General features: G+C 37.3%; 1 protein-coding gene and 1 pseudogene across 2 annotated transcripts; both read left to right on the top strand.

The window, feature by feature from the left end:
* Positions 1–3,734: 3,734 nt before the first annotated feature.
* On the top strand, positions 3,735–55,751 carry LOC114494874 (annotated as a pseudogene).
* Positions 55,752–65,217: 9,466 nt separating this feature from the next.
* On the top strand, positions 65,218–105,870 carry HNMT (histamine N-methyltransferase). Of its 2 annotated transcripts, none has more exons than XM_028509383.2 (6): positions 65,218–65,427; positions 71,504–71,556; positions 90,014–90,121; positions 91,360–91,490; positions 93,854–93,947; positions 104,708–105,870. In XM_028509383.2, the coding sequence occupies exons 1-6, from the start codon at positions 65,291–65,293 to the stop codon at positions 105,061–105,063; spliced, it is 879 nt and encodes a 292-aa protein (XP_028365184.1). In that variant the 5' UTR covers positions 65,218–65,290; the 3' UTR covers positions 105,064–105,870. The 2 variants fall into 2 exon arrangements, with proteins under 2 accessions (XP_028365184.1, XP_035879440.1); XM_036023547.1 differs by having other exon boundaries at positions 65,281–65,427; positions 90,044–90,121; positions 104,708–105,426.
* The last annotated feature ends 38,309 nt before the right edge of the window (positions 105,871–144,179 follow it).

Below are 144,179 nucleotides of genomic sequence, written 5' to 3' on the forward strand. Positions count from 1 at the left end.
CTGTATCCATGTTTAAAACTTTTCATTTATTACAGAGAAAATTAACATATAAGAATGTACAAATCATTTCCAGACACCTGGTGATGGACACCTGAAGAATTTCCTGTAAAGTCCGAAGAGGAATCAAGGCAAATAACAGAACGGGGATGATCAACTGGCCCTACATACTCTCTTGCAATGAGATAAGTTACAAGTTGTATGAGTCACAAAAATGAGCTGCGTAAGTCAACATGTAAAGAAGGACTATAGCATCAGACCAGCCTATTCCAACTATGGAAAACTGTATGATCGCATCCAGGCGAGTTTCCCAAATACTTACTGTATTATGTTCCTGGTTCCACTCTGAATTTTTCAGTAAAAGTGAAAAACAATTTCCATTTGAGCAAAAAATGGTTTGGTTAGGCAGTGAATGTGTGTGATTGTGTAGTAGAAAAGATAATAGGGGAGTTATGCCTCAGTGTCTTTTGTATAAATTCTGCAGGCTTTATTGAGATCAGTCATTGAATCTCAATCTTTTTTCACAAATACCTTAAAATTTTAATACTCTATTACATTGGAATTAGTTGGTATTTTCACTTGCTTATCAATATATAACTCCAGAAAACATTTTTAAATATATAACCCCACAAAATTATCCTTCTGGAGTATTGGTGAATTTGCCAATGTTCCTTCCCTGCTGTGTACATTTTTTCTGTTTATATTTTAACTTAAACATAAATAATTATTATCTGTTTTATAAATACTTTTTGTAGACCCTTTGCTAACCAAGGGAGCTGTATCTATTTGAAATGTGTACACAATGTTACCTCCACTGGCCATATGAATTGCACATTGGTGATACCAGCAGGCTCCAGCTTCCAACCCAACTCCACCACTTGCTACCTTCTTGACCTTGGAAAAATGTACTTATCTCCTGAAGCCTGCATTTTCTCAAATGTAGCATCCTGTGATTCATTTGAGTGTGTTCCTTCTATAACTTATCCTTCCCCTACTGGAGTTACACTACATATTGTAATCCTCCCGGGATTTCACTATGTAATTGGTTTAAATCACGTGCATTAAGGTAATTGAGATTTAACACTAAAATTGAAAGAAGTAAACTCTTTAAGAAAGCAGAGACTGTTTAGAATTATCCACCTATTCACACATTTATCTCTATGGATTTTTTAGTTATATTAGTGATATTTACTAAATAGTTAAAGGATAATTTTAGACCCAATTCTGAATGAGGTATTGCTGCCCTGTGGTGCCTGCATCACTGAGATGTCATGCAGATTAGAGGAGGGCATAAACACACAGCTGTTGGTGAAGTTTCTGGCACATAGAGTGTTCTCGGTAAATGTTAATAATTATTGTTGCTGTTGGTTGTTCCTAATGCTCCCTTTTACTCGAAATCATGCTGCTCTCCAGAAGCCAGAGAAATAATACACTTCATTTGGCAACCGACTTTGGAAACTGGAAAAGGTCTAAAATACCATTCCAGGAATAATGTAAGGACACAAGATGATAAGCAAGGAAATATCACTGGCAACACCAAAACCCATCTTCTAATTTTTGGTCTAGTTCTCTCCAGTACTCCTTTCAGTAGAGATATTCCACTATACCTCCACACTGCTTCCAGGGTAGTCTTTATGTCTTTACGACAGACTCTCATGACCAGTGCTAATCCTATAGCATCACTTAGATCATTGTACAGAGTGTCACTCAAGTAAGAATATATTTGTTTCCTACTTCTTCTATCCAGTTCCATCCTCTCACTAACAGAGATGCATGTGCATTTGCTGTACTTACCATTTCTTGCTCCAAAGAGGTTAGAAGTTCTCATTTTTGTTGTTCTTATTCAGTGTTAAACACAGTTCCATTCTGGCTTTGCTAAAGTTTTCTAGTTTAACAGTTAAGTACTTTTGCATTTAGCCCATTGATTTGAATAGGACTTCTGTGTATTTCTTGAGAAGGGGATCTAGGAACTTTGTATTTTGTAAAAGACTATGTTTTCACCAAGGGTTAAAGAAATCTCATCACTATATCCCATATAGACAATGGCATTTGTCTGTATTAGAGACCACCATGTCGATTGGTTATTATGACTTCTGTGTTAGTCACTAGAGTATCTCCAGAGCTTTCAGCCACACAGAAATGACTGCCTCCTTAGAAAAGAAGTCTAAACACAATGATTGCCAATGGCTAGAAGTTAAACCCTAATAGAAACCATGCTACTGAAAAGCAATTCATGCACAATGAGACCTGACATTGTTTTCCATTTAAAACCATTTGCCCAGCTCTTTAAAACTGAAAAAAAACTAAGGATCATTAACATGACCTGGGAGATACAGCTTCTAATACAAATGGAAAGCATATTTGTAAAATTACTCCTGATATGAATGGAATAGGAAGGTTTCAAAAATATTTTGTTAACCACTCACTACCAGTCTTCTACTTTGGCTTGCCTCTTTGTCAACTCCTGCCATATGAGACTAATCAGCAACTGGGGCACTGCCTCTTCAGCTTTTTCTCAAGTACCTGTGCTGCACTTGGTCATTTTGAAGTTGGAGGAGATCCGAAGTTTTAGAGAAACTTTCTGACTGAGGTGATACCTTTAACCTTTGGGGGACTGAGAGAAGGAGGGACAAGGTACATCTTGTGTCTAGGGTGACCACTGGACCATGGATGATTTATGATTTCAAGGATAAAGGTGTCAGGAACTGATTGTTTTCCTCCAGCCTGTATTGAGGGCTTCATGATTGAATTAAACACACACAGTGATGGAATACTGTGTGAACCAAGATTACAGGATGGTTCATGGGAAGCAGGAAGGCTTCAGTTCTGCATTCAGCTGTCTTTTCTGGTCATTAGGGAAGGGGCAGAAAAGTTTTTCCTTCTTCCCTTTTAGGTTGTTTGGCTGGTCTAATAATTAAATTGACATAAGACAGATTAAAAGGAGAAAAACAAATTTAATTTTGTGTGAATAAGCACCACATAAAATTATGAGACTCAAAGAAGTGACCAAAGCAGAAAGCTTTTATACCTTTTAGACACAGAAACAATAAATTTGTGAAGAATTGACAAAGCAAAGAGGTTTCAGCTTGGATTAGTAAATTGATGAAGTAACAAGGTTTGTTTATACAGCTCCTTGATCCTAAATTTCCTATCTCTGGTTACAAAGATGCCTTCTGCCCTCCTAGTACAGGGAGGGTAACTTCCACATGGGAGATAAATCTCATGCTTTCAGGGGGTCAAAGAAGGCTTAGAGTGTTCTTCTTGCACTCACTTCCCACGTACTTTTAAGTCAAAATAATCCATATGCCTAAGTGGAACATTTGGGGGCAGCATATTCTGGTCATTTCACTGGTGAAGTTTTTTTGTTTGTAATTTTTATAAATGACCGACAACAATCATTAATACCTAATGAACCCACAATTTACATATAAGCTGAAGCTGTGTAGTTTCTAGATTTTTCTGGTTGTAAAAGAGTTTGCTGAACTACAAAATTTCTCACATTTTTGATGGCCTTACTTTCCTTATTCCCTTTACCATGTTTAACCTATTTTCTTTTAACCCGTTGGTCAATTTAACATCTTGCTGTTTCTTCATCCATTCATGTGTATTTATTTGTTATATTATGTGAATTTATTGTGTTTATACAATATGCTCGAGGTTATGACAACACTGAGGATATAGCAATGAATAGTATAGTAACCTGTCCCTGAAGTCAACATGCTACCAGTTTAGTAATGATGACGGACAAGAAAATCAGCAATTATAACTCAGTGTTGTATGAGCCATGGCATGCAAAGTGTTGGGAGGTATGTTACCACAAAATATAAAAAATAATTCAACTTCAGTTTGGATGGTGAGAAAGCTTCTCAGAGTAGGTACTGTCAAAATCAAGATCTAGTAGGTATTTTAAGGAGAATTGAGTTCAAAGCACAAGTGTCTGCAATATTATATCATTATATTTGTTTTTTCTCTTCCATTCATGCTTATAGGTTAGACTGAATTACCGTATTCATCCATTTATAGTTGGAAATGGGTAAGCAGAGATAATCTGCTCACCAATTTAATAAGGAATTCCTGAAATTGAACTCTGAGTCAAGAGAAGAAAAATGCATGTCAGCTTAGATGCCAGCAATTTAGAGATTTTCTCCTAGGCCATTAGCTTCAAGTCTGTGATTTTTAAGTTCAGTTTCTTACAGCAGCCAGGGTTCAGGGGTGGCTTGAAATTTATAAAACTAGCTGAATGGAAACACTCAGGGGGGTTATCAGCATGAAGCATTATGCCAGGTGGCCTGTCCCTGTCCCTTCTATTCTTTGGTTCCCTAATAATGGGGTAGAAAAAGCCCTGGCTCCTTCCAGTGTGAGCAATTATTTAAGACAATCAACCTTGAGCAAATTAAACTCTGTAAGCAGCATTTCCTGTATTTGTAATATGCCAAACATATACCTACTTATTGGATTGTTGTAAAGAACATTTATAATCATATTAATTCTCAAGAACAGAATACTACATGTAGTAAGTGCTCATTTATGTAATTATTTTATGTAATTTCAATTTATGCAATTATTATTATTAGTATTACTAATATTATATGGAAAGTGATCTCCAGTCATATTTCAACAAGGTATGGAGAATTACTCTCCAAATTATTTTGATTATACCACCAGCAGTTAAAAGAAAGTAAAATTTGCACATTAAACTTATGAACATATTATATCACTTTTTATATTAATATATTTTAATTTAAAACCATATACTAACATTGTATTGAAATTTCAATTATAATTTATCAGATCAAAAAATAGAAATGAAAATTCTGGTGTGTTTTTTTAATGCATTTTCATCCTCGGTGACACCAACTGGAGGGGGCTTAATTCATTTATAATGCATTGTTTCATGCTTATGATTTGCCACCTGAATGAATTATCTCTGACGTTTAAGTTCAGGTTAACATCCTTCCTAGGGACAGCGTTTACAGTGTGTTTTCCTTCATTGTGAGTCTGCAGGGTATAGGATGAGAGAGTGTGTGTGTGTGTGTGTGTGTGTGTGTGTGTGTATTTGTAGGGGGAAATAGTCTTAAATTTGAACAAAAGGTATTGTTGGCCATATTAAGTCTAGAGCTTCTTTGGAAGAAGATACTCTATTTACTTTTGGTAAATTCCCAAAGTACCGTAGTCAAAGGTCCTACCTAGGCTTCCCTTGTACATTCTCATCTTTTAACCATCTGGTTCATGTGCTGTAGTTATTCCCTGAACTTAGATTTTTGATAATTACTTAAAAGAATTTAAACTACTAAACTTGATTAAAGTGGCTATGCCTCTAGCATGCTCTTGGTCATTTTATTTTTCTGGAAAGTAAGGCTGACACTTTGTCATAGCCCATTGTAATTTAACTTTGGACACAGAAACACTTGTTTTTCTTAGTTCTGTGAAGGGTCAAAATATGTGACCCTAGGTCAATTTAGATTTTAGGCTACACACAGAGAGTTTCCCCCTTAGAAACTTCCTACTCTTTATTTAAGCAATTATACATATTGAAATTGACCCTTAAGAAAAATGTGCATATTTCCTACCAGAGTTTGGATCAGAGATGTAGTTACTATTAGATTTCTGGAAGAGAGAAAATACACTGTTGAATAAAAGAGATATGAGAAAGCTTTTGGTGAATGTGGGAACAAATATGCTGTGAAAGCCCTGGAGGGGCTCCGAACTCAAGTAAAAAAGATTGCACAGACAGCTGTCTTCCAAAGAGCTGTGCAAAATACTCTGACTTATCCCCATGGACACAGGTCTTGAATTTAACCTGGGTACAGGAGTAAAGCAGGACAGTTCTTCTAAGGAGCTGAAAGATCTGCTTAAGAATAATTAGGGCTTCTAGTGGAAATATTAATGTGCCAGGAAAAAACCCACATGTGCTCACCTGTTCTGCAGGAGTGTCATAGGCAGTATTCTTTTTTTTTTTTTTGAATTATTGTCCAAGTACAATTTTCTATCTTTTACTCCCATCCTGTCCCACCCACCCAGTAGTCCACACCTTCCTCCCATTTCCACCAGCCCCTAATTTTTGTCTATGTGATCTTTATACTTGTTCCTGTAAACCCTTCCCCTTTTCCCCTGAAATTCCTGCCCCTCTGAACACTGTCAGCCTGTTCTCTGTTTCAGTGTCTTTGGTTATATTTTGCTTGTATCTTTGTTTTGTTGGCTAAGTTCCTCTTAAAGGTGAGATCATATGGTATTTGTATTTCACTGCTTGGCTTATTTCACTTAGCATAATGCTTTCCAGTTCCATCCATACTGTTGCAAAGGGTAAGAGCTCCTTCTTTCTTTCTGCTGCATAGAATTCCATTGTGTAAATGTACCATAGTTTTTCAATCCATTCATTTGCTGATGTGCACCTAGGTTGCTCCCAACACTTGGCTATTGTAAATTGTGTTGCTATAAACATTGGGGTGCATAGGTTCTTTTGGATTGGTGTTTCAGGGTTCTTAGGATACAATCCCAGCAGTGGAATTTCTGGGTCAAAAGACAGATCCATTTTTAGTTTTCTGAGAAAATTGCATCCTGTTTTCCATAGTGGTTGTACTAGTCTGCAATCCCACCAACAGTGCACTAGGGTCCACTTTTCTCCAAAACCTCTCCAACACTTGTTGTTTGTTGCTTTCTTTATGATGGCCATTCTGACTGGTGTAAAGTGGTATCTCATTGTGGTTTTAATGTGCATCTCTCTGATAGCTAGCGATATTGAACATCTTTTCATGTGTCTCTGGATCCTCTGTATGTCCTCCTTGGAGAAGTATCTGTTCAATTCCCTTGCCCATTTTTTAATTGGGTTGCCTGTCTTCTTAGAGTGGAGTCCTATAAATTCTTTGTATATTTTAGAGATTAAACTGTTGTCTGAGGTATCATTGGCAAATACGTTTTCCCATATGGTTGGTTCTCTTTTTATTTTGATACTGTTTACTTTAGCTGTGCAGAAGCTTTTGATGAGATCCCATTTGTTTATTCTTTCCTTTATGTCCCTTGCTCTAGGGGACATGTCAGTAAAAATGTTTCTGCGTGAAATATCTGAGATTTTCCTACCTATGTTCTCCTCTAGGACTTTAATGGTGTCATGGTTTATATTTAAATCTTTTATTCACCTTGAATTTATTTTTGTGTATGGTGTAAGTTGGTGCTGGAGTTTCATTTTTTTTGCACATAGCTGTCCAGTTCTCTCAAGACCATTTGTTGAAGAGGCTATTGTTACCCCATTTTATGTTGCTGCCCCCTTTGTTGAATAATAATTGACTGTAGAGACTTGGGTTTATTTCTGGGCTCTCTGTTCTGTTCCATTGGTCCAGGTACCTGTTTTTATGCCAGTACCAGGTTGCTCTGATTACAATGGCCTTGCAACAGAGTTTGGTATCAGGTATTGTGATCCCTCCTACTTTGCTCTTCTTTCTCAAAATTGCAGCAGCTATTTGAGATCGTTTATGGTTCCATATAAATTTTTGAAGTGTTTGTTCTATGTCTGTGAAAATTGCCATTGGTACTTTAATAAGTATTGCATTGAATGTGTAAATGACTTTGGGTAGTCTGAACATTTAGATGATGTTAATTCTTCCGATCCATGAATATGGTATATGTTTCCATTTCTTTGTGTCTTCCTTGATTTCTTTCTTCAGTGTTGTGTAGTTTTCTGAATACAGGTCTTTTACCTCCTTGGTTAGATTTATTCCTAGGTATTTTATTTTTCTTTTTGCTATGTCAAATGGAATGTTTTTCTTGATTTCAGCTTCTGCTGTTTCATTGTTGGTATACAAAAATGCCTTTGATTCCTGGATGTTGACTTTGTATCCTGCTGTTTTGCCAAATTCATTTATTAAGTTGAGCAGTTTTTTGGTAGAGTCTATAGGATTTTCTATGTACACTATCATGTCATCTGCAAATAATGACAGTTTTCATCCTCCTTTCCGATTTGGATGCCTTTTATTTCCTTTTCTTGTCTGATTGTTGTGGCTAAAACCTCCAATACTATATTGAACATAAATGGTGAAAGTGGACACCCTTGTCTTGTTCCCAATCTTAGTAGAAAAGATTTTAGTTTTTGCCCATTGAGTATGATGTTGGCTGTAGGCCTCTCATATATGGCCTTTATTATGTTGAGGAATACTCCCTCTATTCCCACTTCACTGAGTGTTTTTATCATAAATGGGTGCTGTACCTTATCAAATGCTTTTTCTGCATCTATTGATATGATCAGGTGATTTTTGTCTTTCCTTTTGTTTACGTGGTGTATTACATTTACTGATTTGTGAATACTGAACCATCCTTGCATCCCTGGAGTGAATCCCACTTGGTCATGGTGTATGATCTTTTTGATGTATTGTTGGATGCAGTTTGCCAATATTTTGTTGAAGATTTTAGCTTCTATATTCATCAGTGATATTGGCCTGAAGTTTTCTTTCTTTGTTGTGTCTCTCTCTGGTTTTGAGATTAGGATGATGTTGGCTTTATAAAAAGATTTTGGGAATCTTCCATCATTTTGGATTTTTTGGAATAGTCTGTGAAGGACAGGGGTCAGCTTTTCCTTAAATGCTTTGTAGAATTCTCCTGTGAAACTATCTGGTCCAGGGCTTTTGTGTGTTAGAAACTTTTTGATCACCACTTCAATTTCATTTGATGTTATTGGTTTCTTTAGGCCTTCTGCTTCTTCTTCATTGAGTTTTAGGAGATTATATTTTTCTAGAAATTTGTCCATTTCACCTAGATTTTCAAATTTCTTGGCATACAGTTCTTTGTAGTGATTTCTTACAATCCTTTGTATTTCTGTGGTATCAGTTGTAATCTCTCCTCTTTCATTTCTGATTGTGTTTATTTGGGTCTTTTCTCTTTTTTTCTTGATGAGCCTGCTTAAAGGCTTGTTGATTTTCTTTATCCTTCCAGAGAACCAGCTCCTGGATTCACTGATCCTTAGAATTATACTTTTAGTCTCTATGTCTTTTAATTCTGCTCTGATCTTGGTTATTTCCTTCCTTCTGTCTGCTCTGGGCTTTCTTTGTTGTTGTTCCTCTAGTTCTTGTATACACAGGGTTAGGTTGTTTGAAATGTTTCTATCTTTTTTAGGTAGGCCTGTATCACTATGAACTTCCCTCTCAGGACTGCCTTCACTCATAAATTTTGTCCCATAAATTTGTGTCCCATAAATTTTGGGTTCTTGTAAGTTCATTTTCATTTGTTTCCAGAAACTTTTTGATTTCTTCCTTAATTTCAATCTTGACCCATTCATTGTTTAATAGCATGCTATTTAATCTCCATGATTTTGAGTGTTTTGGGTTTTTTTCCTTGGAGTTGGTTTCTAGTTCCTACCCCTTGTGATGTGAGAAAATGCTCGGTATGATTTCAATTTTCTTGAATTTTTTGAGGCTTGCTCTGTGTCCTATCATGTGGTCTATCTTTAAAAATGTTCCATGTGCATTTGAAAAGAATGTGTGTTTAGCTCCTTTGGGAATGGAGGGCTCTATACGTATCAGTTAAGTCCATTTCCTCTAGGGCATTGTTCAATGCCACAATATCTTTGTTGATATTTTGTTTGGAAGATCTGTCCATTTTTGACAGTGGGGTGTTAAAATCCCCCACTATAATTGTGTTGCTGTCAATATCTTTGTTGAAGTCCTCTAAGATTTTCTTTATGTATTTGGGTGCTCCTATGTTGGGTGCATATATATTAACAATGTTTATGTCTTCTTGGTGGATTCTTCTCTTGAGTTTTATGAAGTGACCTTCTGTGTCTCTCTTTATGGCCCTTTTTTTTGAAGGCTCTTTTGTCTGATATGAATACTGCTACCCCAGCTTTCTTTCCCTGTCCATTTGCTTGGAAAATGTGTTTCCAGACCTTCACTTTCAGTCTGTGTAGGTCTTTTGTCCTGAGGTGGGTCTCTTGTAAGCAGCATATGTGTGGATCATGCTTTCTTATCCATTTAGCTATTCTGTCTTTTGATTGGGGCATTTCATCCATTTACATTTAAGGTTATTATTGATAAGTATTTATTCATTGCCATTTACATACCTGTGTTCCTCTCTCTCTGTCTCTCTTTTCCTTCCTTTCCTTAAAGCAGTCCCTTTAGCATCTCTTGCAGAGCTGGTTTGGTGGAGGTGTGTTCTTTTAGACTTCTTTTGTCTGGGAAGCTTCTTATTTGGCCTTCTATCTTGATTGAGAGCTTGCTGGGTAAAGCAGCCTTGGTTGCAGACCTCTGGTTCTCATAACTTGGAATGTTTCTTGCCATTTTCTTCTGGCTTGGAGCATTTCCACTGAGAAGTCAGCTGCTAGCCTTATTGGGGCTCCCTTGTATGTTACTTCCTGTTTCTCCCTTGCCGCCTTTAAGATTCTCTCTTTGTCTTGGAATTTTGCCATTTTAATTATGATGTATCTTGAGGTGGGCCTCTTTGGGTTCCTGTTGATTGGGACTCTCTGTGTTTCCTGGATTTGTGTGACTTTTTCTCTCATCAAATGAGGGAAGTTTTCCATCATTAGTTTTTCAAATAGGTTTTCGATCCCTTGCTCTTCTTCGTCTCCTTCTGATATCCCTATTATACGGATATTATTATGTTTCATATTGTCTTGCATTTCTCTTAATCCTTCTTCATTCTTTCTGAGCCTCTTTTCCTTTTCTTGCTCTTTCTGGGTGTTTTTTTCTACTTTGTCATCCAATTCGCTGATCTGATCTTCTGCTGCTTTGACCCTGCTTTTGATTCCTTCTACTGTGTTCTTCAGTTCAGAAATTGTATTCTTCATTTCCTCTTGGCCCTTGTTGAGAGTTACTATTTCCTTTTTCATGTTGATGTCATTTTCAGTGAGTTCATTGTAGCTTCCCTGTAGTTTCTGGTAGCTCATTGTGAGCTCATTGAGCTTCCTGACAATCATTGCTTTGAACTCAATATCTGATAGTTGAATTGCCTCTATTTCATTTAGCATTCTTTCTGAGGCTCCCTCCTTTCCGTTCATTTGGGGATTGTTTCTTTGTCTTCCCATTGTTAGTGAGACTCTTCTTGTTAGCCTCTGCTTCTTAAGTTGATGTGTTTTGGCTCCCTGGGATTATGGTGTGAACTTCTGTGGTAGAATACCTGTGAGATTCAGTGGTGCAGTCTCCTTTAGGTCTCCTGGTGTTCACAGCTTCCACCTACTCTTTTTTTGTGATCAGTTGCAGGGGGAAGGCAAAATGGTTTAGGACAGCAAGAGAGTATTCTATGATATTTACAGTAGCAGCCAGTAGAGAAGAGATAGGAGATTCTTTTGGCTATGTCTAGTGTTAACTGTGATCTTCCACCCAGCTAGCCACTATTTAGAAAGGATGGAAAGTTGATAAGGCTCTTGTTGTTAGGGAGGGAAGGATTGTGTGTTGGATCTAGAAAGCAGTGAGGTTGTGGAAGGTCAGATTTTAGGTAGGGTGAGAGTAAAGGATAGGAAATAGGTGTAGTGTGTGAGATAATAGAGTTAACCACTACAGTAATAGAGTTCAGGAAACTGAGAAGTGAGCTAAGATCTGGGAGGAATGCTGTTAAATATTTAAAATTGGATAAAACAGCTATTATTTACAATAATATTAGAGCAACAATCATATGGCAAAATCTATGTGATCTGAATAACCAGAATAGGGAGTACAGGACCTTGAGTAGTGTGCTAAAGGAACACAAGTGACGTGAAGGACAGTAAATTAGCAATACACTATGTCAGAGAGAACAGGGGAAACCTGCCAAATGATACAATATAACCAGCCAAGCAACTAAGACTATACACAAAGAAGAGAAGTACAAAAAAGCTACCAAAATAAAAGATGCAGGAATAATGAAAAAATAATACAGATATGCAATAACTTGCAGGTTCTCTGTAACAGCACAGTGATTTTTGTCCCACTGTCTCAACTGTTGGGTTGCCCTCTCTTTGGGTCCAACTCTGGTCTTTTCACAGTTCCAGGTTTTGTTTTTGGTTTTTTCCTTTTTGTTTCACTTTTGGGTACTCAAAAAAGAAAAGGTAGAAGAAGGGAAGAAGAAGAGATAAAATTGGAAAGAAAGGAAGAAGGAAAGAGAGGAAGAAGTTATTGGAAGATAAATCAATAATAAAATTTAAAAAATAAAAGATTTCTTAAAAAAAAAAAAAAAAACACCTCTTGTTGATTTCAAACTGGCCAAACCGCAAACCAGTTTTTCTGGTCTTGCTGGCTGAGGGGCGATTGGTATGGCTTTTTCCCTTCCCATTCTGCACTCAGCCAGAATTGCGCCCCCTCTCCCCAGAGCTAGTCAGACACCTCTCCCTACAGCCTTAGGTGTCAGACCCAGATCTTCCTGAGGGTGCTCTTCCCTCAGGGGTTACTGCAGTGGACTAGGGTTCGGCGCACGCTTGCTGGGTCATGTGGTCTCAGTGCTGCAGGCAAAGGCACGCACCCTTCCTCAACGTGTGGAGTGACGCAGAGCCTTCCGTGCAAACTTCCCCGGCACCTTGGGATCACTGCCCAGCTGGTTGGGGAGGAGGCTGAGCGGCTGATCCCGGGATATTCCTTGAACAGTTCTTCTTGGAAAATTGCTCCCACTCAAGCCTGCGGGGCTCCGAACAGCCCAATTCTCCAGCCAGTCTATCTGAGGCAGTGCTCGTCACTGCGGGACTCTCGACTCTCCCAAGCCAGAGCCACAGACTCTGTGGGTGATCCCCTCTCTGCCACTTCAAGCAACCAGGTCTCTCCCAGTGCCATTTAAAACTTGATTGGCCAGGGATGGAGGGTGGGAGCAGTTGACACGGCTCTCTACTAAGGACTCTGCGGCAGGCCCAGGGGCAGGCGCCCTGGTTCCCTGAGCTGGTCCCTAGGACCTTATTGGCCTGAGTACCCTTCTCACCATCTGGCTTTTCAGTGCCCACTACAATTTTCAGTCTCTTACCCTCATAAGCTGGGGTATTGTTTGCTGTTTGCTCTGTTCCTCGGTAGATCAGCTGGGCCCCCCCCCCCCCCCCCCGCCCCGCCGCGTGATTGGGAGGAAGTGGAATCTGCTCCCTGCTACTCCGTTGCCATCTTCCTCTCCCATAGGCAGTATTCTAAGATGGCCCTCATGACTTTGCCTCCTGGGGTTGTGCCCGTGATTGGGTTATATTATATGACAAAAAATATTTTGCAGGTGTAATTATGCTTAATCCATTGACTTTGTTTTAATAAAAAGAGAGATGATTCAGGTGAGATTGACCCAATTACTTGGAGTGTTTAAATCTTTGTCTAAAAACCAGAGCAAGAGAAGTCAGAGAGACTCAAAGTATGAGAATCATTTGATATGAAGGAGATTCTCCATTGCTGGCAGGATACACATGTTAAAGGAATGCAGGAAGCCTTTAGTAGCTGAAAGTGGCCCCAGGCTGATAGATATGGAAGGACAGAGACACTCAGTCCTGTAACCACAAGTCCTGTAACCATTGAATTCAGCCAACAACCTGAAAGAGCTTGGCAGTGGATTCTTCTTCAGAACTTCCAGATAAGTATTCAGCCTGGTCAGTCCCTTGATTTCAGCCTATGAGATCTAGAGCAGAAACTATGATAGCAAATTCATGTTGCTTTAAGTTGCTAAATCTATAGCAATTTGTTACATAGCTTTAAAAACTAGTACAAGTATAGAAGTGTAATCTGCCATTTTCCTAGCTTATGAATTCTAGAGGGAACTCTGTCAAGAATGCAAATTTTTAGGTGATCTTTCTCTTTTGGTATAGAGATCTCTTCAAAAACAGTCCCCAATGGGTAAGGACAGTTTACAATCAGTGGTAAAGGAAATTCAGATCAGCTTCTAACAATAATCCAAATTCATTACTTATATTAATAAGATTAACAATATATTACAAATATTAGCCATACTTAGATGGCCAAGAGTCAGCAGACATTTGAGGAAAACTAATAGTACAAACAAAAAGAACTGTTTGATATAATCAAACTATCTATTATTCAGAATAAATAGATATAATTTAGAAAATAAAAGATAACTTTCAAAAAATATCAAACTAGAATATTCAGATGGTTTTGAAAAAAGGAAATGTTGGCATAAAAAGATAGCAAACAGAACAGAATGTAGTCCTTGAAAAGTAAAAATATGATTGCTGAAATTTTTTAAAATATCAAAAGAAAAGATAGACATAAATAAAACTTAAGGAACTCTCTCAGAATATAATGAAAAAGAAATAGAGATTGAAGATATGAAGCACGTGTCATAATTTTCCAAGTGATGGGTGTTTATAAAAGTTAAACTTTTATGATAGTTAAAACATTGTCCCTTGAGTAGCCTTAAGTTAGGATGTGGGCCTATATTTCCTTCTCTACTTGTTCAATTATATTTTACTAAATTTCATATAAGCACTGTTTATAAACTCATAATAATCCAAATTCAATATTTTGTTCTTTATCACTTTTATAATCATCCTTAAATGCACAGAAGACATGCACAGAGAAGTCAATTTGTAAGTGTTATCAGTAGAGCTCTCTCATATGAGGGTTAAAGTTTTTCTCTCACACTTTACATTCTTCTGATATTTTGTTCTTCTGAGAACTCCTTTTCTATGATCATAATTTCCAGTGTCTGACTATATCCTTTCATATTATTCTTTAGTATTCTCATCACTGCATCAAAATTTCAAACCACTGATTGTAGTTAATTTCCCACTACCCATCCCACCTCTGTTCTCTCTGTCCTTAACCAGCTCAGCTTCCAAAGTTCATTGTTATGTTCCTCTTATAATAATCTTTTAGGTCTCTCTTCCTCTTTTCTTCTATACAGACCTGGAAAACCCTCATTCTTAAGAATATTCAACTGTCTTCCACTTCATGTCTGGACCCAAGCAGATGAGTAAAAAATTTACATTGTTGACTTGGTTAGCAATCAGTCCTAGGAAAGCCTGCTGCATTTCTCAAGTATGTTTGCTTTCATATCCTCCAATATGACTTCTTCATAACATATTTCTCCTTGAATAATGTGCTCCCCTTGGCACCACTTTCTCTCAACTGATGGCATTGCTAATACTTTTCTGATAGATACATATAATTGTAAAGTAGCTACTTCATCATGTCACCTCGAAATCTACCCATTTTTCTGCACATGAACCCACATATTCTTCTGCCTTTCCTTTACTACTATGGATAAACACCCTTACCTGTGCCCAAGGCCATTCCTTCCAGTTTGTTCCACACCTCAGTTCATCATATAATGTGTAGGAGCCACCTTAGTTTTGCCCTTTCTATCTTACATCATCATTTTTGTCCTCTTCCTTAAATTATTTCCAAAGAATAAGATATGCTTTAATAATACCTCTCCAGTGACTACAGTATTTCTTCACTTTCTTTCCCAGTAAACTTCTTGAAGTTTTTCTGTGTAGTTGCTGTTTCCATTTCCTTTTACCCTTTCTCCAGCCACTCTAAACTGACTTCTGTTGCTGATTCCTCAGAACACTCTTGTATCATCAATGACCCTGCAGATGGCCAGACCACCAGTCCCTTTTCACACTTGACTTAGCTCACTTCACTCCTCAGCAGCTTTTGACACTGCTCAACATATACTGCTTTTCATGAAACACTGTATTTTAGGTTTATTTGCATCCTCCTGGTTTTCTTCCCTTATTATTGGCCTTCCTCAGAATCTGTTGCTGGCTAGTCCTCAGCATGACATCAAATATAAGAGTGTTCCAAGGCTCCTTCTTAAATAATTTCTTTTCTCCATCTACCCACTCTCTCCTTAGATCCAGTCTCATTGCTTTAAACGCAAAGTATTCATAAATAATTTATAAATATGCATCTCAAAGATGACCCCTTCTAAAGCTCCAAATGGGTGTTTCCTGCCTGCTTACCATCGCCAGTTAGATATCTGTGGGCATCTCAGATTTAATATGTCCATCATTCTACCATTGATTATTTCAACATTTTCATCTGAATTGACTTCTGTTGGGCTTTCCCATCTCAGCAAACAGCACCAACCACTATCTAGTTTAGAGGATTTATCGCTATTTTTTGCTCACATCAGTCACCCATTTCATCTGCAAATTCTGTAAACTTTACCTCTATATTATACCTAAAATATATCCTCAGTAGGTCTAATCATCTCTTTTACTTAATTAGCGAAATAGCCTCCAAAGTGGGGGTTATTTCCCTCCCCACCCTTACCATTCATTCTCCACACATTTATCCCTAGAAATGTGCATCAGACCATGTTCCTGTGAGCCCACATCATGCTCAAAACTTCTCTAAAGACCTCTCATCATGCTTAGAATAAAATCCACATTCTTTACTCTACCTAAAGTACCCCAAGTCTTGCCCACTATACTGACCTCATCTCTCACTACTCTCTCTTTTCTGTTTGTCTCTTTGATTCTTACTCCCAACTTTGGTTCATTACACTCATCATTCCCTTTCAACTTAAAAGTAATCTCCTCAAAGATGTCTTCCTGATATTTGGTCTGAGGATCACTACTCTGTTCAGGTTTTTTGTCTTTTGTTTTAATCTGTGTAATGCTTATTTCTATCTGAAATTTATTCTTGTTTATCTTTATTCTCTTACTCCAATTCCAGAATTCAAACTGATTGAGAGTGGGAATCTCATTTGCTCACATCTATGCTATTATATCCTTAGCACCTAGAAAAACACCGAGACATGGTACATGTTCAACAAGTATCAATCTGATACATATTGCATTGTGAATGCTGACCAGTGAAAAGGGGAGGGTAGATGGAGGGAAATGGGGAGATGCCAATTTCTTGAACTTATGAGTAGAGTTTTGAGAGATAGAGTTTAATAATGATTGAAAACAATATAGTTTCTTAGGTATGTTAAAGTGAAAAAGTATTAAAATATACTAAAACTAGTGTGCATTGAGATGATGGGGAGGGTAATAGAGTACAGTGCATGCCATCTAATTCCTTATATTCATAGTGACAGACAATGAATACTGTCTAAATATGATAAATTGATTAATAGACGTATGAGCATATTATTGATATAGGAAAGTAGCCAAAAGAATTAAAAGCAGAAATGTTTTTAAACAAATGTGCCAAGACTATGTAAAATGTTAACATTCAGGGAAACTCAGAGAAGGGCTTATGGGAACTCTGTGCTATATTTGTAACTTTTCTATAAATATAAATTTATTCCAAGTTTTAAAAATTATGTACAAATGGCAGAAGTTGATGAAAGTACTAGTATCTTGGGAATGTGACTGGTGATAAGGAAGGTAAATATGGTTTTCATTTTATGCTTTTCTTACTATTTGACTTTTTTTGTTTTGTACTTGTGCATAATTGATGGTAGTGATGATAATAAAGAGGACAGTGGTGATGACGAGAAAAAAGCTTTATAACAACTTTATTTTAAAAAAATCTTCAGCTCTTTCTAACAGTGCTAGTTGTCTCGAGACAACTGGCACAGGCACTGCCGGACCAGAGGTAAGAGAAAGCACCCATACGAGAAGTGAAAATATGAGCTAGGATTCCCTGCTGCCAACATGGAGATAGCCCACATGTGAGGAGGCAATAAGACATATCATGCCTTAAGAACTGGACATGGTCAACTTCTCCCAGGGCTCAGAGTGTTGTACGCACAAAACAGAGATTATTGATGTTGTCTACAATGCATCCAGCAACAAGCTGGTCCACACCAAGACCCTAGAAAAGAACTGCATTGTACCTGCAGTAGTATGAGTCCCACTGGGCACTGCCCCTAGGCTGAAAGAAGAGGACCAAGCTGACTCCTAAGAAGGAAGAGATTATAAACAAAAACAATCATAGAAAATTCAAAACAAATATGATGAAAGGAAAAAAAGTGCTACAGTCAGCTGTCTTCTGGAGGAGCAGTTCCAAAAGGCAAGATTCTTACATGCTTCACTCCAATACCAGGACCATGTGGCCACACAGATGGTTATGTGCTAGAGGCCAGGAGCTGGGGTTCTAGCTGAGGAAAATCCAGTGCAATAAAGGCAAATAAATCTTTCTTCTTCCTACCTTAGCTCATGTAGTAAAGATGTTTATTGTTCTAAAAAAGCTTTATTGAAGTACAATTTATATAAAAATAACATTTATCCACTATAAATATACGTTTCAGTGATTTAATAAAATAAAATACAAATAAAAATCACTCTCCTTGGGTAATTTTAATGTCATACTTCTGCTTTAAAATATATATATTTTGGAAGTAATACTTGTTAAGATGTTTGAGTAAAGAGCATCATCATTAGGAAGGAAGGGAAAAAGGAAAGGAGGGAGAAAGGAAAGGAAGAAAGGAAGATTTGATGAATAGGACTAGTTCCATGTCATGCTTGATGTTCAAATGGGTCTTAGATGATAAAAACAAAGAGGAACAGCAAGAACCCTCAGGACTGGTCATAGCTGATGATTTATGTCAATTAGATCTGTATACTGGCTGGCTGCTGCTTTCACAGAAATAGTCTAGTTCCCAAATAAAAGCTACTAAGAGACAGTCATATTGTTAAGACCTTAGTCTAAATAGTTGGGGACAAGGCGAAAGCTTCAAGTTTGTGTGTACATGGTCATACAGAGCAGAGATATAGGGAAAGCAACTTTATAGATCAAAGTAAGAATTAGAGGCATACCGTGTCTCCGCACACAACCAAAATAAGGACAACAACAATTTAGAAACAAAAAACAACCAGTACTGACAAAAAATGAACTGCATGGAAGTCTCTGACAACCAAGAAGTTAAGGTAGACACATTCATCCAGACCAGTGGGAGGGGAGAAGTCAGGTAGCTGGGCAGAGAGGGTTCATGGCAAAGCGGTGCCTGGTAGACCCCGGGCACACAGGTGGCAGCTGGCAGACCCCAGGCATCCAACCACAGATGGACCCAGCGAGGCAGTGGACTGTGGAGGGGTGCAGCACACAAGGCAGTTGGCAGTCCAGGTGGCCCCACATTCGTATGCAGATAAACCAGGCAAAACTGAGAAGTGACACAGACCACACAACCCAGGGTCCCAGCTCGAGGAAATTAAGCCTCAAAACATCAATTGAAAACACCTGTGGGGGGTAAGGTGCCAGGAGAAACTCCCGACCTCACAGGAGAGTTCATTGGAGAGACCCAGAGGGTCCTGGAATGTACACAAACCCACCCACATGAGAATCAGCACCAGGAGGGCTCAATTTGCTTAGAGGAAGTAGGGGGAGTGACTGAAATCCAGCAGACAGCAGAGCAAGCACCATTGTTCCCTCTCAGACCCTACCCCATATACAGCGTCACAACCCAGGGACTAGGTTTCCCCACTTGGGTGAACACCTAAGGCTCTGCCACTCATTACATAACAGTAAAGACAAGACTAAAAAAAAAAAAAAAAGGCCGAAACAAAAGAACAGATCAAAGCTCCAGAAAAAATACAACTAAGTGATAAAGAGATAGCCAGTTTATCAGATGCACAGTTCAAAACATTGGTAATCAGGATGCTCACAGAATTGGTTGAACTTGGTCACAAATTAGATAAAAATATGAAGGGCTACACTAAGTGCAATAAAGGAAAATGTACAGGGAACCAATAGTGATGGGAAGGAAACTGGGACTCAAATCAATGGAGTGGACCAGAAGGAAGAAAGAAACATCCAATCAGAAAAGAATGAAGAGATGAAAATTTTAAAAAATGAGGAGAGGCTTAGGAACCTCTGGGACATCTTTAAACATTCTAACATCTGAATTATAGGGGTATCAGAAGGAGAAGAGGAAAAGCAACAAGTAGAAAAGTTATTTGAACAAATAATAAAGGAGAACTTCTGCATTCTGGCAAAGGAAATAGACTTCCAGGAAGTGCAGGAAGCTCAGAGAGTCCCAAAGAAGTTGGACCCAAGAAGGAACACACCAAAGCACATCATAATTACATTAGCCAAGGTAAAAATGAAGAAGAGAATCCTAGAAGCAGCAAGAGACAAGGAGACAGCTACCTACAAAGGAGTGCCCATAAGACTATCAGCTGATTTCTCAGAAGAGATCTTATAGGCAAGAAGGGGCTGGAAAGAAGTATTCCAAGTCATGAAAGGCAAGGACCTACATCCAAGATTGCTCTATCCAGCAAAGTTTTCATTTAGAATGGAAGGGCAGATCAAGTGCTTCTCAGATAAGGTCAAGTTCAAGGAGTTCATCATTACCAAGCCCTTATTATATGAAATGTTAAAGGGACTTATCTAAGAAAAAGAAGGTAAAAACCATGTGTAGTAAAATGACAGAAAACTCACAAACATTAACGACTACACCTAAACCAAAAACAAAAACATACTAAGCAAACAACTAGAACAGGAACAGAACCACAGAAATGGAGATCACATGGAGGGTTAGTAACAGGGGACTGGGAGGAGGAGAGGTGGGGGAAGTACAGAGAATAAGTAGCATAGAAAGTAGGTAGAAAATAGGGGAAGGGTAAGAATAGTATGGGAAATATAGAAGCTAAATAACTTACAAGTATGACACACGGACATGAACTAAAGGGGGGAAATGTGGGTGGGAGGGGGTATGCAGGGTGGAGGGGAGTGAAGGGGAAAAGTGGGACAACTGTAATGGCATAATCAATAGAATATATTTAAAAAAGAATTAGAGGGAAAATGTCCAATTAGTTAATAGGTTCCCACAGCTCTCTTGTATTTGTTTTCTACAACAAATTACCACAAATTTAGTGGCTAAAACAATGCATAAATTTATCTTACAGTTGTGTGAATCAGAAGTCTTACTAAGTCTCATTCAGCTCAAATCAAAATATAAACAGACCCTCCTTTATTTCTGGGAGATCTAGGGGAGACTACCCCAGCATCTAGAAGCTGCCCATTTTCCTTTTCATGATCCTTCTGCTCTTCAAAGGCAACAATAGCAGGCTGAGTTCTTCTCTGGTAGATATTTCCCCGGTTCTTTTCCATCATTGTCATCTCTCTCTTTGATGAACCATAGCTTGGGAAGATCCTTTGCTTTTAAGGACTTAGGTGATTAGGTTGGGCCCACCTGGATAATCCAAGATTATTTCCCTATCTCAGAGTCCATAATTTTAATCATATCTGCAAAGTGCCTTTTGCCATGTAAGGTACTGTATTCACAGGTTTCATATAATTATTGTGTGGATATCTTTGGAGGCAATCATTTGGCCTATCATACTTCTCAAAACTTCCAGGCTCCCAGCTTCTGAACTTCTTCCAGGAACTCAAGTATGTATTCCTGGGGGTCCTAGTTTTGTACTGATGCAGCTGGTTTAGGGTTGGATGGATGTCCTTGTAGGTGTTCTGCCTCGATGCCTGTATGTGAGTGTGCTGAAAGGTGGGTAGGCTGACACAGAACATGTATGGTGATTAAAATTGTCATTTGAAATGTTATTCCTCTTTTACCATTTAAAAATATATTTAGAAAAAGCAGCTGCTCCTTTATATGAGGTGGCTTTTTATGTCTAATTCTCAAAGCAACCAGTAAGTATGAAGATGAGAGCTACACAACAAAATTTAATTTCACCAGGATAATAAAAAGAAAAAAAACTTTTCCTTTTCTTTATTTTCAACAAAGATTGGAAATTATACCTTCCCATCCTTCTTTGCAGTTTCTAGGCTATGCTTCCATAGTGGATTGTTATCTGTTTTATAAGTAATTTCCTTAATATTTCAATGGTCACAGATAGTGAGGATTTCACGTCTCTTCAGGAAACATCTATTTCATCAGAGCTGTCACAATCTAGAGTTCCAGAGCTTGTAGACTGATGTTTTTGCCCATTCTTGCTATCAGATACATAGCACAGAAATAAATGTGTTTATTAGAGACTTTAATGAAATTGAAAATGTTGTAACATTTTTCAATGTCAATGAGCTCATTTTCTTATTTAGATGTTAATGTTGGGTTTTCCTGAGAATTCCACCCTTTACTGGTGAATCATTATTTTTTTTATACCTGAGTACTGTATTCCAAAGAATGACTTGAATTATGGTGGGTGGTTTTCAGCCCCAGATAGAACTATATATTTTTGTTTACCTAAAATCTATGTCACAAGGTAAAGAGATGACAGTGGAAGAATAAGTGGAGCAGTTAAATTTTACTAAAAAGTGTTTACCATGATTTTGAGGGCTTACATGGTGCCAAAATCTGTGCTAAGAGATGAGCATACTCTCTATATGGTACTACACTTGTTTGTTGCTACTATCATTCCCCCCTCTCATGTTTTTTTTTAAAGATTTTTATTTATTTATTTTCAGAGAGGGAAGGGAGGGAGATAGAGAGAGAGAGAAACATCAGTGTGCGGTTGCTGGGGGTCATGGCCTGCAACCCAGGCATGTACCCTGGCTGGGAATCGAACCTGGGACACTTTGGTTCCCAGCCCGCGCTCAATCCACTGAGCTACGTCATGTTTTTTTTTTAACTCACTTGAGGATATGCAATTGATTTCAGAGAGAAGGGGATGGGTGAGGGAGAGAGATAGAGAAACAGAGAAACATCAGTTGGTTAGTGCCTGAGAGGGGACCGAACCCACAACCCTTCCATTTGCAGGATGATGCTCCAATCAACTGAGCCACACAGGCCAGGGCTACCATTCTTCCAATTTACTGATCAGGAAGTGAACTATAAATAGCTTGCCTATGCTTTCTCAGTATGTTATACAAAGTTAGCATTCACATTTGACTCCAAACCTTTGCCTGCTTCCACCACCACTCAGTCCTCAATGCTACTGCCCACATCCATACTGCTACTGGAACCTGAGGTGACAGACAAGGAGGTAAACTATCTTGTCTTCCACTCTCATCTCTGTTTCTATATCAGATTTGATTTCTACAGTCTGGCATTTCACAATACTTTCACTAGGCTAAAACTAGTTTCTGTTCCTAACTCCAGGGTGTCAAGGTTTTTGTTCTTTTTTATGCCATGATAACAGGTAACTCATGCTCTTTTAGATCCCTTTGCCACTCATCATTACTATTTCCCTTCCTACTTTTCTTCCTCTCTCCTTCTATTCCTCACTTCTTTCCTTGATTACCCCTGTTATAAACATCTGCTTTATTAATGGTTGTCTAGCACCTTTTGACCACCTCTCCTATTTAAGAGACATTTTCTACATTATGAGTCCTGGCTGCCAGACTTGGAAACTAAACCTTTTTCCTCATTCCCCATGGGCTCTCTGGGTCCAAGCAAGGAATCTGGGCCATGCATCAGACATGACAATATTTTTTTTTAATTTTGAAGAAAAGAAGTTAACTTTTCTCTTATGAAAGAATAAAAATCTACTATACTCCAAGACGTCCAAGGGACACAGTTTCCTTTCAGCTGATTACTAACATGAGAGAGTGACTCTCCTGTGTCAGGGCCACACTGTCCTATAATACCTCCCATTGGCCCAAACTTACTCCCATGGCCACATTCAGCTTCAAGAGAGGCTGGACAATGTTGTTTTTACTCTGAGAAGCTGGCCATTTGACTAAATATTCTATTACAATGGAAAAAGGAGAGAATATATATTGGGATACAAAGAACAGTCTCTCTTATAAAAGAGAACAATATGAGGATGTAGACACTCACTGAATCTGCTTCTTGGCACTTTGTGGTTCCCAGTGGATCTAAGCATTTGGCTTCTCAGAGGCATCTAGCATCCAGTCTTGAGCTTCATGGGTACAATCTGTGATATTCCAATGAAACTGAGAGGTAGGACCCACATGTTGACAGCAGTGGAATTTTTATTAATGATTGCCACGCACTGAGCATTTTCTGTGGCTGTGGCTTGCTAGCCATTCTGGTAATCCTAAAATGTCTCTTGATAAATTCAATTTTTATCAAAACTAACTAGAATAAAGTCCATGGTATATGTCTCAAAACCACCTCCTTGCCAGTGTCATCACATGGATGATTATAATCTTTTCCACTTTTCTCAAAATCAGTTAGTCAATAACCTCTTTTGTACATTTTAGCATAAAAGTAAATGAACACCCTTAAGCCTTCTTCTTGATCACATCAAAAATTATTTTCTTTAACTTAATATTGTGTAATTTTATTTATTCTCCACTTTTCTCAAAATCAGTTAGTCAATAACCTCTTTTGTACATTTTAGCGTAAAAGTAAATGAACACCCTTAAGCCTTCTTCTTGATCACATCAAAAATTATTTTCTTTAACTTAATATTGTGTAATTTTATTTATTCTTAAACTGTTACAAACCACATTAGAAAAGAAGAAAAAGGGAAATTGCTTGTCTGGCCACATGATAAGAGAACCACGAGGTAGAAACAACATATGTCTTGAGTCATAGCATGAAAGACAAGCATCCCTAATGAGCTGCCCAATTTTCATGTGACAAAAAAACAAACAAACAAAAAAAAACCTTTGGGTTACAAAGTCACTAAGGTTTAACATTTTTAAAAATTCTTTCAGTAGAGCCTATTATTTCCATTTACAGTCACATTTTCTTCTACAAAATTAAGTAGACCTCAAAAGTGGTAAAGAAAAAGTAAAAAGTACAGTTTATTTTAGAATCATTTTTCTGATTTTTTCTTTCAAACATTTGCACTATTGCTGCCATATATTTTCATGTTATAAGTCCCATAAGATATAGTTATTTTTGCTTTAGATAGCTAATTAATATTGAGACTGAGTGAAAATTAAAAGAAAACAATAACTTCACTTTTTTCCAGAGTTCTCCATATCTTTGTGTAGATTCAAATTTTTGTCTGGCACCATCATCATTCTACTCTTTGAAGAACTATGCTTAACAATTTTTGTGGTATAAGAATACTAGCTATGAATTCTCTCAGATTTCTTTTTTGTGTCTAAAAATTTTTTTGTTGTTTTGTATGCAAAAATATCTCTTTATACTTCTCTTGCCTTTATTGTTTCTCTTTGTCTCTTATTTTTTAGCATTTTAGCTGTAATATGCCATAGGATATCTATTTAAATTTTTGAGTTTTTCTGTGGGATATTCACCTTGTTTGTGTTATTTTTAGTTTGTGTTTATTTTTAGCAATAAACTTTTTTATTGTTGTTCAAATACTGTTGTCTCCATTTTCCCTCTATTCTCCCCACCCTACCCTCAATCCTAACCCCCTTTAGCTTTGTCCATGTGTCCTTTATACATGTCCCATGACAACTCTTCCCCTTGTTTACCTCATTTTCCTCCCTGCTCTGGTCACCTCAAAAATTCTTATTTTCTTCTGTCCTAAGCATGAACTGTCCCTGCTTTTATCAGGCATAAGCTCTTCAGCCTTCCACTTCCTTTAAATATGCTATAGAAGCAACCCTTACCTCCCCCAACACACCCACATTAAATCTTAAATCTCTTCCTCCCCCTGTCTCTTTCCCCTCAGCACACAAACTAAAAACCTGCTTGGGGTTCTTCTTCTAACACTATTTTCTGTCAACAGAGTTGCATCTATTCTTTGGCTTCTTTAAGCCATTCCATTATTTCTTCCACTTTCTCTACCATTTCTTCATTACTCACTGATTCCTAAAACCCTCATAATTCCTCCTCTATGCCCACTAATTTGTTGAAACCACTTTCTCAGAAGTCACTCACAAACCTTTAATGACCAGATTTGACCGTGTTTCTCTTCTCAGTATCCTCATGTTCTTCGACACATTGGCACTGATGAACAGCTCCTCTTTTTAAAACCTAAGTCTTCTCCTTGATGGGTGAACATTACCCTGATCTCTTTCTTTGTCCCTAACAGCTATTTGTCCACCTCCTTTAATTTTTTTTAACATTACCTTTAAATCCTCATCACTAGCCCACTACACCTGTGCCACATTCTGTGCTACCCATGGCATCATGCTTCACTGATTTTCCCAAGTCAGGCTGGAGAGTGCCCTCAAATTTCCCTCTCCTTTAACGCAGGCATGCAGTCAGTCATGAAGTTCTGCCAGTTCTTCCCCTTGGATATTTCATCATGGATGAAAAGGAAGTCCTCCGTTTCACCCCTTAATAGTTTCTCCTTGTTCTCAAGCTATAATCCAAACTTGATAGCATGAGTTATAATCTGGCCCTATTTACTTCTCCCAGTCTGTCTCTTAAAGAAATCACCCCTGCATGGACCTATCACATTTCCTCTTGGCCTTGAGAATCTTAAATATTCCTTTTGATCTACCTGGAATGATCTTTTTCTTACTCTTGACTTAAGTAATAATTATTTTTCTTCAGATTCTCAGTTTAGGTATTACTTTCTCTATGAAGTCTTTTGGGATTTCTCCCTACTTTGTCTCATATGCTTTTATATTATAACATTTAACATTATTTATGATTTAGAATTGCCTCTTTACTTTTTTGTATTTCTAACCTATATTAAGCTCTCTGAGGAAAGTGATTGTGATTGCACTGTTTACATTTACCATTACATTTACAATGCTCTATAAATACCTATTAAATTAATAAACCCATGATACATTTCTGTCTCATTAATGTTAGAATTACCCAGAGACCTCTCCTTGGGTTTATTCAGAACTGAAACTTAGAAACCAATGATAATATCTGGGCTTTATCTTTCTTTACATTTAGTGTGCAAGGTGGCTCCCAAAAGCCCCAGACACACTTTCTGCCTGCTTAGCCCTCTTGAACTATTTACCTCTCTATACATATCCTTCCTTGTAAACATCTAGTCTCTGTCATACAGCCTCCCTTGTAGTATGTATGACCATATCTTCTTGTTTTGAAGTTTTGAGCATATTATTACTTCTGTTTACAATAATGTAAATAATTCCTACTTATGCATCATCTGTGACAAAGTATTCTTGAGTTGTCAAGACTAATTCTGGTCCTGCTTTTGAATTATCCTGCAGAAGGCAGTTATCCCAATCAGAAACAGATTGCTTGTATTGCAATTACCTTTTTAAGTTCCCATATGTCTATTTTTTTTTCACCATCTTTCTCCAGTATGGAGCACAATCACTGACATATTATAAATGTTCAATAAAGTTAAAAATTTTTGATTAATTTGCTATAGGAAGTTTTATATATGAGGATTATAATGTCAGTATTCTTAAATGATAAACTCTGACACTGTCTCAATCAGATTTTGCACAATAATACTGCCTAAAAAAAAAAACCACCAAAACATGGTGGCTTAAAACATCAAGATCTGACTTCCGGCAACATGGAGGCATAGGTGGATACACTGTACCTACACACACAACCAAGATTAGAACAACAACCATTTAGAGCCAGCATAACACCCAGAACTGACAGAGAATTTATCTGAATGGAAGTCGGACAGCCAAGAAGTTGAAGTAGATCCGTTCATCCAGACCAGTAGGAGAGGCTGAGAGGAGAAGCGGGCGCCGGTCATGGCAGCAGAGATTGGGAAGAACTGGGTGCATAAAGCAACTGGGAGTGCATAAGCCCTCCGGGATGCAGCGGTGGACCCTGGTACGCAAGCGGCGGCTGGCAGACCCAGTGAGGCGGCATTGTGGACCAGGGCAGAGCACACAACCCAGGTCCAGAGAAGGGACTGAGATCCCAGGAGAATGGAGCTACCACCATTGTTCCCTCCTGCCCCTGCCCCCACATACAACGTCACAATCTAGCGACTGGGGGGCCCAGCGCAGGTGAACACCTAAGACTCTGCCCCTCACCGTAACAAGAGGGACCAGACTGAAAAAAAAAAAAAAAAAGGAGAGAGAGAAATTTGTCTCCAACAGAACGGATCAGTCCCCCAGGACTCATCCTTTTGAGCAACCAAGAAATAGCTAATCTATCAGATGCACAGTTCAAAACACCGGTGATCCGGAAGCTCACAGAATTGGTTGATTTTGGTCGCAAATTAGATGAAAAAATGCAGGTTACCATAAAAAAGATAAAGGAAGATGCTCGGAGAACCAATAGTGAAGGGAAGGAAACCGGGATTCAAAACAATAGAGTGGACCAGAAGGAAGCAAGAAACAACCAAACAGGAAAGAATAGAGAAATAAGAATTCAAAAAAAACGAGGAGAAGCTTAGGAACCTCCAGGACATCTTTAAATGTTCCAACATCTGAATTATAGAGGTACCAGAAGGGGAAGAGGAAAAGCAACAGATTGAGCACGTATTTGAACAAATAATAAAGGAGAACTTCCCCACTCTGGCAAAAAAAATAGATTTCCAAGAAATCCAGGAAGCTCAGAGAGCCCCAAAGAAGTTGGACCCAAGAAGAAACACACCAAGGCACATCATAATTACATTAGCCAAGGTAAAAATGAAGGAGAGAATCTTAGAAGCAGCAAGAGATAAGGGGACAGTCACCTACAAAGGAGTTCCCATCAGACTGTCAGCTGATTTCTCAGAAGAGACCTTATAGGCAAGAAGGGGCTGGAAAGAAATATTCCAAGTCATGAAAGACAAGGACCTACATCCAAGATTGCTCTATCCAGCAAAGCTCTCATTTAGAATGGAAGGGCAGATAAAGTGCTTCCCAGACAAGGTCAAATTAAAGGAGTTCATCACCACCAAGCCCTTATTTTATGAAATGTTAAAGGGACTTATCTAAGAAAAGAAGATAAAAAAAAACATGTATAGTAAAAGGACAGCAAACTCACAATTATTAACAACCACAAGTAAAGCACAATCAAAAGAAACTAAGCAAACAACTAGAACAGGAACAGAACCACAGAAATGGAGATCACATGGAGGGTTAGTAACAGGAGAGTGGGAGGAGAAGAGAGGGGGAAAAGGTACAGAGAATAAGTAGCATAGAATGTAGGTTGAAAATAGATAGGGGGAGGGTAAGAATAGTATGGGAAATGCAGAAGCTAAAGAAATTATAAGTATGACACATGGACATGACTGAAGGGGGGATATGGGTGGGAGAGGGTGTACAGGGTAGAGGGAGGTGAAGGGGGAAAATGGGACAACTGTAATAGCATAATCAATAACATATATTTAAAAAACATCAAGATCTTATTTCTTTTTTCTTTTTTTAAATCATAGAGATGGTACTTTTTAAAAAGATTTATTTATTTCTTTTTAGAGAGGGAAGGGAGGGAGAAAGAGAGAGAAAGAGCAAGAGAGATCAATTTGCAGTTGATGGGGGTCATGGCCCACAACCCAGGCATGTGCCCTGGCTGGGAATCGAACCTGCAACACTTTGGTTCGCAGCCGGCACTCAATCCACTGGGCTACGCCAGCCAGGGCTAAGATCTTATTTCTCATTCATGAGTTTGCAGGTCAGCTTCAGCTCAGCTTGGCTAGGTTGGTTGCTGTGTTCTATGCTCCAGGGTCCAGCTTGGGCCCTTATGTGCTACACATGATTGTGTAGCTACAAAGCACTCTTTGGCCAGTGCTTACCAGCCAATTTCTTCTCCTGGTAAATCCATGAGTCCAAAAGCCAAGTCAAAACCATACAAGCATATTTAAAGTTCTGCTTTTGTTGTATCTACTATGTTTCCAAGACCAATATCAATAAAGCAAGGAAGTTTACTCTTCCCACAGGAATGACAAGGGAATTAATATTTGCTGAACAATAATCTGAATCAGTGTAAATTCTGCTAAAGAACGCTGACAAGAATGGATACTGAGCTTTCTCAACTGTAGAAAGCAGTCAGAAGAAAAAAATTCGATGTCCCTCATGTAGTACTGCTATAGGCATGGTTTCCAGTTCTCAGTTTCCAGTTTGTTCATAGGCAATTCCTTGGCAATGCTAAAATGAAGTGATAGAAACAAAGATTCCCTCAGAGCACACAAAGGCTTAATAAATCAAACATGTTTCCTAGGTCTTCAAATAACTTTATCATCTGAAGTAATGCCATATAACTCAAAAGCTCTTTGTGAACATATATTTGATCTACTTAATCAGAATATTAAAAGGAAATCAAAATCAGTAGAAATGTTAAGATTCAAAACTATCAAACTTGAACATGAAGCCAAAAATCTAAAGCCATCTTTTCTTATATGCTTCCCTTTGTACATATTTGTCATCTTCATGTAGTTGAAATTTTTTCTGCCCTTCTGTGATGAGAGTGGGTGGTGGTGGGGATGGTTCCCAATAACCTGAAATATAAGGAGATATTCTCATTGCACATGCAATTCTAGGTAGCCTTTAAGACAAAAGGTATATAAATATCATAGTTTGAATTCATTTTACTTGTTGATAATCATGAGATACCCATATATAACAGTGAAATTGCCTTACCCATTCACCAGGCGTATACCAGTGTATAAGAGGAAGGAAATATACTAAATCCATATTTAGAAAAGGTGTTGATTTTTAACTGAGCTATTACATGAAGAAAATGTGAACATAATACACTTGCTATTTTCAGATTTGGAATCTATTCTCTAGGGAAAACTTTGAAGAACATCAACTAATCAGTTGTTTATCATGAACACGAAGAGTGGTTCTAGGATGGGATAATTTTATCACATCAGAAGGTCATTCTGCAAAGCAAAACTGGAATTAAAAAGAGTTCAATTTTTTTAGTGATTAGAGACAAGCAAATTAAAATTACAATGAGATACCAAGTGTTAGCAAAGATATAGAGCAAACACAATTTTTATAAATTGCTGAAGTGAAGATAAATTTGCTACAACTGCCTTTGCAAAGAAATTGGCAGTACCAACTAAAGTTAAATGCACCCTATGACTCAGCTATTAATATTTCAGGTTATAGAAGCCATCTCTATAATCCCATCAAAAATACTTAGGAGTACCAGAAATTATGTACAAAATATTTTATAGCAACATAATTCATGTTATCCTCATGCTGAAAAAAATAACATATATCAATCAAAACTAAAAATAGATTAATCATGGTGCAATCACAAAATGGAATGTTGTTGCATACAATTACATTGACAGATCTCATAAATAGAACATGGAATAAAAAAGCAAAACACAAAAGTATGCATATTACATGATTGTATGGAATTAACACTTAAAAACAGATGAAACTAATCTGATTGGTAGTTGTTGAAGGGAGCGTAAGAAGAGCTTCTGAGGTGCTGTTATATTTCTCCACTTGGCTAGTGGGGACACAGGTGCATTCATTTTGTGCTAGCTCATCAACTGTGCCTTTGTGATTTATGCATTTTTCTGGATGATTGTTTTACTTGAATAAAAATCTACTAATTAAGAAAAAACAGATAAACACAAAAATCCAAAATATGTACTGTACTGGATGCTTTCATAGTTTATATAACTTTCTATTCTCACATCTAATTGTGAAGCAGGTGTTGATAAATTCCAGGGTACACAAGATGACTTGGAGGCTCAGAGATATCCTGACAATGCCAAGGTTAGACAATACCTTGTCACTCTCACAAAATCTCTCTGATACAGGTGTCTGGATCCTCTCACTCAATTTTCCCATTATACTTTCTATTCAGAAAAGGGTTTTCATAAACTTGCAACACAGCACTAAACTGTAAACAGGAAGCTCATAGTTGAAGAAGGTGCCATAATGGATGGAAACAAAAGTTTGATGAAGAAGGTTATGAAATGGGACCTACCTAATAAGGAAAATGAGGGAGTTCTAGGAGATTCCAGTGAAAGTAAATAATTCCCTTTCCCTTTATAGAGAAGTGTTAAGAAATGTGGGGCCACATGGGGCTAAAAGGATGCTGCAATGGTGGATGGATGCAAGTACACTTGGAAGCCATGGTGAGCCACAGAAGTAGTAGGTACATAATGCAAGTCACAGACATAACTTTGAAAGTATTAAACTCATAAATGTGGTTTAAAATGTCTGAAGAACTTTAACTGTATCTATATTTAAGACCAATAGTTGTAAAGATTTTAACTGTAACAAATTGAGTATTACTCTTAAAACAAGTTGTTTTCTTCTTAACAGTGTCTTCTGTGTATATAATTTTCCTTGTACACTTGTATATCAAGGAATTTCTAGACTAATTAATCTCTACTTTGTATAGAAGTCAACATAATATAGATCAGGAGTTGGCAAACTTTTTCTATAAAGGGCTAAATGGTAAATATTTTAAGAATTGTAGGTCACAGAGTCTCTGTTGGTAACTATTCAATTTTGCTGTTATAGCATGAAAGTAGCCATAGATAATATATAAACAAATGGGTATAGCTGTGTTACAACAAAATTTTAAGTGTAAAACAAGTGGTGAGCTAGATTTTACCTGTGTAAGGGGAGACAGAGAGAGAGAGAGAGAGAACATGATAGTGGAATGGAGGGAGGAAGGAAAATTATGGAAGATGAGATCAGAGAAGTAACCTGGAAACAAATCATGTGAAATCTTGCAAATCATTAAAAAGGATGGCTTTTTGTCCAGAGGCAAGGCATGATGTGATTTCCATGTCAGAAATGTTTCTCTGTTGTGATGAGAAAGTCTATAGTGGGCAAGGATGGAAGTATGAACACTAGTTAAGAAGACATTTTGGTGATCCAAGTGAAACTGATGATGTCTCTGACCAAGGTCACTTCAGTGGAGGTGTGAGAAGTAGTCTTGTTCTGGATATATGTAAGATAAAGGCCAAAGGGATTTCCAGTGTGTTGTTTGATAGGTTTGGCATGGATGACTCCAGTTTGGAGGTAGACCAGATCTTATCTAAATCTCTCCTTTTACTTTGCATTCCTCTCATTGTAGAGGATGCATCCAAATTGTTTTTGATACTTAAAACTTGGGTTTTGGAATAAAATGGGTAAAGCAGTCTCACCATGGGTCCTAGAATTTACTACTGCATAAAGTTTTTCTCCTTTTGGAAAAGCAGAGACTAAGGCTCAATATGTATTATCAACAAATAATTTTGTACTAGGCATCAGAACATGGTCACAAGTGCTAAATTTTTCACTTCGTTTCTCTTGGGGTAATAAAATATTTTAGACAAAACTCATTAGACTATAAGCTTCTGTTTTTTTTTTTTTTTTAAATCCGCACCCAAGGATATGTTGATTGATTTTTAGAGAGGAAAGAGAGAGACAAAGAGAAACAATGTGAGAGAGAAATATCAATTGGTTGCCTCCTGCATTGGCCCTGACTGGTCAAGTCTGCAACCTAGGTGTGTGCCCTGCCCAGGAATCAAACCCATATCCTTTTGGTGCATGGGACAATGCTCCAACCAACTGAGCCACCCAGCCAGAGTAAGCCTCTACTTTTTAAGAAGAAAATAGGAACCACAGAAAAAGTGGTTCTGCCTGGTTTGATCTGCCTGGTTTAATCTGAAACTGTCTATGTCTAGAAACTCTCTGAGAATAGGTGCTGTGTTATCTCCTTAGATGGTCTGAAATCAAGTCCTCCTTCACCAGAATTCCTATGACTGAAATATTGTGCCTTCAATAAGCTTGACTAGCCATTAACATCATGTTGTCAGCTACATCTAATGCCTAGAGAAAGTGTTCCTACTAACATCTGTGTCATTATTCCACCCTGGGCCAGATGAAGGGATAGACTATTGACATTCTTTCTACCTGTTTCTTCATGTCCTTGTCCACAGTAGGTGGGATTCTTTATGTTTAACATTCTCATTATTAAATGTTTTATATTCATATAAAATATGTAAAATTTCTGAAAAGAATTAGAAGTTACTATAAATTATTTAAATCAATTCACAGAAATTCTACATTGTTCTTATTCATTCTATCATCTAATAGACAAGTAGTCAAAAGCAATAAGTAACATATCTGCTGTCATGTTAGAAACTACCAGGGACTACTTTGAGTTACAAGTTCCCAGGCCACACACCAGTACTACCAAATCAGGAGTGCTGGGAATTGTGCATGGAGATTGTGTTTTTGTTTTGTTTTGTTTTGTTTTTTCTTAAAATCTGCAAAGAAGATCTTGATATTATGGACCTGGATTAGATTTTCTAGAATGGTGCTTCAGTCTTCCCACGATTACTGCAATCATGATATTTAGATATGCCATCAAAGCAGCTATCACTAAAGAACTGAAGGCATTGAGAACTTGCAGCCCAGATGTGATTTTGGGCAGACTTGTCATTTCCTGTGAGCATAGGGTCTGACTATTTGAGAATGAGCTGAGTTCAGGTGACCTCTGTTGTTCACACTGAATGATCACCTAAAGTTTTATTTCAACTTTAGATTACCAAATGATCATATCTGCTTCTATTTGGAGAATGTAATGTGGTTTGTTCATTTATTTCCATCATCAGTAAATTGCTGATCCCTGCCAAACTTCACTGAAACAGCCAACCATACAGTCTTCAAAATAATTCACATCAATAGTATGTATTTGAAAGCTCTCTCATTCCTTTCTTGGCAAATACAAACTGCTGACTCACATACCTTTCTATGTCGAGTGTGTTTAACCTTGTATTGCAGCTTAATAGTTTCATTCCAAAACAAAGACTGGAATTGGAAGGTGCAGGGAGAAAGTGCAGTAGGTGAAATGAAAGTTTTGCAATATGTTACCATATTTAGGAATCTTAAATTACCTCTAAATAATATACAAGCTATGACGTGAGGCTGAAATGAATCTGTGACAGAATGTTTTACCCAGACTCAACTCCCATCTTTTCTCCTAGCAAATAGGAAAACAAATTTACTTTGTGGAATTTGTTCTAATTAAGGCATTTTCCTTTCAAATTCAAAATTATCACCCAATTTTCTGGATGACCCTGGTTCATCCATCACTGTAGCCAAAATCCAGGCTGTTATTAGTGAAGCATGATATTTAGTCACTTGATTTTCCCAGAATGAAGTTCAATATGTTATCATTGCAGCCTCCCTTTTTCAAGCATCCAAAATTATCAAATTAAAGAAAAGTAATAGTCAATTTCTGGCACCTTTACATTGAAAGTCCCCTATCTCCATTCCTACTCTGTGGCAGGATTATGAAATTAACAAGCTAACTCAAGATAAAATCACATGCACTGTGATTTTCTAAAATGCTGAGCAACTCATTATAAAGTTCCGACATAACCACATACAATCACACTTCTAAAAATTAAGGAACAAACCATGTAAATTACTTTTCACTTATAGGTAAAATAGAGTTATGTTCTTGACTCAGATAACTACACATAGGTTTTCCTACATGTTGTCCACTGGGTACTCAATAATGTGTGTGATGCTAGAATTCTTTACTGCCTGACAATATAGTATGCATTCAGGCTTTTTTTTCAATCCTTGGCCCCTATCCACTAAATGCCAATATAGACTCCTCATTGTTGTGACAACCATAAACCTCTCTTTATAAATTTCCAAAGGAGAACTCTTAAGAACCACTGATCCAATTGATGAGGAAATAGACATCCTTCCAACACACTGAAGGACAGCATCCCACTCAAAGTCTATAAAATGGGGCATTACAGCATAAACTGGCCTCTGTATTTTGAAAGCATTTTCTGTTCTTTTGGACTGAGTGGTAAAGTGAGAGTGCTGTGGATTTAGAATGAGAAGATATCTCAGCTCCAATCATGGTCCTGCCTTGAATTCAGTAACTATGTGACTCTGGGCAAGTTACTTTCCCCCATTCTGAGTCTCATTGCCCTTATGAATAAAACACAGGTAAAATAGTGACTGTCCTGCCCATCTCACAGGATGTCCCCCAAATCAAAATATGTGATCTAACTTTGTTATCTAGCTGGTTGTTAGAACTGCGCAGTAATTATTAATGCTCAGTGATGCCATGAGGAGATGGGCAGGGGACTGTGCTTATAAGCCTGGAACTGGCTGGTATTCTGGTTGTATGGATTGACTAAATGTGAGTTCACCATATACAGTAAGTGCTGCTCATACCAATGGCTTCCATCCAAGGGCCTACATTGGATATATACTCCTGTCTGCCTTCTAAGCATGTTTCCTATGTCATCTCTGGGGCATAGCTTCCAGGGCTTTCTTTGCTCTCTTTTCTTCAGTCTCCAGCCCATCTCTCCACTGACACCTTCCCTGTTAAGCTACCACTTTCCCACTTACTTATTTCCTCTGCTTTATGAATGTCCCCACTCTCTCTTACACCTGATTTCTCCAATACAGTTTGCATAGGTATGTAACAGTAGCTCCTAACCTTGACTGCACATTAGAATCAGGTTTGTAATTATTCCTACCATATTAGTTTACATGGCAACAATTTCCTAATCATTGTTACTCATTTTTTTAATGAAAGGCTGTGGTAGACCTTTGGAGTTAAGAAATTGGCTCAGGTGGGCGAGAGGCAACCAGTAACAAAGTCTCCAGTGGTCTGTGATGATTTGATATGGCAGGCAGATGTCCTCACAAGAGTAAGAAAACCACAAGGAAGTCATGAAAGTCTAGGAGAGAAGCTGGGAATTAGTGCAGAAGTTCAGGGTCAATGGTGAGCACAGATTAAAGAGTGGTTGGTCTTAATCCAGATGTCATAAGTATATCAGCTACTTCTCATAGGATGGTGCTTCTCTTGAAGTCTTAGATGTGCCTAAGGATTTTTCTCCTTGCCATGTGAGGACAGAGCCCTAGCACTGGTTTGAACAGTAGCATTGAGCAAGTCATATACTTACCAGGGAACAACTGAAATTTAGAAATCTAACATGAATTTCATTAAAACTCACGTGTTCTGCTGAAAGACATTCTAAGTTTATTGAGGTGAATCCTTGTGAAAGGCCAGGCTAGAGGTAGGAGTTAGACCTAATTTCTGAGGGTATGATTTTAAGACAAGTAGACGTTAACCAAAGGGGCTCAGGAACTAGAACTGACTCAGGCTCCTCTTAAGTCAAGGTATCAGGAGAACCAACATAGTGCTGATTCAAAATCAGATGGGTAACTTATTCATGGTTCTATATGGTAAAGGGGTCTCTTCTACTTAAGTAGACCCTATCCGATATCTGGGAAAACTGGAAAAGTGTCCACCTCCCCCAGCCCTGGGTAAAGGAAACAGAAAGGCCTGGCCAGGAAACAAACCAAGGGCTCACTGTTATTAGCAACATTCTCTTCTTAGGAGAAATAACACCTGGGGCAGAAAATTAGACTGAAATGTAATTATTCAGGCTGAGCAATGTGGCTGAGGTGAGAGGAACTTTCACACTCTGTGACATTGTTACCCCAAGAAAAACATTAAGTAAGTCTGACGGCAGAGCTCACCTCAGACTTGTCCTGAGATTAGATGGGACTGAGTAGTATGGTATGCAAGTTAATGGCATGAGTTTAGGGATTTTTATTTAATTTTTAATTTTTTCTTTTTTAATATATTTTATTGATTATGCTATTACAGTTGTCCCATTTCCCCCTTCACTCCCCTCCACCCTGCACACCCCCTCCCACCCACATTTCCCCCTTTAGTTCATGTCCATGTGTCATACTTGTAAGTTATTTAGCTTCTGCATTTCCCATACTATTCTTACCCTCCCCCTGTCTACTTTCTACCTACCATCTATTCTACTTATTCTCTGTACATTGTCCCCTCTCTCCTACCCTCCCACTCCCCTGTTGATTACCCTCCATGTGATCTCCATTTCTGTGGTTCTGTTCCTGTTCTAGTTGTTTGCTTAGTTCATTTTGTGTTTTTTTAGGTGTAGTCATTAATAATTGTGAGTTTTCTGTCATTTTACTGTACACGTTTTTTATCTTCTTTTTCTTAGATAAGTCCCTTTAACATTTCATATAATAAGGATTTGGTGATGATGAACTCCTTGAACTTGACCTTATCTGGGAAGCACTTGATCTGCCCTTCCATTCTAAATGAAAGCTTTGCTGGATAAAGCAATCTTGGATGTAGGTCCTTGCCTTTCATGACTTGGAATACTTCTTTCCAGCCCCTTCTTGCCTATAAGATCTCTTCTGAGAAATCAGCTGATAGTCTTATGGGCACTCCTTTGTAGGTAATTGTCTCCTTGTCTCTTGCTGTTTCTAGGATTCTCTTCTTCATTTTAATCTTGGGTAATGTAATTATGATGTGCTTTGGTGTATTCCTCCTTGGATCCAACATCTTAGGGACTCTCTGAGCTTCCTGCACTTCCTGGAAGTCTATTTCCTTTGCCAGAATGCAGAAGTTCTCCTTTATTATTTGTTCAAATAACTTTTCCACTTGTTGCTCTTCCCCTTCTCCTTCTGGTGCCCCTATAATTTTTATTTTTATTTTTATTTTGGGGTCTTTTTATTGTTTTTTGTTTGTTTGTTTGTTTTTGCTGATTGAGACTGGCCTGTGTGTCTTTGGGACCTAATAAGCACCTCAATGAGCCTTGGGTCTGCCTGAGCCTAAAGGCTCCCATCCCAACCTCTCCCCATGGAGAGCTGCTCTGGTCCAAAGGTAGAGGTCATTTGTGCAATAATGTGTGAACATGCTGCTTCCCTGTCCACAGAGGCTTGTCCAGAGCTGTGCCTTCCAATGTTTTTGAACCTTAGCCACTTTATCCCCCACTTACTCAGAGTTCACCATCAGCTTCTTGACCTAAAAGACATCCTTCCTAACTTAAGTTTTGGATTCATCCTCCAGAGTCTTCATGAAAGTTTATGAGCTTACACCACCCCAGCTGCTCCAATGGCTCCACAGGGGAAGCAGTGCTGCAATCCGCATGATTCATTCCAACTCATGCTTTCTCCATGGTCACTGATGACCTCATTTTGTACATTTTTTTCCATTTTCTGTGTTTTGTTATGGATAGATAGCAAAAATTTACATTTCCAGCCCTGGTTGGTGTGGCTAAGTGGGTTGAGCACTGACCTGTGAACCAAAGGGTCACTGGTTTGATTTCCAGTCATAGTACATGCCTAGGTTGTGGGTCAAGTCCACAGTTGGTGGCATGTGAGAAGCAACCACACATTAATGTTTCTCTCTGTTTCTTTCTCCCTCCCTTCTCCTCTTTCTAAAAGTAAAAATAAAATAAATTTTAAAAAATAATTTAAAAAATTTATATTTCCATTGATAGCACATTAAGACTTTGGTATAATCAATAGTGGACTGACATACAGAGGGCTTAGGTTTCAGCAGGCTCTGCTACTACTAATGTAAATTTAAATAAGTATTAAACTTCTCTGACCATCAATTTCTTCTTCAGTAAAATGGAAAAGTAACATCTAGCTCATTTCATCATTGAGTTGTAATAAAAATCAAATGAAACTCTAAATACAAACTATAAGGAAAAATACAGATAGAAACCATTGATCAATCTACCCATTCATTTACTCTCAAAGAGTTGATGAGCCCCTATTTATTGTGGCAGGGAGAGTTAGCACTGGGGTTACTAGTCAAGTGAATTATTTGAATATAGATAAAATAATCATTTTGACAACTATAAGTTACAATTCTGACAGAGGCAATAAAGGAGAGGTGTGTGGTTCATATGATATGGAAGATCCAAACTCCTTCTGGTGTCAGTTAGCTGAGCTATAGAGAATAGAGAGAATTTAACCAGGTAAAAAGGGTAAGCAATAGAATTCCAGAGACAAGGAATAGCCTAAGTCAGGAGGGACCATGCCAGAAATAAAGGACCACCAGTAAGCCAGCACAGTTTATCTTCTCTATTGGGGAGAGGATGAGGTGGTAGATGATGAGGCTTAGGAAGCAGGTATGCACCAGATCACACACTGCTTGTTTGTCATGGTAAGGAGATTTGACTTTAACCTAAAAGCAATAAATTTTAGGGGAGATAAAGGAGAAAGACAGGAAAGTAATATGTTGAGATTTGCATCTTAAGATCATTCCTCTTGTAGATATTTGACTGCATTTCTTGTTTTATTCCTTGACTTTATCTTTCATGGACCCCAACTCAAATCCTTTTGATTGCTGTGGTGGGATGCCCCTGAAACTTAAAGCATTTTGCATACTTGGACTTATATTTTAATCCCCCCATTTATAAATTATATAATTTTAAAGAAGGAGCACAGCCATCATTAAGTCTTTTCATCTAATCTATGAAATGGTCATGATAATTCATCTAAGAGTTTTGAATGAATAAATGAGATCATGTATGCAATTTCTGGCACATAATGAGTCAATAAATGCTAGCTTTGGTTATTACCCTCTGTGATAATTTACTCTTCTTGTAATCACACTCTTTTAGGTAAGATACATTTTAACTTTTTTCTCTTTTTAATAAGAAGGTGACATTATTGATCTACTATCAGTAGAAAATGCTATTTCATTTATTTCCTATAGAGGGGATGGATTTGCATCAAGACATTTACATTTACTTCTTAAGTTCACTAATGCTCACGCTCTACATTACTTTATCTAGGAGTAATTTAGCTGATATCAGGAATTAATGCCATTACTATTTTAGGATTTTGCCAAATGGAGTAATATAAAATGATTCCAGAGTCCAAAAAAAGGGGTGAGTGGGAATAAATTTAAGTTGCTCTCTTACTACTGTTAGTAGTAGCCAGTCAACTCAGTCTTTTGTTTCATGACACTTACATTTTTCAAGTGGGAACAGTAGCCCCATATAAAGCAGGTGCAGCTGGTTTTATAGTATTGAAAAATTGTTCACCCTAACCAATAAGATGTTGGGTGTGTGGTGACTTCAATTATCAGGCCCCAGAAACTTTTGTAAATGAAAATGGTCATTTTTGAGTAAGACACAATGGAAAATGTTAGGTAGTGTTTGACCTACAAAGGGTAAAAACATAAAAATTAATTTGGGGATAAAATTAAGATTCTCCTCACAATCTCAAAGCTTTCTTCTCTAATCACGCTGCAGACACTATCAGTGAACAGGGAATCTATGTATTATTTCCAAGTTTCTCCCATTGTCAGTCACTATGACAAAGTGCCGACCAGTCTGACACAATGATGAATCACTCCAGACATTGAGTTTTCACGTGGCTGTCTGGGGTTCTTAGAAGGCTGAAGTCTGGGAATGCCACAGACCAACACTGGTTACTCTGCTCATGAACAAAGCTGGGATTTGGTAAAAGTTAAGCAGATGCATTTAGGGAAGAAAGATGTGTAATAAACATTTACTGTCTACAGTTCTACTGTGTCTTCATGTTGCAATTGGTTTAAATGCCTATTAAGTAAATCCTCAATTTCCAAATGCCTTCTTCTATGCTTTGCTGAAATGTGTTAGATTTGAGAGTACATTGAGAAGTTTAAATATTAAACAAATATTTTTGTTTATTGTTTTCAGCTATAAAATAACATGTTGGCTCTCCTTGCCCTTTATCCTTGAAATTTTAACAAGTAACATAATTCTCTGCTAATAATTTTTTAAAACTGATTAGATCTAACAAACTCAATGCTATTGGAATTTATGATGGATTAGTGCATTGTCTGATGTAAATGTACTTGTAATGTCTACTTTAGTTTCCTGTTGAAGGACTTGTCAATACACCACTGCCTCAAATCCATTTTCTTGGTAAAAATGTTGTAGTTTTCTCATTATTATTCACAAAGGCAGCTTCCTGAGTGATTTCTGCTCCTGCACAATATTCATGATAGCAATTTGATACCTTAGCAGTTTCAAGGTTATCAAGTGATTGAAAATCCTACTGCTTACTTCAAGGTGTAACATACAACTGTGCTGTCATCCATTATAGCAGCATAATAGTTTTTTGTAATGCCTTTCATGAACTGCTGATTTAGAATTGTAAGCCTAACTTCTGAAGGCACTTATCGGTCTCAGTCTGGGGAAGTAATGCTTAACTGGAAAACATTAGTCAGGAACCCTTTGTGTGACTTAAAAAAACAACAACAAAGAAAAAACAAGTTTAATTTCTCTTTTAGATACTGCTAGAAGACATTAAAATGCATTTGCAAAAAAACAAACAAAAAGACATCGTTTATCTGGTCCTTTGAATGGCTAATGCTAATCCGCAGTGATTCTTAGAAGCATTGGATTTTGCAGGTTGTGGAGATTAAGTTAGAAGCAAAAAATTACTGAAAGAGATGATGGAGATGTTGCTAAACTAAAAACACACAAAAGTCAAGTAAATTCATAATAAAGCTGGGAAGTAAGATCAATCATTATTCCAAATCCCTCTTTAAGCTCCATCCACACATTGAATTTTGGTTTAGGGGTCTCTGGTTGGAGCAGAGGGATTGCTTGAATAAGTTTAGAAAGTAGCATCTGTTTAAGTAACAGATGTCTGTGTCACCAAGGTGCTATGTTCTCCCTTTTTATATATGGGGAAATTGCTGCTGAAAGAGTTTTATTGTCTTTATGCAAATGAAAATAACACATTCTTCTCCTTACAGGGTTTCTTTTCATGATGTGATTCTGCAACAACCATAAAGAACTTCAGTTTCATCAAAAATTCTTTTCATATTTTAGAATGTGATAGTTTTTTATGAACTTTCAATTATGCATGAAATGAGGTTTGGGATTGCAGACATTTAAAAAGGCCCTACTGGGTCAAAGCAAATTGAGCAGGGTGAGAGAGAGTGTTGCCCCTCACCTGCTGTGACACCAACAGACAGGACACGGGGAGGCCCTCACACTCCCTCAGAGAGCTCTCACGATTTGGATGGAGGGCAAATTTTGGAATGATTTCAACTTCATTCATTTTATTTTCAGCTTATGGAAATCTCTTTGCTCCTCTTGTTTTTCAGGAGAGATGGTAAGTGGAGTCATCCAAAAATATCCTCCAACCTGACATAAAATTAACCATCCTAAATAGGATAGGAAGTATGCATAAGGAACTGCACTTCTGCTGCACACCAAGGTACAGTGGGTGTCTTGAAGAAAAGCACCTGTGCAATTGTTTGAGTTGTGAGCCAACCTGCTCATATCTTTCATGAATGCCATTTTTACCTAAAGGTCAAACTAGAGATAAATTATGGATATCTGGATTTGGTTATTTCAAAAACATTGTAAAAATGAATTAAGTCTGTTACTTTGAAGAAAATGATGGACAGCATTTGTTACCAGTGATAAAATTCAAACTTTCAAGTAGAAATCTGAACTTTAGAGAATTTGTATCCATCGCCATGAGTTTACCAGCTTCACAATATTTAAAGACTTTTCTGATGAGATTGGCACTGCTGTTAATAAATGAGATTTTTTGATATTGTATAATGAAACGTGTCATTATTTGTAAGATTCACATAATTCAGTGAACTAAGATTTTCCAAGTCATCAATGCATGATGTTACAGGCTCACACATGATGAAAAGATCCATTTGAAGTACAAGATAAGCTAGTGGATTATAATGTAATTGTAAGAAATGTTCACTGAAATGATTTCAGATCAACACACAATTAACTTTTAAGTAACTACTACTTGTTGAGATTTGGTATACTAAGAAAAAAGGAATGTTTGTAATTATCAAAAAAAAGCAATTTAAGTTCTCCTTATTTTTCCAACTATAGTCCTGAGGACAGATTTTTGTCATGTATTTCCCTCAAATAACAAACAACAGATTGGATGCTCAAGTATATACAGCAATCCAGCTATCTTCTATTCAGCCAGACATTCACAAGATTTATACTGACAGAGGTATTCAGAGACTATTAAATTGACTGGCTTATTAAAATAAACCTGAAAGATCTTTTGTCAAAGTTATCATTTTGTGGACAATTATAAAAATTAAAGTGATTTCAGGAGCTCATGGGTGTCTCATATTTTCCAAGAACAATGGATTCTACATCTATGGAAAGCATGTATGTATGGTAAACCAAATATCCCTAGGTATCAGCAGCCTAGTACCAGCAGCTGAGGTCAAATGAGCATTAAGGCCTTACCAGGCTAATTAAGATGTGCCTGCATACTTCAGAGCCTCAACGTTCCCTCTTCTGGGTCCTACATTTCTCCCACCCCACAAGTTTTTTGAAACTATCAAAATGTTTTTTAATATGTTATTATTTATGTTATTACAATTGTCCCAATTTTCCCCCTTTGCTCCATCCACCCAACCTCCCCTCTACTCCACACAGTCATTCCCCATACCATTATCCATGTCCATGGGTCATTTATGTGTATTCTTTGACTAATCCCTTCACTTTCTTTCAATCAGTCCCCACCTCCTCCTCCCTTCTTACAGCTGTCAGTCTATTTCATGTCAAACTATCAGTTATGTTTGTGAATCAATTAAGTTCACAAGAATCCTCTTTTCCTTTCTGTGTAGCTCAAGTCAGAGCCAACATTGTTCATGCTTTCCTTCAGGTTACTAGAAACTGGATGGGCTTAATGCCATTGTCATCAAATTGCATCAGTCACCATTGCTCTGAGAAAGCTGGGAGGATGTCATTTTTTCTAAGAAATGGGAGTATAGTGAGCATCCCAGCAGGGACTACGAGCTATGAAATAGGAAGAGACTTGCTGCCTATTCAAGGCCACGAGGAACAAAGAGATGGTAGTCTCTCCAAACAAACAAACAACCCCTAGAAACTAGTGGGGACTAGGTATAGGGTCTAGGTTAGCACTTGGCGAAGGATAGGGGATATTTGGGAGTGATGAGGTAAAAAGCTGAGCTTCCACAAAGTACATAGCTATATTAGAAATATAGTTTGTGAAAATGTTCTGGTAACATAAAAAAATGAGGTCCTCATGACACCCAGATGTTTCCAAAGTGTCTATAAAGCCACCCTAGCTAAAGGAAAAAACACAACTCAGGGTATAATGATTCTCTTTTATCAATACTTACCTGAGAGATGACCCATGTCCTCCAACCCTGCTTTTCATCAAGAGCTAATGAAACTATGACTGGTTATTGAGTGACTCCTCCAAAGAGAGGAGAGATGTCATAACTCAGTGGGATACATTTAATGTTGGAAATGTAAGAGGCAGATTTGGGGGTAGGCAAGACTTAAATATTCCTAACAGCTGAAAATAGCTGCAAACCCCACTCATGCTGAAGCTACTACCTCATCTGAAGTTGAACCATTTTTCTCTGTTTCTCTTCACTCAATATGTGTTGTCTTAAGAATCATATTTGGGGGAAAGGAACCTCTAGAGACAGGGAATTTCAGAAAATACCTTTCAAGCACTCAAGTAAACTGATGCTGGTCCCCTTTGTCCCTCAGACTGTATGAGTGTGTTTATAGATATTTCATAAACTAATATTTCAGTAAGCACAACATTCTTTTGGAGATAAGTATGACTTAAAAAAGGTTTATCGTGATTCAAAATTATTTTTAATTATAAATGCTGAAATTTATCTCCATAATTATAGATGAGTATGATTTGATAATCTGCAGAAATCAGTTCTCAGAGATTATTATGAAATTTTAGTGAGGTTGTTTGAATTGAAGGACATAGAATATAACAGAAGGCTTAATAAAGAATATTCACTTCAGTATTATGGCTACAATTTATATGAAGGTGGGTGTAGAGGCTGTGTCTAAAAATGGTGAAACTCAAATGTCACGTTTATAGTTGCAGTAACAGTTTATTTGTGGAAATTTTTACAGATGTCATTAGAATGGTCATTATTAGTCCTGTGATTTCCCAGATAACCTAACACTAAGAAGAGAGCACCAATCATACCTGCGTAGAGTGTCAACTGAGGCATATGGAGACTTTGTTGCATATCTCAATTACCAAAACTGAACTTCTAAAGACACATTGTACATCTGAGTATATGATCTCTCTCCTCACCATCTACAACTCCATTTTATTTGCATCCTCAACAAAGCAGCTCCTGAATATTGTCTGAATATTATGAAGGCAGAATATAAAACAGTAGAGTAGGAAGTAAAGTTAAATGGGTGTGATGGTGAGATAAATGTAAGAGCCCATAATAGGGCAATCATGGAAAGATGTATGTTGCAGCTAGAGTGGGAGCAGAGGCTCAGGATCAGAGGGCAGGTGCTTGCTTCCTTAAGTCAGCCTAGATCACACTGCCTTTGACCCAAATTAATAGGCAGGTGTTCAGGGAAATTCCAGATTACATATAGTAAATAGGTTTCTTCTGGTATACTGACGACACTTGATGGATAATGGAGCTGGCATTCTGTATTGAAATACAATTGGGGTTGTGGGGAAGAGAAGGTTGTAATTCATTTATAATATCTGCCATGGACATGACAAGGGTGACCGCTACATGTGTGACATATTTACCACCCTGCTCCACATTTTTCTGAGCAGCCTGCTAAATGTATGACTATCTCTTCCTTCCACATTCTCAGGTTCTAAGGTCACCTTGATGTTCAATGACATTGCCTGCTGTAGAGATTGGCATGTGTATGAAAATTTCTGGCACAGGTACTTCTATCTTCTCTTGTCCTCTCATTTCTAGAAGACATAAGGGATTTAATTCTCTATATTCATCATTCTCATAACCTTCTTCACTGGTCCTGTTCCCAGAATAATTTTCCTAAGACTCTGCCAGAGATGCTGTCCATTTCTGTATTCTCTCAAATGAGAGACATAGACAAAAAAAAAAAACTAAACTACTTGTCAGAGAGAGAGAGAGAGGACTCAGTGGGACTATTCCCTTAGGCCACTAAAATCTCTACAATAATTCAAATGAAATGACAGCCAAATAACTTCTTTATTTGTTCCCTTCCCTTGACTTGCTACCAGAATGTGGACAGTTTTTTAGAAAGCCCAAGTTAAAAATTGCTTACTCTCTCTATTTATATTGCATTTTAATTTAATTGGTTGCTTTCCTCCATTTGTTTGGAGGTGGCGACCCAGCTCTAGGGGCCTAGGGATGATGAAGTAAACAAGGAGAGAGAGAGAAAGAGAGCACACACATGAAAAACCCCATCAGCAATACTTTCTCTTATTTATAGTGACAACCCCCAGCAAAATATAAAAATATATTAGAGATATGACAGCTTTGTTGCTTCTTGATCACAAACCAGCACTTAGGAGCTCACTTTTGTGAATAGATAAAAAGGGCTGCATCTTGATAAACTAGGGTGATGAAAAAGGAGATAGAGAAATTGAGCAAAGGGCAATGTGCCCTAGACAAAACCAGTATAAGGACAAATACTCTAAATAAAAGGGAGATTCTTGGGTTATTATCTGTGGATGCCCTCAACTGCAGGTGGATGAAAACCACTTCCCATCCACAAATTAGAATGCCAGGAAGGCAAGAAGTCTTTAGACTTGCTTTCCAGTACTAGGATTTATATTTGATAAATAAAACATTCAGTCTTCAATTTACTTCCCATCAAAATAAGAGATGCATGGAAGAATGCCTGCAAATATTTGAGGCATTCCTATTCTTGTGTTAAAATAGAGGTATTTTCCAACTCATAAGTGGGTCCATGATTGAAAGTTCAACAAAAGTGCGCTCTGTGCTAAGATGCAGATCCTGCTCTCAAAAGACGCTTCCGTGGAACCAAAAGTTTTCTGGAAGTTGATTTGAAACTTGCAATGCCTTTAAGCTCTGTTGGGTGGCTTAGTTGGTTGGAGCATTGTCCCAAGCACCAAAATGTTACAGGTTCAATTCCCTGGCAGATCACATACCTATGTTTGATTCCCATTCAGAGCACATATTTAGGTTTTGGGTTTGAGCTTCAGTCAGGGCATGTATAAGAGGAAACTGATCAATGTTTCTCACACTGATGTTTCTCTCTCACTCTTGCTCTCACTGTCACCCTCTTCTACTCTCTCTAGAAATCAATTTTTAAAAAAACTTGTAATGCCTTCTCCATAGAAATTATGTTAAATGTGGCTGTTGGTTTTCAGTTCCCAATCACTTTGTTTTTGAAATATTACTTCAACTGTGCCACACCAACCCTTCTTTTACTGGCACCATTATTATTATTATTATTATTATTATTATTATTATTTCTATGATGGGAAAATGTATTTTGAGTTTCAATCTAGGACAGAGGAAGTGCTTTGCTGACAGAATCCATTAAAATATCTGACTTCCCTGGTTCTGAGTCACTTGAAAAGGGAGAAAAGCTGCAGAGAAGTGGAGGGCAGAAGGTTCCCTGCCTATGAAAATGTCAACAGTCACTCCTCACTACAAGTGTGAGTACCCAAGAATCCCAGTTTTGACTTAGGCTGAAGACATCTCACCATTGCTTTAGATATGTTTCTCTGATTCTGTCCTTGCTATCTATTCTCCTAAACCCCCTGGTCCACCTAACTTGACTAGTTTTAAGAGCACATGCAGTTTTACATCAAAGTCCTTTCCCAGTCAGGACCATGACCCATTACTCCCCATCCACCCTTGTTTCTACTCCTGATTCATGTTCGATTGCTATCTCAGCTCTTCCACTCTGGCAGACTCTTTATCAGAATACCCAGTCTTTATGAATCTGCTTCTACCTACCTTAGCTTATCTTTGTCATGGTTAGGCATTGTCTTTGATGTGTGATTCTGCCTGCAGGTAATCATCCCCACCTTCCTGACTCCCCCATATGCTCTCTTTGGTACCTGAGGTCAAGAGAAAATATTCCAATGAGAAGTATGAAGAAGGGGAAACGGGAGTTATTTATTAACTTCAGTTAACTCTTATTAACTCTATAATTATTTAAAGAGTTATCTAAGTCAGCCACCCATCCACCAACTCCACTAATTCCACAATTTAATTTAAAGTGGGTTTTTTTGATGATACTGAGGTCATTAAATCCCCACATATTCTTCTCCATTCCTTTCCTACTTCCCCCTTTGAGACATATAGGGGTCTTGCAAAAAAAAATAAAATAAAAATAAAAAGAAGCTACACACACCCCAACTCAACTCCCAACTCCACCACCAACAACTTCAGTGTGAAGCTTTTCCATCAGCACAGTTTCCCAACCATCAGAATGTTCTTTACCAAGTTAGAGTTCTTTTCATCACCATCACTAATTTGAGGTTTGGTTCCTTACTTTTTTCTCTTGTAAAAAAAAAAAAGAAATCAGCAAACCCTGAGGAAGAGAGGAAATTACAGAGAGGTGGGCAGGAAAGAGGATTTAAAATAGTAATTAAGAAGGTGGAGAAATACCACTTAAATGTCAAGTCTACTGGTGGGCACATGTAAAAGAAAGCCAAACTGACAGACTTTTTAAAAAGGTATAAGTAGATAATGTTTACTTATTTATTTTAAAATTTACATACACAAAAATCCCCTCCCTTTTGGCATACAATTCTAGTTTTCACAAATGCCCCTACCATTCTCAGAATACAGAATAGTTCCATCACTCCAAAAATACTGCCTCTTGCTAGTCCTTTGTAATCCGACCCTCCCCCAGTCTTTAACCCTGACAACCACCGATCTCTTTTCTGTCCTTACCATATTTTAAAATTGGAGATAAAAATTTCCTATATAGGTGGTAAATATGGTTTCCTTCTTATCTCAGTATGGCCCTTGGTCTAAAGTTTTTGTTGCACTATAGCTCACAATAATGAAGTTCAAAGAAGAGTTATGATTTTCCAAGCATTCCTATCATTGTTTTGGCGAATGCTTTCCTGTCTGGATGCAGAGGAAAGTGTGGGGGTGGGGATAAATTGTGTTTGAAAAAATGAACAAGATCTCATAGAAAGGACATTTTCAGCACAGAATTGCAATCCTGATATCAAATTAGAATTGCTTCTCAAAGAGGAACAGCCTTTATTAAAGTAGGTACAAACTTTTTCCAGAGAAACCCAGGTTTGATATAACTTTTAATTAAGCTTTTCAAAAGTTGGAGCTCATTTATTCTTCCCTCTGTCTGCCACCTAGCAGCAGTGTGCAGGGCTCTGTATTCACTGAGGCATTGCTTGGAATTCTAATTCAAATTTGAGTTTTTATACATAATTTTTGTTCATTCTATAAGTTTTCTAAAATCATTTGCTTAAATGTCATTGTAGCATCCAGCACACTTGAGAACCAATATCGGAGACTTTCAGGGTATCAAAGATGTTACTTTATTGGCCAAGTTTAACCTGCGCAAGGTCAAACTCTCAAAGTGTCCAGCAACACAGTGCCCACAAGGAGCTACAAACAAGAGACGCGCCGAGCGCTTACAACTACGTTCTTATATAGCGGTGGGCAAGCAAGCGTTATACAGAAGCAGATGTGGCAGTTAGCAATTCGCTTACAAAGACCGCGTGCGGGAATTTCAAACCAAGCATTCTTGCATAAGGCGGGAAGGCAGGCTGTTTGTTCATTAACCTAGTAATCTCCTGGCTCTAGCTAGCTTGTTTTCTATTTTCTCATTAAAAACTGCAAAGCATTGCTTATCTAACCTACCTAGGGAAGAGCATCTGCTAGACACGGGATGTTTGCTTAACTGCCCTGTGTCTTCCTTATCATTTCCTTTTAGCTACAATGTGGTTCTTGTCTATTAAGGTTAAATTTAGTTCTTAATTTCCTTGTTCCCAACAGTCATCAGTATCTATTTCCCCCTTTCCCTCCATTTTCACTAAGGCAACTTCTCTGGATAAGGTTATTAAGGATTTCAAGCTATCTCTTTTCAATACCAGATCGCAGTTAGTATTTTAAAATCAAATTAAACAAAATAAATTCCTTAAACAAATTAAATTACAATATGCATTCATTTCTTATCCTGACTAGAGATAAAAAGGTGATAAACAGAACCTTAAGAAAATGATTTTGGCAGAAGTATTATGAAGACCAGGTGAGCTTTTTAGCGTTTATCTGAATAATGAAAGGCCCAACACTGTGAAAAGTTTTAACCAAATTTGAAATACCAACCAGCATTTCTTTTGGCAACCAAACTAAAAAGCAGACAATAAAAAAGAGCAGGCATTGGTATAAAGCAAAAATCACTCTGTGGCTATTTTTTTTTTTTTTTTTTGGTAGTGGTATGATGTTTCAGAGGCAAGAAACTCACACGTGTATTCAGGATTCCCAAAATCATATTTTTAAAAGTTACCAATTTCATTCCATACACCTTTGCTATCTCTGATCCAATCTGCATTCCATCACTCCTAGAATTACACCAGTTGAAGTATTTATTTATACTAGCAGAATAAAGAGATTTTATATGTACTTTGTATACATTATATATCCTTGTTTAATCATGTGTTTATTGACAGCAAATTTCATTTGACTGTACAAAATGCATTCGGAATTGATAACTAAAATGTAACATCAACTGTGCTTATGAGAAGCCATGTTATAGCTACTTAAATTGGCTGACACCCCATGTATGATGTCTCATTATAGAACATCCAGGGAAAAGAGCTAGTTATTCGGGTGCTATAGGTAATAGCAACAACTCTTAGATGCTTATATAGGAAATAATACATAAATACATATATACATACCTACACACATATGCTTTATTTTTAATAAGCCATATTGATAAGTAGACCTTAATTATTTTACACCATCGAGATCACATGGGTAATTACTATGATCCGCTTATGTTTTCCAAATAGTGTATTATGATGATTTGATATATGCTTAAAAATGGAAAATAGCTTTGAATTTAGTGAAGGAGGGTTACCAAAGAGTCAGAGAATGAGGTGCATGGAGTGCACATAGGCTACAGCAGGGTATACTTACATACCATTTCATTCACATGGATTCAGCATAGTGCTCAATTTTTCATAGTGCATGAAAAATTCAAGTTTTACTTTTGGAACTTTCTGAGATTTTTTTACTTCCAAATATTTTTAATCAACAGTTGATTGAATCTCTGGATTGTTGGGAAATGCCCTGCCTGTTTTCAGAAGCTGTAACCTCCCATGGCTAAGGCTGAGTAAAAAGACCTTGGGGCCATAAGCCACTAAGGAGACTAAACTTATCCTCCTGGCAGGGGCACAGCCTCTGCCCTCTTTAGTTAACCCTGCTTGGCCCCTGGAGGGTGGCTGAATAGTCAATGACAGGTAAGATTCCTCAAGGGAGGAACAACCTAAGACAGGCATGGTCATGAAGGGACCATCAGGGAAGGACTTAGGAGACTATAGAAAAGGGGTGATAGACATTTACCCTTTGGCTTTGCTATAGCCTGAGTACTCATTCTTTCTGTTAAAAAGTCTCCTAATCTCTTGGCTGCCTTACTTCCTCTGCCTGACTTAAGCCAAAACAATGCCGAAGCGGGGTGTGGCCCTGTGCTTGAAAAGGCAGTTCCCTGGGGTGATCAGGCTTAAGAAAGAAGACATAAAATCCCATGAAACCTGCTTTACTAAGAACGCTCTCAATTTAAATGATAAGGGTTCAAGCATAAAATAAGTTTGTTTCCCAAGGTTTTATGGCCCTTTGGTGTCACTCTATCTGACCCTGACTCAGAATAAACCCTTACAGTTCTTAATCATCACTGTCTGACAATGATTGATGAGCTTTATGTATACATCCTGTGTTCCTATACAAACTAAATCCAATAAAAGCACATTGAGAAAGAGGCTTAAGGCCCTTCTCCTCTGAGAGATTAGCCACCTTTCCTTCCCAAGCAGATCATGTCTTGGTAGACTTATTCTCATCCATGGCAGCCAGGGAGCCTCTACAGAATAAATTCCCCCCATAGTGGATGTGAAAACAGCTAATATGAAAAGCCAACTGTACATTAATATGTGATAGGAGGCATACAGAATTACTTCATATTTTCTTTGTTCCAGTCTTCTCTAACATGGAAAATAATCTTCATGTTGGAAGGGTACAGAATGTGAGAGGTAATAGGATGTAATTTAAAAGAAACAGTCCATGGAGTTAAAAACATGAATTTGAATCCAGACTCTTCCAGATCATAGTGGGTCAGAGGTGTTGTTTATAATACCCATTCTCTTTCCCACTGTCTCACTAATAAATTGTCTTTTACTTTAAGCTCATGCTGGCTAGTGTTTGAATTATTTCTTGCATGAAGCCAAGGACTCAAAGTGGTTCATGAACCTTGCCCCTGGAACACCTGCATCATTAGGAGGTAGTGACCTTTAGAAGGTGATTCAGTCATGAAGATACATCTCTTATGAATGGGATTAGGTACTCTTACAAAAGAGATTCCAAAGACCTTTCTTGCCCCTTCCAACATGTGATGAGGCAATGATAAATCATCTGATAACCAGAAAATGGGCTTTCACTAGACACCAAATCTTCTGGCACCTTGATTTTAGATTTCCCAACCTCTAAAACAATGAGAACTAAATACTTGTTGTATAAGCCACCCAGTCTATGGTATTTTTGTTATAGCAGCTCAAATAGTCTAAAAATTATTAAAAAGACACCTTTAAAAGTAAAGCTATCCTATGAGCCAATTTCAAATTTTTAATGGGTATTATATGAAGAAGGAATTAGAATCATTCTGTTTAGTTTAAGCAACCAGAGATATGAGTACTATGTAGAAGTTATAGCAAGGCAGAATTTGGCTGAATACAAAGACTTGTAAGAACACTAGTCTTGAGATTTGATAGACTAGAATTATGTTACTTCCTAGCTAGGTGTCCTTGAGTAAACAAACTAAACTCTCAGAATCACAGTTTTCTCATCTGTATAAAGGCAAGCTCACAGAAGTACTGCAAAGTAAAAAATCTTATACTAAATTTGAAAAGATCCAAGGAGTTTCTGGCATATGACAAGTATATAGGTGGAATTATAATTGTATTAATGACAGAGATGCTCAATAATGAGAAGGATGAAGGCTTTCTAATGATGGAGAGTATTTTGATAGTGGAAATGATCAAGCACATTCTGAATCATTTAAAATAACTGGAAGGCTAGTGTGGGCAGCACACATCAGGGAAAGTAGTTGCATTCAGTTCCCACCCTTATGGGCTAGCAATCACATGATGACTTGTGGGGCAGATAAGGCAAATATATTAATAAATGATACTCTAGGACAAATGCTATCAAAATTGCAAGAGGCTTAGCAGATTAAGAGCATGAGTACAAATCCTTTTAAGGGAAATATAGAACGCTTCATGAATGTGGTAGTACATGAAAAATGGAAAAATTTTCCATGGGTGGGGTAAGAGGAGAAGCAGGGCATTACAGAAGAAACTATTATGAGGAGAGGTAACAGACAGGAAAGCACAGGGATATATCCAGAGAGGCAGCATGATTTGAAGGAATGTCATGGCAACCATACAGTAAAATGATTTGGGGGTCACAGAATGAGTCTTGGGCTTAACTTGGGGGGGGCAGTGGGGAGAGAGTAGATATTTGGAGGAGAGGGGTGACTTTATTAAAACTGCTTTAAAACACTAAATTTGACAGTGGCAATGAAAAGTTGGTTAGAATCTGCATGATTCCTAACATAGGAAGACAAATAAGAAAAATAGCAGTTTGTTCTGCCTATTGGCAGCCAACACCTTCCACAAAATCACAGTGAGTTTGCACCCTGGGCCTGGAATCTGGCTGCAAATTTAGCAGTGCATGCTTACTCTCACCACTTCCCAACCATGGAGCACACCCCTAGAAAGTGAGCAAGCTTTGGGCCTTTGTGAAATTGTGTAAGCAGGATCCCACCATTCTGCATACAGAGAAAATGCACTTTGTGAGGGAATGGGTGGAGAGCATGGGAGGTAAAATACCCCTTGCTACTCATAAAACTAAATCAGAAGAAATATCAACAAAGGAAAAACAGATAGTAAGTAGGTGAAGGAAAACACAAAGAGAGAGAAACCATCAAATGAGAAAAGTGATCTAAAAATTGACCATGGTTGCTTTATCCACTCATCTATTGAAGTACACTTAGGCTGCTTCCATACCTTGGTGATTGTAAATAACACTGCAATGAACATTGGGGTGCTGTGTGCTTTCAAATTAGTGTTTTGTGTTCCTTTGGATATATTCCCAGAAGTGGGACTGCTGGGTCAAAAAGCAGATCAGATCCATTTTTAAATTTTTGAGCTATCTCTATACTGCTTTTCCCAGTGGCTGCACCAGTCTGCATTCTCTCCAAGAGTTCAAAAGCATTCCCCTTTCTCCACATCTTTGTTAGCACGCTTGTTTGTTTATTTGTTGATGAGAGCCATTCTGACAGGTTTGAGATGGACATCTACACATTGGAATACTACTCAGCTATAAAAAGAAGAAAATTTTACCCTTTGTGACAGTATGGATAGACCTGGAGAACATTATGTTAGAGTGAAATATGCCAGTTAGAGAAAGAAAAATACCATATTATTTCACTCATCTGTGGAATCTAATGAACAAACTGAACTAACGAGCAAAACAGAGACAGACTCACAGATGGAGAACAGATGACAGCTAGTGGTGGGTGGGAGGATTAGGGGGTAAAGGGATTGAGCAAAAAAAGCAATAATGACTCATGGACATTGACAACAGTGTGGCGATTGCTGGGAGAAGTGGGGTATAAGAAGACTAAAAGGTAATGGAAAAATACATTAAAGATTAAGCAAAAGTAAGAATAAAAATTGACCATGAAGATGTGATTGAACAGACACTGATGCCTCTCAAGAATGTGAGATGAAAATGTAGAGATAACTGAAGAGATGAAGGATCAGGCAAATGGTAAAAACATGGCTTCCATCGATTTCCTAAATGACAGTGAACTACAGAAAGCTTGTTCACAGGTGCCATGAATCTAAAGCCTCACCTGATCCATCTGAATGCAAAGAGAATGAGTTTCTTCATCAAATTACAGAAGTCAAAAATAGTCATCTGAGACTGTGGCAGAGCTATTGAAATATATCTTGTTTCACTTCAGCCTTACAAGTGGTGAGGAAGAGCACACAGACTTCTGGGACGTTGGGAAGAAGCACACAATGATCTTGACTTTGCATGTAAACTGGATTATGATGAAAATGTTAGTTCAACTAAGGCCACAGAAATTTCAGAACATAAAAGAAAGTATAATCATAAATGTGACTAGTGAGAGGTCAAAGAAAGAATAGAAAGAATTAAAAGAGCTCAGAAAGAACATGAGAGAGCCCAGAAAGAGAAAGAAGACAGACAACAATCAGGAGTTCAGTATGGCTGTTTTTCCAAGTGTCTTTCCTGAAGGAAAGATGCATAGTAATTTTCCTGTAGGAATGCCTGGAAGGGAAGGGGGCATGCCTGGAATGGCAAAAATACCTGGGCTCAATGAAATTCTTAGTGATACAGCAATTCTTACAGCCATACAGGATCCAGAAGTTATGGTGGCCTTCCAGGATGTGTCTCAAAACCCAGCAAATATGTCAAAATATCAGAGAAACTGAAAGGTTACACATCTCATCAGTAAATTGTTAGTCAAATTTGGAAGTTAAATATAATGTCCTTCTAATGAATGAAGCCCTTGCTGAAGGAAAAACAACTTAGATCAACCCAACTGATTTGCTGTATCACAAACCAGTATATCTCTGACCTTCTCATGAAGAAAGCTGCAGCGCTTTGATGAGAATCCCTACTGCTCTGCCCAAAATGCAGCTATAACATTTTACAGTGGTTCGCCATTAGGGTATTCATTCAGATCATGTTTTTTTTTTTCATAGGAATAATAAAATTTAAACATTTTTAAACCTTCAAAGATTACAAGATGGTGGCAAAGTAGGTGAAAAATACACTCACCTTCTCCAAGGACCAAAATGGAATTATAACTAAAATATAGAGCAATCAGCCTGAATAACCAGAAGGCTAGCTGAACAGATATAACCAAGGATTTACAGAAGAACCCTCCAAGGATTTGGGAAGAATGGTAGAGATGTAAAAAGGGCTGTCCCCACTCAAACCAGGTAGAAGCTGAGATTCCAAAGGGATATCTTAGCTGCAAAGTTTCCCCCAGAGGAGTGTGGGGTCTCAATCCCACTCTAGGCTCCTAAATTCAAAGTACCAGAGCCAAGAAGAACCTACTTCATGCAACTCGAGTGCCCATGTAACATCTGTCTGTGACAAGCAGCAAGGATTTTGTCTACCCAGAAGAGGCTAGAGTTAGCTAGGGACAAAGGTGTCCTCTTAAAAAGACCAGTGGACAAAGTCTTGTTTGAAGCCACTCACTCTGGACTCTGATAGAGGGAGGATGGAGCAGACTATAGCTGTGTGAGGAAAGACTTGGGTTTGTGGCTCTGGAGAGATAGCTGAAGGAACAGCCACCAGGATCTCTGTATTTAGTTATTTTGCCACACCACAGAAGCCACTTTTCTTGGATGGAGCACTCCCCTCTATAATACATGAGCCTTGGGGAATTAAATAATCTCACCTTCAGGTCACCCTATTGCCCCAACTTATAGAGCTTGTGCTCTACAGAGGACTAAATTTTCTGGACCAGGGTGTAGAGGTCTGGGCAGACTCAGCGGGGTGTCAGTGACTGAGTTGTGTGTCTTTGGGGTGGAAGCCATCACCCCCACTTTCTTGTGAAGCTGACAAGCAGTGTCTCCCCTACATGTGGTTCTGCTAGACCAACCTTCCCAACACCTGGTGGCCCTGCCTTGCTGAGCTCAAGCTCCCAGCAGAATCTGGGACAGACTGAGTTGTGTGGCTCTAAGACAGGGGTCATTTTTCTGTTGCATGCCCAACCAATACAGACTCTTCCCTTAATATATTGTGGTCTGTTTGGACCTAATAACCTCTGTTTGCCTCACTCTGATGATACCCTGAGGCCTGACCCCACCACAAAGATCTATAGACACCCAGTGGAGGGCAGCTAGATATGGTATACCTTGGGACTTTGACTGAGTGTCCTCAGACACAGCACTGGCACCAAGTTGGAACCTACATATCTGGTGAACACCACTTGCTCCTACATGGTGACTCACTGTGAACCTACTTCATGCAACTTGAGAATTGCCAGAGGCTATTTCAGTGACTAATCCTAACAGGCAGCTGTCAGGAAGAGGCAGCCACAGACAGATATTAAAGTACCTTGGACCTTTTGCTGACAAGCCCCAAGCAGGGTGCTGGTAGAAGCCAGCCTTGGTGAGCTTCACAGTTGTGGCTGCCTTGGTCCTTCCCAGAAAAAGCAATTCCCAGAAAAATCCACAGCTGTGGATTGCTTTGCAGCTCCCAACATGTTGTCCAGGGCCAGTGACAAGCAGTTTTGACATGGATCTGCCCCTGAGTCCCTCCCAAAGAGGTCTCAGAACAGTCACACCCAGTGGCCAGCTTCAGACAACATCAGAGCAGGATCCAATTAGCTTCACCAGTGGCATATTCATAGGGAGATCTTAGCAGAAACCAGACCCTCCTAAAGTGAAATCTGCTTCCTGCAGTCAGCAATTCCACAGCAGCTAGTACTCTGTAGTTGGGGGTTGATCATCACCACCAACCAGCCTGATGATTCTCCTCACACACAAATTGGCCAATAACAATGAAGACTCAACTACAACCGCTGTGCTCATATAATCCACATGAGGGACATTCCTGGAGCACCTAACTCAGGTGATCAAGGAGACTGCACCACCGGGTCCCACAGGACATATAGAAAATCAACCCAATACGTATAAACAAGCACAGAGAGACAGCCAAAATGAGGAGACAAGAAACAGAGAGAGCCAGAGAAAACTCTCCAAAAAAAGGGTTAATTGAAATGGAAGCAAGCAATTTACCATACAGTACCAAAAAACTGGTTATAAGGATGCTCAAGAAACTTAGTGAGGAACTTCAACATCATGAAAAAGAACAGAGAATCCTTAAAAAAAAAACAGCCAGAAGTGAAGATTATAATATCTGGAATGAAGAACATAGTAGAAGACATAAGCAGTAGGTTCAATAAAGCAGAGAATCAAATTGGCAAGGTACCAGAAAACACCCAACTGGAGCAGAAAAAAATTTTTTTAAATGAGGATATTTTAAAGAACTTTTGGAACAACATAAAGCGTAACAACACCCACACTGTAGGTATACTAAAAGAAGAAGAGAAAGGGATCAAGAACCTATCTAAAGAAATAATAACTAAAAACATCTCTAACCTAGTGAAGAAAAAAAAAGACACACAAGTTCAGGAAGTGCAGAGAAACCCAAACAAGATGAATTCAAAGCAGCCCACAACAAGACATGTCAGAATTAAAATGCCAAAGGTTAAGGAAAAAAGAGAGAATCTTAAGAGCAGCAAGAGAAAGACAGTTAATTACCTATAAGGGAGCTCCCATAAGACAATCAGTTGATTTCTCAACAAAAACATCAGGCCAGAAGGGGTTGCTTGAAATATCAATGATGAAAAGCAACCCAACAACACTATCATTTAAAATTAAAGGAGAGATAAAGAACTTCCCAGACAAAAAATAAAATAAAAAACTAAACTAAAAGAGTTCATTACCACCAAACCAGTATTATAAGATCTATTAAAGGGTCTTCTTTAAAAAGAAGGAGGAGAAGGAGAATGAGAGCAGGAACAGAGTAACATAATTATAAAGAATAAAATAGTGATAAATACATACCTATCAATAATCACTTTAAATATAAATGATTTAAATACTCCAATCAATAGATATAGGGTAGCTGAATGAATAAGAAAACAAGACACATATATGTGTGTCTACAAGAGATCCACCTAAAAACAAAAGATACACACAGACTAAAATTAAAGAGATAGAAAAAGATATTTCATGCAAATGAAAATGACAAAACAGCTGGGGTAGTAATACTTATCATTTTTAATACAAAGGTTATAGTACGAAATGGAGAAAAATATCATATAATTATAAAAGAAGCAATCCCACAAGAGGATAGAAACCTTATAAACATTTACGCACCCAACATACATAGCAAATCTTGATAAACATAAAGGGAAAAATTGACAGTCATATAGTCATAGTAGAGGACTTTAACACCATATCGACATCAATGGATAGATCTTCCAGACAGAAAATCAACAAGGAAATGGTGGCCTTAAATGCCACACTACTTCAGATGGATTTAATTGATATCTTCAGAGCATTTCACCCCAAAGCAGCAGAATACACATTTTTTTCAAGTGCATATGCAACATTTTCTAGGATAGGCCACATGTTACAAAATAAAACAAGTCTCCATAAATTCTGTAAGATTAAATCCGTATAAAGTATTTTCTCCAGAAGGTAAATAACATGCTACTAAACCATCAGATGAAGGAAGAAATCAAAATACAGTTATGCCTCAGTACTTATTGGCTTCAGACTCATCAAACCCTGTATTTGTTGCATTTTGGAGAAAAAAACGTTTCAGCACTAGGTGCTTGCTCAGGAACTGTCACACTTGCTAGGACTTTTATGAGTCATGATGCCACACTGCAAGAGAAAATGCTTCATTGTTCAGTACTAGTGGGTTTCGGCACTCATCACAAGTTCCAGAAGAATTAATGCCATGTACAGGGGTACCACTAGATACCTTAAAAAATGAAAATAAGAATACAGCAACCCAAAATCTATAGAACAGAGTGAGCATTGTCCTAAGAAGGAAATTCATAGCATTATAGTCTTACTTAAAAAATAAGAAAAATCTTAAATAAGTAATCTATACATTTAAAGGTACTAGAAAAAGAACAACAAACAAAACACACAGTGAGTAGAACAAATGAAATATTAAATGTCAGAGCAGAAATAACAAAATAGAGTCTTAAAAATTACAAAATATTAATGAAACCAAGAGAGACTTCTTTGAAAATATAAATAAGATGGATAAACTATTATCCAGAATCATGGAGAAAAAATGAGAGAAGACCCAAATAAATAAAATCAAAATGAAAGAGAAGTAATAACTGACACCAAAGAAATATAAAGGATTTTAAGAAAATATTATAAACAACTATATGCCAATAAATTGGACAATCTTGATGAAATGTCTAGATTCTTAGAATCATACAATCTTCCAAAACTGAATCAGGAAGAATCTGAGAATCTGAATAGACTAATTTCAAATAATGAAATGGACACTGTAACAAAACAAAGAAGCAAACAAACAAAAACTCCCAAGAAACAAAAGTCCTAGACTGGATGGCTTCACAGGTTAATTTTGCCAAACATTCAAAAAAGAACACCTCTCCTTCTTAAAATATTCAAAAAATTCAAGAGAAAGGAAGACTCCCAAATTCATTTTACAAGGCCAGCATTATCCTAATTCCAAAACCAGATAAAGATGCTACAAAGAAACAAAAGTATGTGATAATATCCCTGATGAACATTAATGTTAAAATCCTCAACAAAAGAGTAGCAAACCAGATTCATCAATACACTGAACAGATCAAACACCATGATTAATTGGGATTTATTCTGGGGATACAAGGTTGGTAGAATATCCACAAATCAATAAACGTGATACAGCAGATAAACTAAATGAAGGATAAAAAATCCCATTATCATATCAATAGATACAGAAAAAGTATGCAGTAAAATCCAGCACATATTTATGATAAAAAGTCTCAACAAAGTAGGAATAGAAAGGATATACCTTAATATAATATAAGTTGTATATGACAAGCCCACAGCCAACATCATATCAATAGTCAAAAACTAAAAGTGTTTCCCTTAAGATCAGGAACAAGACAAGGATGCCAGTTTCACCACTCTTATTCAACATAGTACTGAGTCAGAGAAATCATAATACCTAGCCAGAGAAATCAGACAAAAAGAAAAAAGTAAATGCATCCAAATTGGAAAAGAGGAGGTAAAATTGTCATTATTTGCCAATGATATGATACCAGATATTGAGAAGCCTAAAGATTCTACCCCTAAACTATCAAAACTGGTAAATGAATTCAGTAAAGTAGCAGAATACAACATAAATATCCAGAAATCAGTTGCATTTTTACACATCAATAATGAACTATAAGAAAGGGAAACTGAGAAAACCATACCATTAAAAAAATAGTAAAATAAAATACCTAGGAATAAATTTAACCAAGGATGAAAAGGCCTGTACTCAGAAAATTGCAAGGCACTGAAGAAAGAAATAGAAGGATACAAATAAATGGAAGCATGTACCATGTTCATGAATGGGAAGAATTAACACCACTAAAATGTCCATATTACCCAAAGCAATCTATAGACTCAATGCAATTCCTATTAAGATAGTAAAGGAATATTTCACAGAAGTGAAACAAATATTCCAAAAATGTATATGGAACCACAAAAGACCCTGAATAGCCACAGCTGTTGTAGGAATCACAGTGCCTGATGTCAGACTACACTACAAGGCCATAGTATTCAAAACAACATGATACTGATATGAAAATAGACATATAGATCAATGGAATGGAATAAAGAGACCAGAATTAAACCCGTGTCTTTATGGTCAATTATATTTGATTTTGACAAAGGAGGTAAGAACATAGAATAGGGCAAAGACAGATTTTTAGGGTAAATGGTGTTGGGAAAATTGGACTGATATGTGCAAAAAAAATGAAACAAGACTGTTTCAACAACAGACACAAGAATAAACTGAAAATGGATTATAAACTTAAATGTAGGGCTTGAAACCATAAAAATCATAGAAAAAAAACCTAAGCAGTAAAACCTCAGACATTTTTCTTAGCAAAATGTTTTTTCTGATATATGTCCTCAGCCAAGGGAAACAAATGAAAAAATAAATGAATGGGACTTGATCAAACTAAGAAGATTTTGTACAGCAAAGGAAACCATTAACAAAGTGAAAAGAAAGCCCCTTGAACGGGAGAACATATTTGCTCATGTATATCTAATAGGGGGTCATATCCAAAATTTAAAAAGAATTTATAAAACCCAACACAGAAAAGACAAATAATCCAATTAAAAAATGCACAAAGGGCCTGAATAAACATTTCCTCAAAGAAGACATGTAGATGGCCAAAAGCATATGAAAAGATGTTCAATGTCACTAATCCTCAGAGAAATGCAAATTAAAACCACAATGAGATATCCCCTTGCTCTTGTGAACATGGCTATCATCTGTATGGACATAATTCAGCAAACAAGAAGTGTTGGCGTGGATGTGGAAAAAAGGGAAACCTTGTGTGCTGTTGGTGGGAATGCAGATTGGTGCAGCCACTGTGTAAAACTCTGTGGAGTTACCTCAAAAAATTAAAAATGGAATTGCCTTGTAAGCAAGCAATTTCACCTTTCGGAATACATCTGAAAAAACCTGAAACACTGATTTGAAAGAATATATATGCACCCCCATGTTCATTGCAGTGTTACTTATAATAGCCAAGATTTGAAATCAGCCTAAATGTCTATCAGTAAATGAGCAGATTAAAAAGCTCCTGTAGTTTTACACAATGGAATACTACTTGATTATTAAAAAGAAGAAAATCTTACCCTTTGTGACAGTATGAGTGGACCTGGAAGGTATTATGCTAAGTGAAATAAACCAGTCAGAGAAAGACAACCACCATGTGATTTCACTCATATGTGGAATCTAACGAACAAAATAAACAAACAAACAAAATAGAAACAAACTCACAGAGAATATACTGGCAGCTGTCTGAGGGGAGAGGGTTTGCAAAGCTGGGTGAATAAGGTAAAGAAGTAAGAAAAAACACATCACAGACACAGGCAACAGTATGAACAGTATTACCAGAGGAAAAGGGGGTGGGGGAAGGAGAAGAGGATAAACGGGGTATAAATGGTGACAGAAAGAGACTTGACTTTGGGTGGTGAACACATAATACAGATGATGCATTATAAAATTTTACACTTGAAAGCTATATTACTTTATTAACCAAGGTTATCCCAATAAATTCAGTAAAAAGTAAAACAATAAAAAATTCAAAGAAGTTGAGATTAATTGGTTACCTTTCTTTAAAAAACTGAAAAAAATAACACAAAAATAGGAAATGATCATAACAGAATAAAGCTCTACTGGAGTTAATTGTGAAAAGTAAATAAAAACTTTTAAACTTTAAAAATATTTAAAAACAAATTAAAAGGGTGTGCTAAACCCTACATTTTTCTTTAAAAAAAAAAAAGAAAAATAGCACAGCAAATGAAAAAAAAAAAGTCTTAAGTAGGCTGGAAGCAATGAGAATGGAGAGAAAATCCTTAATGAAACTTATATGAACAGCACATTTTTAGTGAAGACTTGACAAGTGAGGCAGGAGATGAACTTACGAGAAGATTGGGTTTTAGTTAAAGGTAGGAACTTTGAAGATAAGATCAATGATATTTCTTCTCAGCAGAATAGCACACATTAGACCCCTACTAAATATTTGTTCAAAGAATTCATAAATTAATGATTTGAGCTAAGTTCTAAAATAAGTGTGGAAGATAGTAAGACACAAAGGCTCAGAGTCAGTGTGAGGAAGACGAGGCTGGGTGGATAGAGTTGGGAGTTAAGCAGCAAATATATGGAGGCCTAGGAGCTAAATTATGAGTTGGCCAATTAAGGTCCATGGTCCAAATCCAACCCAGCAACTGTTTTTGTACAAGCAGCCCATGAGCTAAAACTAATTTTAATATTTAGATAATTGAAGGAAATCCAAAGGAGGGTGATAATATTTCAAAACATGTGAAAATGATATGAAAATCAATTTTTGATACCTATAAATAAAACAACTTTGTTGTTGTTTTATGATTGCAGAAGGCAGCAGCCTGCACCTTACAGGAACGGTAATAATGTGCTAAGTATTTTATAAAAAATATCTCTGTAGTTCTCACAAAAACTCTGAGATATAATGCATTGTTCCTATTTCACTGATGAGAAAACTGAAACATATGTTTTAGCCAAGGTCACATAGTTCATTAGTGGCCAAGTCAGGAACTATAGACACAATCTGTTTTCCAGATTTTCCATTTTCCCCCTAGGATAAAAACCTATGGCTCTGAAAGTAATGAGACCATAAAATGCTTGTAAAAGAGGGATGGGGAGCATGCTGAATGTTAGAGGGCCATTTTGGAAGTGAAACAGAAAAGGGAATGGTTTATGCGGACACATTTCTAAGAGATGTACATAAATTAACTCATTTAATTCTCACAACTCCTCCATGAGTTGTATAATATTATTAATAATCTTCCATTGGATAAAGGGTAACTTCCTTTAAGACCACTTCCCAGGTAAAAGGTTCAGCATTTGGATACCCTAACACTGAATCTTTTGATGGGTTACATTACTGGACCTCCAAAGGCTCACATCCAACCCTGAGAACCTATGATTCCACTTTCAGAAGTATTTAGTGAAGCTGTCCAATGAACTCAGCTGTTACCCTCCTTCCCTGAATTCTTGTCCTCAGATTCCACTCCCAGTCCCTCATTTCTTCCCTATAGGCTTTTGAGACCTTGCAGCTAATAGTTCTGTGGTTCTTCTCTGATTGTTTATTCTGAAGAGACTTCGTAAATCACAACAAATTAGTATGTTAAGACATGCAGCAGATGAGGTTAAAGTTAACTGTTGAGGGACATGAAGGCATGAAACTCTCCACAGAAAGCAAGAGAGTGAGGGCAGTAATCCCATGTTAAAAAATTTCAACAGCTGTAAATTTCAGGAAGTGCTTTGTAGTTTTGTAGCTGGCATATTTATCCCTGTGTTTGTCACCTTTGGCTCTGAAAGCAGCCACTTTCCCACTTGAAACTTAGTAGCAGGCAGCTGCTGACAAAACAGGAAGTGATCAGGCTGTAGTTTGTTTTTACAACTCTCTGAACTTTGGGAGTAAAATAAGTTTTAGCAGTGAATTTACTGCCTTGCTTACTACCTCCAGTTCGTATAAAACAACTGCGTGTGGTTCAAGTATCAGTGCAAAAGTCCCACTTAACGTAACAATGAGCTTTGCACACCAGCCTTTCCATGCCTATTCAATTCAAAGCAAGGTTTTTTATTTTCTTGAAAACAAGTCGGTGGGGGCAGGGAGAGAAAAAAGGAACTGGGAAAAGAGGAGAGAGGAAGTTAAAACTTTCCCTCCCTTCCTGTCTTCCTCAGAAAATCAAATATGGCATCTCCCATGAGGAGCTTGGTTTCTGATTACAGCCGATATGTTGAATCTTTTCGGAGGTTTCTCAACAATTCTACGGAACACCAGTGCATGCAGGAATTTTTGGACAACAAGCTGCCAGGCATAATAGCAAGGTAACAAAAAAGGATGACTTTGTCTAAGGGACAAGCCTCCGTGATTTTTTTCCTGTGATAGACGGGTGGAGCCCAGCCCTGGAGGCTGGGCAAGGGAATTAAGTACTTGCTACTGACAGTTCCCCTCCCTCCTCGCCCCACTGTGCCCCTTTTTTTCTGTGGCACCTTAGTTAGACGTTTGCTTTAAACATTCAAAGGATCCTATTTGTGCAGCATTTCCAGCTGCATGGAAATAAGCATTAACCATTTGAAGGCATAAATCCATATTCATTTGGGAAGAGATAAGATGAAAATCTTTCAGCTCAGATTTTTCACCCCCCTCCTAAATTTCTCATTCAAAAATGTCCCAAATGGAGTCTAATATTGTTTTCATTAAAGTCAAATATAAATAATTACCAAATACTATTTGTCCCTGAGGATCGAGTGGCTGCTTCTCAGTTCTCCTAATATCCGTTTGAATTCCTTTTTCTTATTCATTATTATAGCTATTCTCCAAAAAATATCTGTCTTCTCCTTTCAACTTAATATTAGCAATGTGGCCCAAAAGAAAAAAGCATTTTCCTGTTATCAGTGAAACTCACCAGTTCCTATCCTTCTTGCAGACTGCTTTTTTTCATGATTAATGTGTTCAATTTGTGCCAGGGCTGATAAGCATTATGAGAGTAACAGATTCCACATGCTGAAGATAATCAAATCACCTATCTAGGGGTGGATTGCTGTAACTTACTCTGCTTCAGGAAATACTGATGGAAAACTGGGAAGAAATAACTAACTGTAGATCCAATCAGCAACAGCAAAGGAGACTGAAATTTTATCTTTTGCTGGCTTTCTCTATTATAGGCTTGAAATTCTTACACCAGCATGGTACCTCTGCCTGACCAGAGCAGACATTGCTGGATATATATAGAATTGTGTTTCCCTTTCTGTTTTTTTTATGGTTTAGTTTTTATATATGTTTTTAAAATATTTAAAAATTTTCCTATTACAACTGACATGTAATTTAAATGTGGTTTTTAAAAGTAGAGTATTATATAATTTATTAATAATTAAAAAGTAATAGAATAATGATGCAAAAATCAAAGCAGACAGCAAATATAGAAACACTTCTTAAATGGAAACTAGTTATAGTTTACTTCTTTCGGTTTATTTGTTCATTTCTAAACTTAAAAGTAACTAGTTAGTTTCTGACTTCTTTTGCAGAACTAAACATTTGTATTCATGTCTATAGCTCATACAGACACTTGGTTTTCTTTAGCCATCAGTTTGGTTTGAAGAGGCACCAGGAATGGATATAACATAATAAATGATGACCATTCTTTTCAAGGTATATACAATCCAATTGGAAATATTGAATGTGGAACTTGTAAAAGACTGGAAAACTGCCCTAGCTGGTGTGGCTCAGTGGTTGAATGCTGGCCTGCGAATCAAAGAGTCACAGGTGTGATTCCAGACAGGGCACATGCCTGGGTTGCAGGCTATTTCCCTAGTAGGAGATGTGCAAGAGGCAACCACACATTGATGTTTCTGTCCCTCTCTTTCTCCCTCCCTTACCCTCTCTAAAAAATAAACAAAACCTTTAAAAATAAGACTGGAAAAACTTTCAAAGATATAAATGAGTTTGCATTATATTGGTAGTATATAATTAGAAATCATCTAAATCATAGTATCACTTATTTAAAAAGCAATTTTTTGTAAAGGTGATGTTGGGATGAGTTTTAGCTAAAGGACCTTTAAAATTGCTGCTTAAAGTTGTTTCTAAGTTATATAAACACTCAACCTGCCTGCTTTATTTTTATTCTAAAAATATTAAGTCAAATGGTTCTAAAAAGTGTATTCCAACAACAGCAAAAAAAAAAAAAATACTGTTTTCTTGCCCTACCTACTCCTAGCCCTGACTTCCACCCTCCACGGGCAACTACTTTCAACATTCTAATCCTTTAGTTGTTTCTTATGAAATTTTCTTTCCTAATTCTAAATAACATGTTATTATTCTCTTCAGTTTTTTTGGTGTTAAAATAGCTAAATGAATATGTACATTTCCTCCCTTATCATATCAATATATTTATGTCAAATTTTTGTTAAATAATTTGAGTATTTATATCATTTTGCCTATGTACATATTATTCATATTTGAACAATGCATTACATTACGATTACATTGCCTTTCAGGTCCACCTTTTTGTTTTTCCTAGAATTAACTATTGTCTTGATTTTAGTTTTCCATGAGCCTTAGATTTCCTTAGTTTTCTGTGAACCTATCATTACTTATACTCTAAGCAGAATTAAACTTCTCTCAATATATTCCAGCAGATCAAGTAATCTGTTACTTTTTCCCCATGGGAACATCTTTTCTGGAGTCCTTTACTCTTTTTTCTTCCAGTCTGTGGTGATTTGCACTTAGCCTGCTATACAATTATTGATAAGGAAATTTATTTCACCTTCTATAAATTCTCATCTTCCTGGTATTGGGTTCCCTGATTCTGGATCCAGTGCCCTTCTGGTTTCCTTAATCTTATTGCTTCTTTGTTTCTTCTTCTTTCTTCTACCCCACCTTTTTTTTTTTTAAACCTTCAGCTAATCCTTTAATAGCTTCTCAAGAAGGAGTGTATGACAGATAAACTTTTTGAGATTTTGTTTAAAAATACCTTCACTCTATGCTCATCTTTAGACAGTTTGGGTCTATGATTCTATGCTGACATGATTTTATATTATACATTTAAATGTATTCTTCCATTGTTTATACCTACTAAATTTACTGTGGAGAAATCCAATACCATTCAAATTTGTCATCTTTGGCTTATCACCTTTTTGTTGTTTCTTGCTTTTTGTTTTTGTTTTCCCTACTTAGAAGCTTTTAGGATCTTATATCTAGCATTATAGAATTTTAAGATAATGAGTTGTGGTGTGGGTCTTTTTCACCCTTTTTTGTTGGTATTGCTTAGGGCATTTCAGTTGAGGTTCAGATTCTTCAAGAAAACTTTGGTATTTTTAGATCATTTTTCCCCTCTCTTTTTCTCTTTCTGGAACTTGTATTCAACAAACACCAGACCTTCAGGATTGATTCTCTAATTTTCTTAAATTTTTATTTTCTACAATTTTATCTTTCAGGCTTTCTATTAAATTTTTGCTGTTATACTTTTAATTTCCATAATGTTATTTTTTATAGCACACTGTTAGTCTTTCACACATGTAATACCTTATTTTACCATTTATAAAAATTTCCACTGCTGTCTGCATATTTCTTCTGAATTTTTATCTCGTTTTGGCCTCTGTTTTCCATGTTAGGGGAGCTCCCAAACTACCTAATAAGCCTTGATTGACCATCTAATCAGGTAAAGAGGCATTCAAAAGTGATTCCGATTCTCCTTGTATATATAAGGGAAGATTTTGTTGAGTGGGTGGCTCACTGTAGCAATTCGATATAAACTCAGCTGTTTGCTGGGAGATTCTTAGATGTCAATATGCGTAAGTTTATTCATTCTTCATCTTAAGGTGAAGAATCAAGTAGAATGACAATTTATAGCTGTAAATGATAAAGTTTTGTTGCTGTTTTTGTATAGAATTCATTTAGATCCCAAATAGTGAGCTTTCAATAATTAACTGTCATTATAATATATGAAATGGGATAGTAATAGTATCTAACTCACAGAGGAGTTGTGAGGATTCAAAGAGTTAATTCATTCAAATCACTTAGCTGTGCCTATAATAATAATAATTGCAAATATATGTTGTGAGCTTCTCATGAGAAGACACCAATACCAATCTAAGAGATTTACATGGATTAAATCATTTAATTCTCATAACTCCATGTGTTAGATACCATTATTGCAACCCTATAAGGTAGGTGGTATTTTTTTATTTCATAGGTAGTAAAGATGCAGAGAAATTAAATACTTGTTCAAAGTAACAAATCAATAAGCTGGGATTTCATGGTGGGTGTTCTGATCCATAGCTTCACTATGCTATCCACAGATAATGAGCATTTTTAAGAATTAACCAAGATCATAGATAGGAATAGATATATTAAGACTCATGATTATGAGTTGTAAGTTAATTAGAACTATGGCAGGCAGCTCACTGTCCTTGACTCTATACTTTCCAATTTCCTTAAGAACCTTGCTTTAAACTCTGCCTTTATCCTATTACTCTGCACAGGCTCTTTAACAGCCAAAAAACAGACTTGTTCACCATCCTAAAACCCAACAAGCAAACATGTTTCACTTCATGTTTCCCCTTTAGCAGTCACCCCTTTTCTTCTCACTCATCCTATTTCAACAATCTCTCTAGATCTTTATTTCTCTTTATCCACTTCACCTTTAATCCCACTGCCATCTGACTTCTGTCCTCAGCCTACTGAAAAAAATTTGTCAAAGATATTTATGTTGCTGAATTCAATGGAGACTTTTTCTTTTTTAATTTTTTAGTAGTACACCTTACCACCTTTGACACTACTGATGGCTTTCTCATTTCTACTGTTGCGGAAAATCCACCCACACTCCGGGAGATAACTTTACTACCCCGGGGCCCAGAGGGGGTTAACCATCCAAATCCTCTGAGCAAATCCGGGCTCATCACAGTTTCCTTTAAATACTTGTTACAAGGCAAAAAGGAGGAGGGGGATTCATCTGCTAAAGCAAGGGAGCATACAGAGGCAGAAGCGAAACGAAGGTCAGCATTTTGGCCTTGGGATAACGTTACCTAGCAATGCCTGCTACCCGGCTCCTTACCTAAAAATAACTTTTACTCAGCTTTTGTCCCTACAAATCTTGCAGGTATTACAGAGAGCAGAGAGCACTTGTTTATCAAAGAAACTACAGAACATAGAAACTTTTATGAGACTTTTTTTTCCTGCCACACTACTACTCCTCTCATATCTCTGAGCTTTGCTGTTGTACTCTGTGTTCTTTATGTATGTCCCATAATCCAGTGACTTTTAAAGTTGATATTGCATGCCCTGGCCGGTGTAGCTCAGTGGATTGAGCACAGGCTGCGAACCAAAGGGTTGCTGGTTAGATTCTCAGTCAGGGCACATGCCTGGGTTGTGGGCCAGGTTCCTAGTGGGGGCCACATGAGAGGCAACCACACACTGATGTTTCTGTACCTCTCTTTCTTCCTCCCTTCCCCTCTCTCTAAAAATAAATAAAATCTTTTTTAAAAGTTGGTATTGCATCATAATCTCACTGCCGTTTTAACTATTTGCCATATCCTTGGTTGATGAAATCTACTCTCCTAGTTTTGACCATTACAGTAATTCTCCAGAATACATAATTTATCCTGGTATCTCTCTCACCCAGATTAACTCTTGCATACCTAAATGCCTGTTGAATTCAGATTTATCAAAACAAAACAAAACAAAAAGAAAAACCCTGACAAAACATAAACTTGCCATCAAGTTGTATTCTCCAGCTTCCTTTTTGTCACCACATTTCACCAAGTCGTTCAGGCTGGAAACCTGGCATTTTGCACTCACACTTTTTTTCTGACCCCTTTACACCAACCTAAAGCCAGTTGTAGTGTTGTTTTCCAGGCCTTCAGTTTCACTCAGTTTCCAGTACTAGAGCTTTATTATCTCACATTTCACTTGAGAGCAAAGTAGTGTATTACTCATTTTTGTATTCTCAATGCTCAGAATATGCATACAATAAGTGTTTAATAAACACCTGTTTGTTGAAAGGGAGCTAGCAAGAAGAAAGGAAAGAAGGCAGCTATTATAGAGATAATATCTCTTCAGCCTTTCCCCATTTACAACGAATGGCTAATTATATTACAAGACTCAAGGACCCACTTTTTCTGTTCTTTTTCTCCCAATACATTCTCAACAAATGGTTTACCTTACCTCTGCGATGTTTATAGTGTTTCTAAAAGTCTACCAGTTCAAGATTGTTTGTGAATGCAACCTGTATATCTGAAGATTTCTAAGGACAGCAATATAACTACTGAAATAATTTGAAATTTTCATTTTAGCCTACTTTTTGTTCACTGTAATTTTAGGCTGTCCTTTTCACCTAGGCTTAGTGATAAAATTTTCCCAAAGCACTTAGTACATTTTTCTTAAACAACATAATTTTTTTTTCAGGATTGGAGATAAAAAGTCAGAAATTAAGATTCTAAGCATTGGCGGAGGTGCAGGTATGAATAACATTTTAAAATTTGTATTTCATTCCAAACACCGTGTTATTTGATGGTAATATCGTCCTGTTTTGTTTTTTTGTTTGTTTTTTTTTTTAGAAAGCTACCTTTGGAAGAGATTAGCTTACTTAAACTAGAAAGAGCAGCACCACTTCAACTAAGATTAATGACCCCATAGATTTATTGGGTTTAGGACATCAACCTTCATTAATATCTGTAAAGAGGATAAGATGGAGCTTTCTTTCTTACAAATGGAAAAACATATAGAATATATTTGGCTAACTTTTATCCAAAATGATTTAGCTTCACAAAAAAGGAAAAGTTCATAAGACATTTCTAAGGCTTGTCCCACTTAAAATGTGGTCTGTGGACTGGCTGCTGGTTTGCAAACTTGCAGTCCATGAGGAGATAAACATGAACTGGAATGTGAATAAACACACAGCTCCCATCACTGAAAAAGTATTGCTATGAGGAAAATATGCTTAATGACATAATTAATTTACACTCTTGTGGCTCTGCTCTTTGAATTGTGCCTGCCTAAACCATGCCCTTCCTCTGATTCAATTCCAAAACCGCCCTCTTAGAATTCAGCACACTCCTCAGCCCCCTTTTATAAGTTTTTCATGGCATCACTATTAGAGCCCGTGCATTTATCTTATGCGAAAAGGGAATGTCTGGAAAGGCAGACTTGATGTCGTTTCAGACTCTGCCACCAATGAACTTTGTGACCTTGCCTGAAACATAGGCTTCAGTCTTCTTATCAATAAAATGGGAACAAGGAATCATATCTCATAGAGTAGTAGTGAGCATTCTATAGATAACATTTATAAAGTGGTTAGCACATTGTTACTGCTCCTATAAGGTACAGGCTGCTCCCTTCTGCAGAATCAAAACAAAAAATTTCATCTCTAGACTTAGCCTCATATCAAGCTCTTGAGTTCTGTTTGCTTTATTTTTAAGTTAGTAGTCATCTGGAGGTTGAAGTTAATATATGAATGTATAAAATACAGTCATATATATTATTTTTATCTCCCTCCCTCTCTGTCTCCCCCTCCCTCCCTCCTCCTTTGTCTTTCTTTATTATTTTTTTTAAACAGTCACTGCTTAGTATTAGCACTTGGTAACAAATGGGTGTTACATAGTGACAAGTGGTAATTTTTGAGTCTCTTAAGTGTAAGAGTTTTAGCACCACAAGAATGAGTAAATTGTTTGCCCACATAACACAAAGATAATTAAGAATATGCTAATGGAATGGGACAACTACATTTTTATGTCATTATTTGTTCATTTCTCATTAAATACACTGTGTTAAAATGTAATCAGTGCTAAAATCATTTATTATCAACTTTCACCAAGAAAATAGAAAACAAAGACAAATGATAAAGGATATTGTCATGAACGATCTTAAGGAGAATGTTTGAGCTAAAATTATTATTTTATTGTTGCTTGTTGGTATTTTAAGTCCTGGCAATTATAAGAGTAGTAAATTGCCCAGAGTGTCTTACTAATTTATTCAACCAAGATAGCCACTTCCAGTGTGTTTTGCATATGAGTTTCAGGCAACCAAGAGGCAATACTATCATTTGATAGTGCCCCTTGTACTTGGAAAAGAAGAGAAGACTGCCAAGGAAAAGTAATTATAAACAATCTCTATCGTGGCCAAGTTAATTGACCTTTTAATAGTTAATTGAATTTCTAATGTAAATTTATCCAAATGCATATAAGCTACCTAGAAAAAGGAATATTTGACCCACACAGTGATTCCTTACATAGAGGTGCACATAGGAACTAATATAGAGAACTTATCACAACAAAGGAAACAATTCTTACCAAAACAAAGGAATCAGTTCCTCTGACTGAGTCCTAACATTATATTAAGAACAGACTGTGCCTTGGCAGGATATGGTTGCCCATTAAGGGCACACTTCCTAAGAAATTGATCAGAGATACGAGAACTCAAGAGAAATTTAAGCGATAGATACTTAGCTTTCACTGTTGAAGTAAACCACATGAAATCAAAAGCAATCATTTATAATCCCTAGGTCTAGATATCCTTGGCACCAAAGAGCAGTGTTTTGGAGGGAGAAGACAGCCCACTCGGTTTGGGTGCACATATACTGAGAGATGCTCATCTGGTAAACTGTCATTGCCCACATGTAAGCACCTTGCGTAGAACAATGTGAAAAACCTCCTATCCTTGCCTTAAAGAAATGGTTTCTTTAGAAGTTCTACTTTGTGTCTGAGACTTTTGCATTACCTTAAGCATCCTTCCAGATTAGTTACTGAGCTCCAATCCCTGGCAAATAAGGTTATTGGCCCTGTCTGGTACCTTCGGCTCTGCTCTTATATTGCATTTTACGAGGTTCTACTTCAGTCTGAGCTTATAATCCTGTCTGGTTTTACCTTCTAGATAGTCTCTTCTTTTATGCCCAGGCACCCTGCAGATCATATGCTGCATATCTTTGATGCAAATATTCTCTCTACATTCATAGTGCTACCACTTCTTCCCACCACATTGGACAAATACAAGAAGCAAACAATCCTACATGGAATTGCTGCTTTTATATCACTTAATGCTTATGTTCTTTGGTGATTTCCTTTTCAGAAACATAAGCAGGGGCCACATGTACCCTTTCTGTCTCCTGACTGTCTTGTGTAGAGGTCAATGTTTGTGTGAAGAGAGGTTTCACAGTTAAGAGAGAATGTAAGGTATTTGAAGAGGTGTTTGGAACTGTAGGTTAGAAGCCAACCAGTAATTAGGGCTCTGAGCAGTTCAAAAGAAAAGAAATCAGTGGCCAACTTTTTGATGTCATCTTTATTTTCCATATCAATAAAATATAATTGATAAACAGTACTGCTATTCATGGATTGTACAGGAAGATGTGTGAAATAAATGTGACAAACCCCCCTACCCCAAAGAGAGAAAATCAGGAGAAAAACAAATAACAAACAGATATACAGACCTTGTAGATTTTCCAGAAGTCAAACTGGGAGGTATAAAGTTATGCTGTACGCTCTAATGAAGTACAATGAGCAACTGGGTTGCTTTATTCAAGGTCTTGAAGTATTCATACCCAGCTCATTTCAGCATTGCTCTTTAGATATTGAGAGCAATTACATTGTATTCTAAATCTTACAGAATATGCTTTTTGGTCCACCTTCAACATTGATGCTTCCTAAAATTAAGCCACTCAACGGGAGTCCATTATTATTCAACTTTTAAAGAGTGTTGTCTAGATGACACATAGAGAAAATGAAATCCACATTCTTTTTGGTAAAGAATACTGTTAATTTATGGGGCATAACTTATGCTTAGAAAAAAGTTCCAGAAGGCAGTAGCGGGCAATGTGTTCTCCTTGATCTGGGTTCTGCTTAAAAGAGAATAATTTTATCTGCTGAACTGTTCAGTTCTTGTCTTCAAATGCTGAAAATTTTATATGGGTTATATGGACTATAATTCAATCTTATTGTATCCAGCTTTCTTCTTCTGTTCATATTAACCTATTGTATACCATTTCAATTACTATACCCTATATAGTATACTAGTACACACATACAAGGGGGGACCCACCAAAAGAACCCTTGAATTATCTTCTGGAGGGTGGACCCCTTGTAGTACAGGCTTCCCCCACTAGTTGAGTGATCTAGAAACCCATCTGTATCAGTGTACCTGCTGGTGTGATTGTGAGAGGCTGCGTTTAGCTTCACTGAATTTTTTTGGAAGAATTTCAGTGTGTTTGCCTGTTTCATAATGGGTGATTTACAAGCACAGCTGTCCACACCATGATGAGTGTTCAGCACTTTTTGAGCAAAGCAGCATGACCTCAGTGCCCCACTATCCCTATTCAACCAATCTCACCCTGAGTGACTTTTTTTGTTTGTTTCTCCAGAAGAAAAAAGTCCTCAAAGGGAAACCTTTTGCTGATGTGGAAGAGGTGAGATAAAAATTTTCTCACCTCTTCTACACTAAAAATGTCTGAAGCACTAAAAGGCTTCAAAATTGATGAGTTCAAAACCATTTTGAGCAGTGGAAAAATGGTCTCCATATGCGTGTATTGCATCAAATGGAGAATACTTTGAAGGTGATTACAGTTTAAACATAAGACTAAATACACTTTTATAAATAAATTCCATTTTGGGGGGTACTCCTTGTATGTTTATATTGCACAGAGTTTTTAATCCACTGAAGCCACTCAATATGAAGCACAGGCGATTCGAATTCTCTCATAACATTTTTTTTTGCTCATAATTTTTCTGACATATGTCTACATAGTAAGGTAGGTAGTTTTCTTGTTCTACAACAGTGGATACTAGCGTTCCTACAGAGGTTAAAAAATAGACAGTTTAGAGACCGTTAATGCCCTCATTTTACAAATAAGAAAACTGAGACTCACCAAGGCAGAAGAACAAAACTCAGGTCTCTTGATTTTAGTCCAGACCAACAAATTGTACTAAGCAATATAAAAGTTAATTTTTGACTTGGTCAAGGAGAAATTAACTATTCAGTTATGACCAGCTATTTGAAAATCTAGTCTTATCAAATTATTAATCTTCTCTCTTTTCATAAGTGACAGGTTAAGGTGACACAGAGATTTAGTGTTCTAAGCTAGTTAGATAGAAGTGAAACAAATAATTAGGATTGGAACCGGAATATCCAGTATGTCAACTTTAGCAGCCAGGAGGTGGTAAGTAGCAAAGGTTAGTGTTTTCCAATGGTTCAGAGTAAGCCAACAACACATATCAGCAAATTAGGAATGAGCGCAGAAATATAGGAAATTGAGAGAATTTTTTGCCTAGAAAATAAGAATGTGAATGTGCTTATTGCCATTTTCAAATAGTTCCTGTTGATCAAATTACAGAATCTTTGCCCTTGAAGGGCCAATGGTGAAAGAGAGAGAGATTTCTTGGTTCAATATTAGAGTCTTCTAAATGATCAAACTGGTCCAGAAATGAAACATCTTGGGAGATGAAGAAATATCTGTCACTCTAGGAATGTCAGCATTGGCTGGAAAAATATATTTCAGATGTGCCTTAGAAGGGACTTAGGCTCTGATTTCTTGTGTGGTTTAGCTATTAAATGTGTTTTTAGTCCAAAAAATGTATGGTGAGTAACTGCCTAGAAAGGGGTAGGCATTTCTCCAGAGTGGTGTGGCTAATACCATGTTTGGTTATTCAGGAAGTGTACTTTACATGTGACTTCTGGATATGCAGACACTTTTTAGTTTTCACTCTAACTGCTTCTCACTTGAAATGAGTAAGAACTGATTTGCTTATGTGCAGCATACTAGCAATTACTGTATGATTAGAAGGATATATACTCTAGTGATTCATTAATATGACAGGATTTCAGACTATCTACTTCAGGTAACCAGTTTGGGGCCTCAGATATAAAGGCAATCATAAAGATAGCATTTAAAAATAAACTTTTCTTCATATATACTTTTACCAAAAAATAGTTATCTTTATAATATTGTATTTAAAACTTTGAGTGAGCATGAAGGGATTGTTAAAGACAGATCCATTTCAGATTTGAGAGAACTAAATATGATGCTACAACATTGGAGCCACTGTATTTAAAACCAGAGTAAACAAGATTGTCTTGGCTGATTCAGTAAGGCTTGAAACATGAAAATGTGGAGTAATGGGCAGAGTGAAGATAAAACTATCATTACTGGCAGATTAAATGACTATGTACTTAGAAATACAAATAAACTCAGTTGCATGGCCTTAGAATTAATAACAATGCAGTAATGGCCTGCATACAAATAAAATAGGTAAAATGCAATGGTAGATCCACATTCTTTTTGTTGTCATTAACATTTGAGTGTTTTTCATGCACAGTTTTGATTATCTGCAGTGTAACTGAAAGTCCCTGGCATGTGTATCTGTAATTTTTTGAAAAACAAATTTGTATCTTGCCAGTTTTTGTGTGTTTGGGACAGCCTGTCAGTGAATAGGCTTCCACTTGACATACACTGTTGAATAAAACTTTTGGTTCAATACAAGCACTCATGCAACCCTGGTGTAGGGGTTCTGTTGTCATCCTCACTTTACACATACTGAACCTAATAATACCTGCAACAAGGGATTTGGAGGCTATAGGGATTGGGATCAATACCAAGTGTCTTCTGCAGCTTAGTCTCTATTAACAGTAAAGAACTGTAGAAATGATGTAAAAGTACAGATATATTTTGTTGATACAAGTATATTAACAAAAATACTTTTTGCTAATATATTTCAGCAAAAAGTATTTGTTAATAATATATGTAATATAAAATATTAAAACACTGTTTGGAGAAAAGTTCAAATATTTACTGAGAACCATTTGAGAAGATTTAGAAAACCAACATGCAATAATGATGAGGTTATAGCAATGTGAAACCTTCGATGTATAAAAGGTGAGGGTATGAAAGGAAACAAAATATTCCTGCAAATAATGTGGCATTATGTGTCAAGAACAGTTCTGATATTCTTCTAATACACAAAGGCCTGGTCATTCCCTTTGTTAAAATATTGACACACTTGTAAATAGCCACTCCCCTGCTGCCCAACCACAGCCCCAACTGCTGCTTCAGTCCCTCCTCTGAGACTCCTGTACATCCCACCCCCATCGACCCTGGACCCTGCCCCCACCTCCAAGGGCTCTGCCCAAGGAGCCTCTAAGAATGTGCTGTGGTTCTTCAGCCTGCATCCTTTCCCAGCAGCTGGCCCCTTAGGTCGAGTTTTTGTTTCGTTTTATGTTTCCATATCACCAAAGATCAAGGGTCTCATTGTAACCATTAGTTCTGGTCTTGGAATTAATCTGAAAAAATAAGATTTTTTGCATAAAAATTCATGGTTTGTTGTGAGGTTCCTCACAGTAATAAAAATCTTAGAACTAAGTATAACTATCTATAACTACATAAAATTATATATAAATATATATTTTATACATTTTATATCATTTATAAAAGGTTAATTAAATCAATTTTGTACATATGTTTAGAAAATAGTAGTGCCACTACAAATAACACATTCAAATAAATTTTGACACATTTGTGATTTAACTCTCAAGTGAGAAAGTCAAAATAATCTATATACATGACAATCTCATCTGTATAGACTAAAGAAAATTATTTGTTCAAAGATGTGGGTGGGGAGCCTTAGGAGGAAATAAACAAAAGGTTAACCTTTTCTTTTTCTAGAAGTGAGGTATTTTCTACCTTATACTTTGTCTATATCTAAGGTTTTTTATAGTAGTAATTTTATGTCCAAGGATAGGAAAAATGAACTCAATTAAAACAATAATTTTTTTGCTGATGAGAAGTTATGGGAAAGACTTAGACTCACTCACTGGCTTCTGACAGCTCGCTCCTTCAGCAATTTGACACCCAAAGTACTGCTCTGCCCTGTGTGTTCATGACAAGCTGCGAACAGTTGGCCATGTCGGCCTCACCGGTAATAGAATTATACCTGTGCAAATGCTTTATTTAAGAACAATCTCACCTGTGTTGCAGCCAAGATTTTCTGCAGAGACATGCTCCCCTGCCTGCTCTGAGTACATTAACCATGATGGTGAGGCTGAGGATACTGTCGATCCAAACGGTGGTAGCTGTCTGCTGTCTGTTCCTTGAGGTGTACTTTCAGTTTTCTGTGGGTTATTTCTTGCTTCTTATTGCACAAGGACAGCAGGCTCTCAAGCTCTGTATTCACACTAGGGTGTAAATGACTAATAATTGTCCTCAGTAATATTTGCACTTTAACCACTATTTACATGATGGGACAATGCAGTGATGCTCAGAAGAGAGCCAGACTGTGAAGGTTAAGTGAGAGAGAGGAAGAGACCATGAGTCAGCACACGCACACTGATACTAACTCATCAACAAGGTGATTACTTTGGACTACCTTTGTCAGTCCACGTAATTCCATGTTGCAAATCCTGTCATTGGTATGAACAAAGGAGAATGTTAGAACTTCATTAAGAGTAGCTCAATAAAACGTAACTATTACAATATTGTACATGTGATTTATCTATGTATGTACTGAAGGAGCAGTCAACTACCTATATGTTTAAAATTTATAAATTAAAAGTTAAGTCAGGATTTAGTCTTTTCTGAGTTGTCTGTCAAATAGCTACACTTCAGTGTTGAGTTCCCTTTGTGGCATTTTCTCTAAGTTTCTATTTTGTAGAACTACTTGGTAGCATGGCTTTTCTTAGGCCTTATACAGGTGCAGGAGGCCTGGTGCCTGGTGCACCAGGTGCATTCTGCCAGGTGCATTCAGGCAGTATTGTTCTTGGGCCAACAGCCAGAATATACACCAAAGCCAATGACAATTCCTTTTTCACTCGGAATTTATATTTATAATCCCTTTCCTGATATCCTACAGATATTTTAATACTCTTCTCTTATTTCCCATACTGACAGAACTACCTCAATACTGAGGCATCCAGGGTAGGAAAGAGAAAGAAAGGGAGGGGAAGGGGGGGGAAGAAGTGATTTTGTCAAGAATCTTTTTTATCTTTCACACTGCAACTCAAAATCAGGTTGTTCTTGCTCTGGTTGCAAACTCATAGCTGAAATTAGTTTTCACCACTAAGCATTGGATTATCTGGGCAGTTTTTCTCCCTAGAAACATTTTTTGTGCGTTTGCCTGTATTCTAGTAGAGGGAGCAAGGAAGATAATAATCTTAACACAATGCTTAATAAGATGAATTTTTCCTACTGATAACCTAAAGAATTCACATATACTTTGATATGAGAAATGAAGCAAGAATAGATGGAAATCAAATAGTAGGCGATACCTCAATAGCCTTTAATCCCCCATTGTCTTGACCTGAAGATTTTCTCATTTGGAGAAGCCACAGGGTTCTCAAGTTTGGGATTTCTGTTTCATGTAACATAGGCTCAGTTAGAAGGACAAGCCATCATCAATACATGATGAGTACTTTTCCCAAGTTGTCACTTTAGTGTGCAGCTTCCCATTTAGAAAGGTAAATTTTCATTTTCTTCATTCCCAGTCTCCTTCAGGTGTCTCTTAAATGTCACTGTTTCCATGAAGTGTACTTGACCACCCAGTAGAAAATCATGAAGATACCCTTTATGGTTTCCTCTCACTCTTTTTTGCCTCTTCCCTATGGGACTTAACACCATCCATAAACATTGGATGTTTTTGTCTTTTTTATTTGTTGCTGCATCTCCAGTGATTAGCACCTGACATTTAATAGGTGCTCAAAAATATTTCTTGAAATAATGCATTAAAGCTTCAGTCCATTGAGTAATTATTATATATCATGAACTGTGATAAGTTATCTCCATAAAATGTCTCAAACTTTTACAATGATCCTGTTGCATAGACCATATTATTTCTAATTTACAAATGTACAATTTAAAGAGTAGAGATATTTAAAAATTTTGCATAATTAATTCTGGTGAGTACTATATTTGAGTTTATTTTTTTCTCTTTATAGACTTTAACATTTTCCTTTTCATATTTTTTTCCATTTTTAATCAGATGACCTTGGATTCCAAGCAAAAAATACAATTCTCTGCTATTTCATTAAGTATATACTTGAAATTCAGTGAGTGGAGAAAGTTGTCTAAAAGATGAGATTTCCCCAACCTCCCCTTTCTTGTTTTTAAACTTTTTATAAACTCCATGTCAGGGATGTCAATTATGTCTCTTTTTAAATATAGACCTGATGCATTTAAAATGTGGCTCATAGGAAAGCATGCTACTACAACCACAAAAAATATTGGCCTGTAAAATTAAGCAGAGCACTCATCTAGTCCAGAAAGGAGACATGAGAGGTAATATTATAGTTGTAGCTGATTTGAGGAAAAGGATGATACAAAGAAAATAAATTTGCAAGGAAGCAAAGTTTTAAAGTTTAATTTTTATTTAACTTTCCAAATCAAAAAGTCAGCATGTTCTGTTTGATAGATAATAAAACAGGACTGAACAGAACAGGAAAAAAAAATCCTCAATCCAGTCTAATAGAAAATATTTTTTGTTTGGTGCTGATGCATGTCTGTATTTTTCTAATTTTGCTTAAGTTCCACATGTTGATCAACTGGGAAAATCAGTAATATCATCATAAAATGCAGCCTCTAAAATTAATTGGCTTTGGCAGTCACAAAAGAAGAAAGGGAGAAAAGGAGAGGAGAGAAGAGGGAAGGGTAGAGGGAATGAGGGAAAGAAGGTAGGGGGAGGGGAAAATAAGAAAAGAAAGATGATATATTGGAATAGAGTTGTTTAATCATTATAATTTTTCCATTTGTCACAAGAAACTTTGCAGATTTTCTCCAAAACTTTAGGAGGAAACACATAATACAGCTTTAGTTAACTCAAGCAACTGTTGACGTTTATGTATGTATTTATATATCTAAAGGCTTAGGGTGTCAAAATAAGTAGTCTGCAGTTTTCAGGGTTATGATCAAGCAATGCCTCGTGAAATTATATGTGAAAAGAGACTGACTATAAAATGAAAATGTGTCACCTTATTCCCCTAAATGCTGTTTTCTGGATCTAAATTTAAGATTTCCAGAAGGCTTTGCAATGTACAATAAAAAAATAGACTGCAAGCTTTTACGTTTCTTTTGTTTAAACTCTGAATTTCCTCAGAATTTCTGAATTACTTGATTGATTCACTTTTAATTTACCTTCCCCTATTATTTTTTGGCACATTAGTTAGGCTTGTGCACTCTGTAAAAGCCTTTATAGAGAACTCAGTGTCTGGTACTGGGGCACATTCATAAGGTTATTGCTGCTGCTCAGAGGGATTCAGTTGAGAAAGAACAAATGATCTCCTTTTTTAAAAAAAATCTCTTTATTGTTGGTTTATGGTCTATAGGGTCTGATAACCCCTTGTATGCTTCTCAGTGATTGATGATCAAACCTGCTCAATTATTCATCCTATTATTTTAGAGTCTTTTATCCTACTTAACAAATTCATTGGAATCAAACCTTTGCTAGTGAATAAAATAAGGTCAAGGAACACAAGAAAGTTTTTATATGGTTTGCCATGTCCAGCCAATTGATGGGTACTTTCTGTCTGAAGGATTCTGATGATACTTCCAGGCTCTATGGAAAGACTACCAAGGCAATTAGTCTTGTGTGGAAATGTTTAGGATGCATAGAAGTTAATCAGATTAAGTGAGGAAGTGAGGGGAGAGTAATCCTGTAAGAAGAGAAAGCATGGGCAAAAGACAGGGAGCATGGAAGAACATGGTATACAGGGTACACAGGAGGGATGAGAAAGGTGAAAATACAAGAAATTTTGGGTTCCTAGTTTCAAAATATAAAGTTGTTAGACATGAGAAAAAGGAACTAGGCAGTAATCTGTGCTTAGTTAAGAAGCTTAGACTTTAAGCAAGTTGATTAATCATTTAAAGATTTTAAGCAGGGAAGTAAGGGGTTTGTTTAGCTTAGAGTTTTAAATGGTTGTTGTAGCGATGGCTTTGAGGAAGCAGAGTTCAGAAGACATAGACTGTCTGTTTAGGGTATTGTTGAAGTATTTCAGGAGATAGAAATTTGGGCTCGAACAAGGGCATTGCTTGTAGGGATAAGAAAGAGAAAGTAAAGAAGCATCTAACAGGACTTCTGACCTAGATGGAGGCATAGGTAGATATGCTGTGCCTCCTTACAGAACCAAAAAAACTGACCACAACAAATTTAAAAACAAAAACAATCAAAACTGACAGAAAATCGAAGTGTATGGAAGCCTGACAACCATGGATTTAAAGAAGAAATATCCATCCAGACTGGTAGGACAGACAGAGATGGGCAGCCGGGCAGACAGGACTTGTAGAAAGGTAGTGGCTGGTGGATTGGGATGGGTGAGGCAGTGGCTGGTGGAGCGGGTGGTCCCACATTCATGTATGGATAAACAGGGAGGAACAACTAGGGAGCAAGACAGACCACTCATCCCAGAGCTCTACTGCAGAGAAATAAAGCCTCAGAACCTCTGACTGAAAAATCTGTGGAGTTAGAAGTAGCGGCAGAACTCCCAGCCTCACAGAAGAGTTTACTGGAGAGACCCACAGGGTCCTAGAACATACACAAACCCACACACCCAGAGAATCATCACCAGAAGGTCCCAATTTGCTTGTGGGAAGTGGTGGAAGTGACTGAAAAGTCAGCAGAGAACTGAACAAGAGGCATTGCTCCCTCTCGGACCCCTCCCCTACTGATAGCATCACATCCCTGTGACTTGGGTGGCCCCACCCTGGCAAATAGCTAAGGCTCCACCCCTCACTACATAACAGGCCTGCTGAGACAAAAAACAAACAAACAAACAGACAAACAAAAAACCAGCCCAAATGAAACAACAGATCAAAGCTACAAAAAAATACAACTAAGTGACAAAGAGTTAGCCAGCCTATCAGATGCACAATTCAAAACACTGGTAATCAGGATGCTCACAGAACTGGTTGAATACGGTCACAAAATAGAGGAAAAAGTGAAAGCTATGAAAAGTGAAATAAAGGAAAATGTACAGGGAACCAACAGTGACAGGAAGGAAACTGGGACTGGTACCAATGGTTTGGAACAGAAGGAAGAAATAAAGACTCAATCAGAACAGAATGAAGAAACAAGAATTCTTGAAAACAAGAGGAGAGGCTTAGTTAGGAACCTTCAGATCAACTTTTTTTAAAAAATGTAGATTAGAGATCTTGTGGGGTTTTTTTAAAGATTTTATTTATTTATTTTTAGAGAGGGAAGGGAGGGAGAAAGAGAGAGAGAGGGAAACATCAATGTGCAGTTGCTGGGGGTCATGGCCTGCAGCTCAGGCATGTACCCTGACTGAGAATCAAACCTGCGACACTTTGGTTCGCAGCCCACACTCAGTCTACTGAGCTATGCCAGCCAGGCAGATCAACTTTAAATGTTCCAACATCTGAATCATAGAGGTGCCAGAAAAAGAAGAGGAAGAGCAAGAAATTGAAAATTTATTTAAAAAGTAATGACGGAAAGATTCCCAAATCTGGCAAAGGAAATAGACTTCCAGGAAGCCCAGGAAACTCAGAGAGTCCCAAAGAAGTTGGACCCAAAGAAGTACACTCCAAGGCACATCATAATTAAATTACCCAAGATCAAAGATAAGGAGTGAATCTTAAAAGCTGCAAGAGAAAAGGAGTGTTACTAATGAAGGAGTTCCCCTAAGACTAGCAGCTGATTTTTTCAAAGAAACCTTACAGGTAAGAAGGGGCTGGAAAGAAGTATTCCAAGTCATGAAAGGCAAGGACCTACATCCAAGATTGCTCTATGCAGCAAAGCTACCATTCAGAACGGAAGGGCAGATAAAGTGCTTCCTAGATAAGATCAAGTTCAAGGAGTTTATCATCACCAAGCCCTTATTATATGAAATGTTAAAGGCACCTAAGAAAAAGAAGAATATCAAAACTAGGAACAGTAAAATGACAACAAACTCACAACTATCAACTAAACCTAACAAAAAAAAAAAAAAAGAAAAGAAAGAAAACAAACTAAGCAAACAATTAGAGCAGGAACAGAATCACAGAAGTGGAGACTACTTGGAGGTTTATCAGCAGGGAAGGGGAGGGGGAATGGGGGAAAAGGTACGGAGAATAAGAAGCATAAATGGTAGGTAGAAAATAGACAGGGGTAAGTTAAGAATAGTATAGGAAATGCAGAAGCCAAAAAACTTGTATGTCCGACCCATGGACATGAACTAAGGGGGGTGGAATGAGGGTAGGAGTGAATGTTCAGGATGGAGGGCAATAAAGCAGGGAAAGTAGGACAACTGTAATAGCATATCAATAAAATACGTTTTAGAATTCTGGCCAAGATGGAGGAGTAGGTAGACACACTGTGCCTCCTAGCACAACCAAAATAAGGACAACAACAATTTAGAAACAAAATAACAACCAGAACTGACAGAAAATTGAACTGTATGGAAGTCTGACAACCAAGGAGTTAAAATAGACACAATTCATCCTGACCAGTAGGCGGAGCAGAGTTGGACGGCTGGGTGGAGAAGGGTCCTGGCACGAAAAGTGGTGGCACCCAGTGTGTATGGCATCATAGGTGCGCAAGACCACAGCAGGCGGATTCTGCGCGTGCAGGCAGTGGCTGGCAGACCCTGGGTGCGGGGTGGCAACAAGCAGACCCAGCAAAGTGGCGATTGTAAAGCAAGGCACTGTGTGCAAGGCAGCTGGGTGACCAGGTGGTCCCACAGTCCCACGCAGATAAACCAGGCAAAACTGGAGAGTGAGACAGACCGTGCAACCCAGGGTCCCAGCGCCAGGAAATAAAGTCTCAAAAACACTGAACACCTGTGGGGGTTGAGGCACAAGGAGATACTCCCAGTCTCACAGGAGAGTTCGTTGGAGAGACCCACAGGGTCCTGGAATGTACACAATCTCACCCACATGGGAATCAGCACCAGAAATGCCAAGCTTGCTTGGGGGAAGCGGCGGAAGGGGCTGAAATCCAACAGAGTGGAGCAGAAGCCATTATTCCCTCTAGACACCGCCCCCACATACAGCATCACAACCCAGCAACTGGGTTGCCCCACCCTGGTGAACACCTAAGGCTCTGCACCTCATATGTAACAGGCACCTCAAGACAAAAAAAAAAAAAATGGCCCAAACAGAAGAAGAGATCAAAGTTCCACGGCAAATACAACTAAGCAACGAAGAGATAGCCAACCTATCAAATGCACAGTTCAAAGCACTGGTGATCAGGAAGCTCACAGAATTGGTTGAATTTGGTTGCAAATTAGATGAAATGAAGGCAAAGCTAAGTGGAATAAAGGAAAATGCACAGGGAACCAGTAGTGATGGGAAGGAGACTGGGACTCAAATCAATGGAGTGGACCAGAAGGAAGGAAGAAAGAAGCAAACAGAAAATAATGAAGAAACAAGAATTAAAAACAAATGAGGAGAGGCTTACGAACCTCCAGGACATCTTTAAACGTTCCAACATCCAAATTTTAGGGATATCAGAAGGGGAAGAAGAGCAACAAGTGGAAAAGTTATTTGAACAAATAATAAAGGAGAACTTTCGCATTCTGGCAAAGGAAATAGACTTCCAGGAAGTCCAGGAAGCTCAGAGAGTCCCTAAGATGTTGGACCCAAGGAGGAATACACCAAAGCACATAATAATTACATTACCCAAGATTAAAATGAAGGAGAGAATCCTAGAAGCAGCAAGAGATAAGGAGGCAGTTACCTACAAAGGGGCTCCCATCAGACTGTCAGCTGATTTCTCAGAAGAGACCTTATAGGCAAGAAGGAACTGGAAAGAAGTATTCCAAGTCATGAAAGGCAAGGACCTATATCCCAGACCGCTCTATCCAGCAAACCTTTCATTTAGAATGGAAAGGCAGATCACGTGCTTCTCAGATAAGGTCAAGTTCAAGGAGTTCATCATCACCAAGCCCCTATTATATGAAATGTTAAAGGAACTTATTTAAGAAGAAGAAGATAAAAAATGTGTACAGTAAAATGACAGAAAACTCACAATTATTAACAACCACACCTGAAACAAAAACAAACTAAGCAAGCAACTAGAACAGTAACAGAACCACAGAAATGGAGATCACATGGAGGGTTAGCAACAGTGGAGTGGGAGGAGGAGAGAAGGGGGAAAAGGTACAGAGAATAAGTAGCATAGATGGTAGGTAGACAGATGTTATATCTGTCTATTTATTAAATAGTTCTTTTAAAAACCTATATTCAAAAATAAAATTTTAACAATAATATTTTGTTAGAAATGAAAACAACTTAAAATAAGAAATAAATCCAGATGTGACACCAGCACAACAAGCATCAAGTGGAACTGTCCCTGGCAAATAAGGGTATGGTCACCAGACTTATGAAGTCAGAAAGGAACTTTATATGCTAACCCCTGCAGAAATAGTTTCATTATTACCCCTGTTGGTAGTTTATTTCTCCTAGGGATCCAGCAGTGAATGCTTGTATGGCTCATGTCCACATATGGAGTCACGTTTTAGAGGTTATGTGAGCCATGGTTTCTGTGTCTCAATTGCAATTCTAGTATTCTGTCCTCCATCATTGCCGTAGGAGAAGGTACTGGCGGGCTCTGACTGTGGCAGAACATTCAGCTGGTTAGGAAAGTGACAAGTTAAAACATACACGGGATATGCTGGGTGCATTTCGCCATTTAAACAGATCCATCTTAGGAGAAGAGCTCATTAAGATGCAGGGGGAAAATGATTGCATTTCAGCTATCTGAGTTTTAAAATATTAGATTTAGGATCCTCATAATTGTTATTTTTTAAAATTTAAAAATATATGGTTAGGCTGATAGAGCCAAGAACAGAACTTTGGCTACTGGTCCTCTGGGGCAATCTGGAATCTGTTTCTTGTTAACTTACAGCTTTTCATAGCTGCCCTTGCCTTAATTATTTTATTTACCCTTCAGAAATAGTTATTGTAGAGAAGAATAAAAACATCCTATGTCTTCTAAGAATTTGGTATCTTCTATTTCTTGTATGAAATCGTTAGAACAAATACTTTAGAATCAGAAAAATGTGCCTTAGACTTTACCCATATTAATATCTACTGAGTGTCAAATTACTCAAATCACCTTTTCTTGTTGGGCATACTCTTATGGAGTTTGCAATAGTATTATGGTCAAGATTAAATGAGATGTTCCAAGTAAAGCCCTTACATAGTTTGACAAATAGTAGGTGGCTAATTAGTGGCAGCTAGAATTAATAAGGAAGAAATTACAAGTTTCATGTTTGTGGGGACAGCTTTGGAGAAAACTGTCACACTTAGTCTCCTTCATCTTCCATTTCCATTTCTATTCTACTCCCTTTCCCCCCACAACCCTTCACTATCTCCTGTTATACCATTATACACTCATTATATACCATTATACTCCCTTCTCTTCCTACATTAGCATGTTTTGTTCCTAATTTATCTTCTTCATCTTCCTCTCATACTTCCCAGTCTTATGATCTGTGCTTTTGTTGCCTGCTATATCTAACCTTAAATAGGTTCTATTAATGTAATTTATGACAAAATATTAAAGACTAACATCATTTTAATATACTAGACTTACCAGCACATATGTCTGTTTCAGTGAAGCTATCAACATCATAACCACCTAAGAGCAAAATTTAAGTTTGAGTCATCAGTAATAGGGAAGAAAGATAATTTTTAAGGAGAGAAACTTAATAATAATAAAAATGTACAGCTAACATTTATTGGGTGCCAACTCTATCTTGCACTGTGCTTTATATGCCTTGCATCATGTAACCCTCACAACTAATAAATTATGTACCATCACTGCTATTTTTATGGTGAGAAAAATATAGCTTGGAGAGGTAAAGCAAATTGCCAAAGGTTATATATACCCAGTAAGCAGAGAAAACAATTTTGGGACTCAATTCCATCCATGTTACCACCATCTCCTTCACACAATCACTGACAGGCTAAATTTTCATCAGGGTAGATATCTACGCCTCTTCTTGTCATTTGCTAGAGCCTAGCATCGTGTCTGGCACATAGTAAACAATCAGTTAATAGTTGATGCATGAATCAATGAGTAAATATTTATTCTGCTGTAATCCTCTATCCAATCACCTCTCTGATGTCCTTCTTTCTTAGAAGCTGTGCCTTGCCCAATATTTCAAAATTCTGAACTGCCAGTAGTCCCCATGTATACTGTTCTGCTTCCTGATTTCATGCCTCCATCTTCCTGTCCTCTCTACTTGCAATTCCTCATTTCCCCAGAAGTCTCTGGCCTAACTTCCTCTTACTCTGTAACACAGAACTCAGGAATAATCTTTCTCCATGAAACCTTCTACCTCTCTGGTCTGTCCTTTCCTTCACTGTCTCCTTCCTTCTTCCCACCGTAGCTCAACCCGGTCAGGATTCTTTCCATGTCTATTTCTTCACTATACTCTGGTGTTTTTGAAGATCGATATCTGACAAAATTTTATATCGTTTTTTGTACCTGACATATTTTGCATCTGACTTTTTTTGTATGCTTCTGACCTAGCGTAGTTTATTCTAAGGTTTTTTTGGTTTTTGGTTGGTTGGTTTGTTTGGTTTTTTGTTTGTTTGTTTTTTAGTATTTTAACATCTGTGAAATTGGGATACATTTTTCAGTTAATGATATCTTAAAATTATAATTGAGAGTGTTTTTTCTGACTTAGTGATAAAAAAGGAAGGGTTGATTGCATCCTATAATCAATGGCATCTTAGATTTAATGTAATACAAAAATAGATATTGAATAAACATATGAATGAGTAAATGAATCAATAAATAGCAATTATAGCATTCCTCAAATTACTTTATTATTCCTACTTATAACCTACCTGTTCTGCATCATAGAAAATGTGGCAGAGCTACAACTGAGCACTATTCCTTTTGTATGCTGGACTTTACTAATAAACTAAAAGAGATAAACCAGTTGAAATTATTTTTAATAGTTTTTTTTCCTGTACTGATGTAATTTGTTCCTATGCTTGTATTCTAGGTGAAATTGATCTTCACATTCTCTCCAAAGTGCAGGCCCAGTACCCAGGAGTTCCTATCAAAAATGAAGTTGTTGAGCCAAATGCTGAACAAATTGCCAAGTATAAAGGTACCTGTGACTCCTGGTGCTATATGTTAAATTCTGGCCAAAACACTTATCCCAAATTTGTCTCCTTGGTCATTAACAGCATCATTACTGTGGTATGTTCTTTGTAAGCTTATTCAGACACCTAATTAATTCGTTTTCTTGGCAGGGATAACTAAATGCCTCATAATATAAACAATGAATAATTAAACCCCTTTATTTACTGACTCTCCATCCATTCACTGGTCACAAACTATTTTTTAATGATTTATTTATTTATTTTTAGAGAGGGAAGGGAGGGAGAAAGAGAGAGAGAGAGAGAAACATCAATGTGAAATTGCTGGGGGCCGTGGCCTGCAACCCAGGCATGTGCCCTGGCTGGGAATCGAACCTGCAATACTTTGGTTTGCAGCCCATGCTCAATCCACTGAACTATGCCAGCCAGGGTACAAACTATTTTTTTGATGTTTATTCTTAGATACAGACTTAGTAATTCATTGAGAAGTGTTTAATCAGAATCTCTCTCCTTAAAGAGCTTATGTTTAGTTGATTATAGTAGAAATCTGAAAACTTTTTCTGAAAAAAGGCCAGAATAGTAAATATTTTAAACTTAGTAGAAGATCACTGAATTTCTGTCACAACTAATCAACTCTGCCACAGTAGCACAAAGGCATTCACAGACAAAAATAAACTAATGACTGTGGGTATGTTTCAATAGAATTTTATTTATTTACACTGAAAATTGAATTTGATATTATTTTTGCATATAATGAAGCAGTATTCTTATGATTTCATTCAGTCATTTAAAACTAATAGCATGAGATATGAAAGAGGAATAAAGACAGGCAATAGTATATGTTTTTAGCTTGTGGTTCATTTAAAATAGGTAGTGGGTCAGACGTGGCCCATGGGCCATGATTGCTGACTCTTGGGTTACAGAATCATATCACCTGTTTTACATCAGTTTTTTCCTCAATAAAGTCCACCAGTTAATTCCCCATTAATACTGAGACAATGTAACCTAGGTTCAGTCAAGGTTCTTATAATTACTTCTTATTGACTCTTTCTCTCACCTCTAATTTTATTTAAAATGAGAAGAAAACCAGGATGAACTTTCTGGTCTTCCAGAGCTACGGAAGAAAGAAAAATGTGTTTTATATTTGTTATGTATATAACATTGATTGCATTAAAATTCTAAATGGAAATGGGCTCCACATTTGCAATTAAAATTGATGGTGTACCACCTCTTTTCTGTATTTTAGAGGTTGTAGCCAAGTCTTCAAACCTTGAGAACATAAAGTTTGCTTGGCATAAGGAGACAGCATCTGAATATAAAAATAGAATAATGGAGAAAAAAGAACTTCATAAGTGGGACTTTATTCATATGATTCAGGTAAGAAATATTTATGGTTATATACTCTCAGAAAGAAGACTTTTCAGAAATATGATTGAAGAGTACTTCATATTCTAACTTTAAAAAGAAAAATAAGAATCTGATTTCTGATTTCATAAGTGAGCATATTCAAATTGAGGATATAGATGTTACTACTATGAAATTCTCTGTAACATTCAAAAAGCCAGTTTTCTCTACTCAAAATACTTCCAGAGTTACTGATTTTTCTTCCTGTAGGACTGATGGTTTATAAATAGATTTGAGGACAGGAAAGTGTAATAACATATATCTACCACAGTTTTCCAGTAGCTCTAGTGGTCTGGATGGACCATGTCTCAGAGTTTTTCTGAATCCTCTTGCTTTTGCCTTCTGTTGATGATCTGGCTTGTAGTGTACACGTGACAAAAGGGGCAGGTTAGATGATTCCTCAGGTTAACAAAGTTTTATTAATATCAGTTAGTCATTCAGTAGGAATTTATTTCCATGGTCCAGCACTGATAGTGTATTTCTTGGAAAGGAGATGACTATTCAGTAGATAGTATAATGACATAGTTCCACTAATATTTCTGGATAGCATATGGGTATATAGGCACCTACTAGAAGATGTGTATATTTTAGAAATACCACAATTAACAACAAGATGTTTCTTATTTTCTAAAGTCCACAAGTACAGTTACCCCAAAGAAGTAAACTTTAAAGAAATCAACAGAAGATATGATTCCAAGATTGGCATATTCAGGCAATCCTCCCACATCTCTGCTCTCTTAGCTGATAAAATCCTTTACTTATAAGGGAGTGCCCAGCAAGCCTATGATATTCCTCTATTAGGCTTGCTTCCCACATCCTCACACAACTATTTCATGCCTCCCTGTCTCTCCTTATGCCTCATATAACTCTTTTCCCACCACTCATTCCCAACTGATGGCCTCACTTTATTCTGTATAGGAAGAGAAGAAGCCATCAGATAGAAACTCATCTTTCTTTACCCTCTAAATTTACAATCATAGGTACAACTGCACCCATCATATCTTTCTTTCATCTTATTACAAGAGCCTCCTTTTATTAAAAGCCAGTCCCTGCAGTTATATTCTGGATCCATTCTTTGCCAGGTATGAAATTTTGTAGCTTCAGAGATCATTCTCCCATTTCTCTCAAAGCTCCTGTATGGTTTTTCTTACAACTCTGTTTCCTTTGCATTATGACTCTATTCCTCTCCTCCTCTCTGTCTACTCTGTACTTTTCTCTGCTGTGTCTCTGTCTCTTCATTGTTCTCTATAGTACTAACACTCTCATAACATTTTCATCTTAATGTTGACAGTCAACTACAGAGAATCTGTGTCTATCAGAACAAATTCCAGAGTATCTGCTGTGGCCCACCTCCACTTTTTCACCAGGTCATGTAATAGACTATTAACCATCGTATGGATTAGCTGTATGTGGGTACCTATCTAAGTATTGACCCTGTGGTGAAGCATGGAATGACATAATAGTAAATAGGGCTGTTGAGGTGCTGAGGCAGCAAGACCATGTATAAGTCCATTTCCTTTCATTTATTTGTGAGAGAAGCCATAGATTAAGTTGGTTTTGTTTTATGCAATAAATTCTACCATGGGAATCTACATAAAATATTGAATGCTTGTCCAAGAGAGACAAAGATGAGATACTAGAAGTAAATGTCTATGGAGGTGTGGAGTCCAAGAATATAAGCCCTCAGAAAAAGTTTTCTACTGCCAATGTAAAATTCCAAGCTCTAGCTGTGTTAGGTATAAAGACCACTCCCTGCACATCACAAGGGATGGTCCAGAATGATTAAAAATTGGTAGATTGACTCCTAGTATCTTGTGGCCAAGCATGTAACTTCATGTTTTATTTAGTCCTGTCCTAGAGAGTATGTCAGCATCAAAGCCTGTCATAGTTTCTGTGATTTAAGAAAAGCATCTGAATGTGTGGTGAAGCTAGCACAAAGGACTTCATTTGAAAGCAACATTCAGTGAAATGGAGTCTGTGTTTATGGTGCTAGCCCCAATTTCTCCCAGAAGAACTACAATTCATAAAATTTAGAGTAAGCTCAGAATCATTGCCTCCATGTGGAGTGGAGAGTAAGTGTCTCCAGCTATAAATGTGTGTGTGATTAAAGCCAGAGAGAGTAAATTTAAAACTATTTGGCTCTAGTTGAACAAATAACATAGTTTCCCTTTCCTCAAAATTTTTCTCATATATTATTCTATCTCTCCACACTACATCTTTAATTTTTAAACTTCTTAAGTGTTTTGTTCAGTAAAATCTACTCGGGAGTATCTAGCCTAAGCACACAAAGATATTGCATAGAAAACTGTTTCATTTCTTTTTTCCTTTATTTCTAGATGCTGTATTATGTAAAAGACATCCCAGCAACCCTGAAATTCTTCCATAGTCTCTTAGCTACCAACGCTAAGATTCTTATTATTGTTGTATCAGGTAAGTTATTTTCATTCAGCCTCAATTTGAAAATAGCAACAGTGCACATATGTACGGAATCATGTGTTTGGAGTCTGTGTTAGGCAAGTCCTTCACAACAGCTCCCGATTTAGGGAGCCTTGTGGAATTAAATGCCTATTCATTTCTTTCTCCTGAGAAAAATTGTTGCTATCTATATATAAATTATTTTTATATAACATAGAACAAATACAACAGTCATTTTTAATGAGACTAAAAATGTTAAATCTTTCTTTTTACCTTCTTTTCCCTCCCTGAATGTCGCTTTCTCCTCAGTGATATTTATAAACAAACAAACAAATAAAGTTTGAAATATTTGGGATGCTATTATATTTGGCTAATTTGCATTTCTAGGGTCACTATCAATATTGTCCATTATAAGTTTTCTCGAATAACTATTAAAAACAGTGAACTTGTTTTGTTTTGTGTTGTTTTATTTTCCAAAGATGACATTTGATTCTCTCATGGTTTTTCCAGGGATATAAGTACCATATAGAGAGTATAAGTAAATATTAACAAATGAAACATTGACGTTGAATTCATTGATTCATAACTTCTTTTATTCTTCAATTTTTAGGGGCTACCATGTATTACTATTACTAGGCAGGTTAATTGTAGATGTAAAAGAGTTTATATCTTCTTAAGCTTATACCAGATCCTATACTCAAAAAACCACATGTCACAAAATTCATTTTTTTCTTAGATATGAAGAATGACTTTAAAGATGACAAACATGGTGGTCATCCTTAATCCTTGTTTGCACCCATGTGGGAGTTTGGCAAATAAGAGCTCCTGTAAACAACCTCTTCCCCAGGGGAACATTTTGATATACTATTTTCATCTCTGGTTAGTTAAAAATGCTAATGTCAGGGGAGAGTTCTGTCTTCTTGTTTAGAAGTGTTTATGGGAAGTGGATGCTTCCTGCTAGTCTCTGTTTAAATTAGGACACTTAGGTAAAGCACTTTGTTCTGCATTTAGGAATGCAAAAGTAAACTTAGTTATCAACATTGAAAGCAGTCTATTTTTGGTAATCTGTATGAAGAATACAGAAAAAGTATTGCAGACAGAAACACCAATTTATCCAGAAGTCATGTTTTATTTTTAGAACATATTGAGTATCCATAGAAGATCTACTCTTACTTATATTTGACTTTTCTTAAATATTTTCAGAAAAAGTATTTGAGTATTGAAAGGCAGTTTTCTTTGAGTAAATATCTACCAATAAGAAAAAGCCAGCCTAGGTTTAGAAAGTGGCATGAACAGTCTACAAGCAACTGAGAATTGACTAAATGCCCTGATGGATACAGGATTCTGCTGGGTATATCATGAATAAGTTAGTACAATCCATGGTTTATTGGCATCAAGAAATGTACAAACTAAAACAGGCCCAGTGAAATGTATGATGGTACATGAAAGTAAGAATGCCGAGACACTTCCTAGCTATGTGAACTTGGTCTGTGAATCTAAGTTTACTCAAGGGCTATTTCTAGATAATCATACCTACATTATGTTGCATCTATGCATATATGTGAGTCATATGTACAATGTATATCTATTTTGATTGGGAAAAATCAAAGAAAGTGCGAAAAGTGTTAATAAAAATCAGTTAGCTTTTTAATCTAAAAAGTATTTTGAGTCAAATATTATTCAATCAGTGTGGTTTGATGGGGAAAATATTTTACTTACTTTTTTAGCATGCAGTTCATAATTTTTCATTACTCCACATAATATGGTAAACAGGTATCCCAAAGAGGAAAACATTAACAGATACTGTTCCTAGACACAAGCATGCAACAGATACCAGTTGGTGAATTAGTAAAGGGACTCTCATTCATTTCTTCCTTTACCATATATACTTCTTTCTTAAAATATTTTATACACTATGGAAAAATATATATATATGATATATATATAGAAGATATATATATATATCTTCTTAAAGAACCACTTAACAAAAGGAAAAAATAGATTTAGGTATTTTATTTTGGAGTTTCCATTTCTCTCTTAAGGCTAAAAGTTCCAGCTTTATTGCTTCTATTTACCAGAAGAGTCAAGTACAGAAATTTATTATATATGAATAAAAGCTTTAAAACACAAATGACCTTGTTGAATATAGTTTTCTTTGCAATTAAAGCAAATATTCCAACATTCAGGTAAATAAAATTGTCATCAACTTTGTATAATCTGAATGTCTCCAGATTCACTAGTCTATAGGCTCATATTTAATGCTTAAAATCCAAAGTAAATAACTGAAGGCCTTCATCTCAAGTAATTTAGTAGTCCCTCACTTCCTCTGTGACTCCTGAGGAAACCTGGGGGTTATTCTTCTGATGGTTGCCAGGCACTGTTTCCTCCAAACTGCTGCTCCCAGTTCAACTTTTGATTTCTCATGGCCAAACCTTTCATGTGCTATAGCTATCTTTTTTGATGCTGCTCTGCTTTACCCCAAACATGGACGTAGCTCTATTTGTTTCATTCACCAAAGCACTGTTCTTTGATTTTGGGAGATGTTGACATCTATAGAGAGGAAGAACAGAAACAGAATTCAGCATCAGCATCTCACAGCCATTCTTTTTCCAGCTTTTCTCTTCCTCAGTTGAGACCCAGTTCCCTTGTACCTACTCATAACTTCTTCCAGACCTCATCCATGTCCTGTTAGCTCAGTACCTTTGCAAAGATACCAACTCCTCACTTCTCCCTACCACCCCATGTTTATTATGTAGAGCAAACTCCCTTTTGCTTTTTCTCACCTCGATAAACCTATGCACCTATAAATCCATCTTAACCACATATTTCCATGAGATAAATTCTAATGCCCCCTCAGTGTATAGAAGTAGCTGCAGTTTCATCTTTTAAAAATAGCAACAATTGCTTCATTGTATTAATAAAACCAATATAAATATATGGGTCATCTTTTAGAAAAAATAGTCACGATCAGTTTCCAACAGTAGAGATAAATTTAATCATAAGAAATGTACAATCAGATTTGTCTTATATCATTGTCAATCAACATTTATAGTGTTGATATACTATATTTCTTGAGGCATTTATTTTTTCATTTTGACTTCAAATCCTTATCTGCCAGACCATTCTGTGGTTAGTAAAGAAGTTTGAGAAAGCTCTCCAGGTCATCTGAGGTGCCCAATCAACTCCCCACCTCCCCTGTATAAAAACCATTGCCCTAAATGGCCCTCTCAGCCCAATCTGCAATTCTTGAAACCCTATTCTCCATACTTGTCCAATGAAAACATTCCTTAAACTTAAATGTTGCCCCAAAAGTTGGTACACCTACACTAAAATGGTTCACATTAGGTCCTGTGTTTATCAGGTTTCTTGCACTTTCTAAATGAAATCTGCTTTATAATCACCTAGAAGTGAAGAAACCTGTTTGTATATTTCCTTTCTCTCAGGGCAATATTGTCATTCATAGGTACACTGCAAGGCAGAAAACTGAGTGCTCATTGCAGACAGATTTGTAAAGCCTGAGTTAAATTTTGTCATTAAATTACATTTCTAGGAGCATTCATGTAGCCCATGTCTTATATAGGCAGTTAAAGATGTCTGGATTAACATCTTGTTCTATGTGGTCATCTTAAATATGCCACACGGCTAAGGCTCTTGCCTGTCCATCTCAGACACTTAGCAATTACTGAATTGACTAATGATTTCTCTGACTAGACTGAATCACTCAGTTATTTGAGAACTCATTTTTATAATTTATTAGATTATAAGATAGTGAAATGGGAGTCAGTTTCTAGATTTAATTATGCAGAGCACCTTACTTGGCTCAGGAGCCGTGTGTGTTCAGCCTTATTCAAAACACAGACTGTACTCAGTTCTAGGTTGGCTGCACAGGACAGCTGTGTAGATTTGGTTCATCCAGCTTTTATTGAGCTCCTGTGGTCAGTCACTGCTAGGCTCTGAAGGTTGCAAAGATAACTTTGCATTTGCCTTTGAAAGACTACTAATTTAAAGTAGGATTCAGACATGTAAACATTTTCAGCAGCGTGCCAAGTTTCTTACCAGAGGCATGTGGGGAGTATGGGAGAGTTCCTTGAGAGAAGGAGGCTCTGACTCTTATCTCTGGTTCCAGATCTTTGCAAAGCCTTTAGCACCTAAAAGACTCCCAGTAAATGTAATTGAATTGAACTGAATAATTGCTTATTATTTCTCCTTTATGATATCCAAAGTACAACTACTTCCAAATGTCCTTCCAAAAAAAACCAAAAACCAAAAAAACCAAAAACATGTTTTAGCTAAAACTTACTACATGATGGACGTGGAATCAGATAATATGGAAACTTCTGGAGATTTGAAGATGGATTTAATAAACAGAAATAAGAGAATCAATAAAAAGTCACATGTAGCCCCAACTAGTATGGCTCAGTGGGCTGGCATCATCCCACACATCAAAAGTTTGCCTGTTCGATTCCCAGTCAGGGCACATGCCTGGGTTGTGGACCAGGTTCCCAGTTGGAGGCATGCAAGAGGCAACTGATAGATTTTTTTCTCTCACACATCGATGTTTCTCTCCCTCTCTTTCTAATTCCCTTTCCCTCCCTCTAAAAATAAATACATAAATAAAATCTAAAACAAAGACATATCTACACACATGAAGTGCACACTGAAATAGGTGGATACAAGCAATGAGGGGTAGGCAAGTGGAACTAATTAGGAAAAGAAAGAGAAATTGAAATCAGAATTAAATCACAGCATTTTTGGTCAGCCTGTTAGAATACTTGCTGCTTGAGGGAAGAGAGGCTTCCATATGTGTTCCTAGTATCCATTACAGAACTAGACCAGCTTCAGTTAATATTCACTTAATTATAACAAGCAGAAGTTCCTGATGATGAAGATAAAAGACTAGATTTGGAAATAAAGTAAAAGAAATAAGAATAAAAGAGATGTATCACACACTGAAATGTGTCAAGTGACGTGTTTTTTTGCAAATGTAGTAACCAGGTATTGGTTGGATAAGTTGCTAATTAAAATGCAATCTTTCTGGTTAAGGGAGATTAGCTAGATCATTAAAGTTTTCTGTCCTTCTCCTTACCTAAGGAAGGAGGCAAATCATGGTGTGTTCTTTTTAATATAGTGGGGAAAAAAGTATTTGGTTTAGATCATGTTGAAAACAAAAGTACCATCGTATGTTGTGCCCACCGAGAGCCATTATGAAAATGCATCAGTCAGAAAGTGTATAATTGCTCAGCTCAGAATTGGCACCCAATTGTAGAAATCTGACACCAGCACATTTTCTGTCATTAGTGTTTCGTTAATTTTTTTCTGCCAGGTTAAAAAAATAATGATGGCAGAGGCTCTCCTCAACCACCGAAATATTTATCTTATAAAGTCTTGTTCGTAGGTAAATTCTTATTTGGGAAGATAATCACTGTGTTTGGAATGAGAGATCTTTTAATACATACTCATGACCCTCATTTTTTTCATTGAAGTAAGGTTTTATTTTTTTCTGCTTCATTCCAATTCCTAGAGCATATTCTATAGTTATCATTCTCTCTTCTGAAATATAAATGGAACATCAATTATTTAGGCTATTTATTATTTACTATTTTCTGCCTTGTGTAGGCTCTTTTGTTGAGTTAAATCAGGCAACTTTAGCCTAGTCCATGGATGAGGGTCAGGGGTCTTTGAGCATCCTGTAATTATATGCATAATGAAATGGATGTGTCTTATTTGTGTACTTTTCTGGAGAGTCAGTTACTTTCATTAGATCATGAAACCAAAGAGGTTTGGGAACCAAAAAAATTCAAGAAATCTTCACTTGTTTTATTGTTGACACTATTTACAGATGTCCCCCAATTTTCTGTCCTTTGCCCCTCTCCACCCCCTGCCCCACCCCAGCCTTCACCATAGTGTTGTGTGTGTCCATGGACTATCCATATATGCATATACAAGGTCTATCTGGAAAAAGTAGAACCATTGTTAATAAAATGAGAATGGTTTGCATGACATCAGTGTCATGCAAAAGAAACAGCCAAGGAGAGTGGACTGGAATGCGCATGTGTAAATAATAATGACTTCACTGTGCTGGTCAGTGGGGGCAGTAGACACTGTTGAGTAAGTGTGTGTACTGTGAGGCCATCATATTCAAAATGAGAAAGTAAAGCAAGGAATCTGCATGAAATGTTGCATTAAGCTTGACACTTTTCTTCGTGGAATCTATTTGGATGACTCAGAAAGCCACAGCTATGGGCAACTGGTGATTGGCAGCTTCATCACAATGTGCCTGCTCATGCATCAAGTCTCATGCAGAGTTTTTTGGTGAAACATCAAATTACCCAGGTTACTCAGCCCTCCTACACCCCATATTTGGCTCCCTGTAACTTCTGTTTTTCCAAAACTAAAATCACCTTTGAAAGGGAAAAGATTTGAGACCATTGATGAGATTCAGGAAAATACAACAGGCAAGCCAATGGCAGTTGGAAGAATTCTGTGAGGTCCCAAGGTGCCTACTTTCAAGGGACTGAGGCATCATTGTCCTATGTATAATGTTTCTTGTATCTTCTTCAATAAATGTCTCTATTTTTCTTTCTACATGGCTGGATACCTCCTGGACAGACTTTATATGTTCTTTGGCTAATCTCTTCGAGTCCCTCCAACCTTCCTGCCCTCTGAGATCTTGTCATTCTGTTCCATGTATCCATGCCTATGGTTTTATTTTGTTTGTCAGTTTATTTTGTTCATTAGATTCCATAGGTAAGAGAGATCATATGGTGTTTGTCTCTCTCTGACTGCCTTATTTCACTTAGTAAAATATTCTCCAGATCCATCCAGGCTGTTGCAAAGGGCAAGAGTTCCTTCGTTTTTACGACAAGATAGTATTCCATTGTGTAAAGGAAATCTTCACCCTTAATCCTGGAAGTTCATAGAAAATATAGGTTCTTTTTCATGTTGTTTTAGCCAAGTCCAACTTAATTATCTAACACTTCAACAATGTTTACTATGTGCTAGTCATGGAACTAAGTGCCTTACCTTTTTAACTTAGTTAATTCTTGCAGTAATTATGTGAATACATTCTATTATTATTCCTGTTTTACACTTGATAAAACTGAGACACAGGTTCAAACAGCTAGTAAGAGGAAAAGCCAGGCTTCTCACTCAAGCAGTCAGGCTTTAATGACCACTCTTAATTCACTGTACTGACTGTGTAGGTAACAGCCCAGTATTACATGCATGTATTAGAAGGTCTACAAATAAATATGAATTTTTATTTATTATAATTATAGATTTCTTTTTAAATTTTTTCATTGTCATTAGAGTTGTCCCAATTTTTCTCCCTCTGCCCTCCTCTGCCTAGCTCACACCCTGGTCCCACAGTGAATCCCCACACCATTGTCCATGTCCATGGGACATTCATACATGTTCTTTGACTAGTGCCTTCCCATTCTTTCCACTGTTATCCCCATTTCCCCTCCCCTCTGGTCACCATCAGACTGTTCCTTGTTTCCATGCCTCTGATTCTATTTTGCTCATTCATTTATTTTATTCATTAGATTCCTCTTATTGGTGAGATCATATGGTATTTGTCTTTCACTGACTGGCTTATTTCACTTAGCATAATATTCTCCAGTTCATTAATGGTTTTGGAAAAGGTAGGGGCTCCTCCTTTCTTTCTGCTGCATAGTGTTCCATTTTGTAAATGTACAACAGTTTTTTGATCCACTCATTTATTGATGATGACTTAGGGTGTTTCCAGCACTTGGCGATTTTGAACAGCAATTTGCTTTTTTTTCTTTATTTTTAAAATATATTTTATTGATTATGCTATTACAGTTGTCCCATTTTCCCTCTTGACTCCCCTCCACCCTGCACATCCCCTCCCACCCACATTCTCCCCCTTTAGTTCACGTATGGATCATACTTATAAGTTCTTTAGCTTCTACATTTCCCATACTATTCTTATCCTCCCCTTATCTATTTTCTACCTACCATCTATGCTACTATTCTCTGTATCTTTTCCCCCCTCCCTCCTCCTCCCACTCCCATTGCTAACCCTCCATGTGATCTCCATTTCTGTGGTTCTGTTCCTGTTCTAGTTGCTTGCTTAGTTTGTTTTTGTTTTTGTTTTAGATGTGGTTGTTATTAATTGTGAGTTTGCTGTCATTTTACTGTACGTGTTTTTTATCTTCTTTTTCTTAGACAAGTCCCTTTAACATTTCATATAATAAGGACTTGGTGATGGTGAACTCGACCTTATCTGAGAAGCACTTGATCTGCCCTTCCATTCTAAATGAAAGCTTTGCTGGATAGAGCAATCTTGGATGTAGGTCCTTGCCTTTCATGACTTGGAATACTTCTTTCCAGCTCCTTCTTGCCTATAAGGTCTCTTCTGAGAAATCAGCTGACAGTCTGATGGGAGCCCCTTTGTAGGTACCTCTCTCCTTTTTTCTTGCTGCTTCTAAGATGCTCTCCTTCTCTTTAATCTTGGGTAATATAATTATGATGTGCCTTTGTGTGTTCTGCCTTGGGTCCAACATCTTAGGGACTCTCTGAGCTTCCTGGACTTCCTGGAATTCTATTTCCTTTGCCAGAATGCAGAAGTTCTCCTTTATTGTTTGTTCAAATAACTTTTCCACTTGTTGTTCTTCCTCTTCTCCTTCTGGTACCCCTATAACTCAGATGTTAGAATGTTTAAAGATGTCCTGGAAGTTCCTAAGCCTCTCCTCATTTTTAAAAATTTTTATTTCTTCAGTCTTTTCTGATTGGATGTTTTTTTCTTCCTTCTGGTCCACTCCATTGATTTGAGTCCCAGTTTCCTTCCCATCACTATTGGTTCCCTGTACATTTTCCTTTATTCCACTTAGTATAGCCTTCATATTTTCATCTAATTTGTGACCAAATTCAACCAATTCTGTGAGCATCCTGATTACCAATGTTTTGAACTGTGCATCTGATAGGCTGGCTATCTCTTTGTCACTTAGTTGTATTTTTTCTGGAGCTTTCATCTGTTTTTTTGCTTCGGCCTTTTTTTTTTTTCTTTTAGTCTTGTCTTGCCTGTTATGTAGTGAGGGGCAGAGCCTTAGGTGTTCACCAGGGCAGGCAACCTAGTCACTGGGTTGTGACCCTGTATGTGGGGCAGGGGTCTGAGAGGGAACAATGGTGCTTCCTCTGCTCTCTGCAGGATTTCAGTCACTTCCCCCACTTCCCACAAGCAAACTGGACCCTTCCGGTGCTGATTCCCATGTGGGTGGGTTTGTGTACATTCTAGGACCCTGTGTGTCTCTCTGCAATGAACTCTTCTGTGAGGCTGGGAGTTTCTCCCAGCACCTCAACCCCAACAGTTGTTTTTAATCAGTATTCTGAGGCTTATTTCCCAGCACTGGGGCCCTGGGTTGTGCCATCTGTCTTGCTCCCCAGTTTCACCTGATTTATCTGTGGGCCAATGTGGGACTGCCTGGTCTGCCAGCGACCTTGTGTGCCCCACCCCTCCATAATCTGCTGCCTCGCTCAGTCTTACAGCACTGCTTTGCTGCAAGCCCACTCTACCCTGGCTGCCTGACTCTGCCCTTTCTACCAGTCTGGACGAATGTGTCTACTTTAACTCCTTGGTTGTTGGATTTCTATGCAGTTCAATTTTCTGTCAGTACTGGTTGTTTTTTGTTTTTAAATTGTTGTTGTCCTTATATTGGTTGTGTGAGGTGGCACAGTGTGTCTACCTACGCATCCATCTTGGCTGCAAGTCTGAGATTTGCTTTTTCACAGTCTCAAGATTACAACCAGTAGAAATACATTATCAAACTTATTTTATGTAATGTTCATATATGTTTCAGTACGTATTACACATCTGCTATGTGCTCAGCATTGTACATAGATTCACTTAAAGTACCTCATTTAAAACTCTGAGTTGCATTTGAGGTCAGTACAGTTATCCCCATCTTATAGATGGTAAAACTGAGATTCTGAAAGAATAAATAACAAACCTCATCTCAATTTTGAAGTATTAGAAGAATAGTCTAACTTACGTCTCTCTCTTCCCTCAGCTGCTGCATATCTTAGCTTCTACACTGGGCTGGGTCTTCAATTAAATACAGCAGACATTGATAAAACATATTCTAAAGGGGGCAAAGTTTATAGAAATCCACCTAGTTATTGGCAGTCCAAGGCAGAATGTAGTAAGTGGATAGACACAAGAAGCTACCCAGTCTTTAGTTTGAGTAAATCATGTTGAGTCCATCAATCCATAAAGTTCTACTAGATAGCACCTCAGTGGCTTCTCATGTCCTGCCACTCTCCCCGTTGTTCACTCAATTCCAATTTCACTGGCTTCCCAGCTAGTTCTTAAACATGCCAAGCATACTCCCACCTCAAGTCCTATGCAGTTGCTCTTCTCTCTTCCTAGAATAATCTCTCTATTATATCTACATGGCTTGTCATGTCTGTACTCAAATGTCATGTAATAAGATAGACTTTTTATGACCACTGTATATAAAACAGCAGTCCACCCAACTCTTTGACCCTACTATTCTTTGCTCTGATTTGTTTTAATTAGCATTAAACACCATCTGATATATGATTATTTATTTATTTGGTTTTTTAACTTTCTCTCTCCCTACCCCCAAACTCTTCATTCTTTGACTTTAGCTACACAAGGGCAAGGATATATTTTCTTTTTCTTTTCTTTTTTAAATTGACTACTCTACCCCGATTGTCTAATGTAAAGCCTCACAGGGCAGGTAAATGAAAGAAAGAATAAATGAAAGCATGAAATTTGTTCTGTCTCACAGGAACCAGTGGCTGGGACAAGCTATGGAAAAAGTACGGATCCCGCTTACCCCGTGATGACCTCTGCCAGTACATCACAGCAACTGATCTCACCCAGATGATGGATAATTTAGGAATTAAATATGAGTGTCATGACCTTCCTTCCACCATGGACATATCTGACTGTTTTATTGATGGTAATGAAAATGGAGCCCTGCTTTTGGATTTTTTAACAGAAACCTGCAACTTTAATACAACAGCACCACCTGATCTCAAAGCAGAAATTATGAAAGCTCTACAAGAGCCTGAATTCAGTGTTAAGAAAGATGGAAAGGTTCTTTTTAATAATAATCTGAGTTTCATAGTGGTTGAAGCATAAATATCAATCATGAGAGTATCTTAAAAATTATATTGTAAACAATGTTGATCATTTATTTCTGTATTCAAATTACAAATAAATTTCATAAATATAAATAAGACATTTTCTCTTATGTATAACATCTAGAAAATTATAACATTCTTGGACTTCCACGTACAGGTATAAATGATATTGTGGATATTATCCCATCCCTTCTCCAGGTTGGAAAAATGAGACAACTAAGTTTCACTGGCTTATTGACAATAAAATTCTTTCCATTTGTTGATTGTACTGGAATTTCCTACAACACTAATAAAGAATGTACTATGGATTCTTTAAATACTACTAAAGTATATGCTTATTGATACTTTGAACACTAAGAAAGTGTGTATTGATTTTCCCCTTTTGTGAAGAAGTATTTGTCTGTGCAGTCCTCTATTGTAGTTGCTATCTCATTTGTATTGACTATTAAAAGTAAGCACTTTTAGGATACTGTAAAATTAACTCTTTCTCATTTCCTCTCAGCTTGTTTTCTTTTTTAGTCTCATCTAATACTTTTATAATGTTTTGTTTCTTTTTTTAATATACTGAAGTTTTTTTTCTTTTTTTCCTTTTTTAATTTCTGGGTTCTTGACACATTTTAAAAGGCCTTCTAAAACCATTTTGAAATATTAACATTTTATAATAATTTGTGGTTTTATATTTTAAAACATATTTCTTTGATATGTTTGAAACTAGTACAAGTGTAAAAGAGTGAGATTGAGAATAAGCTGCTTTTCCTATAAGAGATAAGCCAGCTATATCAACACAATTAATTTAAAATCCACTGACTTAAAATACACCTCTTAATCATTTATTCAATTTCTAGAAAACATTAAATCTTTTTTCATACTCTGTACCCTTTTATGTCTCTCTAAGATCTCAACAAGAGTCATTTTTGTAAAGTAAGATTTCAGGGAATTTTTAAAAACTTATTTGATGTGCTTTTATTTTTAATAATAAGCATCTATGATTCTTATAAAAATAGTATACATCTCTTTATATAAATAAATGAATAAATTTTAGTTAATAAATAAACATATACTTAAGGTATATTTTATTGATTATACTATTCCAATTGTCTCAATTTTTTTCTCCCATTTATCCCCCTCTGCCCTGCATCCAACCTCCCTCCAGCATTCCCCCTGCTTTAGTTCATTCATGTCCATGGGTCGTACACAGACAACCAACCCATAAGTTCTTTGGCTTCTCCATTTCCTATACTACTCTTAACCTCCCCCTGCCTATTTTGTGCCTACAAATCATGCTTCTTATTCCCTGTACCTTTTCCCACAATTCACCCCCGCCCTCACGACTGATAACCCTCTCTGTGATCTCCATTTCTGTGATTCTGTTCCTGTTCTAGTTGTTTGCTTAGTTTGTTTTGGTTTTGGTTTGGGTTAAATTGTTGAGAGTTGTGAATTTGTTTTCATTTTACTGTTCATAGTTTTGAACTTCTTTTTCTTAGGTAAGTCCCTTTTAACAGTTTGTGTAATGAGGGCTTGGTGATGATGAACTCTTTTAACTTCACCTTACCTGGGAAGAACTTGATCTGCCTTTCTAGTCTAAATGATAACTTTGCTGGATAGAGTCATCTTGGATCTAGATCCTCGCTTTTCATGACTTTAAATTTTTCTTTCCAGGTAAGAAGTCATTCTTACCTGTAAGGTTTCTTTTGAGAAATCAACTGATAATTTTATGGAAACTCCTTTGTAGGTAACTGTCTCCTCTTCTCTTGCTGCTTTTAAGATTCTCTCCTTCTCTTTAATCTTGGGTAATGTAATTATAATATGCTTTGGTGTGTATCTCCTTGGATCCAACTCCTTTGAGACTCTGAGCTTCCTGGACTTGCATGTCTAGTTCTTTTACCAGAATAGGGAATCTTTCCTTCATTCTTTTTTTTTTCTCAAATAACTCTTCAATTTCTTGCTCTTCCTCTTCTTCTGGCACCTCTATGATTCAGATTTTGGAATGTTTAAAGTTGTCCCAGAAGTTTCTAAACCTTTCTTCATTTTTTTGAATTCTTGTTTCTTCATTCTGTTCTGGTTGAATGTTTATTTTCTTTTGCTCCAAATCTTTGATTTGAGTCCTGGTTATCTTCCCTTCACTGTTGGTTCCCTGTATATTTTTCTTTATTTCACCTTGTATAGCCTTCATTTCTTCCTTCATTTTGAAACCAAACTCAATAATTTCTGTGAGCATCCTCATTATCAGTGTTTTGAACTGTGCATCTGATAGGTTGGCTATCTCCTCATCACTTAGTTCTTTTTCTGGAGCTTTGATCTGTTCTTTCATTTGGGCCATATTTCTTTATCTCGGCGCACCTGTTACATTGTAAGGGATGGAGCCTTAGGTATTTGCCAGGGTGGGGCAACTCACTTCCCTGCACTGTAGCATTGCATGTGCAGAAGGCTTCAGAGAGGAAACAGTGCTGCTTGCTCGGCTCTAGCCCTGCTTTTAGTCACTTCTTCACTTTCTACAAGAGGATTGCGCCTCTTCAGGTGCTGATTCCCATGTGGGTGCTCTTGTGTACATTCTAGGATCCTGTGGGCCCCTCCAATGACTCCCTGAGACTGGGTACTTTTCCTGCTGCCGAAACTCATGTAGGTTTTTACAGCCAGAGGTTTTGAGGCTTTAGTTTCCTGTACTGGAACCCTGGGTTGCATGCGGTGTGTCTTGCTCCCTGGTTATTCCTCCTGGCTTATCCACACATGAACATATGATATCTCGGTCCTCCAGCCACCTTGTTGCACATCCTCACTGCCCCAGCTTTCTGTCTCCACCCCATCTACCAGTCTGGATGAATGTTTAACTCCTTGGTGGTTGGACTTCAATACAGTTTGATTTTCTAGTAGTTCTGGTTGGTTTTTGTTTTTAAAATGGTTGCTATCTTTCTTTTGAATGTGCAGGGAAGCAAAGCATATCTATCCATGCTTCCATGTTGGCCAGAATGCTCTTCATAAATATATTTTTAAGGTAAGTAAAAAACTTTTACTTCATGTTAGAAACAACACAAATGTAAGGCTTTACTAAAGCGCTCCTGAACTCATTCTTAAAGTAATGAAGCCTTCAACACAATATCATAGTCACTCACATTACAGAGCTACTACTTAATGCTGCACTATAGACACTTTAAAGAGAAACCCAGAAGTACACTGAAGTTCAGAACCTATTTGCATTAACAAATGACTAAGCTTTGTTTTTCATCATGACTGAAACAGGCTTGTATTGCCCTCTTTTCTTGGACAACTTCATTAATGGTTTTTGAATTATAAGTTTCAACAAATGACATGACAGTTACCCAATCAGATTCCTCAGTGTGAACCCTGAACCATTAATCATATTGATACGTACTACTGACAGAAGAAATCCATGAGGCACATATGATTGATGAATATGGACCATGATGACCTTGAACAACTTTGCCAAAAGGATGGAAATCAAGACTCTACAGAGCATATTATGGCCTTTTAAAAAAGGCAAATGTGCAAAACAAAAAAGCATAGAACTAACATGCTACTAAAAGAAAAGAACAGCAGTCCATAGTTTGTGTATACATATTTGTGTATACATACAACCTTTTTCTCATCCCTATACAGCTCTTACTATAAAATACAAGGATAAATAAATTCTCACTTGCTTCAATTTAATGTAACAGGAACACTCAAGCCTTTTTAAAAATAAAATCTCCATGAACACCTACCAGTTGGTGGTGAAAAGTCTTGTAACTATTGGATAAAACTATTGGTTTCTGTCTACAGTGCACTAGACCATACAAAGGATCAGGGTAGTCATATACTGACTTTTCAAGTTTGTTCTTGAGATTCAGAAAAAAAAAAAGCCTGCAACATGAGTTTGGAACATTTTTACACATCATTGTACATCTCCCAGTGTTTAACATGGTGCCACATATATGGAAGATACTAAATAATAGGTATTCAATGAATTCTGTACTTCTCAAGAATCTTTCATAGCTATGTATTTATATTCTTATTTTAACATAGCTCAGGAAAACCAACAAAACCCTTAGTATAAACCTTAACTTATTTAAAGTGGAACACTATGTTTTAGGGCCTTGGTATTTGCCTAAAAAAATTAACAAATGTCTTCATTGAAAACTCTGTCAATTTGGGCACAATATTTTAAATTTCTGGTTGTACCTACATAAAAACAGATGCAAGGGTCATAGGGAATACTAGATCTTAAGTCTAAGTGTACAGACCTGAGGGTATATTTTATGTATTTTAAATGTTTATTAATAATAGCTTACCCAACATATTTTAACATTTTAAGAGCATATTTGCATGTGTTTACCCCCTTAGAATGTTATTTCTAAGAAAAAAGGACTTCTTGCCAAGCCTCACAGGGGAATGAATGTATGAAATAGTCCTATTAGATGAAGAGGTTGAACCAGACTTCCCGGGTTTGAATCTTGGTTCTGTTAACTCATTAAGAGATCTCAGGAAACTTATTTTCTCTCTATTCCCACATTTCTGTCTTCAAAATGAAGTTAATCATAGTAACCTACCTCAGAGGATAACTAGTGTTTCAGGAGTTAACTACATAAGTATTCTCATAAAGTAGTAGCAGGTTCATAGGATATTTCAAAAATATTAACTATGATTATTATTAATTGCTCACAAAAATTCAATATAAAATTCAGAGCAGACAAAAAGTAAAATTAAGGTCTATTATGACTGAGGCCAGAGAGCTAGTTACTAGAGGAGCCAAACTAGTTCCTGACCTTGACATTTCTAGTCAAAGGTATATGGCCTCTCTGTGTCTATTAGAGGCTGAGCTGGTGCTTCACAAAACTCAAGGTGTCATCAGGGTCGGGATACTTAAGCCTCACTGAGGGAATCTGCCTGCTTGACACTAAGTACCTGCACTCGGTACTATATGAAGTGATCCCATCCCAACTCTGTCCCTGAGTAGACCAATGTCCACTAACTGGCTAAGTATCATTTGATTGGAATGGTTCCTTTTGAAAAATATGGAATGGATCCTTTTAATTCTTCTCTTAGAAGTCTGGAATTAAAATTCTGGAGAAATCAGGCATTGGTTGTATTGCTTGTTCATAAAATATATCATTTAACTACTATTGATCACAATGTAAGACATTGTTCTAGGCAAGGGCAGTACTGCAGTTAAAAAAAAAGTCAGATAGTGATAGTCACTATTAAGAAAAATAAAAGTAGACAAAGAAGAGAATACCAGATGGTATATTATTAAGAGTGGTCAGGGAAGGCCTTTTTAAAATGGTGAGATTTGAACAGAAGTTTAAATGAAATGAAGGAGCAAGCTAGGCAAAGGGGGGAAGAGCATTTCAGGAAGAATGAAGTGTAATACAAAGGCCCTGATTTGGGAGTGACCTTGCCATACATGAAAACAGAAAGCTGAGTGGCTTTATATAGTAGCTAAACTGACAGGTCGTGAAATAAATTTAAGTTCAGAGTTCCCACTCTGACCCATATGTGGGAGGGACTCACTAGAATGCTACAGTTAGAAAGAGGAATGGAGCTGACTTGAGACAATAAATACCACATGGCCTTTAAACAGGTGATAAGTTTGGAAAGTTTATCTCAAGTTAAGCCTTTGTCATTTCTGATTTTTGTCTATCCTGAAATCACCCTTTTCTCTTAGGTCTGCCTCTTGCTTCCCAAGTATCCTAGTTAGAACAGTATATAATGTCTCATTTCACTGTTAATGAGTTTAAAAGGTTGGTTATTATAATCCCATTTTTGATGGCGAGGAAACTGAAATAATGGTAAATTAAATGGCTTAGCCCAGCTCTCAAATCAAGTTTGTAACAGGAGATAAGCTGTACCCTGTACCATCTGACTTCATACTGTGTGTCTACACTTTGGGCAAATTAAGTTTACAATCCTCTTTTTATCTCAGATGCAGCTTTTCTTAAAGATTAAGACTTCTTGGAACTAATTACCTTTGCCCCCAAATGTTCATTTGCAAACTGAAGGGAATCTGATGACAAAGAGAAGAAGGAATTGGAAATCAAAGTGTAATATAAAAAAAATCTTCTCATTCAATGGTGAAATGGAACTCTTTCTAAACACTGTGCTTCATGAATAAGTTTGTTTTAATCTAACCACAGATACCTGATTCTCCCATCCATTTGCCTTATTTTTTTTGCCTTTATTTCTCTCTTATTCCTACTTGGTCCCAAGCATCATCAATTTCATGTTTAAATTATCTGTCACCATATCCTAGCTGTGCCACAATTCATATGCTGGGCAACACACATCTGTAGTATGAGATCAACTAATACAGGGTAGTTAAAGCTATGGATTGTGTAATCCATTTGTCAATGTGATATATACCATGAAAAGGCGACTGCAGTAAAATGGAGGTTGATTTAAGAAGCTCCCTGGGCAATGACAGTCACAATTTCCAAATGTGCCAAAAATTCATTAGGGATCCATGTCAGATTGCCGCAATCTCTGTAGCAATGGATTAATAAATACAGCAATGCCTGTTCTGAAGGCTGCAATGACACATTGTGAATATTCTGTATAAGCAGTGTCTTCCCATGATCACATTCTCTTGAAGAATTATCTATGTTTCCTGACTCATCATAATGATACTTGAAGGACTTTGTGAACAACCTGCCTTGAGTAGAAAATGCTGAAATAAATCATAGGGGCCATCAACTACAGTCCAAGCTGGATGAGTTTTCCAAAGATATTTGATACAGAAGGTGCAGGAAAATGTCAGTACCTCTTTTTATGGCCTACAACTAACTAATTCCATGCTAATTTCATTCTACACTGTGATCCCTTTTTCTCCATGTGTTGATGAATGAGTTTCATGAGTTAATTCTCGAGTTTCCAGTGAAGACTGGACATAAATCCCCAGGGTTCTGCAGAGAAGGAAGTTGTTCCATGCTACTTATTATCAGCACAAGCATATTGCAGCCTTGGCCTATTTATCAAGATATTGTGACTGTTCTGCATGTTTTCCAAGAGGTTTCATTTACCTCACAACAGCTTTTAATGAGAGGTGCTTTACAGTCTTTGCATTTTGTTTTATTTTAGCTTTTTATTAAATGTATTAGGGTCAACATTGGTTAATAGCATCATACAGGTTTCATGTATACATTTCCATGACACATGATCTGTTGCATTGTGTGTCTACCACCCAAAGTCAAATTATCTTCCATCACAAAATATTCAGCCTCATTTACCCTCCCTACACCCACATCCTTCTCTCTGTTAACCACCATATTGTTTGTTTCTGTCCCTATAACTTTCAGTTTTAGCACCTTCACTCCACGTATGAATGAAATCACATGGTTTAGTTTTTTCTGAATGACTTATTTTGCTTGGCCTAACATTTCCAAGGTTCACCCATGTTGTTGCAAATGGCAATATGTTTTGGTTATTATTTTATTAGGATTTTTATTTCTCTAGGACTGACTGAAACAAGAATTTGGACTTATTTCTCACTGTATAAAAGATGTCTAGAAAACAGGACAAGGAAATTACCCAGGTCTTATTGTTTCAGAAGAAACCTCATGGGATGGATTTGCCTGGGTAAGGTTGGCAATCCATGACTTTCCCCATCTGTGCCTTAGGAATGGTGAAGTAAACATTGGCTCTCAGGCTTACCTGCTTCCATATATTTTCCTTTTTAAATTTTTTATTGTTATTACATTACAGCTGTCCCAATTTTTCTCCCTTTGACCTCTTCCACCCAGCCCACACCTCACTCCCACAGTTAATTCCCACACCATTGTCCATGTCCATGGGTCATTCATACATGTTCTTTGAGTAGTTTCTTCCCCTTCTTTCCACTATTATCCCCTTCTCTGTCCCCTCTGGTCACTGTCAGTTTGTTCCACGTTTCCAAACCTCTGGTTCTATTCTTTCATTAGTCTCTTTTGTTCATTAGATTCCTCTTATAGGTGAGGTCATATGGTATTTGTCTTTCACTGACTGGCCTATTTCACTTAGCATAATATTCTCCAGTCATCCATGCTATCACAAAAGGTAAGAGCTCCTTCTTTCTTTCTGCTGCATAATATTCCATTGTGTAATTGTACCATAGTTTTCTGACCCATTCATGTACTGTTGGGCACTTAGGTTGCTTCCAACACTTGGCTATTGTAAATTGTGCTGCTTTGAACATTGGGGTGCATAGGTTCCTTTGAAGTGGTTATTCAGAATTCCTAGGGTATATTCCCAGCACCAAAATCACTGGGTCAAAAGGCAGTTTCATCTTTAGTTTTCTGAGGACATTCCATACTGTTTTCCACAGTGCCTGCACCAGTTTACAGTCCTACCAACAGTACACTAGGGTTTCCTTTTTTCCATAACTTTGTCAGCACTTGTTTGCTTCCATATATTTTCTTTGGCCTCTTTAATTTATAGATTTCCAGTCTGAAAAAGGGTTGATCATGGAAGAAGATTCTTTGCTAGATTAAATAAACCTTTAAGAATTTTAAGGCATCCACATTATTAATAGTTAATATTTATTGAGGGCTTATGATATTATTAGGCACTGTTCCATTATTTAATCTAATTCTGTAAAAACTTATGAGTTAGTTACTATTTTTATTTCAGTTTAATTAACAAGGAAACTGAGGTCTAAGTTGCTTCTATACCTTCTCCCATACCCTCAGAGCTTTCCAGCCCACACAAGAACCAGAATTCCAACCCATGCAGATGAACCCTGGAGACTATCTTCGTAACCACTATATCCTAGCTGCTCCTGATGTAGATGCATGTGAATTTTTTGTTTCTTTGTTTCTTTTTTTCCTAGCTTTCCAAGTTTAATTTTAAGAGTTCTCTCCCAGCTTCTGAATTTCCGTTCTATTTCCTGGGGACTAATCTCACCTGGCAACTCTGGTACAAAGAGAACACCTGTTTAACTTAACCACCTTGGTCCAATAATGTATTACTTTCAAAAGGCAGCTCCTGTATGACCATGGCTTACCCTGTTGGGTAAGGGAGGACAACCCCAGTGAATTGATCCATTATTTTGTTCTCATGTAAATAGAATCTGTTTTTGAATCTGTAACACAAGAGACTTTGTAGTGGCAAATAATAAGACCTGTGTAGCTTTAGCTGGGCAGAGAGGTGAAGGTAATGTGACAGAAACTATTTCCTAATAGCAATTCTCCGCTTCTATGGTAACATACTGTGTTTTTTTTTCTCTTAAATTAGGTCCATGGCTACCCATATGACTATATTTCTCAGACTCCCTTTTAGTTATATGTAGTTCTATGACTAAACTCTAGCCAATGGGATGTAAGAAGTAGCAATTTGTGGGATATGCAGACAAAGGAAGGTGTGTTCTCTTTCTGTTCTTCTTCCTTCTGGATGACTGGGATGCAGATGTGATAGTGAGATATCTCAGACCATACAGACAACAGTGGCAATGCCCTAGGAAATGCAAGGCCATATATAAAAGGAGCAGAGTCCCCTGACCTGATGGAGCAGTTGCCACTTCAGGCATGCACTGCCTACCCTTGGACTGCCACACAAGAGAAAAATGACAATCTGCCTCCTATGTACAATGCTAACTAACAGTAGCAGTGGCTGAACCCGTGCCCTAACTACCATAAGTAAATTAATCTGACCCGAGTCTTTCCTATCTTTTGCAAAATCTTCTTTGTATTTATAAAGTAGGACAAAAGGAACACTGAAAAATAACAGAAAAACTTTGAAACATACAACATGGGTTATAATGGGCCTAGGAAAGTGGGTGACTGTTTCCAAGGAAAATATTTGTTTTCCCAAATAAAGCCAAAATATCAAGATGAGAAGTGTACCTCTTGTATCAAGTAGGTGTATCTCAGATGTTTAATCTGCACAAAGTCAGCTACCATAGCTCCCCCCTTATCCATGGGGCTTATGTTCTAAAACCCACAGTGGGCGCCTAAATCCATAGATGGTACCAAATCCCACATGTGCTCTGTTGTTTTCCCTCAACACAGATGAATATGGTAAAATTTAATTCATAGAGTAGGCACAGTAAGATATGAACCATAACTGGCAATAAAACAGAACAATTACTGGCTGGCGTAGCTCAGTGGATTGAGCACAGGCTGGGAACCAAAGTGTCCCAGGTTCAATTCCCAGTCAGGGTACATTCCTGGGTTGCAGGCAATAACCCCCAGCAACAGCACATTGATGTTTCTCTCTCTCTCTCTCTCTCTCTCTCTCTGTCTCTCTCTCCCTTCCTCCCTTCCCTCTCTAAAAATAAATAAATAAAATCTTTAAAAAAACCAGAAAAATTATAATAATAAAACAAGGTGTGTCACCTAACACAGCACTGCGATACAGCCTCAAGTGATCTAATATCCTGGAGGGCTAGGAAGTGCCTGACAGGTGGAAGCATATACCACGTAGATGTACTGCAAAAAAGGATAATTGATTTTTATTTTTTGGTGTATACTTGGCTAGGCTGTGGTTAGCATTTTTTAATTTTGTCCATTTTTGTCAATGTGTATATATGTATATGGACCATATTTGTGGGTGATACACAGAGACAAAGACACACAAACATAAATCATTTAAATATGGGTATCATGTGTGTATCACATGTTCTATCACAGCTATTTACCTCTATAGTGAAAGAAACCATGATGTGGATTATAAATTCATGTTAATTTAACATGAATAATTATGTGTTTTCGTAATTTAAAATAATACTTCCATAAACAAAACATCAGTATATATCAAACCTTAACTGTGTCCTCAATTACAGCAGGAAGTTAAACAAAGACATTCACACACAAATGTCACATTTAACTCAAAGACATCACTACATCTTATGCTTTTGTTTTACAGCAAGAGTTTTTAATAGCACTACTCAAGAGAAAAAAGTCTCTCTTTTCAATAAAAACAAAAAGGCTAAAATTAAATACATTAATATCTAATTTTATACCATCATTTATTTTATGTGCAAAATTATCTTAAATATTTGTTATGGGTGAGGTGACTTTCTACCAAATTGGACCTTTTCATAGTAGAAAATGTTAACATAAATTGTAGCATAAATCACTGCCTTGTAGAATACCAGAATGTGCATATAAAAACCTATATCTTTACTGCACATATTTCCCATTAACCATAATCTATTAGTAATTGAAGTTCATTACAAATTCTTGTAGACTTTATTGCTATCATGCTGCATGACATACCGAACCTGGCTTGCATAACAAGAAGTCCTTGCTGGGAAATATCCTATTAACAATGACAGTGCATTTGTCATTGTGATAATAAACCCAAGAGCTGTCTGTAGACTATAAATTATCAAGGCGCCATTTGTGCTGCCCTGACTTGAAGGTTTGTCAGTGCTTCTATTTTAAACTCCTGGTTTTCAGTAAGTTGTAACTCAACTATCAGAATCTGCAGTGAGTTGCAACTTTGTGTCCAAGGATTTATCTCAAGACCTTTTGGAACAATTCTTAGGTATGATTTAAATTTCCAATCAAAAGAATGAACAAAAGGTCTGCTGGCTTGTGTATAATAGTATTAAAGGGATCTGTAAGACATAATCATTTCCCACCAAGAACAGTATGTTTAGATCTGGCCCAGATAGATACCTACAGAGTTTGTAACAGTCACAGTTTTGTGCCTTAAAAAGACATTATTTAATTTTTAGGAGGGTAACAACTAAACTCAAAAGTTAGTCATTTAAGGCAACTACATATGCCAAGTGCTTTTCCCTTTCCTGCAAAAAAAACCCACTTTCACCTGTTTAGATCAAAAATTTGAAAAAAAATAATTTACAGGAACAGTGAGAAAACATCCCTGAGAAGGGAGAGGAGCACTGGAGAAACAAATGTTAATTTGAAACAGAAACAGCCACAGCTGTGTAAATAGATGTGTCTTTGCTTGGAAGTGAGCTTCACCAGTCTGCATCATTTCTCAGCCAAGAAGCTGGATATCAGCTGGACCAGTGCTTTCTGCATTACATAGTGCCTGGTTCCACAAACTTTGATCTCAAAATGGAGTTTTAGATGATTATACTTAAAATTGCCCCAATTCCCACATTAAGTACATGCATTTTCATGGACACAGTCCCAGTGACCAAGAATCTCAAGTCTTGGGGTTCTGCAGAGAGGGAGTGATTGATAGGGGCTGACCTTGTTTGGACACTTCTGCACAAGACCTGATGCTGGCAGAATGGGAAAGCCAGCAGTGAAGGAAAGGACTAGGCTTCACTCTCAGAGGTGCTGACAACTAAGAGAGACTGACAAGTAGGAATGAAGTAAGAATATATAAAAATATACAAAGAGGAAATAAGACAGAAGTATAAAATTATGTTGCATATAAAAAAACTACCCGAAGGCATATAAAGCAATTAATTCTTACTAGAAAATTAAAGAAACAGATTTCATGAACAGGACATATTTGAGCTGGATCTTGAAGAATTCCAGTTTTTTGTTTGTTTGTTTTATATTTTGCTTTCTTTAGAGACCCCCCACCCCCCATTACCCAGTGCAAAGCCCTTTTCTGGGGACAAGTCCCAACATGAGGAGAAAAATAGGTTCCTATTTCAGGAATGACCACTAGCTTGCAGTGCAGTGGATTAATTTATACTAGCATAACTTCTAACAGTGATAAATACAAAATCATAGCCAGAAGGTACTGATTGCTTACATGGGTGGGGAGCAACCAAAGCATAGTGAGAAGGAATAAATCTGCTTTCTGTTTAAGGGAAACTCTAATGTCTAGGTCCCTCTAGCCTTCTTCAAACAGGACACTCTGACATCAATCATTAAGTAGAAAAAAAAAAGCAGAGCAAATGGATTCTTTCATTGAATTTATTCCCTAACATCTTTGAAAGAAAAATTAGATAGTTCAGGCACTATCAGTTCAATCCTTTGCATAGGAAATTTACTGGGAGAAACTACATGAAAAGCCCTAAATCTATGTTTCAGATACAATGCTAAGCAATATAATATATATTTGTTCCTGAAAATTATAAAGCGGGTTTTAATATTTCCACTTTATGGAGAGAAAAACTGATACTTCAGCAAGATGTGGAAACTAAGACAGGTTAAGATCTACCCAACATCAAACAGTTATTATATGGTACAGTGGAAATTCAGACTTGGGCTGACCTAATTACATAGGCTGTGCTACAATCTAGCCTCTGTGCATCCCTATTATTGTTGTTAAATTAATCTCTAGTAATAAATGAAAGCACCGAGACAGCCAGTTCCCACCAAATCTGAGTTCTATTACTGAGTTCGTATGCTTCACTTTTTCTTTCTTTTTACATCCAAGTACTTTGCTCTTCAGTTGTGTGTCATTGTGCTTCACTTTTTTCCCCTCAAGAGCTATTCCAAAATAGAGTGATTTCATGTTTAACTAAAAGAAAAAAAAGTGAATGTTATTTCACCGTAAAGATGATTGGTTCTATCAAAATTACATAATATTCTCCTGGCTGGCGTAGCTCAGTGGATTGAGCGTGGGCTGGGAACCAAAGTGTCCCAGGTTCGATTCCCAGCCAGGGTACATTCCTGGCTTGCAGGCCAGAGCCCCCAGCAACCGCACATTGATGTCTCTCTCTCTCTCTCTCTCTCTCTCTCTCCCTCCCTCCCTCCCTTCCCTCTTTAAAAATAAATAAATAAAATCTTAAAAAAAATTTACATAATATTCTCTTTAGCTTGTTTAGAATAAAATCCATAATTCAAGATCCATCTCTTCATTTTAAAAATAGTTCTGGTCTCTACAATAATGGAGCATGTAGAGTTTGTCCACACCTAGGTAAAAGTCTGCCACCTTAACTCAAATTCCACAGTGTGCTCTGACTCTTTTCTTCCCGTTGGTATCTTTGCCCTTTGATGATGGGTATCTGTTTCTTCACTTGCTTCCTTTTCAAACTGCATCCTAGAGCTCCACTAAATTACAGGGTTTTTGTAGCAAATTTTATGTCCTTTTATAATGGAGAGCATGATTTGCACAGTCAACAAAGTACTGAAATACTCTGAACAAATGGAGTAGGGTCATTTTGATTGCAAGTATTTGCCCAGGTGATAATTTGCCATTTGGAACCAGCCTGAAAGTCAATGAAAGCATGATGACCCATCTACCCATTCTCTCTTTCTCACTCTCAAGAATTTTAAACAGTTATTTCCATTCCAATGGCATCTTTTTTTCAAAGAACTTGACAATGGTCATATATATTAGTTCGTTTATCAACCCAAACTTTTCACTAAATAAAAATAGATAATTCAGGAGAAAGTAAAAACCTACCATGTGTCTTATCCATGATATCTCCAAAGACTTTTCTTTATGGGAACCAAACAACAACAGCGTCAAGTGTTTTACTCCACAGATAATGCATATGACTTCAGTAAGTAATAATTTTTCCTCTTGTGTTGACCACGTCCCCATGTCTTCATGAGCTAAACATGGCAGGAAAGGGAGTATGGCTATTGGAGAAAAATGAGAATGTTAAATGTCAGAGACAATTCTTCTTAATTTGGGGGTTGGGAGGGAAACTATGCCCAACTTTATGTCAAATATATGAGCTAACACAAAAAAAGTCCATGTTAAATTTGAGGTCTGATAGTACAGTGTTTCTGGGTCTTCCATCCTGGGTCAAGCCCAGTGAGACCTCAAACCTCATATAGAAACCTTTATGCCATCACAGGCAGCTACTGCAGAGTGAAATGGTCACTTCTGGCACAGCATGGTTAAGCCTGAGTCAAGAGGGCAACAGAGGACACCACACTCCAGTATGTGTTGCCATAGGCTTAAGAGTGTCATGAGCAAGTGTTCCCCAGATCCCTAACTCCTCTACCTGCTATGCCCCAAACGCGTGTGCAAGGACTGGGACATGGCCACTGGTCCTCAACAGATCTCATATTATGATGAGAATATGCAACCACAGAGGGCTGCCTGGGCGGGGGACTGGAAGCCAGTGAGAGCACAGTGGATGCCAGTGACCTTGTTTCACTGCTGATGGAGACCATAGCACCATGTTTGTTCACATCACTGGTGCTGTATATATCAAATGTATATTTGATATTCATCCCTCAGAATGAAGCGGAATCTCCCCCTACCCCTAACTGACAATGTTCAGATTAGAAAAAGGATGGGTAGAGAAAAAGTTTCTGACTTTGAGCTTTTATTTGAAATGACTAAATAATCTATTATTTACCCATCTAAATTTATGTTAAAATGGTTGTATTATATTTTCTAGCATTAGGTAGGAATGAAGTTGAAAGCAACAGAAAGTAAGGCAAATTTGGGGAAAAAAATTAAAATTTTGCTCTTGTGACTTTCAAAATATTATCTATTACTCATGTACAGGCTCAAAATCTATATAAGTAAATTTCTTCTCTTCCTACCTTTGAAATCTTTATTTCCAATATCAGGACATGACATACTGTTGTTGGCGTGACAGTGGAAGGATCATGGCCATAACAATAAAACAGGCTTGATTTCAGATTTGATATTTTGCATTCTAATAACCCTTCTTTCCAGTTCCATGCAAATTTCTCTTAATCAGTAGAAATCTCATCACCCAGAGCCAAACTCTACTTTCCACATAATTTCTATACATTATTATCTCTTAGAAATAGTGCACCACAACTCAAGGGAGATTATCTCTTAAACACAAACCAGTACATATGTATTTATGGTCATATACCTTGTCCCATAATAGTCTCCCCATAATCCATCAAAGCTCTAAGTCAGTAGTTTAAAAAAAGTGAGTTTCAACTAAAGAAAGCCACATAAGAAGCCCTGGCCTCCAGGCTACCCCTCTGTCCCTATTCAATAAACCCATGAACTCCTTTTCTGATCACATCTTCTAACTGTATCCAGTTCCTGAATCTCTTCTACTGTGACTAATAAAATTCCTGCTTCATTATAATTAGACAGCTTATGTTCTGGACCCTTACTCTCTCTTGAGGATACCACTTCTCCCAAAGCCATTTCAGATGATAGCTTTTAGCTCTTCTGCACGCTCATATACTGGCCTGGCAGGAGGGATGGTTGTCCTCTTACCTCCTTGTTGCCTCTTTCTTCCTATTTTCTCTTCTTTCTCCATGGAAATACTCTGTTTTGAATATCAGATGATCAGGTTAGTTGACATACCACTTCTCCTTGTTATAGTTAGCAACTTACACTCTGGTCATTTTTTTAATTTTTGAAGATTTTTGATCCTGGCTTTTGTCACTTTCTTTTATATCATTTCTGCTTCTCAGTGATATCAATGTCCTAATCTAATATGATCTTACCAATAGCCTGACTTCTCAGTGCCTGAGCTCATTTCTTCCCATGATCCTCTTGTTTATGTTCCTGAGTCATTTGCTTCCATAATTATACTCTAGCCCTTATCATTATCTGAACTATATTCCCTCTAATCCTCTATCTCCAGCATCACACTTTCTGACCACCACCTGCTATCTTTCCAGCACATTCCCTCCAGTATCCCCTCTCCAACATCCATTTGGCCTCAGCAGAACCTGCAATCTATCAATGATATCAATATTAACTTTTTCTGACTCATTTGGATTTAATCCCCTTCTTATCCAGCCTTAATTCTGTGACCAAAAGCTATAGTCCCTTACTTGCATGTACCCATGACTTCTTTGTCCCTGTCTCACTTCTTAATAAGAAAAAACACAGCCCAAACTAATCAAACTCTCTGTCTATGCCATGCCTGCAAATGTGCAACTGAACATGACTAAAGGAAAGCGTAAAACCATGATGAATGACCTCACTTTAAATTCATGACCACTAATCTCAAGTGGGCTCTTAATGCTAACTGGAAATTATATTTCCATATCCATTCCTCTCCCACCCTGCAAGTAGACTATTTCAGTCTCCAATATCTCTTCATCATCCTCCTTTCTTAGTTGATGACTTGGTTCCTCCTCCTCTTCAGCTTCACATTTTACTGAGAAAATAAAAGCATCCTGAAGAGAACTTCTGCAAACTCCCATCATAACTATTCACATACCAGCATCTGTCCCAACATACTCTGCCTTCTCTCTTGATACTTTGGGTGCACTCACTGTCCATTCTATGAACTAACACATTCACCTCTGCTGCCAGCTAAACTAAGTGGCAGCTCCTCCATTGTGCTCAAACATTGCAGCAGCAATTGTCCCCTTTTCCCTGAACCATGATTTGCTTTTATCTACATAATAACTTATCAACATAATAACTTACTATTTTCCTACCTAAAAATATTTCTGTTTAACTAATTCTACTTCTTTCTTGAGCTACCATTTATTTATTTTCCCTTTATAAAAACTCTCCTTGGAAGTGTTTCTATACTCATTGTCATTCATTTTCATGTCATTTCACTCTCTGTTTTTCATTTTAAATGTACAGGGTCCAGCACAAATAATGCTCCTTTTTATTACAAAACATTTTATTATAAAACAATAAGCATGTAATTCTATAACATAACAATATCACACTCAACCATACCATATGATAATTTAGGTAAAATGTTCAAATTGAAACTATAAATTATTACACCCATATTATTAGCCTACCAAGCACACTCAAGTAGGTCTTACTTCTGCTGGACCCTGTATTTACCATGATATAATTGACATACAACAAATTGCACATATTTGAAACCTACAGTTTGATAAGTTTTGGTATATGTATACATATATGTAACTATTGCCACAGTAAAGATAATGAAGATATCCATCACTCCCAAAAGATTTCTAGGGTTCCTTTTTGATCATCCCTACTTCTCCCTCCTTCCTAAACCTTTCCCACCATCCCAAATATACTGACAAGCTTTCTTTCACTAGAGATAATTTTTCTTTGTCTATAGTTTCATAAAAATGAAATTGTATAATATGAACTGTTTTTACAACATAATATTAAACCTTTATGTAACCTGCAAAGTGATCACCCTGAAAAACTCAGCACCCACAAGACATCAAATATAGTTATTACAACATTATTGACTATATCTCCTTTGCTGTATTTTACATGCCCATGACTATTCTGTGACTACCAATTTGTACTTCTTAATTCCTTTTCTTTTTTCATCCACCCCCATCCCCTTCCCATCTGGCAACCATCAACATGTTCTCTGTATCTATAAGTTTGTTGCTGGTCTACTGTTCATTTATTTTGTTTTTCAGATACCACATAAAAGTAAAGCAGTATGACCTGGTTCTCGGGCTTCTGGGTGTGGACTGGCACTACACCACTGGCTTTCCTGGGTCTCCAGCTTGCAGATGGCAATTTATGGGACTTCTCAGCCCCCATAACTGCATGAGACAGTTCTTCATACTGAAACTTTGTTTATGTAGCTCTCTATCTCTATATAAATCCTATTGGTTGTATTTCTCTGAAGAACCCTGACTAATAAAGCTTTTTTTCCCCAAGTTTCTCCTCATCATCCCAACCTCTTAATTTTGGAGTGACAAGAACTAAATCTTTGGCTTTTTATTTTCTTATCTTTGCTCACTCTCATTCTCTTGGTGGTTTAAATTTAATTTATTAAGGTACTTTTGATATGCTGACAACTCCAAGATATCTCTCTCTCTCTCTCTACCCCACCACCCCGGGTTTTAGATCTACAGAAGCAACTACCTATGTGGCATCAGTTCTTAAATGTGTAACAGTATTTTCAAATTTAATATGTCTAAATACTAAGCTCCTAATTTCCCCAAACCCAACCTCAAGCAAAATCCCACTATAAGTGAGGTCTTCCTTGACTTTCATTTTTAGAATTGCAACCCTCTAATCTCAATATTTACTATTCAATTCCCTGCATTATTTTTCTACTTATATATTCTGTTTACAGTCTGTCTCCTCCATTCCCCAATGCTATATTATAAACTTATGAAAACATAGTACTTTTTACTTGCTCACTATTCTATTCCTTAAATATAATGGAATATAGGAGGAACTCACTAATAGTTATAGAATGACTGAACAAAACAGTTATTCTTAATATTTTACTGGACAAACACTGTGGCCTTGTAAAATATATGTTAGAAATATGCCTTTGAAGTAACTATTTTGAAGTTTTCAACCCTCATCACCACTGTGAGTATCACAGAATCTCATCTGCTACCTCAGTGGCAGGCACCCATTCTTTCCCTGCTCAGCACAAAGCAGTTCTCAGAAAGGGAGCCTAGTACTGCATCCTTTTATGAAAGAACACCTCAGTTTCAAAGTAATGCTCTGAGTGTGATGGTGGCCCAGTTTTAGGGTGGTGAGTTCTAACCTCCTCCTTCCTGCCATGCAGCATGTAGGCGTCAACAACATCTTATTTTTAATTGGAATCATTTTCACAATATACTCTTTCTTCTACATACCATGTTTATGAGTTTATGCTCATCTCCACCCCACCACAAGCACCTTTTTTAAACCAGCCTCTGTCAGTCAGGTTCCTGCCAGGAAAACACAAACACTCTGAGTATTTAATGCAGAGAATTTGTTTGAAAGTTATGTAATGTAAAGGGAGGATGCTGTGAAGCCACCCATTACAAAAAAAAATAACACAGAGATGATCAACAACAGGAGGCCACTATGACCCCAAGTTTGAAAGGATAAGAGAGAGTGTTGTCACTGGAGTCCTAGGGAGGTCACATGGTGTAAGTAAGGTAGGTCATTACATAGAGGGGAAGCAGCTGATGTTGGAAATCTGTCCACAGGCAAAGGCATGGTAGCTTCTGCCTTCTCCCCACTGACCTCCAATATTCTATTAGTTCCTTCCCTGGCCAAACCCAACCATAAGCATGTGTTTGTGTACCTATTGCAGAATCCAGGAAAATAGACTACAGGGGTTAGATAACTTCTCCCTTAGTTGCCTCTTCACCCTTTATGATAAAGGACAGAGCAGGAAGAAGGCAGAGAAATAAAAGTGAGGGCAAACAGCTCCATAAGCAGGCACACAAGATGGGACTTGGTTCATCTGTAGCTGTCAGAAGTTAATTGCCCCAGAAGATCTAAAGATGCAGTGTGGAGACCTTCCAGATATGAAGTACAGCCAAGCATATTCTTAACAGGTTGGGTTGAGCTAGGAGACTTTTCTTGGGTGAATGGCAGGAACTTGGGATAGTGAGAAAGAGAAGTACAAGGAGAAAAGCCTCCAGGACTCTGACACTTCTTCAGGTCCCATAGGCGCCTTATCCTCCATCTCTAAGTGGCACAGTGGGTGAGAGGCCTGGTCTGGAACATGCACATTGGTTTCTCATCTATTGCCAGGGTTCCTGAAGCTCTGATTTTAAGAACCCATAAATTTTCAAAAAGGCTATTAAGCATAGTTCTAAAATGATGCAGACATCAGCAAGCAGTGTCCACAGCATTGTGGAAAAGACTCGACAAATTCACCCAGACTACTGAATCCTGTGGAGGAAATGGGATGAAACAGCTACTCTCTCAAGAGGAGAGCACACCGACCCTTGCCTTGACAAGCTTTTATTGCTTTTCTGGGCACATTACATTGAGGATGGTCCTCATTTATTATGCACAGGTTCGCTTTAGGTGGTTACCTTTTACAGAAAACAGAGGAGAAGATGTCACTAATTACATCAGAAAGAAGGATATTTGCAAATGTAAAGGGAAAAGTGGTTGAACTGGCTACACTCTCCTTGAAAAGTTTAGTATAGATTTCAGGAAGTTACTTTAAAGGTATTCAGTAAACGTTTGCTGCCTCAATTCAGGGTGAGGGAGTTTAAGCAAGAGCAAGCTTCAAAACAGCCTAGGTACATAGCAGGCCTGATTCCCCACGGGAGAATCTATCTGTGGGCATGGGTCCTGTGTACCAGACCTCACTTTCCACTGGCCTTTCCGAGTGAGAGTTGGGCCCACGCCACACAGAATGGTCTCTTATACTAAATGATCATATTATAAAGGCTAATTACAGTGAGCACCAATCACGGTTGTAAATATGGGATACTCTTTTTACAAGAAGTTAGATAACAAAGAGGAACTGAAGATTGAGCAGAACCACATGATTTTCTGGAGGGAACTGCTCATTGTTTAAAAATATAAATGCAAATAGAATTGCATCTATACCATCCCTCCTAGTAAGAGATTATTACACAGCTACTTCACATTCAGTTAAAACTCAATGTTGACAAAGTAAAGCTTTTGATGTTTGACCACAGACCACATCTCTGACACAGGAGTTGGCACAAAGGGGGGGCAAGAAATTAAACATTGGGTGAGAGAAACCTAACCCAGTTCATACTGCAGTTCCTGTTAACATTTGGATATCCTTGGAAAAGCTGCTTAAATCAAGATCTATTTCTTCATTGGGAATGATTATTATAACTGATATTTACTAAATGTTTTCTATTTGTCAAGTTCCTATGTACTTATTAACTGTATTAACTAATTTAACCCCCAGAACACTATTATTGGCTTCATTTTTTATTTTTTAAGTATAGTTTATTGATTGTGCTATTACAGTTGTCCCATTTTTCTCCCCTTTACCCCCCTCTGCCTTGTACCCTCCTTCCCTCCAGCATCTCTCTCCACTTAATTCTTGTTCATGGGTTGTATATATAAATTCTTTGACTTCTCGATTTCCTATACCATTCTTAACCTCCCCCTGTCTATTTTATACCTACCATTTATGCTTCTTATTTCTCATACCCTTTCCACCATCCTCTACCCTCCCCTTCCTCACTGATAACCCTCCATGTGATATCCATTTTTGTGATTCTGTTCCTGTTTTAATTGTTTGCTTAGGGCCTGACTGGCATAGCTCAGTGAATTGAGCACAGGCTGCAAACCAAAGTGTCGCAGGTTCGAGTCCCAGTCAGGGTACATGCCTGGGTTGCAGACCATGACCCCCAGCAACAGCACATTGATGTTTCTCTCTCTCTCTTTCTCCCTCCCTTCCCTCTCTAAAAATAAATAATAAAGATAAAATCTTAAAAAAAATTGTTTGCTTAGTTTGTTTTTGTTTTGTTTAGGTTAAATTGTTGGTAGTTGTGAGTTTGTTGTCATTTTACTGTCCATAGTTTTGATCTTCTTTTTCTTAGATAAGTCCCTTTGACATTTCATATAATGAGGGCTTGGTGATGAACTCCTTGAACTTGAACTTGACCTTACCTGAGAAACACTTGATCTGCCCTTCCATTCTAAATGATAACTTTGCTGGATAGAGTCATCTTGGATGTAGGTCCTTGCTTTTCATGATTTTGAATACTTCTTTCCAGCCCCTTCTTGCCTATAAGCTTTCTTTTGAGAAATCAGCTGACAATCTTATGGACACTTCTGTGTAGGTAACTCTCCTTTTCTCTTGCTGCTTTTAGGATGCTCTCCTCTTTAATCTTGGGTAATTTAATTATAATGTGTCCTGGTGTGTTCCTCTTTGGGGATTCACTTATAGAAGCAGAGAGAGGTTAAATAATACAAGTTCATATAGCTAAAATGTAATAGAACTAAGTTGGTTTTGCATATTGTATAGCACAGAAGTTGTCTCATCTAAGTGTTCACCATTCTCATTACAATCAAGGTAGAATTGTATATTGAATAGGGTAATTTTCTGGAAGTTGGCATTAAAGTGTTATATTCTAACAAAATCATTGCATTTTGACACTTTTGACAGATGGGGTAAGGAATTTTGAGAAAAGCATGCTTTTTTCACATCAGTACACATTTCCCATATGGGTAGCCATCAGAGGGATTGGGAAACCAGGATACAGATTTGGGCAATTAGGCTTCAGAGAGGTGCTAGAAGTATGATAGAAGGATGTGTGACTTAAAGCTTATTATGAGAACAAAATAAGATATCATACATAAAGAATAAACAGCAATTTTTCAGTCTTTTAAGACTGAATTTATGTTGGGCCAATGATCACATAAAAGTATATTGGTGATCACATGATTAGCTATGTTGGTATTGTTGGTATTGGTAATGTTGGTACCAACATTTTCTACAAGAAGTAGGAAATGAAAAAGGTAATCAAGGTAAATATCTCACCTATGGAAGTCCAACCCTCGCTACAGTCTCTAAAGATGAGGTATCATTGGCATATATTTTTCTGGGAAGAACAGACTACCTCTATACATAATCCAGAACTCTAGGTGCTCCTTAGTTTCTAGCTATTTTACCAGAACTTACAGGATTTCATTTTTATAGCCTGGGTACTCCCATTTGTTAGGGAAAAGCATTGACTTCCTATTCTTCTTTTAGATCTTGACAGTCTCCAAAAAGGCCCAGTATTCACTTACATTTATAATAAACTTGATGGTTTCCACAGATGTCCTTCGAAATAATTCTCTCCTTGTTCCTCTTCTTCTTTCCACTAGTTTTAGAGAAACTTAAGTCAGAGGTGGGGATTCAGAACTGGGCTTTGTCCTTGTCCTTTTCAAATACTTGTTTGTTCGTGTGTTTGTTTTTATTTGATTTTCTACATATATTTTCCTTTAGACCTTTTCTTCAAGCGTTCAGTTACAGCATTTTCACCTGCACTGACCTGGAAAAATCATTACCTGACACGTAAGGAGCCCCTCAGCGAGTCTAGATGCCTTCTCCTCAGATGGCCAAGCTTCCAGAGTAGAATCCTCAGCTCTTCTTGAGAGAGGCTCCCGTTTCTTTTGAACTGTTTGTGCAAAACTTATTGTGACTCTGACCATGAAAATACATATTAGCTTGTTTACGTAGCTGGACAAACAATATGTATTGACAAAGGAAAGCAGTGATAAAAGGAGATTCATTACTTTTGCCACATAAAAGACTCAGGCAGGATGGTTTGCTAACATAGCATAATGATAATGATGATGATAATTATTATAATAATTAGGATGTGTTGAACACCTACTAATAGAGAAATTCTTCCAGATAACACTGTTTTTTGTGCCTCAGTAGTAAAAACAGCTATTATTGTCATTCTCTGAACTCTTGGGAGGGAGGCAGGAATAGCTGAAGTGGGATATCATCAGTGAGATTAATACTTGTCTGGTTAAAAAAAAAGGAGGAGCCTCTTATTTTGCAGAATTACATGAGCCACTTTATATTGAACAATTTTTCCAGTGAGAGCAGGTGTGGAGATGAATAACTTGGGGAAAATTTACCAAGAGCTAGGGAAGAAAAAAAGTACTAAATAGTCTATATTTTAACCAAAAACCATAGAGAATCAGTGGGGGGTTGTAAATCCCTGATACTGACTGGTTTCTGAGAATCTTCAAATCCTAAAGGTTATAATCTAAACATCAGTTTCTTACTATTTTCTCTGTATGTTGTATAATTTTTCCTTCTGTTTGTCTCATCCTGGGAGTTGTTTTAAACAAATTTTATAGATAAAGGAACTAAGCAAAACCAAAAAAAAGGTTATATACATAGCACCATTATCTTACTCAACAAAAATTTACTGGGCACACACCATGTGCTGGGAACTGTGCTAGGTGCTGAGGATCAACCAGAGAACCAGATGGATAAGATATCAGCTTTCATGGTTTATATTCTAGTCAGAGTTATAGACCAATGGGAAGAAATGACAAGGTAATAAGTGGGACTTTCCCCATTTTAGAGTTTTAACTGAGGTCCTAAAGCTGAGAACAGTAAAAATAGTGTACTCCCGCCCTGGCTGGCGTAGCTCAGTGGATTGAGCACGGGCTGGGAACCAAAGTGTCCCAGGTTCGATTCCCAGCCAGGGTACATTCCTGGCTTGCAGGCCATAACCCCCAGCAACCGCACATTGATGTTTCTCTCTCTCTCTCTCTCTCTCTCTCTCTCTCTCTCTCTCTCTCTCCCCCTCCCTTCCCTCTCTAAAATAAATAAATAAAATCTTAAAAAAATAGTGTACTCCAAATGAAAGTGTTAGATCCTCTATGCTGGCTATGCAAGTAAGTGGATTGGACAGAACTGGTTCTGCCATATATTGCCAACACTCACTTCCTGGCTATAAAGAACAAGGAACAACAGAAGCCTGAGAGCAAGGAGTGATGGACAGAGTGTTGTCAGCTTAGCAGCCCATGGTGCAGGGGAGCAGATTGTTTTATCTTGAGAAAGTTTAATCTTCAAAAACCTAAAGTCTAGGAGACTTGAATTCTGATACCTTAATACTCATGACTGAAAGCCTCCAGATGACCTCGCATAAACTTCAGTAGCATGTGTCACTGGAAAATATTTGTTATGGCCTGAATGTATACCCCCAAAATTTATATGTTAAAACCAAATCCCCATTGTGATGGTGTATGAAGGTGGAGCCTTTAGGAGGTGATTACGTCATGAGGGTAAAGATCTTATGAATGGAATTAGTGCCCTTATAAAAGAGACCCCAGAGAGGGCCCTCTCTTCTTCTGTCATGTGAGTTCACAGTGAGAAAATGGCCATCAGTCTTCTCACCAAACACCAAACTGCTGGCACCATCATCTTGGACTTCCCAATTGGACTTAAAGAAATGAGACAGACTTGCATGATGTGGGGTTGGCATTGCAAGACTAAATTATTTTCCTGCCTCAGATATTGCCTCTGCAAAAGGGACCTGTACTTGGGTTATCTCAATAGAGAATTACTCAAAGGAGTGAGATGATCTCAATATATTTGTTTTGAGGAGTAGGCCATGAAAAGCTAGTAGTTGAATAAAGTGTCAGAAAACTGCAGATGGTCTGTCATTAACTTGAGAAAAAATAAGCAGGCAGACCTGCAACCCATAGAAGGCCCTGATGCCAGGTTACAGTTATAGGTAAAGTAAGTCCTTTTATGCCTCACTCATCTCTGCCCTTGATCTAATCCCTAAGATGACAAAGGGAGCCTACACAGTTGAGTGGGGGCATGAGGGGAATGCAAGCTAAGGAAAATAGTGAAGAAGCTGATCATACCCTCTTGGTATAATGTAGTCTTTCCAGCTGAGACAGGCCCATTGGGGGAAGCTAAAAAGCTTTAAATAATGCAAGTAAAAGAATTAAAGTATAGATGTTTCACCAGATTAGAGTTTTACTACCTAAGAGGAACAGAGAAAGCTATGGGATTATTGTTGTGGAGGGTAATGAATCAATAGATAAAAGTTAATAGAAAGGTGTTTTCTATTCTATATATGCCAAATCTGATTCATTCATTCGACAGGTTTCTAGAGAACAAATAACCTTGCATATTGTGATTAGTGCTGTGAATGAGCTAAACAGGTCAGGAGAGGTTTTAGAACCTGAGACTTGAATAATGAGAAGGAGCCAAACAAACAAAGAGAACTGGAGAAGGAGGAAAGGACACAAGGCAGAAGCTTTTGATGATCTATGAAAGGCCCAAATGGCAGCATCAAAAAAAATCAGAGGGAGAGAGGCCTATCATTTAGTTGGCATTAGGGTTAGAGTCCTGATCCTTCAGTGCCTCTTAGATTGTGGCCTTGAATTAGAAAATAATTATGAAAGCAAAGAAGCCATACAAGAATTTGAAGATGATCAGATCTGTGTTAAAAAAAAAAGAAAAAAGAAAACAACTATGGCTTCCATGAGGACAATATATTTTTTTGAGAAAGGGTGGGCATAGGAGCTCCTGTTACAAGCATTTTACTAATCTAGATAAGACATGATGGTAGCTTGGCCTAGGTATTAGAAGTGGATTTGGAGAGATGTGGGTGGGTTTTAGATATAAAGTGTAGATAGAATTTGGACTACATATTGAGGGGTCAATTAAGAATCTATAGTGAGTGCTATTGGTGCCCTGTTCTTCCCTTTCTATGGAAAGATATACCCATTCCTCAGATGCCATGAGTATCAGATGTTAATTGCTCACAGCTGCCACCTTCTCTGGAGAATTTCCCTCAGTAAAATAGTGCAGAGCTTGGGAAGTTATGTCCTCCAACCTCCAAGCCTTGGGGAGCCTAAAACCTGACATGTAGTTATAAAACAGCCTCCTTGCCAAAAGTGAGGCCAATTTAGTGTACAATTAGCACTCTAGAGCTTCCCCATGGGACCACCCTGAAGCTAATCTCACTTGGCTCTTTTTTTCCCAGCCCTATCCTGTCTTCCTCCCTTTCTCCTGAGAGCATTCACCAAATAAATCACTTGACTATCACTAAATCAATATCAATATAATAAATCACTTGAGAATCCCTGAAGCTCTGCTTCTAGGGAAAACAAGAGAGAATTTAATTTTGTGCATGTTACTTTCAACATGACTATGAGGCATCCAAGTGGTGATGTTAAGTAGGCAGGTTGATATATGACTCAACCTTGGAGAGATGAAGAATTTGGGCATCAGTAGCATAAGAATGGTATTAATAGCCAGAGGAATGGATGAAATCTCCAAGCATGTATATAATTAGATTATAGGGTCTAGGACTGAGCCCTGAGATTTCCAGCAGTTAGAGAAAGAAGGAAAAAACATTGCAAAAAGAGGGATTTTGGTATCTTGGAATCTGAAGAAGCTGCATCTTTATACCTAGATTTTGAGGTTATAATAGGGTTCTAGTATATGGTATTATGAAAGTATTAGATTCCCTAGTGACCATTAACTGAGTCCTTTAATATACAACATGGAGAAAATTCAAGAAATGTCATTTCCTGTTAAGGAATCTTTTAATCATTGATACCTGCAAATTATGCTTTTAGAGTCTTTGTGATGCTAAGTAAGGTTATTTCATGTTAACCACACAATTAACTCATGTCATCAATGAAGCTTTTTCATTTGAATTAAGTCCCCAGTCCCTATAAAATTAGAGTTTTCCTCATTTACTGAAGTCTTCCAATTACTTTCTACATTGAATTAGTAGTGCACTAAACTTTTATTTCCAATGAAATGAGTTCAACTAGAGGTCATCCATGCAAATGAGTTGAGGGATCTCAAACTAGCATATAAGTATGTCAGAAATTTCTATCTATATTGGTTTACTTTTAAAGACAAATAAAAGGAAAGAATATAAATTTTGTATATTTACTTAAAAAGAGATTTCTGAAAATGTAAGTCTCTTTATCTACATCTTCATCACACACCAAGTTACTTGTCAGGGAATAAACTTTATGGCAGGCTTGAAAATCCCAAGATGATAATACAACAAGCCAAAGGCACAGGACCAATAACAAAGATGCTGAGTTAAAGAGACCATTAATAGTCAATCTTTAAATTATTAAAGTTTATACCTAGTTACAAGGAAATAAATTTTTATTATGATGAAGCTTAAAACTTTCAATTCTTGTTTAATCTTCAATGTAATGCTTTGAGATAGATGGTATTTTATTCAACTTAATAATGATGCAAATGATCAAAAGTTAAGCAACTTCTTTGAGAAAGTAAAATTAGGATTAAGATTCTAATCTAGATCTCTCTGGTCCTAAGAGCCACACTCTTTTCCTTATACTCAGGTCAATCATGAAGACCCAGCTTATTATTCTTAGATGTTGCAAGTCTCTTTACAAGTCCAACAGATAAGACTTCCAGAAGATAACATTTAGAGGAAAAGTAAGTATGCCTCCCTAGTGAGACCTTACTCATTGATCCTTGTACTTCATATTGTCACCATAAAAATAATTTTCCTCTTTGTTTTAAGCACAATTTACATATATTTTTACAAGAAATTTACAAAAATTAGGATGGTGGATGATTTCAAATGAAGATATAAACAGCAGCAGGTCCAAAATTCAGGTGCAGAAGCCTGATATAATGGGGCATTTTGGCTGGGCCTTGTTTGGAGTGTGGCTGCTATCAGTCAGTGAACAGTGGCATTTCACTTTTCTATGTTTATTTGTAACCTCTTTTTGCATATAGGTTGAAACAGACAGGCAAAACGAAAGGGAATTCTCACTGTCAGAGCTCTGTATACCTATTCATAGATATAATAGATTTTCTCAGTACAGAAATTGTGTTTGAAAATCAGATTAAAAAAAGAAGGAAAGCAGGATCATTTGAGGGTAGTGAGGCTCAACATCTTCATGAGACTAAACACCAAGGCTTAAATTGTTGGAGGCTATCAGCATGTCTAGAAAAGTATGTTAGTTGACACTAGAACTTTATCACCAGCATCCGGTCTGGTAAGACTGGAAGAGCTGCAATCCTTGGGAGCTTGGGTTATCTTACTGAGGACCTAGGCTATGAATAATATAGATGATGCATCATTCTTCTGCCTTATTCAAATGCATTTTCTCTTTTTCACTACAAAAGAGAAATAATGAGAATCCCTAAATCTAAAGTGCAGAGGTAAAACAGACAGCATTCCCCAATACTGCAACAGTGAATACTGGACACAAAAGAGATCTTCCCAAGGAACTATAATGGACACCAATATCCAGCGGCTAGTTGCTTGGGAATATCTATATGAAAATCAGTCTCAAAGAAAGGAACATCTGATTTCCAGCTAAACAAACTGTTCTTTAAAACATACAAGACTGATTCACTATGTTAGTCAACTTATTGTCATGCCCCTACTTCTATTTGGGGATTTTCAGAAATATTTGAGCCAAGGAGGTTCTAGGAAATCAGTACTTACTGCAGACAAGCAGAAGAGCAGTTTAGAGCTAGCCAGACTTGAATATTAGTATTAAAATATTTGGTGCCGAGAAAATAGAACATTTTATATAGCTGCTAATATCAAAGTCCAGTAAAAGTCCTTTCACCCAAGTTAATCACAAACTGGGGACAATTTGGCCTAAGTTCAGTCTCTTCTATCTTTGCCTAACTTTTCATTATTATTATCTCATATATCCAATACCTCCTACGAATCCCCTTGGGTCCTAGTTTACTTAAAGGCTTTGACCCTCCTATGTAAGTGAGAGAATTGAATTTATCTTTTAAGTTAGCTCACTGTAGTTTCACAATATACTAGTATAGTGGGCTAAGTGGTAGTCCCCACCAGGATATATCCATGTCTTAATCTCTGGAACTGTGAATATGACTTATTTAGAAAAAAATCTTCACAGATGTAATTAAGTTAGGGATCTCCAGGATGACATCATCCTTCATTATCTGGGTGCAACTTAAATCCAATGACCAGTGTCCTTATAGCAGGCAAAACAGGAGGAGACAAAGAGGAAAAGGTTGTATTGTATGAAGACAGAAATTGGAGTGATTCACACACAAGCCAAGGAACATAGAGAATGAACAGAAGCTGAAAGAGGCAAGGATAGATTTTGCCCTGCAGCCCGAAGGCAGCCAGCCCTGACAACATCTTGATTTGAGACTTCTGGCCTCCAGAACTGTAAGACAATACATTTTTATTACTGCAGGCCACTAAGTTTTTTTAATTTGTCACAGAAGCCACAGGAAATGAATACAACTAGCAACAGCACTGAAACTATACTATAACTACAACACAAGTATAATAAAAAATGAAATAGATACTCCAAGAATATGGTTATTAAACATTAATAAAGTTATTGAATACCTACTAATACTTTTGGAGCATGTTGTACCCAGAACTATCCCATATTTCTCAGTAATTTCAAACTTATAGAACCATGAAAAATGGGCAAGACAATCCTAATTTTATAGCTGAAGAAATTGGATCCCAAAAAGGTTAGGATTTTCCCCAAAGATCACTGCAAGTAGGTAGAGAAGTGGGGATTTGTGTCTAGGCCTTTCTAACATCAAAGCCTTTGATCTTTCCAAAATGTCATCCAGCCAGCTCATTTATTTAAAACATCTCAAAATTACAGTAAACTGGTGGCAGAGCTGGAGACAGTCTAATACAAATTTTGGCTGCCAGAAACTTAGTGTCATTAAAGGGACTGTAATTTTCATCTTTCTGTTTTAAAACATTTCTTTTGGAATCTTCATTCTTGTCTGAGAAAAAGGTTACAAACTAGCTATTTCTGAGTTAGATTTGCATTCTTCTTTGCTTAATATTTCAGACAGATATCTAGAAAGCAAGAAAATACTCATGAAACTGAAAGATCGGACATAAGTAACTATCAAAAAATTGACAAAATTATATTTTTCAATGAGTATAGATTGGTTGGACTAAGTTTGGCCAAGTCTGACCTAAGCTCTTGGAACATTTTGAGGAGGATTCAAAAAAGGCCCATCCTTATAATAGTCAGAAGAAGCTTATGCCCAGTATGAGAAATTATGCCTCCCCCCTAAAAATTTATGGAATAATAACTTCAATAAAAATAAAATCATTTTGTAACCACCACCTCATCAAAAATTCTTCTTCGACTGCTACTATACACTTGGATCTCTCTCCAGACAAAGTGAACAAACTGCCAAGTTTGTAAACATTTGTTCTTGTCATAGCAGAAAGTAAACTGTTTTCATAAATGTGCAAATATCACATACTGGGCTTCTATAATATTTCCAGCAACAGCCCTGGCTGGCATAGCTCAGTGGATTGAACGCAGGCTGTGAACCAAAGCATAGCAGGTTCAATTCCCAGTCAGGGCACATGCTGGGTTTTAGGCCACGACCCCTGGCAACTGCACATTGATGTCTCTCCCTCTCTCTCTCTCTCTCTCTCTCTCTCTCTCTCTCTCTCTCTCTCCCTCCCTCCCTCCCTTCCATCTCTAAAAATAAATAAATAAAATCTTTAAAAAAATATTTCCAGCAACACTGCTTCAGTTGTGTCTATTTTAAACCTGATGGGAAAGGAGGAGAAAGTGCAGAGCATGCAACTTGGAGATATTTCAGCTCAGGAAAGTAGCAATTAGAGTGGTGGGTAGGCAAGCAGCCCTGGGATAATAAACAGTACCAAGATGATCTGCTTAATTTGATCTTCCTCCAAATCTGAGGATGTTGTAAAGGAACAGGCTTTGTTTCTGTAAGGGAAAATTAGTGAAACAAGGACAATCTCTATGATCTCACTGCTTATATACTCAGAGTTTTGTATTCTGTAGGAAGAAGATACTATGTAAATCCAAGACAAGAGCTTTTATTATATAGGATTGCATTTATCTGTTTACTTGTAGTTTTAGAGACTTGCTTTCCACCATTCTGTAAACCTATGTAAATTAGAAGCCCACGAGGACAGCCCCTTAGAATGTCCACCTGCCCAGAATGCTATTGAAGCACAACAGACCTCCTTAAGTGTGGGGTCAATGAATAAATGAGAGAGAGAGAGAGATCTAATGACAAGAGCAAAGGTTTTGGAATCAAACAAGACTGGGATTAAGTCCTCGCTCTATCAGCTGTGTGTTCACAACGTCTCCACGCTTCAGTTTCCTCATTTGAAACTCACCAGGCATTGGGGCTGGCTGATATCAGGCATTAGATTCATGGCAGATGTTATTAAGTTCTCAGGATGGTGAATTTCATAGCTGACTGTGGGAGAATAAGCCCAGCAAAGAATTTATTTATTTATTTATTTTAAAGATTTTATTTATTTATTTTTAGAGAGGGAAGGGAGGGAGAGAGAAAGAGAGAGAGAGAAACATCAATGTGCGGTTGCTGGGGGTCATGGCCTGCAACCCAGGAATGTACCCTGGCTGGGAATCGAACCTGGGACACTTTGGTTCCTAGCCCACGCTCAATCCACTGAGCTATGCCAGCCAGGGCAGAATTTATTTATTTTTAACAGAAAAAAAATATTTTTGAGCTGCTGTTCCTGGCTCCTGAGGTTCACAGAAACAATATAGGCCCTACTCTCAATACATAGTGAAGAAATATATCCAAAAATTACAATAAGAATTATAAAATGTGTCATCTACTATTGCAAAATATTATTGTTAGTTTTAAAATAGTATGATAAATGTTATAATAGAACCATGCTCAAGAATCAATGGAAAAATAAAAAAGTATCTCTCTAAATGTAATGTCAGATAGTGGAGGTGGTAGTTGAATTTAGTTATGATTGAACTTAAAATAATATTAAGAAATTTTGGAAATGGGCTGAGTTGAAGATCACAGGACATTTTACAACAATGACTAACCAGTGCAAAGACACAGGAGCAGTTACCAGTGTTCCTAGGAGGTCTGTAAAACCTCCTTGTTCCCAAGTAGTTTCCCAGCAGATGATTCCTTTTCTGTTAAGCACCATCCTATCCCTTGCAAACATCCTTGGAAGGCAGAATACCAAGTGACTGAGAACATGTCATGCATGGGTGATTACACAGAGTCTATGGAAGAGATCAAGTTCCTGCAGGCAAACCTGGGTGAGCATACAGCAAGGAATGTGCCAGGTTCCACAATTCTGTTTTTCATTAATTTCTCAAGGATTAACCCTATTGAATTTGTAAGATTTAAAGCAATCCATGTTTGAGGGGAATATAAATAGTTTCTTATATCATTTCTCCCATACCAAAGGTTTGGGTCTTGAGGTTTTTTAAGAGCTGCTGCCTCTTTGATTCTTTCATCACATTTGGATTTGGAGTTGAGCTAGGACAGGACCTGGGACTCCCCAAAGTAGATCTCTGTTATGGTACAATCCCTGATCTCAGCTTACCCTTCTGATTCTGTAAATATTCAAAAAGCCTATTTTGTAGAGATTTGTGAATAACTCACCCTAAGACAGCATTTTAGGGATTCTAAAAAAACAATTGGAGCATAAATGAGAATGGGGGTGAGTGTTCATGAATATACTGTTTCACCAATCTTTATCAGAATTGTGGTTCATGGAGTGCTAGAACTTTCTTGAAAATATTCTCAGTTACTGCTAGGTGTCTTCAGGGACAAGCAGGTCTCTAGTTCCTTGTTCCATTTCAAGAAAAATAACTTGCACTTAACTGGTATTTATGGTGAGTACTTCTGCAATATATTATTTAAAGAAAATGTGTCTGCCACTTAAAAAATTTGGAAAACATTGATGTAGAGCAGTGATTCTCAAACTTGGGCAGGCATCTGAGTCACTGAACGATCCTTCAACACAAACTTCTAGTCCTAGTCCCTAGAGTTTCTGATTCAGTAGATCTGAAATGGAGCTGGAGAATTTGAATTCCTAACAATTCCAAGTGATGCTAATACTACTGGTCAGATGATTAATGATACAGGGAGACAAAACTAGCTTGGGAGGAAGGAGCCCTAGATTCTAGGCCTAAATATGCCTCTAACTGGGACCTAACATTTTGAGAAAATCATCCCCGCTCTCTGAGCTTCAGTCCTACAACTATTAAATTGGTGAAGATGAAGAGGACAGGCTTTTTCAGATGCTAGTGATAGAAACATGACTCAGATTGGTTTAATAATATAATGGAATTGACTGGTTTGTGAACTTGTAAAGTTCATTTGTAGGCATCCGACATTTTCTGCATTTCTGGGTGTGGGTTCTCAAACAATATCAACAGAATTCTGAAATTTTCCCTCTCTAGGTTTGGCTTTATTTCAGGCAAGCTCTCCTTCATGACAACAAGAGAACAACCAGGCTTATATTCTATGAGTTTAGCAATCTTACAGAGTATGTCTTTCTCTATAGTTCCAGCCAAAAGTCTGAAGGCCGAAACTCCTTTCTTATGGGTTTCATGAACCAATTTGGGACCCTGTGAACCAGACCAAAAACACATGCAAACTCATTGAGCTAAAGGGTTGGGTAAACACAGCTCAGGCCCCATGCACTGAAAGTGGAGAAGAGCTAATTCCATGAGATGACACCAAGGTGTTGCTATCAGAAGAATGAGGAATTGTAAAAGTCAGATTGTAATTTAGGGCTGGGTAAATCAAATCAGTGTTTCTTAATATTTTTATAACCTGTGGACCAGCAGCCAACAGGTTTATGTAAAAGTTTATTTAAGGAGGTTCATTCTTTGAAAGTCATTGAGAGGGTTTTTTTTTTATTATATTGACTATTTTACATGCTTTTCAAATATCTTCCCTTCCCCCAGAGCTGTAATTCTCTAAATGGGGGTCAGAGAAGGTGTTGCCAGTGAGACAGAAGGAATTTTAGAGTCAGTCAGACTTGAGTTTGAATCCCAGCCACACAATTGACTATTTGCCTTATTCTTTCCATTTCTGTGGAATGAGGATATCAAACTAGGATATTTATCTTCTAGGGTGCTGGTGGTCACCAAATTAGATGATGTATACAAAGAACCTAACCTTTATACAGACTCAACAGATAACAACTATGTTTATTATTTTATTTCCAAGTTTGGTGGGTCCATTTGGTCAAAGTGGTGCAGATACCAGCTAGTTTAGGATTATTTCAGTCTATGGACTGATTAGACCCAAATGGCCAATTCTACTAAAATCATTAGTAGACAAACTCAGGGATTTTTCTTTTTTTCCTTCCAACTTTCAGCAAGTCCTGACACCTTTTAAATAAGGAATCTGGAGCATTACTAGGAGTTTATAAAATAAGGTGGAAAGTAGCCTGTGTGAAATGAACATAAAAAATAGACTAAAAACAAAGAGAACCTGGAATCAGTGGGAAACTTCATTTTCTTTAATTAGCATATTTAAGTGAAGCTTAGAAGCTACTCCTTCCTGAAATGTTACATTTTATTAAAAGCTGTTTAGAGCTCATAACCATTCTGTTGATTTTCTCAAAACATGTTCTCCTTATAGGCCAGTGCTAAACTATGCATACGAAATGAGCTCAGCTTAATGTTGTGTTAAAAGAATTTGGTCTCCAGAGCTGTCTCTCTTCTTAAAAATATGTAATCATACTCCATCTATTTAGTTTTCATTTAACTTGCCCCATGCAGGCAATGAATCCAGTTTAATTAAATGTGCCTTTAAATAGTTGAATGGCCCTCATTTGCACCTAGCAAGCCTCCCTTTCATCCTATTAAGACCCTCTCAAGATAAAAAAATAAAAAATAAATAAAGAGTTCGTGTAAGATATGTGTCTGATAATGCAAAGAGAGTCTGACATTTGCTCTGTAATTTAGTGAAACCTGCAGTAGCTTTTGGGCACATTGACATAGCTGAATGAAGCCAGTGCAGGGTATCTTGAGTTCTGGAGGGCAGTATTTGGTACATCCTCATAAATAGCACATTTGGAGATGAGCTGGTAATTCTCTGCATTGGAGCCAGTCATGCCTGAAGTAAGGTCCACTGAGATACCAGACAGCCACCCATGGAGGCTCCATAGAGCCTCTGAAGAGGGCATGACTCATGCCTCTGGTCATATTCCCTGGGGACACTGGGTGGGTCTTCAGTGTCTTCTGTACAAGATTAGGTAAAAAAGCAGGGAAGCTGATCCTGAAAATTGAGAGAGGAGTGTTACATGGTATATTCCAGTCAAGAAAGGGTAGTATTAGAGAATACTTAAAACGATCATCTTAATCACTGAGTCTCTCAGTTAGAGAATGGACTATATTCAATCTCATGCTTCATTACGCATTCATCACACACATTATGTAGTTACAGCCGATCCCTATCCCCTACTACTGATCAGGGACACAAAATCAAATGAAACAAAGTCTCTGCTCTCTTCAAGCCTATATTCTAATTGGGGGAGGCAGAGGATAAACAAAAACAAGCAGACAACAAGCAAATAAACCTATAGTGTCAGGTGGTGAGAAAAATAAATCATGTTAAAGGGGAGTCAGTGAAAGAGGTGGGGAGTTGTATGGTAGGTGGACATAGTGTCAGAGAAAACCTCTTTCAGATACTATATTGTATGATCAGATTTGACCAACTCTTTATGTATGCTGAACTAAGTCAAATGCTGGGAGTATAACAGTGGAAAATTCTAATGGGAAATTTTAACCTACCCCATTCTTTTGACATCGTTTGTATAAGTGCTAACTCTAATGTGTAGTTTGTAGATGAACAGCATGTTTTTATAAAAATCCTAGGAACTAACTTCTAAAGATACAGACCCTAACCTTATCAACATATTAAGAAGAGATTGAGCATCCTAGTTCCTCTTGCTACCTCACCATTCCATCATTCAGTCCATCTGCCTTGGAGGAGAAGAGGTTACACTGATTGATGTCACTTCCCTTGGAAACATAAACCAGGATAAAGGATGTTTCCCAATCAATATTCTCAAGACATTGGTTCTCTTAATCCATTTGGTTTAACCTTAAATATATGGTCAAAATGATATGGTTTTATTTTTGTGGGGAGGAGGTTGGTAGCCCACTAGGGTGATCTAATTTTACCTTCATAAAAATCCCCCCGTACCAATCACTTCTCCATTTATGACCCTCTGAGGCTGCGGTTGACAGTGTAGATGTTTTCTGGCTGAAATATGTCATTAAGTAAACTAATTCTAAGGCCACTGTAGCCAACTTAAATTTGTCTAACTATTTTCCCAGTCCTGCATTCTGTTTAAGTATATTATCAGGAAACAAAATTAACCTAATAATAAAAATACCTAATACCTAAATATAAGGTCTCTTCCAGGATTAAATTCCTTAGGAGAAAAGAAAGTCCCAAAGAATAGATCTTAAAAATTCAAGTTTAAATATATCAAAATTCAAAGTAATTAAAGTCCAAAATCAAATGTTCTTGTACAAGGGTATGAAAATGAAATTCTTTTTGTATTCTGCTCTGCCTTAGTTGAAGATTTTTTCTCAGTGCCTGAATAGTTAGGTCCTTTTAGAAATCACAGCCTATGTTGTCCATCACTATAATGCAGGCAGTTCCCTTGGACCATAGGAGTTGAATTAGTTCTACTTTAACTCTGGTATGTACTTCACTTTCTAAAGAGTTCAAAGACACTTTAGAACTCTATTAGAAGACTGTACTAGTCCTGCTGCAAACCCACCTATATAGGGAAAAAAAAAGGAAATTCCCAGTCTCCAAGTCTTCATCTCAGTCAAAGAAGCCTAAAACTTAGGGCTTCCAAAGAATAAGCAAATATTTAATGATTTTTGAAAGAAGTGAGTATATGGGGAAATTTTTTATTTCAGCTTCAAAGGATCTCTAGACCATGCCCATTTAAGATAACCATCACTTGTAAATTTAAACTCAATTGGGAGATTTGTTTCAACCAAAGGTTAATTTGGGCACTGTACTTTGATGATATCTGAGAGAGATATCTGCCTAGGGGTTCTCCCATCCCAGAAAGTGCCATTTGATATATCATGTCTGGGGTTCAGAAATTTGCAATGGCAGTGATCAAATCATAAAGTCTATTTTGAGGTATCATTCTTTCCCATTTAGTGTATTTAAACTTTCTTAATTTCCATTTCTCTTTGGATTTCTGTGTCCCTGGCCAACCTCTATTGAGTATGGCTCTTTCTAAAATGCATTTTTTCACAGACTCATGCTGACAGGCATTCTTGCTTCAGTGTTAACAAATCCCCTTGTCCTTGCCATAAAACTGATTAGGCCTATAAAAGCTACCAACTACAGAAAGTTTCTCCCTTTTCCCACCTGGGTTTCTGTGGGGCCAACACCCTAGAACTGAAACTTCTGAAACATGTGCTTGGGAGCCCTGTGAGGACAAAAATCTCTGACATGTTCTCTTCAAATACAGTAAAACCCAGAAAGAGCTTAGTAGTTAACTAATACAGACACAATTTGAAGTCAATTTGTGTGGTGAGGGTGGAGTGTGGGTGGGGATAGACATAGGAGTGACACAGAGCCTGTGAGGTAAGTGCACACAGCATTATTTTTTCTACAGGAGAAACTTGAGTCAGAGAGAAGTTGATTATGAGCAAGGACCAGAAAACTTGAGCACTTTACAGTTAGGTTTGGAGGCAGAGTTTGGTGAAGGAGTGTTACAGTTTCATAACAGGAATACAAAAGACCTGCAGTTGTTAAGTACCTCCCACAGTCAGGCTCTACAGTGCACCTCCCACAAGTACCTCCCACAGTGTAGCCACAAAGGTGGAGAAGCAGTCCTGCTCTTGCTTTGGGCCTTGTGGAAAAGGCCCGGTTGACTGCCTTAATTCTTGCCTCCTCCTTAGTTGTGTTTGGATGTTTTCACACATCTCACTTATAACAAAGGGAATTAATCTTCACTCAAGTCCATATTTCTTCTTAAAAAAATCTTCAGATTATAGATTCAAGATCTGTTTTGTTTAAGAAGATGGGAACAAAAAGAGATTCTTCTGCAGAGAATCTTTCAATAAGCCACAGAAAGCTATGCAGAGTTTCTTACATATTCCTAAATATGAAATGGAATTCGGGGTAACAAATCATTGCAACCTAGCATTTTATTACTGAAATCTTATCAGTGCTCTCTATACAGATCTTAGACATGTTAAGGTTTAGAAGTGGTAAATATTCTATATACTAATGCCTAGAATGGTCTTTCAATGCCAGAGCATGCTCAGCTTGAGTAGCTGAAGATTAAGTCATGCAGCCACACCCTAAATTCCCACTGTGGGGCAAAGGACCTTAGCAGGACTGGCTACATAATTTGTGGGCCAATACAAAATGGAAATGGGGACCCTTTGTTCAAAAGTTAC

The sequence above is a fragment of the Phyllostomus discolor genome, chromosome 4 (genome assembly GCF_004126475.2).
Source record: "Phyllostomus discolor isolate MPI-MPIP mPhyDis1 chromosome 4, mPhyDis1.pri.v3, whole genome shotgun sequence".
Classification (NCBI taxonomy): domain Eukaryota; kingdom Metazoa; phylum Chordata; class Mammalia; order Chiroptera; family Phyllostomidae; genus Phyllostomus; species Phyllostomus discolor.

Coding starts and splice junctions, on each gene's coding strand:
- HNMT (XM_028509383.2), top strand. CDS start 65,291: ATGGCATCTCCCATGAGGAGCTTGGTTTCTGATTACAGCCGATATGTT. Junction 91,491..93,853: donor ACTTTATTCATATGATTCAG/GTAAGAAATATT, acceptor CTTTATTTCTAG/ATGCTGTATTATGTAAAAGA. Junction 93,948..104,707: donor TCTTATTATTGTTGTATCAG/GTAAGTTATTTT, acceptor TCTGTCTCACAG/GAACCAGTGGCTGGGACAAG.